The sequence below is a fragment of the Saccostrea echinata genome, unplaced genomic scaffold (genome assembly GCF_033153115.1).
Source record: "Saccostrea echinata isolate AGI-Se365-2 ecotype Australia unplaced genomic scaffold, CSIRO_AGI_Sech_v1 ptg000033l, whole genome shotgun sequence".
NCBI lineage: Eukaryota > Metazoa > Mollusca > Bivalvia > Ostreida > Ostreidae > Saccostrea > Saccostrea echinata.
Window position 1 is genome coordinate 32,110,635 of NW_026889782.1, and position 140,888 is coordinate 32,251,522.

General features: G+C 33.1%; 5 protein-coding genes and 1 long non-coding RNA gene across 9 annotated transcripts; 4 read left to right on the forward strand and 2 right to left on the reverse strand.

Moving 5' to 3' along the window:
- Window positions 1–536: 536 nt before the first annotated feature.
- Window positions 537–19,887, forward strand: LOC133199171 (E3 ubiquitin-protein ligase TRIM45-like). The gene is made up of 5 exons (XM_061335027.1): window positions 537–596; window positions 864–935; window positions 12,087–12,169; window positions 16,229–16,544; window positions 18,021–19,887. The coding sequence occupies exons 3-5, from the start codon at window positions 12,162–12,164 to the stop codon at window positions 18,702–18,704; spliced, it is 1,008 nt and encodes a 335-aa protein (XP_061191011.1). The 5' UTR covers window positions 537–596; window positions 864–935; window positions 12,087–12,161; the 3' UTR covers window positions 18,705–19,887.
- Window positions 19,888–43,325: 23,438 nt separating this feature from the next.
- LOC133198857 (E3 ubiquitin-protein ligase TRIM71-like) lies at window positions 43,326–48,583 on the forward strand. Its single transcript, XM_061334812.1, has 2 exons — window positions 43,326–43,414; window positions 47,560–48,583. The coding sequence occupies exon 2, from the start codon at window positions 47,573–47,575 to the stop codon at window positions 48,566–48,568; it is 996 nt and encodes a 331-aa protein (XP_061190796.1). The 5' UTR covers window positions 43,326–43,414; window positions 47,560–47,572; the 3' UTR covers window positions 48,569–48,583.
- A 38-nt stretch (window positions 48,584–48,621) lies between these two features.
- On the forward strand, window positions 48,622–50,217 carry LOC133198856 (uncharacterized). Its single transcript, XM_061334811.1, has one exon. The coding sequence runs from the start codon at window positions 48,758–48,760 to the stop codon at window positions 49,922–49,924; it is 1,167 nt and encodes a 388-aa protein (XP_061190795.1). The 5' UTR covers window positions 48,622–48,757; the 3' UTR covers window positions 49,925–50,217.
- Window positions 50,218–58,515: 8,298 nt separating this feature from the next.
- LOC133198859 (uncharacterized) lies at window positions 58,516–77,378 on the reverse strand. 4 transcript variants are annotated; one of them, XR_009722622.1, is made up of 6 exons: window positions 77,288–77,378; window positions 72,898–73,002; window positions 72,589–72,686; window positions 65,166–65,255; window positions 62,757–62,829; window positions 58,516–60,825 (listed from the first exon to the last, which is right to left on the reverse strand). It is a non-coding gene; the product is annotated as an uncharacterized LOC133198859 (long non-coding RNA). The 4 variants fall into 4 exon arrangements; XR_009722620.1 differs by lacking the exon at window positions 65,166–65,255; XR_009722623.1 differs by lacking the exons at window positions 58,516–60,825; window positions 65,166–65,255 and adding an exon at window positions 62,205–62,618.
- Window positions 77,379–94,198: 16,820 nt separating this feature from the next.
- Window positions 94,199–97,053, reverse strand: LOC133199167 (uncharacterized). Its single transcript, XM_061335025.1, has 2 exons — window positions 96,028–97,053; window positions 94,199–94,309 (listed from the first exon to the last, which is right to left on the reverse strand). Exon 1 carries the CDS (start codon window positions 97,038–97,040, stop codon window positions 96,039–96,041), a length of 1,002 nt encoding a protein of 333 aa, XP_061191009.1. The 5' UTR covers window positions 97,041–97,053; the 3' UTR covers window positions 94,199–94,309; window positions 96,028–96,038.
- Window positions 97,054–117,940: 20,887 nt separating this feature from the next.
- LOC133199169 (monoacylglycerol lipase ABHD2-like) lies at window positions 117,941–131,846 on the forward strand. Its single transcript, XM_061335026.1, has 8 exons — window positions 117,941–118,113; window positions 120,502–120,677; window positions 121,409–121,576; window positions 122,379–122,562; window positions 123,063–123,257; window positions 129,081–129,150; window positions 131,089–131,173; window positions 131,614–131,846. Exons 1-8 carry the CDS (start codon window positions 117,953–117,955, stop codon window positions 131,796–131,798), a joined length of 1,224 nt encoding a protein of 407 aa, XP_061191010.1. The 5' UTR covers window positions 117,941–117,952; the 3' UTR covers window positions 131,799–131,846.
- Window positions 131,847–140,888: the final 9,042 nt, after the last annotated feature.

Here is a 140,888-nt window from a genome sequence, read left to right on the forward strand (position 1 = left end):
TTTGAATGATAGAAACTTACTGGTTTATTGGGAATATTTCTATAGTATTAAATTGATAAAAAGTGATTTAAAAAAAAAATTATTTTTCAAAATATAATGTTCTTTGTCTAACATACGTCCTGTAATTATCTGAAGCCATATTTGCTTTGTTCCATCTAAAGAAAAATACATGGAAGATCTCTTGGACTGTTCTGCAATGTAAGTGAAATTGTGGCATAAAATGTTTTATTTTTATATGTATAACAATGCAGTGTATGTGATAATATGAAATATTTTAATTATTCTGATATTTTTACAGGGTTATAATTCATTCATTGTTTATGTAACAATTCCAAGTCAAACAGTTCAGTTATTATAATGTTTCTATTACAATCATTTCTCAAAGAGATAAATCATGAATATAAAGAAGTAATTCAATATTTTCAAAGTATAATATATTTCCAAATATTACATTTTTATAACCAAGGTTATTTTTTTATACTGAAATCTTTACACTTGATAAAAAGTAAAATATTATTGGTGACACGTTGATGTGAACCTCTGTCACTCATTGGCTCAATTACAACGTACACCTCCTGTTCAAATCCTTACTTAGGGTATGTGACATGATATTTTATTTTTATGTCCATATTATAATGAATGATATTTATCAGTAGTATGGTACATAATGAAAAGTAATATATATAAGTATCTCATATGTTGAATATCATGAAATTATTTGTTTCATTTACCATATTCAACAGATGTAAATGTGTAATTGGGATATAATTTTTAGAAATAAGACAGATAAAGTATTAGTATAATTTTTATTGTGAACTGTCTTATACTGCATTAACTGTCATTGTATTTATATATCTTTGTAGAACGGTACCTTTAAAGGAAGTTTCTTAATAAATGATTGAAGCCTTACTCATTCCTTGTTACAACATAAATAGGTAACTGTACTTTTTTTAAAGTTAAATTTCAAAAGTCATGTGCAAACTAAAGTTGTTTAATTTTCTGTATGAGTCAGAAATTATCTTTTATATTACATTTTAAGGGGATGAAGGACACATGGTCACATGACTTTGTTAAACTACGTCATAGTCTCCATTTATATAAGTGCAAAACGTGTAAAGCATCAGTTCTTGTATAAATTTTTGACAATTTTTTTTCTTTAATTACCATCTTATATTAAAAAAATAAAAAGTTTAACATTCTTGTAAACATTAACGAATTATGAAAAAAGATTGGTCCACTCCTCTGTTTCTTTAAACTGCGCGTCCAACAAGTCGGTGACGTCATACACGATCTGCTTAAGTACAGCAAGATCATACTCGGTGAATACAAGGGCGGTATTATTATGTAAAAACAGGTCATAATCAGTATAGAATGAAGTACTTTGAGAAACGGGGAACACAAAAATTATTTCTGCATGGCTGATGACGGAAATCTTAGGTATATCTTATTTGGCTTATTTAGCTTACGTGTGATGTCATAGTTGGTTTTTCCCGTACTTGAGAAATGTAAACATGACAAGTGTTTGTCCTGCTTATGTCGTCTTTAACGATGTCCTGTGATATTAAGGTCAGCTTCACCATTCGAAATTTTTACAGTTTATCAATAATTTGAAGGACTTGCATTTCAACGTAAATTTAAAAATATTGAATGATAGGATTTTTTGTAAATTACGTTTTTTATACGCCCGTCTTTAGAATGAATTTGGTGAAAAGTAATTAAAACTTATTTGATATTGTATGATAAATTAATTTGATATTGTATAATAAACTAATTTGATATTGTATAATATAATTAAAACTAATTATACTTGGGGGGGGGGGGGGATATTGGAATCAGCATGCCCGTTGTTCGTATGAATTGCAGCTTAAAACCAATCTAACATTAAATCTAAAAAAAAATCAAGAATTTAAAAAAAAAATGTTTTAATTATGGTAGATAGTCCCTACAAATCTAAGAGTAATGCAGGAACCTTATTAAAATTGTTGCATCAAGATTACACAAGTTTTTTGTTTCATTTTATAAATCTTTGTAACAAATTTAAAAAAAAAATCTTTGTTTTCAAATTTAATTTCAGAATGACATAAATATGCATTTTTATTGCACTACAAAGCAGATAGTATGTATAGATCCATTCATCTCTTGGTAGTAATGAGTGGACATGCATCCAGTTAAAGATTAATTAATAAGTTCAGTGTAGGGAGGCTAGCTGTCTTAATCATTTCTGTTAGAGGATCTCTGATCAAGCAGCTCTTATCTGTATCCTTTGGGAATTAGACAGCTGGAACTGCTTGTCAGTTTATACCATATGTCATTTTGATGGTCAGCCTTTATTTTTAATATTAATTTGAAATAGATTAAGTTGTTAAGACTAAATTGATATCGTGTAATATGATATTTTTATTTAATTTTTTGAAAATATCAACTAATTCAGAGCATCATGTCTCACAAATCTGAAAGCTGGGGGGGGGGGAGGGGGGGGGGTGCAGATGGGCATTTGTCAAACTCTAACACAACCAGTTGAGGATCTGTAATGTAATATTTGTTATAATTAATGCCTACACCACAGGAGATGTATAAATAAATATTATAAGGAATGGAAAAATCCTTGAAATTCTTGTATCAAGGTTGACATGATTTTCTTGCACTCTAAACTGTTTATGACAATTGAACAATATTTGACGGGCGTATCATGCTGTGGCAGGGCACTTTATTGTTGTTTAAGTTGTCTTAAAAAGTTTGTAATTTTCCCTATCCAGATGCAGTGTGATAGATGAAACTTGCCTTTTCGAATTTTAAACCCAATTCATACTCTGAAATATTTTAAAAGATACATGTTCACTTACATATTTTTTATATATAATTTAAAAATCCAATTATGGACAGAGTAATGAGCCCGGAAACATGGAGAATTAAAACTCCACTTAGATACTGTAGGGCATCATATTTGTCAATCAATATCTCTAAAATAAGGTAAGAAACCTAATGATATAAGTGCTTTAAGATATGTGGGACATACTTAATTAGAAATATACAAAATATGAAAAAAATTGAATGACAAGTATTTTTTCAGCTAAAGGTCCTTCTTCCCCTTAATTATGAATAGTATGGAAACATTGTCTAGGAGTGTGAAGATAGACTATCAACACTTCAGAAACTTGCATCATTTGAAACACATGTGGTGGATTTTCTCTATAATTAAGGTCAGGACAAAGGCTTTCTGTGATCTTGCTGCTTATACACAGGAATGTGCTAAAAAACAGTAACTGAACTGTTTCCTACAAGTTAGCAGAAATGTTTGCCGCAAGTTAGCAGCAAGGTTTCCATATTTGGAAAATGCAATGTCTGCTGCAGACCTCATTTGTATGGTAAAATGATTGCTGTAAGCTTGCTGCATACTCGCCGCAAACTTGCTGCAAACACAAAGGCTTTGAATAGGCTGTCAAGGTTTCTTTAGCTTCATTGCAGCAAGTTTACAGCAATATCTGTGCAGACTTGCAGCAAATGTTTGAAGGCAATATTTTTGGTAAGGGCAGGTAAGGGGATTTCTGAACTATGATCAACGCTAAATGAAAACACTGCTGTAAGTTTTATAAATTTAATAAAGTGATAATTAACCTTTGTAAATGATAACAAATAATAAATAATGATCAAAATTTAACAAAGAAAAAAAATTGCACAGGAATAAAAATTTTTTTATCAAAAATATAATTGAATCTGGTTAGTGAATAACAATAATCTCAATAAATAAATAAGATCTTTATGAAAATTTAATACAAAATGGGAGGAATGTGGAAAACCTATGAAAAATAATCTCTGTCCTTACAGGACCTCCATAGAAAAGAAAATGCTCAAAAGCTTTACTCTATAAAAATGTAAGTGATTTGGTATTTATAAGGAAAGTGAGCTACATCACCCTATATAGACTCTATCTATCAACACTCTAGAGTTGATCTAAAAATAATAATGCTAAGTCTGAGCTCTAAAAGTTACTGTCCCAGAAATAAACAACTCCAAAAATATAAATAAAGAAAAGTGGTTCTAGAAAATAAACCTGTTTTCAATATATTCCTATACCAGGCTGGACTTGGAAAGGGGAAATTTAAATTAACTAAATAAAACCTACATCCTAGCTTAACAAAAACCTAACAAGAAAAACGTGCAACTAAAGCTAACTAAGACCCCAAGTGCTGTTAAATCATAAGAGATTATTAGCACGATAAAAAGGTACTAAACAAATGAGTGCTTTTAAGGAAGCTCTAAACACTGCACACTAAAGAGTTCTACTTGTAGGGTAGTTTTATACAGTTAGAGTGATCTGCCCCTAGAAGTAAGATAGAAAAAATGGATATTTATAGTTAATTACACAATTTGTAATAGATTAAAATATTCGTAGCATTATATTAGACCAAGAATAAGTAATTGAATTCATTATTTCCATTAATTTCCCCCCAATGTTGGTAAACAACATTGATTTCTGTTCACCCATAGTCCATTGTCTCTGAACATTTTTCTTGCAGAAATAAGGCAGGTACCCTATGTTGAAAATGAATTAAATGGTCTCAATATGCACACCTTTGTATGAAATATTTTTCTCTAAGACCAAAAAGCACTTTTTGTTAGTGTTTAGAGCTTCCTTAAACCAGGGGTTTTTATTAACAATGTAAAGAGGAAATAACCATTAGGTCTGTTCCCCAACCTAAGTGAAGTAAACTACACGAACACGGCTTTAAATACCCTAGCTAGACCCCAAAATAAAGCCATTAAACACAAAGATCCTATAGCTAACTTAACCAATCAGAACAGAGCTATCAAAGACTGCCAACATGGATGACACTTCCTGCTTTTAAGTAAAATAAGTAAAACATGTAGAATGTCAACACATGACCTAACTTATAAAAGATAGATAATTAGAAAGGCGTTCCACGTAAGTAACAACTGAAAACGTAAGGTAAATGGAATTATCATACTGAAATACCAACAAATACGTCTAATATATAATCTACATAACGAAGGCTATGAAATAAAAATTTAAACCACTAAAAGTGCATGAATATTTTCACATCCTCTAAAAAAAAAAATAGTCTATAAATTGTATGTATGCTTAAAAATATTAATTGCTGGGGAAAAAAAACGAAAAAGAGCGATGAAATATTGATACGATAGATTTCTTATGGTAGCTTAGCTGTGTTAAAAATGTGAGATTGGGTACGTTCAGCACATGTTAATTCGAACATAAAATTATTCTGATTTAATAATATTATAATCATGATAATATTTCTTTTAAGACATCGTCAAAATATATTTTAAATACCATTGCTTCTTTTTCAGATGCAAATCATTATTCAAAATATATTTTTTTAAAAAAAGATAGTCATTCAAAGACAGTTTTAGAACCAATGCCCTTAAAAGAAAACATAGTTTTCAAGTCAATTTTCAACAGAGAAAATTTATGTGAAAGTCGATGATTACTGCTGAATGTCAGTTTTAATTCCTGTACATGTTCAAAAGAAGTCAACTCCATGAAGCAGAGCTTTGAAATTTTCCGTTTTTGACATCCTCTGCAATACCATTCGATAGTTCATGGACAGACTTTAGCGACGTCTTTCGTAAAAAATTACAAATCTTGATTGTTTTTCTCGTCTCTCAACAAATAACATTAACCCATTCTATGATAAACAACTTGTGACAAGTGCATTTGAGGTGTCAACTGTCAACTGAATCATTCAGTTTACATTATCTAACTATTTATGAAATCTTCGATTTGATTGATGCTTCTTAATGAGAGAAGCAAGCCATAAAATATCGAATGAAATTGGCCAGAGGTCTCACGACAGTGTGTTGACTCAGAACCACTGGCATTATGAGGCTGAACGAGTAATAATATACTTCCAAAGGAAGAATTCACAACCATTACAAGAAACTCATGATTTTGTCTGATGAAATTTCATCGTAAGCTTACTCTCATCTACAGCACTAAAGGATTAAAAGTTCTGGTTAGCGAGGCTGGTTTAATAATGTTAAAACACCCCACAGTGTATTTTTCATGTATTATCTATTTGATAAACGGATTTCCTCCTGTATTTTTAAAATGTGAAGAAAATCCCATCATGCAGTAATGTTCGTATTGCCGAAAATTAGAGGAACAATCTCCTTTTAGCGTAACAGTTACTGTATAAAGGAAGTGTGTTTAACCTGTTTAAGGAAGCTCTATACACTGATCGAAAATGTTTTTGGCCGTTGAGAAACTTTAAACATAGGAGGGTTTTCCATAAAGTTTTTGGACAATGACGTTCTTGTCAAAATAAATGGTCTTATATATACTTGTTGTATACCAAAATATTTGTTATGAAAATTCAATTCGGAATATTTTGTTTTTGATTGTATGAACTTAAATTTTTTTTGTAAAAATTGTGATCTTTAAGTAATGGATGTATGACGAATACTGTTCTATATGTAAAATTATCAGACTGTTTGAGGCCCTTAAGGAATATAGAATTGTAGGAGGCATATATATATCTTACTTGAAACATTCCTGTGACATCATGCCTTTGTTCTTGCAGTGTAATAATTTACCTGTTATCTGATAATAATAATTACCAGTCCAATAATATATTATCGGACAGCAATGATAATAAAATGGGACAGTATTTAAAAAAAACCCCAAAATGTAGAGAGATATCAAGGTTTAATATATCATTAGGTCACCTGAGTTACTCAGGTGACCTATATTGCTATCCGTTCTCGTCAGTCGTGCGTCGTGTGTTAACATTTGAACATTTTTAGCTTCTTCTCTGAAACCGCTTAACCAATTTCAACCAAATTTGGCATATAGCATTTATGGGTGAAGGGGAACAAAAATTGTGAATTTCATGATCCCTGCCCCCTTGGGGCCTGAGGGGTGGGGCTAAAACCACCAAAATTAGTGCAATCTTTAAAAATCTTCTTCTTTACTCATTGACAGCAAGCAGTCAAACTGTTGGCATGATTGTAACAAGCATTGAGCCATCTACCAAAATTGTGAAATTCATGGCCCCAGGGTCAGGGGTTCTAGTGCTAGGGCGGGGCTATATAGATCATATAGTGAAAGTGCATTATTTCTTTGAAAATCTTCTTCTCTGCTCCTGGGTATTAAATAAACTAACTAAGTAGATAGTTATGAAGAGCAAGGGTGCCTCTTCCAAAATTGTGAAATTCATGGCCCCTGGTTCAGGGGTTCTGGTGTTAGGGCTGGGCTCAATCTAATTAAAATTAGATGTTCCGAATCCGCTGTACCGCTTCTCAAACATCTAACAACATCCCATTAGGGGTCACGTCAGAGCGACCTTTTGATTACCCAATGGAATTGCCGTCTCTGAAATCTTGGCTTATAGTTCGGATGTTTTTTTTTTTTTACTGCCGAACCTAAACGCCCGAGGGGTTTTGTAGTAAAAAAAAATATGCATGGTAAAGACCATGCTATATATGAATGTGACGTGCAGGATACGTATAGATGTAGTTTGTGCATTTTCGTTTGCATTATTCAGGTAAGAATGCCAGATTGGCGGACAATACGTTCAATTTATACCAAAATTACTTTAATTCAATGTAAAATAGTGTACTGAGCATCAATAATGTAAAGATGTAGCCGTGGAACTAACTTTAGAATCTTATACAGAAGGTTGAATCTGATTGGCCAAAATTTTTATGTTTATTCTTAATTGAAAGGTCGCTCTGATGTGACCCCTAATGGGATGTTGTTAGATGTTTGAGAAGCGGTAGCAGATTCGGAACATCTAATTTTAATTAGATTGGGCTGGGCTCTATTGATTATATCGTGAAAATGCATTAATTCTATGAAAATCCTCTTTGCTTCTGGGTATTAAATAAAGTAACTAAGTACATAGTTATGAAGAGCAAGAGTGTTTCTTCCAAAATTGTGAATTTCATGGCCCCTGGGTCAGGGGTTCTGGTGTTAGGGTGGGGCTCTATTGATTATATAGTAGAATTGTGTTAATTCTTTGAAAACGTTTTTCTCTGCTCCTGGGTATTAAATAAACTATATAAGAACATAGTTATGGTTAGCATGGCTGCCTTTTCAGAAAATGTGAATTTCATGGCCCCAGGGTCAGGGGTTCTGGTGTTAGGGCTGGGCTCTATTGATTATGTAGTAAAATTGCATTAATTCTTTGAAAATCTTCTTCTCTGCTCCTGGTTATTAAATAAACTAAGTACATAGTTATGATGAGCATGGCTGCCTCCGCAGAAATTATGAATTTCATCGCCCCTGGGTCAGGGGTTCTATTGATTATATAGGAAAAAGGCATGAATTCTTTCAAAATATTCTTCTCTGCTCCTGGGTATTTTTCAAGCAAAGGAAGTGCATGGTTATGATAAGGAAGTATGTCTCTTCCAGAATTGTAAAATTCATGGCCCCAGGGTCAGGGGTTTTGGTGAGGGCGGAAGGGGGGGGGGGGGAGATCTATTGATTATATAGTGAAAATGCATAATTTCTTTTAAAATATTTTTTCTACTACTGGTTATAAAGTAAAGAAACAAGTGTATAGTTATAATGAGAAAGGGTGCTTCGTGGCCAATGGGTCAGATGTTCTGTTGTAAGGATGGAGCTTTATTTATTTAATAATATGGTGAAAATGCATTTCTTTGAAAATCTTCTATGCTTCTGGGGATGTTCAAGGCAAACAGAGTAAAAGTTTTAATATTCAAGGGTATTTTTACCAGAATTTTGAACACCTGGACCATTTAGTCAAGTGTTCTGGTCCAGGGCTCTATTAACTTGTATTCTGCTGAGCAAAGTTAATCCCCTTTGCCATTCACCTTTGATAATTAATCAAATGTAAATAATGTATTTGAAAGCTTAATAGAATAAGAGAATTATGCAAGAAAATTTATTGTATAATACAAAAGTACTTTCATAGTTTTAATGACTTGGAAATAATAAATGAATAAAAATGAGACAAAAATAACTTATCTTTTTAAATGTTCTTCAAAGGCCAAGAGAGGCCATTATGAGAAGCCCAGCTAGCACAAAAACATTTTTAAAATGTTTTAAAAACATTTTCAAAATGTTACAAAAACATTTTCAAAAATGTTTTAATCACGTGATTTTGTATGGTTTTTTAAACGTTTTTAAAACATTTTAGCACAATGTTTCAGCAAATGTTATTAGAACATTTTATTAAAATGTTACGAAAACATTTTTAAAAAATGTTCTAATCACGTGATTTTGTATGGTTTTTTAAACGTTTTTAAAACATTTTAGCAAAATGTTTCAGCAAATGTTATCAGAACATTTTCCTTAAATGTTACTAAAACATTTTCGAAAATGTTTTATTCACATGATTTTGTATGGTTTTTAAAACGTTTTTAAAACATTTTACCCAAATGTTGCAATGACATTTCTTTCCTGAAATGTCACTTTACGTTTTCATTAAATGATATCAACATCAATTTGTATGACTTTAAAATGGCTTTTCATACATTTCATCTTAATTATAACTCTCACAGAATTAATCACAACTGAATGAATTCACTTTTTACAAATTTTAATACAAATCCTTATTTAATATGAAAAACATATTATAGTTCCATTTCCGGTACAAGTTCTGAGTTATTCTGTTTTAACCCAACAGGTATTTTTAAAGAATAAAAATCCATTCTCTGAATTTAAAAAACAACAGAATCACATAAATCCTTCACACAAAAAAGAATAAACAGGCCTAGATCACTGTTATCATTTACGATCCCGCAAAAAACATGTATCTACATGTACATGTGTAAGTTCCACAGTGCGGCGGATCTATTATATAAATGGAATCGCACACATTGATCAAGTTCACAAGAAGTCTGTCCTGAATTGAATCAAGAAGCTCTTCTTCTGTAAAGCAGAACCTGTAAACATAGAGACAAAAGTGTTTAAGCCATCCGTCTAGCTACATCAGATCTTTAAATGATGAAAATATACAAGAACATTTTTTAAATCTTAAAATCACAAAAAATTTTCCCATTTACATTTGTAAAAAGAATTAGAGTTGCTGCATGTTCATAACTAAAACACAATAATATTATTAAAGAGCAATTATATTTACGTACCAAAGAATTGCTTTTATCAGCTAGTGGCGGTTCTTCCAAATGTGGCAATTTGAATGAAATTCAAGTCTGTTGATGGAACTGTCATCTAACTGCAATATGATTTCATGTTTCAGTATTAAGATATAAAGAGTTGTGATCAACATAAGACAAGGAGGTATATTTGTTGTTGCCTAAAGTAATCAGTTCAAATGCATAATAGCTTTGTTTTGCTACACATATGCATACAAAAATACAATGATGTACTGGTAACAGAAAAGTCACTTATAAAAATTATCTTTTGAAATCTCTGATGAAATTATACTCACAAGGCAGGTGTTAATAATCCAGCTCTAATTCCTCTGGCTTATATGATGCAAAAATCTTGTTTGAAAATCAGCAACAAGTAAATGCGCACATCCTGTTTACCAGAATTCAAATTTTGGCCTAGATAAGCTGCAATCCACTGAACACTCTAACACGCTACCCAGCAGGAGAATTGCATAACAAGGTTATCATGACACTGAAACTGACCAGTGAGGCCACTCCTAATCTGCTGCCTTGGCGTGTAGGAAATATGATGCAAACAGACGAGATCGTCAAATATCAGGCTGTGTTAATCATTGTAACAGTTTGCTTATTATTTTGTTTTCTTTTTTAAACTAAAGTATCTTTAGTTTATTCAGTGAACTTTATATTGATTACATGTCTGTCAACTCAATAAGAATTTTTTAAAAAAGGAAAGAAAAATACAGGGATAATGTTTTTGGAACATTTTTAAAAACAATTCTTCATTTAATCTCAATCCTCTCTGGATATTCTATATATATTTTTTTTTCAGAAACTTTCTCGGGAAAAATTGAATATTTTTAAAACATTTTAAAAATTACATTACAAAATATTGCATCAATGCTAAATAAAATGTTTTAGTCTTTGAAAGGATAAACGTTATAGTCAATGTTCTAAAAACATTTTTACAACATACTTTGAAAATAAACAAATGCATTGATAACAATATTTTGAAAATGTTTCTATAGAATGTTGCATAAATTATAAATAAAATGTTTCAGTTGTAGGAGGAGAAAACGTTTTGTTCAATGTTTTAAAAACATTTTCACGACCAACACTGAAACATTTAAATATTAAACTATAAGCAATATTAAGAATGTTTTAAAAACATTTTGACAACGTTCCTTCGAAATGTTTAAGAAACGTAACATTACTATGTTTCATATATATAGAAGAGGAATGTTTTATTTCATGTTTTAAAAACATTTTTATAACGTAATATGAAACTGTTTAATATATGCAAACAAGACATACCTTTGGAATCATTTTTAAAACGTTTCAAAAACATTTTTTAAAATGTTCCTTAAAGATTTTACTTTAACCTTTTTGAAAACATTGTAAAAATACTTTTAAAATGTTACAATGGGAAAGAAAAATGTTTTTAAAACATTTTAAAAATGTTTACTCTGAAATGTTTTGAAAAAACTTTTTTATAGCTGCAATAAAATGTTTTGAAAATGTTTTGTGCTACCTGGGAGTAATAATATGGGTTTAAATAATAGACATTTTGTGAATAGTCTGCATGGGAATAGTGATAAATGGAGGGGGGGGGGGGGAGATAGATACTAGACCAATTATTTTGTTGATGCTAATCATACTATTTTTTTTGCTTTTGGCCAACAAAGCTTCATTTATCAGTTTATGGATCCTTTAAATTGTTGTATTGTACTCCGTTGACCGTTAAGGCCGTTGGGCCTCTTGTTGTTTAAATGCTGTCCGATTTTTGTTATCACTGCTGTCAGACTAGGTCGCAGATAGTGTGCACGGCCCAGGGTTAAAATGCCATAAACTTTGAGATAAAGTTTTCGGATTAAAATTATTATTTGCTTAATAAAAATTAAGTGTAACACAAATAAACGGCTATCGTGATAATTAACAGTGAAATAACGTAATTAAGTACAAAAAAGATCTATGATATGGACAGTAAAAATCATTTAATGTTTATATTGTAGGAAGTTCAACTGGAAGTTCGTTTATATTCCGGTCTGATGATTACATGTACCAAGACAGAAAGGCCAATATAAATCATGTTTGGGTAATTAACTCTTCATTAAATATAAAATTCTCTACAAAAGTAAAGTTTGAGAATAGAAAATCTGTTATATTTATCCCCTTTTTAGGTCACCTGAGTCACTCAGGTGACCTATTGCTATCTGTTTTCGTCTGTCGTCGTGCGTCGTTCGTCGTGCGTTAACTTAAACATTTTTAGCTTCTTCTCTAAAACCACTGAACCAATTTCAACCAAAAAATTTGGTATATAGCATTTATGGATGAGGGGTGGGGCTTTGAAAATCTTCTTCTCTGCTCCTGGGTATTAAATAAACTAACTAAGTAGATAGTTATGAAGAGCAAGGGTGCGTCTTCCAAAGTTGTGAATTTCATGGCCCCAGGGTCAGGGGTTCTGATGTTAGGGTGGGGCTCTATTGATTATATCGTGAAAATGCATTATTTCTTTGAAAATCTTCTTCTCTGCTCCTGGGTATTAAATAAACTAACTTAGTGTATAGTTATGGAGAGTAAGAGTGCCTCTTCCAAAATTGTGAATTTCATGGCCCCAGGGTCATGGGTTCTGGTGCTAGGGTGGGGCTATATAGATCATAGAGTGAAGGTGCATTATTTCTTTGAAAATCTTCTTCTCTGCTCCTGGGTATTAAATAAACTAAGTACATAGTTATGATGAGCAAGAGTGCCTCTTCAGAAATTGTGAATTTCATGGCCCCTTGATCAGGGGTTCTGGTGTTAGGGCGGGGCTCTATTGATTATATAGTGAAATTGCATCAATTCTTTGAAAATCTTCTTCTCTGCTCCTGGGTATTATTTAAACAAAAGGAAGTGCATGGTTATGATAAGCAAGAATACCTCTTCCAAAATTGTTAAATTCATGTCCCCAGGGTCAGGGGTTCTGGTGAAAGAGGTGGGGTGGGGCTATATTGATTATATAGTGAAAATTCATTATTTCTTTCATTTTTTTCTACTACTGGTTATAAAGCAAAGAAACAAGTGTATAATTATGATGAGCAAGGATGCTTTTGCAAAATTTTAAAACTTGTGGTCCCCGGGGTTCTGTTGTGTATGTAAGGGGGGGGGGGCTCTTCTGATAATATAGTTAAAATGGGTGAATTCTTTGAAAATCTTCAACTACATGTAATTGCATAGTTATGGTGATGAGGGTACCTCTTCCAAATTTGTAAATTTCATGACCCTGGGCCATGGGTTCTGGTGTTAGGGTAGGGCTGTGTTAAATAGTGAAAATGCATTATTTCTTTGAAGACCTTCTCTGCTCCTGGGCATATTGGAGGCAAACAGAGTAAAATGTTTTAATAAGCAAGGGTATTTTTACTAGAATTTTGAACATCTGGACCATTTATTCAAGTGTTCTGGTCCTGGCCAGGGTTCTATTAATTTGTATTCTACGGAGTGAAGTTATTCCCCTTTGCCATTCTCCTTTGATAATTAATCACTGTAGATAATGTATTTGAAAGGTAAATAGAATAAGAGAATTATGCAAGAACATTTATTATATAATACAAAAAGTACTTTCTTAGTCTAAATAATCAGGTAGACTTGGAAATAATACATGAATAAAAATGAAACAAAAATAACTTCTTTTTTTTTTTTAAATGTTCTTCAAAGGCCAATTGAGGTCAATGTTAGAGGTATTTTGACATTTTGTTAAAAGTCTGCATGGTAATAGTGAGAAATGGGGGACAGATAGATAGATACTAGAACAATTATTTTTTTTATCTTAATCGTACTATTTTTCTTGCTTTTTTTGCAACAAAGCTTCATTTATCAGTTTATGGACCCTCTAAATTGATGTATTCAGGTGACCGTTAAGGCCCATGGGCGCCTCTTGATATTGGTAGCACTCACTTTACATCAGCTTGAAAAATGATCTTCTGCTTCATACTCTTTTGTTATCTCTGATTATTTGTCAATATCAAATATATTTTTTTAAAAATATGTTAAAAAAAAAAATTATTTTTCCCCGTCAATTTCATTCCATTGTTTTACTTTTAAATTGGACATTCCACTTTTTCCGTTTGAATTCCCTACTTCAGCCTTGACATTTACAACTTAAAAGTTGGAAATACGAACATTAAAGTTGGAAATATCAACTTTATTTTGGCTTTTATAACTTAAGTTTTGGCTTTTCCAACTTTAATCTTGGCTTTTTAAACTTGGAATTGTGATGACTTTTTAGCAGACGTCTTGCTACTTTACAATTATTGGGAAAGAAATGATTTACAAAAGGAAGATTTTAAAAATTCGAAAAAGATTTGTCAATCCTGCAAAATTACAAATATGGTTGAATTGATAGAAATGCAATTCTGACATAACAACAAGGAACACATTAAACGAAAATGATAACAAATATTCTTCAGCGTTTGAGGTTGTTCTCATAGTCTGCACAAGTGTGTTGATGAAAGCAAAGGAAGTCTTTGGTGAATAAAACGTAAAAGAATGTAAAAAAGAGTAAAAGTTGGGTAGAAAAATTATGCTGGAGCTAATGCTTTTGAACGGGAAAACCCCAAAGCAATTTTTAGGAGGAAAATAGTACAAATAGCTATACAATTTCATACTGTACACATCTGACGATAGGATCTTTACAATCAACAGAATTAGCTTAATTTCCATTAAGGTAAGTATATGCAACAGGTTTTATTGAATAGATAAACTATAGTTGAGTAGACTGTTTCCACCCTAGAACCCCCCCCCCCCCCCCCCGAAATAAAACAGCATAACATTCAATTTAAAAAAAATTCCTGCAACCTCAAACATGATTGACACAATGAATCAGGGAAACCGGTAATGAACTTTTGTACTGAACGAACATTTAGAATTATAAGATTTGATTTAGAGCAGTAAAAAGTAAAACAGAAAAAATTAAAATTAAACTTCTGTGTTCAACTTTAATGTTGGAAGAGCTGAGAGACAGTTGAAGATTATATGGTGGAATTCTTTAAAAACTCATAAGAAGAATAGCAGGGCTGAGATTAGTCATGGACTGATATAGAATCATTTCTGTATATGGAATGTATTTTTTCAAGGATGAAGCACAACAGAATATCAGACTTAAATGGGAAATTATATATATATATATATATATATATATATATATATATATATATATATATATATATATATATATATATATATATATATATATATATATATATGTATATATATACACACACACACACATATATATATATATATATATATATATATATATATATATATATATATATATATATATATATATATATATATATATATATATATATATATATATATATATATTTAATAACCATTGCAAAAATATTGCTATTATATTTTATAATCATTGCAGAATTTGTAACTACAAAAATGTAGGGAAAGTAATAAAATTACCAATTATGAATACTAGATTTGTGTTTATTTAGTTATATCGCATGTATCAGCTGTATGTTAGGTGACTTGTATAAAAAATAGATTTGTAAGGATGAGTGTTGAAAATAACGCGAGTGCAAGGGCACCCAGATGCATTTTGCTATAAAAATTGATACAGATTAAAAGAGGTTTACGTCATTTACCTGGAAAGTGCTGGGAACTAGTTTGTTCTGTTTGGGAAAGACTTGTAAAGACTCGCAATTTTATTGAGAATGCGTGAAATAGCCCCCCCCCCCTCCCCTCCAATTAAAAAAAACTACTTGATTCTATTCTACATCGTATTGAATTTAAAAAAACTTTTCCCAGCACTTTTTAGAATATCCGTGATGTAAGCAATTGATATTTCACATATCAGCTTAAACAGTATTGTTTATGTCTTGCACTTTTAAGGTTTATTAAGAATATCATCAGATAAGCGATTTCTGCTGACGCTGTGCAGCTTTATAAGCGTTTGATTAATTGATTAAATACATAATTTTCTTTAAGAAATGTTTTGTTGTCAGTTTTATTGATTTGACTGACAATGGTTTTGTGAAATTATCAATCTAACTACTCCTCATGATCACTTGTGCTTCGTCTTACTGGCGAATATTTCTCAGTGTTTTGTAAGTACTAGATGTTGGAATGTAATTTACTAATAGCTTTACAATTCATATTGCAGTTACCAACATAAGAGAACTAAACAAGTAAGTGCCTTTGCACAACATTATATTGAGTGTGCAAACTGTGAGGAACAACCTGCTCAGTATCTTTGCAAGACATGCCCTGGAAATCTCTGTGTAGATTGTAAAAGGGATCATATGAGAAGAAAGATTAGTAAAAACCATACCGTCGTGCCACTGACTGCCGATGAAACAAGAAAATTAATATTTCCTAACTGTGTTGAACACAAAGAGAGGAAGCTTGAATGTTACTGCACTGTTTGCAAAGCGCCAGTATGCATGGAATGTATGATGGGAGCACATAATGGTCACAAGGTACAGAATAGTTATTTCCTAAGAGATGAAGTAAAACGTACATGCGTTTGTTTCTCTAATATAGTTTGAAAAAAACATCTAAAACGAAAATTACTACCTTTGATCTAATTTGGATTAAAAAAGGTTAATTCTATCAATGAAAATTAAATAACTCATCAAACAATAATAGATTTTGTATGTTTTATCTATAAAATGCATTTACATATTCGCACTTGATGTTGTTTGGTGATTATTAAATTTCATTTTAATTCAATTATACATTATTTATTCATCAAATGCATACTATATTTAACATACACGATGGGTGATCAAAAAGTTCGCGAACTATCTTTATTTATACAAAATCACACTTCATATCAGAATGAAATTTGGCACACATATAGTGATACACATGTTCTATAAATAGCAGATGTTATATAATGTTTTTCTCCGTGTTTGTGAGGTCACATTGTGAAAATGACGTCAATATGTAGGTAACTTGTGACAAAAAATATTCGACCAACGAACGCCTGTAAAGTTTAACGTATATCTCAAAAATTCATCTGCAGTAGAATATGATAATTTGTACAAGGTTAATGAAGACAAAAGGCTAACCAGAAGTTCAATCATTAATTGGATTGATTGTTTTAGTGAGGGCAGGGAGATGGTTAAGAATGATATTTGTTCTGTTGCCCAACAAAGGCAAGCCGGTAAAAGATGTGTCCTTAGTTGAACAATTTCTTTTGAAAGATCGCCAAGTTATAACTAGAAAAATAGTTGAATGTCTGAATAATAATACAATTATTAAATCCCTGAAATATCGTTTACTTTGGACTTTAAGCATATGAGATATGAAAAAAAGAAGGCGCCCTTACTTTTTCCACATTTGATAAAGGACGCTCCCGAGACAGACGAGTCGGGTTGTGATGGTCACCATGCTAATTCTGGGAAGGGATATCCTTATCCACCCATCCTTTTGCCGAGATTTGGCCATTTCTAACAGATTGTCTGTTTTTGTTATAAAGAATAACTTGCATGGTTAGAAATATAAGACTTTGAAAAATCTCTTAGCTTCTGTTAACAAACCGCTACGGAGCATGTCACGTGACTGCCTGGATCACGTAATTCGCGCATGGGCAGAACAATGACAGAGGTGCATTTAGATCGGAGAGGACTACTTTAAAAAATAATGAACACTGAAACCTCATTTTATTTCTTTTAAGGAAGTTACTCAATTAGTTCGCGAACTTTTTGATCACCCCTCTTGTGTAATAATAAATAACGATAAATTAAATGAATTTGATTAAAAAAAAATTCTAAGAATGGAAGTCCTGAACGATAAATTGTTGCATTACATGCACTGTTTGAAAATAATCTATGCATTGAGATCTATGGAAAAAATAAATGTGTTGATCAGATTGTTCTTGATTAAATATATCCTTATTTGCCTCTCACTTGACATACGTGTACTAAATATAAATGATCTTCTGTAATAAGGTAGATAATCTCGAGATGGTCTTTGAAAAGATTCGACACTACAGAGAGAAAGCAAAAGAAGAAGTTGAATCACTTCTGCCATGTTATCAACGTATGTTACTCGAAGAAGAAAAAAAGAAAACGGAATTAAACAACAACACGGATATCATTCAGAAACAAATAGAGAAACATGCCGACAGAATTGTACAGACAGTTATGAAAATCAAAACTAAAGCCATAAAAAACTTAGAGTGTGACAAACAGGACGCTTTAAAAAGAATGAAAACGACACAAAAAATCTTATATGACAGAACTGAGTGTTTGAAACAAATTTATGCTGATATCAAATCCAGATTAACCACTAAAATTGGAGTGGAACATTTTCAGGAAGAAAAACTATCTTCAATTCGGGAAATGCACACTTTTCCAGACAGGTACACTGTCAGTGTTAAGAATTTAACGCCAGGAAACATAGACATTATATCCAGAATTTTTGGAGATATCGAACATTTTGTGGAGGTTAATGCTAAAGGAAATTATAAGCAAAAGATAAGAATTACGGAAGAGGAAGCTAAGAAGTGTGCGTTGTTCGGAATTCATAAAAAGTGCGAAAAAAGCTTGGAATGTGAAGACTCAAACAAACATGGAAAATACACAAGGGAAAAAGGGTCATTTGGATATAGATCTAGAACGATGTCCTTTTAAATTCAGCAGAGCTGCAACCATAGATCCATTGTGCTACTCTCTACGAGCAATTTGTCGAGCAATTCGTAGACATTATTAGAAATGCGCTCTACCCTGCTGGTTTCTATGACTTTAGAACGTCCCGTTAGTGAGAGAGTCTTGGATTTAAGAAGTGCTGCCTGGTAAAGAAACAAAACTACGGAAATTCCATTCGTAAGGGGTTGGTGTAAATATTGTTTCCAATGATATTTTGGGAGTGAAAAATGTTGATGCAGAAAGTAGACCTTTAGTATAACATTACTTTATTACGGCAATGCAAATTTTATTCAAGCATTGTTTTTGAATTCAACTCATTTCTAGTGATCAAAATATTAAACTCTAAAAACACTAGGGATGTGATCAGGTCCCATGGAGAAGTAAGCATCCCCTATTGACTGGTCACACCCTCCGTGTGTCTTTGTCATATTCAGACAAATGAAAAAATCTATAGACAATTTAAAAAAAATGGCCTAAGAATTTGCGTAAAAAAGTCAGTCAGAAGATACTTTTGCTGAGGAGGTCATTGTAACGACCATAGAATTTGCGAAATTTTGACTTTAAAAGAAACTGTTGATGTTTGTTGCAGCTTATAAGGAAAATAAGTTGCCAAAGTCACTATGTACGTTAAAAGATTTATTGAATTCAAAAGCTGTAACACATAAAGTTTAATTTGGACAGAAGATTGGTTTGTCAATATGATGTACACTAGGCAAAATTGCTTATCCAAAAATGATCAATTATCAACCAGAGGCAGGCTACTGACAGATAACTTGATGTTACAGAGATTTCAAAAACCTTCTTTTAAAGTCAGCATTTCGTAAATTTTATGGCCGTTATTATGACTTCGTTAGCAAATGTAACCTGTCATTGGGTCGTACATGTATTCTGGCTTGTTTCACAACAATTGTTACGCCTTTGTTTTTTTTTTTAATGAATTTGACTGTGGTATGTTCTGTCTTCATCACGGCGGGTGTGATCGGTCAATAGGGATGCTTTCTTATCCAAGGCACCAGATCTCACTTCTGGAATTTCCAAGGATCCGTGTTTTGTGCCCTTTTTACATGTTTGTATTGTTTGTAGATTTTTTGAGATTGATCCCTGTTCCTTATCTTTACCTTTATCATTGTTATTCTCGTTTGGTAATTAAACATTTGTCTAATCGGCATTAGTTATATACCATATGTCATTTTTACAATACAGTGGAATTATCAAATGTATTAGTGTCGTGACTAAGTACTTAAAATAAAAAAAACTGTTTTCTTAAAAATCAAATTACTTCCTTGCCCTGCGCTCTATATCGCTGGTGATTGTTTTTTGGTTGGTGATTGTGGTAAGTGAGTTGCAACAGAAGCAGTTCAATTTTCAATTCTTTATTCACTCAAAACCAGATCACTGGTACAAGAGGTACATATACACATATATATAAACAAAAATTACAGTCAAGGGTAAAAAAATAGACAAGTATATAAAGAAAAAAGAAAAGAAAGTAAACATATAATCGGTTATATATATGGAGGATTCAAGAAGGACAGACAGTTTTGAAGATTTTCTTAATAAATTTTGACAATGATTTTTGTATTTCTACATTATTTGTGTTACGATTTTTTCAATATCTATTTTGGCGAAATATTTTTCTGTCATTCGAAAATAACTTGCATTCCATAACGTAATGAAATTCATCACCAATAGTTTTACAATCACAAATGGTACATTTTCTTAAATTTCTATCAATATTATTCCATCTGCCTGTTTCAATTGGCAAATGATGATTACACGTTCGTAGTTTTGTAAGTGTAACTCAAATCTTTTGGTAAATTCAGCAAATAATTTTCGAAACCAAAGTTTGTTTTAAAAATTCTATAATTAATACACTTGGTGAACTATCAACAGTGCTTCTCCATTCTTGTTCAAATTGATTTTTTAGGGTATCTTTAATAATTGACTTAAGCCAGTTAAAACAATGAAATGTTTGACTTGTCCATATATAAGACAATCCACAAGAATTAAACACATCTTGTACACATTTTATCCATGGATGTACAAACGACACATAAATCACATTTGTAAGCTTACTTTCATGGGTTGTTAAAATTTTTGCCCAGTGCATAACCATTTTTAATTTTATAAATAATGACAGTGGATATCTACCTGTTTCTCCATACACCATACAATTTGGGGTTCTAGATTTAGAGTTAAGAATAAATTTCAGAAATTTTAGGTGTACTTTTTCTATTATGTTTAAATTTTCATATCCCCAGACTGCACAAGAATAAAGTAAAATTGGGTTGATGACTTTATCAAACAAGTCTAGCTGACAATTAATTGGTAAATTAGAATAGCGAATTTTACGTAAGACTCCATACATTGCTTTTGAAGCTTATTCTGCTAATTTTTTTTTTTTTGGCATTATTAAACTTTTTACTTCTTGACAGGAATAAACCCAAGTAACAGAATTCTCTCACATTTTCAATAGCCACACCATTATATAAAAATTTACGTTGTGCCATCGGACCTTCAGAAAATATAAGGACTTTTGTTTTGGCTCTGTTAACACGGAGTTTCCACAAATCACAGTATTCAGCAAACACATCAAGAGACTTTTGTAAATCAGAAGCAGATTCGGACATTAACACCGTATCATCAGCATAAAAAAGTATACATAGTTTCAACATAACAAACATGTCATGTTGCATTTGTTGACTAGGACACGTGAAACCATTTATTTGATTTCTGGTTAAATAATCCTCTAGGTCATTAATGAACAATGAAAATGAAAAAGGTGATAAATTTTCCCCTTGTCCTACACCGACATTACACATAAAAAAAAATCTGATAAGTGTTGACCTATTTGTACTTTTGATTAAATACCCTTATACATGAAATATATGGAGATAACGAACAGTATTCAAGCTCAAAAGTCCATTATACAATACAAAATAGGAGCAGAGCAAACACGGACCTCCAAACATCAGAGGTGGGATCAGGTGCCATGGAGGAGTGAGCATCCCCTGCCGACCGGTCACACCCGCCGTGTGCTCCTTGTCATGATCGGGAAATAACGGAAAAACCCGTCGACAAGTCGGTGTGTAAATAATGACCTAACAATTAGTATGAAAAACGTAAGTCAGCATTTGACTCAATGATAAATTGTATTTGCTGACAAGGTCATTGTATCGACCATAGAACTTACGAAATGATGACTTTAGACGAGACAGCTGATATTCTTGTTTCATCAACTTATTTGTCAATAATTTACCTCGTTTTAGAAATTGTACATACGTAGAGCATGCTCTTGCGTATCGAATCAACTGAGAGATATATACCCCGTATGCAGGTGATGAAGGTATATTGCTGCATAAGTAAGGGAAGTTGACGATTGAAAAGTTAAAGTCATCACGTTTATCATAAAGCTTGGTTGTTAGATTACCATTAACGTCTTTTTCAAGTAAAATATCCAAATATGAAACAGATGTGTCAGACTCTGTGGTATCTTTTATCTCAAGTTCACCAGGATATATCGTATCGACATAAGAATGAAAATAGCCATTGTTAATTGACAATACGTCGTCGATATATCTAAATGTCGAGTTGAAGGCCACAGCAAGTGATTTCTTCTTTTCACGTACAAGATTTTGGACAAATTCTGCTTCATATGAATACAAAAAAAGGTCTGCTAATAACGGGGCGCAATTGGTACCCATAGAAATTCCAATAGATTGTTGGAAGACCTGGTCTCCAAAAACCACATAGATATTGTCAATCAGAAACTCAAGCATCTTTTTAATGTCAACTTCAGAATACTTGTGTGTACAATCAGAATGTTTTTTTAAGAAAATAATTTTGCAAATGACCAATGACAAGGTAAGTATATTTACGAGTTCCATTTTTATTGAAAAAGCAGCTGTCAATGATATCAAAAAGCCTGGACTTTAATTTATCGTGGGGAATGGTTTTGTATAAAGTTGAAAAGTCGTAAGTTTTTAAGCTGTTGATTTTGGTAAAATCTTGTGATTTCAAATTTTCCAAAAGTTCCTTGGAATTTTTAAGTATCCACATCTGAATTACACCACTTCTCGAATATATTGTTGCACAGTACTCTTGAAGTTTCTCCTTCACCACTGTTAATATCTTAGTGAGGAGTAAAGATAGAGGCTTGGTTGAACATTTACTGGAACCCGCTATGTATATCTTTGTTTGTAAGGATTTTTATGAAGTTTCGGAATCCAATATAAATATGGTAATTCGAATTCATTTTGGTTGTTTGGAATTTTAAAAATATTCAAAACTGACATATGACATGTGTCACGGTAGGCGTTGCACGATAAGGACGATAAAAAATCCTCTCTGCTCAATGGCCTTGAGTGCGGAGTATAGGTCCAAATTTGAAACCTTTCACTGACATGCAGTGACATCTCTATATGAGTGAAAAATTCTTGATGGGACGCTAAACAACATACAATCAATCAATCTTAAGAAGCACTGGCCCTGAAAAGTTGAAATTGATTAAGCTTTGTGGGTTAGAGTAGTTTCTATTTTTATGCCATGAATATGGCCGGGGCATATAGAGTTTGTCATGTCAATTTTCCGTCCTTCCGTCCTCCCGTCTGTCTTTCAGTCACACTTTGCGTTTAGCTCAGTTTCAAAGAAACTATTCACGATATTTTTATCATTCTTCATATACTGGCACATGTCGTCCAGCTTTATGACATCATTGAGAGCTGCTTTTTCAATGAAAATGGAGCCCGTAAATTTTCTAAACTTGTCATTGGTTATTTGCAAAAATTTTTTCGTTAAAAACATTCTGATTGTACACACAAGTACTCTGAAATTGATATTAGAAAGATGCTCTGCTCCTATTTTGTATTGTTTAATGGACTTTTGAGCTTGAGAACTGTTCGTTATTTCCATATATTTCATCTTGTCATTGCAAAACATATTCCATTATCACCTAAATATGAAGTTTTTGTCTCTCAGTTGATTCTATACACAAGATCATGGTTTTAGAAAGAAAGGTTCCTACAATGATACAAGATAAAAACAAATAAGTTGATGAAACCAAAATATCAATAGTCAACATTTCGCAAATTATATGGGTGATACAATGATCTTGTCAGCAAATCAATTTATCATTGGGTAGAATGTTAACCGCTTTTTTCTATGAATGATACAATGATCTTGTCAGAAGAAACAATCTATCATTGGGTAGAATGTTCACTGAAGCCTTTTTTAAACTAATTGATAGGCCATTATTTTCACTGAATTGTCTACGGAATTTTTCGTTTGCACGATCACAACAAAGAGCACACGGCAGGTGTGACCGGTCGACAGGGGATGCTTACTCCTCTACGGTATCTGATTCCACCGCTGATGTTTTAGAGGTCTGTGTTTTTCTGCTCCAAATTTGTATTGTTTCAATAGATTTTGAACTTGATTTCTCTTCATCATCTTCATATATCATTTGAATTATTTATTTATTTCTGTGTGTGTAGAAAAAAATTAAAGCTTTCATCAAAGTGTTAAATTTAAATGATTTTTTGACAAAATGTGTAAATGTTAATATTTGGGAAATTATGTTGTTTTTTAGCTAAGCAGGTAAATGAATGATTAACCGATGTATATACAGATTGTCTGGCTACATAAGCTAAAACGCGATAATCTTCCATCACCGTTCGATGGCTCCAGTACCTTTTTCAAGTCGGGATCTATTTAATTAGGATTGTTTCAGGTTCAAATTAGAAATATGCAATTTGACTTACATTGCGAAATTTCCTTTTTATGTATTTATTTAAAAAATATGATTGCCCGACTTTTTCTTCTAAATATAAAAAGGATAAAAGGAAATATTTTTGAAGATCTTTTCCGTAGATTTAAGAAATATTAAAACAAATATTTTTTATCTCACATTCATACGTCATTTGTTATGAAAAGAAAATAATTAAATAAAATTCTGTCAAAATTAGGAAACTATAATTTTCCAGCAAACTAGAAATAAACATTTTTATTTAAAATATTTTAATGGCAAAAAAGCAAATAAAGAGGAAAAATATCTTTCTTTTTAATATGCAAGTATAATATTAGTGGGAATTCATGTCGGCTACATATATATATATATATATATATATATATATATATATATATATATATATATATATATATATATATATATATATATATATATATATATATATATATATAAAGATATATAGGAAATTTTAAAAAAAATTAAATATGGTTATAGAATACATAAAAACATCAGTTATACCAATTCTAGTAGAAAACTGATCTATATTTTTTATGATTAGAAAAATTAAAGTTACTCATGCATCTGACAAAATATTTATAGTTATTCATGCATCTGACAAAAAATTTCAGCTTTTTACAGTTGGATGGTATTTCTCTTCTTTTATTATTTCTATTAACATGAGGTTCTTCTGTAATATGTTGAGTAATTACCATTAAGATAGTTCATCATATACACATATAAAGGAAAATAAAAAAAATATATATATATGGTTATGGAATAGATAAAAACATCAGTTATACGTCTTCCAGTTGAAAACTGATCCAAAGATATATTTTTTATGATTTAAAAAATTATAGGTATTCATGCATTATGGAAAAAAATTCAACCTTTCACACTTATGTGGTATTTCTCTTCTTCTATTAACATACGATTCTTCTTTAGTATGTTGAGTAATCAGCTTGTGATACAATTAAAAGATAGCACAGATCACTTCAAATTTTATTTCATGCTAATTAGCATTTTCAGATTAAAAAATGTTAAAAGAAAAGTGATTTCTTTAGAAAAGTCAATTTTTGTACATTTATGGGAAGTGCATATCAAATATTTACAACCCCATTTAAGTCTTCTAACTATCTTGCATCATATTCGAAAAGAATAACATAACAATTATTGCTCGAATAAATCACTTCCATGGCTCAGTTTGTACGAAGGTGTTAGAGGGCCAGATAAAAAAAAAAATATTCGATCTGATGAATTAAATATCAATCGGACAAATAGCATTTTTTTTTTTACTTAAAATTACTTGTTCATTATTAGGACACATTAAATATTTGGTTGGTGGAATTATTATCAATGAAATATATGGAGATAACGAACAGTATTCAAGCTCAAAAGTCCATTATACAATACAAAATAGGAGCAGAGCAAACACGGACCTCCAAACATCAGAGGTGGGATCAGGTGCCATGGAGGAGTGAGCATCCCCTGCCGACCGGTCACACCCGCCGTGTGCTCCTTGTCATGATCGGGAAATAACGGAAAAATCCGTCGACAGGTCAGTGTGTAAATAATGGCCTAACAATTAGTATGAAAAACGTAAGTCAGCATTTGACTCAATGATAAATTGTATTTGCTGACAAGGTCATTGTATCGACCATAGAACTTACGAAATGATGACTTTAGACGAGACAGCTGATATTCTTGTTTCATCAACTTATTTGTCAATAATTTACCTCGTTTTAGAAATTGTACATACGTAGAGCATGCTCTTGCGTATCGAATCAACTGAGAGATATATACCCTGTATGCAGGTGATGAAGGTATATTGCTGCAAAAGTAAGGGAAGTTGACGATTGAAAAGTTAAAGTCATCACGTTTATCATAAAGCTTGGTTGTTAGATTACCATTAACGTCTTTTTCAAGTAAAATATCCAAATATGAAACAGATGTGTCAGACTCTGTGGTATCTTTTATCTCAAGTTCACCAGGATATATCGTATCGACATAAGAATGAAAATAGCCATTGTTAATTGACAATACGTCGTCGATATATCTAAATGTCGAGTTGAAGGCCACAGCAAGTGATTTCTTCTTTTCACGTACAAGATTTTGGACAAATTCTGCTTCATATGAATACAAAAAAAAGGTCTGCTAATAACGGGGCGCAATTGGTACCCATAGGAATTCCAATAGATTGTTGGAAGACCTGGTCTCCAAAAACCACATAGATATTGTCAATCAGAAACTCAAGCATCTTTTTAATGTCAACTTCAGAATACTTGTGTGTACAATCAGAATGTTTTTTTAAGAAAATAATTTTGCAAATGACCAATGACAAGGTAAGTATATTTACGAGTTCCATTTTTATTGAAAAAGCAGCTGTCAATGATATCAAAAAGCCTGGACTTTAATTTATCGTGGGGAATGGTTGTGTATAAAGTTGAAAAGTCACAAGTTTTTAAGCTGTTGATTTTGGTAAAATCTTGTGATTTCAAATTTTCCAAAAGTTCCTTGGAATTTTTAAGTATCCACATCTGATTTACACCACTTCTCGAATATATTGTTGCACAGTACTCTTGAAGTTTCTCCTTCACCACTGTTAATATCTTAGTGAGGAGTAAAGATAGAGGCTTGGTTGAACATTTACTGGAACCCGCTATGTATCTTTGTTTGAAAGGATTTTTATGAAGTTTCGGAATCCAATATAAATATGGTAATTCGAATTCATTTTGGTTGCTTGGAATATTAAAAATATTCAAAACTGACATAGGATTTTGAAGAATTTCTTCCTTAGAAAGGGAACTATGAGTATAAGTTGGATTACCACTTGTAGATTTAAATCCAAGTTCCTCTCAAATACATTTAATATAATGAGCCTTACAAACAAAGACAATGTTGTTACCTGCTTTGTCAGCAGGAACCAGTACGTACTGATCATGTAATCTATCTAATTCTATTTTCACTTCTGGATTATTGAATACAGAAGGATAGATGGTTTTCATATTGCCTCTCAATCTTTTAATGCGTGATTTTAACATACATCTGATACATTTAATCCATTCTGACAAAGTGTCAAGGTCTTCTTTTTCATGTCTGGCCCATCGCCTGGCGTACTCCTCTACAGAATCCATAATATTTATGAAATTCTTACGCCAGTTGAAGGATCTGGGTTCCCTAAATTTAGGACCTTTTAAAATTAGTGATCTAAGATCCTCATTATTAACTATATTTACGTCACCAGTAATAACGTGCCCAGCAGGACTATAGTTATAGGGTGAAGAAGAACATAAACACGATGGAGGATTAATTGTTTGTAATTGTTAATTTAATTTTGGGAATGATTTTGACATTCGTTTGGAAGATATATACATTTGTTCGGACAGAGAAAATATTTCTTCGGAAGAATGATTTTATTTATAAGGACGAATACATGTATGATATTAGATGGGCCTATTAGATATTTGTTTAAGCCAATAAGATATTCGTTTCGACAAATAAGGCATTTTTTCCAGACGAATTAGCAATGTAGACTTTTGTTTAGACAACTAAGTTCTTCATTCTGAAGAATTAGATATTTACGTCCCATTCGAGAATTTTTCACTCATATAAAGACGTCACCATATACCGGTGAAGGGCTTCAAATTTTGACTCAGGAGTATTGAGCAGTGAGGAATCTTTATCGTGCCAAGGCCTGCCCTGACACGGGGCCTGGGTTTTTAAGGTCTCATCCGAAGGACCCGCAACTTTCATTTCAAAGTGCCGAGCGCATGGCGAAGGAACAGTTGCTACCCATTGGTTATGTTACACATTGAATATGTTATATATAATTGTATATAACGTCTTTCCGGAAGTCCTAGTGGGCCTTAAACTTTATCTGTAGCTATGAATTTTGTTTTCTTAAACCAAAATTATATTTGATATGGGCACCACATCAAAAATATTAAAATATTTCAATTTCTTAAAAAAGAAAACAAGTGCCAAAATTCATTTTTATAAAAAAAGAACAAGGATTGACAATAACGTTAATCATATACGGTACCAATTTTGATGCACCAGATGCGCATTTCGACAGATTATGTCTCTTCAGTGATGCTCAAGCCGAAAGGTTGGGAATCCAAAATATTAAAAAAAGAATTGGAAGAGCCCCCAGAGTATATATTTTCTGATCATTCTTGAATATTTTATCATTCATAATAATATCAACCCTTTTTATTGTCCATCAAATCGATATATAAGCAACTATAAAATACAGAATGTATAGCAACTTTCCAATCACCTCTCCGTAATATACTAAGACCCTGATGTCTATAATTGTCAGTTTAAGGATCAATAAACAGATTCTTATAGATTTTACTCACAATATGAACAGTTTTTGGGTTGTTTGTTTAATTGTTGTCTATTTTGCTATGTCTCAAAGAAACGTTATTTCAAGAATATATACAGCAAAGCTGGAATTGAATAACAAAAAGTCGGATAACGAACTTTTAGGAGAATATAGAGCTCAGTTGTGCTGTGAATGTTTTATGATGTGTCAAAAGAACTGTGGTTTCGTTGGATACAATGGAAAACTGATGAGATGTCGTACACACAAGACAAGTTTTTTGTCTGAAATGGCTGATGAGTCCGGTTGGAAATACTGTTCATATAATTGTATGTATTACTAGTGAGACTTTTTATCCTTTTCACAGAAATAGGTGGAAACTCAGTGTCGATTAGGACAGAACTAGCAATAGGTCGATTGATTGATTGATTGATTGTATGTTGTTGAAAGTCCCTTTTAAGGATTTTTCACTCGTATAGGGACGTCACAATATACCGGCGAAGGGCTTCAACTTTAGATCTTTAGTCGGCACTCAGGGCCATTGAGCAGTGATAATTCTTTATCGTGCCAACGTCTACCGTGACACAGGACACGGGACCTAGGTTTTTGAGGTTTCACCCGAAAGACTCATGACTTTTAATGCTTGGCGAAAGAACAGTCACTACCTATATTTTCATCTTAGGTTTGACGCGGCACGGTGAACAAGAATCGAAACCGGTCCTCCCGATGCAAAAGGCCGAAGCATTTCATTAATATGTACTATTTAATGATTTTTCTGTCATAAAAATTAACTAAACAGAGACAGCTCCCTTAAAGTTATCTTTCACAGGACTTCAAGAATTTTAATCAATCATTTTAAGGCGGCTTAAAGAAACTTTAAAAAGTTGTTTTACCTAATGCCCCTTGCACCTCATTGTCAAAACTTCAAGCAGTTTTAAGGTACCTTAGAACCACCTTAAATCAATTTTCAAACAGTCGTATAGCTATCGTCAAATAACATTTACATGTACATTAATTTAAATTTGAAATATTTATTTGGTGTTGATTATAAAAAAAAATCCGGATTTACGCATCAGGACATCGAATACACGTCAATGCAAAACCTTGGTTGGGTATTTAGGGGGAAAATATGTATATGTATTACTTCAGTGCTATAAATATGTAACACTAATTTCGGTATTCTTTATAAACAAAAACGAAATTGATAAAACAGCAAACATCTCGGTAAATAGCGAATTTTGTGACTTCAGAAATGATTATACAAAGTAGGAACACTGTGGTAATTTAGTTGCTATGAAAAGTGCAAATAATTGTGCGTTTCAATTATTTTACCCAACTGTAAATATTCATCACCATATAAGGCCAGTTTTATCAAAACACAATGAGCTCCAGCTAATGTTTACAATTTGAGGCCTACATACGTTTACAGGATTACAAACACGTCGACCTTCGAATGGATTCTTTACAGTTATTGAGCAAATGTTGAACACTTTTCTTGCTGCTTTTGAAAAATGATAGCGCAGATGATGAAACGGACTATGGCGCGCGATAATTGTTTTAGCAATATCCATATTGCAATATCAAAATGTCAGAACTTATGCAATAAACTGATGTCCAAATGAAATTTTCAAGGTTCTACGTACATTTACAAATTAAAAGCAATGGATTCCCCATTAAAGAAAAAAATAAAATAAAGTAAAATAAAACTTAAGTTTAATGATGGGTTCCTTTAAATGCGACATAATTTTGTTTTGTCATCCTTTAAAGTACCTGTAAGCCACCTGTGAAGCCAGAAAGTGTTTTATATATTCTGTTTTATTCTACGCTATAAATTAAACTTAGATTTTTAACTTGGTTATGCCTTTGCAATATTGGAATTTATAAATGAACTCAATACTGCAGATATATTTGCTAAAATAACGTGACTGCCACATCACGTGAGAAGTCTAGATAAGAAATCTAATCGTCCTCAACATGTACTTTTTAACCACATTACATTTGTCCGATAATAGTAAAGTCCAAAAAAGAATCGCCCATCCTTGTAAAGAATGTATTTTCTATCTGAAAAATTCGCCGATATTTCCATTTGGCACCTTAACTGTACTGCGTGTATAATTTTCAAAGGTTACCAGAAGATAAACAAAATAAATATAATGTGTCTTAAACTTAAGTATAAAAAATTGAATGGGCGATTTTTTTAATTGGAACTTTTTCATTGAGTTCCCTGCCAACTAAGAGAAATGTATCGGAATTTGAAAGAAAATAACAGAAAAAGTAAATTATGAATAAAAACATCTTTCTTTTAATGATGAAAATACCATATAATTGAGAATTCATGTAAACCTCTAACAGTAAAACTGCCACCTAGTGTATAGTCAATGATCCCCTCCCAACGGGCTGAAAATTTATTTCAAAGGCCGAGATAAAGCTGAAAAACCCTGTAATAGCAGACAACGACGACTTAACAAATAACGTTTCACTCACAGGCCCATAGGAAGCAATTTCACTTTGAGAGGGCACAACCATACATTTTTTAGTTGGGGGGAAGGGGCACTATCGACTACCAAAATTCCTTGACAAGCAAAAAAAAAAAAGGTCATCAAACGTTATCATTGAGGGGGCACAAGCATATAGTAGCTATGTTTTCTATAGTATTCTATATATCGACAGAATTATTGGGGGGCACGCTCCCCCCCCCCCTCTGTTCCTACGGCCATGACTCCGTGAACTTTCGATTGTAAACTGACACTTATGTTTGCAAACTAAAGGTATAATAAGCTAAACTGCCCAACACTGAAGAAATATAGATAATAAATATAACAAAAACTAAAAATCGAACCTTACTGTATGCCTTTATTACAGATGAATCTTACTGAAGAACTAAAAAAATATAAAAACAATCATTCGATTTATTCTTTCCATTTCTTTCCATTTAGTGACTCAAGTTTTGGCGAAATATTTGATGTTATTTTCCCATACAAAAAAAGGCGTGGGCAAATTCAGTTCATATATCTATATAGTGATAGCTACTTTTATTGGTTGCTCCCCAGGTTGTCAAAAACAGCAGTTAGGTAACCGGGACTTCCAAAAAAGGTTACTCAATTGGCCATTAAAGTGATGAACACCTACCGATGCATTTTTTTTTCAAAGTTATCATCACAAATAATCATATATACATGTATATATGGAAAATTAAATTAGATATGGTTAAAGAAAGAAGAATACCTACCAATGCACTTTTTTCAAAGGCCATCTATTTTTTTTTTTTAATTTTAGGTTCGTCGGATGGGAGGTTTAATGGTACAAGTATTACAACCCTGGCACATAAAAGGTAGTTTGTCTGGTTTTTTAAACAGAAGGGTCAAATGGGACCACCAGAAAATCTCCAATATTTGAAAGCAGGCCACGGAAAATTAAATTTTGCCGCCGAAATATGACTGAAATATTATCTGCATTAATCAAAAACAATCAATCAATCTAAGGTCATCATTTTGTTAATCACATTTATAGGGAAATTACAAATTTTAAATATGGCTATGTAATAGATTAAAACATCATTTATGCATTTTCTCGTACATTGTAGAAAACTCATCTACAAATATACTGTTTATGAGTGGAAAAAAACTATTGGTATTCGTGTAACTGACAAACATTTTGTCTTCTTTTTATATACATGTAGGTTGAACTTCCCCTCTACCACTTACATGGTATTCTTCTGTAATATGTTGAGTAATTAGCTTGTGATACAATTAAAAGATAGAACAGATCACTTCCAATTTAATTTCATGGTAAAAAGCACTTTTAGATAACAATAGAAATTAGAAGGAAAGTGATTTCTTTAGAAAAGTCAATTTTTCTGTACATTTATGGGAAGCGCATATCAAATATTTACAATCCAATTTGAAAGTCTTTTAACTATATTGGAACCGTTTATGGTAGCTCAGTCGGAAGAGCGCTCGATTCGTGATCGGGAGGTCGAATCTCGGCCGCGACTGACCTAAGTCAATAAAAAATGGGTAGCAACTGTTCCTTCGCCATGCGCTCGGCACTTTGAAGTGAAAATTGCGGGTCCTTCGGATGAGACCATAAAAACCGAGGCCCTGTGTCACGGCAGGCGTTGGCACAAAAAAGATCCCTCACTGCTCAATGGCCCTTGGTGCCGAGTAAAGGTCAAAATGTGAAGCCCTTCTCCGGTATTTTGTGACGTCTTTATTTGAGTGAAAAAATCTCGAATGGGACGTAAAACAACATGCAATCAATCAATCTAACTATCTTTGATCATATTTAGAAGCATGAATTAACAATCAATTCCATGGCTCAATTTGTACGAAGCATTTGATGACCAGATTAAAAAAAATCATTCTGCATTAATTAGATATTTTTGGAACGAACTAGTTTTTCGTAATAACAATTTTGATATTATTTTGTTTGGACGAATTTGGTATTTCTTCAGGAAAATAATGATTAAATAATTGTTTGTATGCATTAGCTACTTTTGAGGATGATGTTATTGATGTTCTTTTTGGACGAAATAGACATTTGTTTGGACAACGTAAACATTTCTTCGGTCGTTTTTTTTAATCATTATTATTTTTATTTTTTAGTTTTTTGCGCCGACGATTACATGAAATATATGGAGATAAGAACAGTATTCTAACTCAAAAGCAATCTTCTACGTTTCCATTAAATATGTTTCATATAATTGTCTATCAATTCTCACTTAAATTCTTTGTGGACCTACAATATATTATCAATAGTATTGGGTTTGTTTTTAATCACATATATATTTTTTATGAGTCGCACATCAAAATAACAAATGTTATCTTTTGTAACAAAGCAAGTGCATTTTTTTTTCTCCCCAACAAATCCAGGATTGAAAGAGAAAAAGCCCAGAAGTATATATTTTCTGATCATGCTGCGAATATTTCATCCTTATAATGAGATCCAATCAATCTCTTTTTCGTCCATAAAATCGATATAAAAGCAACTGTAAATTACATAATACATTACAACTAACCAATCACCTCTCCCTAATATACTCAGACCCTGATGTCTATAAATGGCAGCTAAAGGATTAACTTAAGATTCTTATAGGAACACAGTAGCTAGCTTTACTGACAAAATGAACAGTTTTCGGGTTGTCTGTTCAATTGTTGTCTCTTTTACATTGTCTCAAGCTAAAGTTATTTCGAGAATATATAACGCAAAACTTGACTCGAATAATCGAAAGTCGGAAAACGAACTTTTAGGAGAATACAAAGTTCGTTTGTTAGGTGAATGTTCTATGATGTGTCAAAAGAGTTGTGGTTTCTTTGGATACAATCATAAACTGATGAGCTGCCGTATCCACAAGACAATATTTTCGTCTGAAATGTCTGATGAGGCCGGTTGGAAATACTTTTCATATAATTGTATGTATTGGTAGTGATACTTCTTATGCTTATCACAGAAATAATTGGAAAGACAATGTTGATTATGACAGATTTGGCAAAAGGTCGAAAAGTTCCATTAATATTTTTACTAATATTTTTACTTAATGATTTCGTCGCCCGCGTGGCTCAGTGGTTAGAGCGTCTGCTCTAGAGTCGCGAAGTAAGGAGTTAATTCTCATGTCCCGGGTTCGAATCCCACTGTGGGACGTGGAGACCGGTCCTTCGAATGACACCGTATAAACGGAGGTCCCGTGTCGCAGTAGGTGCTGGTACGAAAAAGATCCCTCACTGCTCAATGGCCGTATGTGCCGAGTATAGGACAAAATTTGCAGCTCTCCACCGGCAAGTGGTGGCGTCTCCATATGAGTGAAAAATTCTCGAGAGGGACGTTAAGCAACCTACAAACAAACAACCAAACAAACTTAATGATTTCTCTGCCATAGAAAATAAGCTTAGACAACACCGTTAAAGTTATCTTTCACGTGACTTTGTTTGACCTGACGCCCTTTGAACCCCAATATCAAAACTTCAATAAGCCGACTTTAAGCTACCCTTAAGGTACTTTTAATCAACCTTTAAATTGTTGTATAACTATCTTGTGGCTCTTTTCAAATAACATTTAAATGTACAATAATTTAAAATTTAAATATTTTTTTGTGTTTCAAATATAAAGAAAATTCCGGATTTACACATTTGATCATTGAATACGCGTCAATGCAAAACCTTCGCTGGGTATTGAGTGAGAAAAAATTATGTTATTACTTCAATGATTTTATATAGTAAAACTAACTTAACTTTTCCTTATAAACAAAAGCGAAATCGATGAAACATCAAACATTTCGGCAAATAACGACAATCGCGACTTCAAAATGGATGATTATGGTCAACTTATAAATAAATTGTATGACAAACAAGATGACTCCAGTTTTTCTATCGTCAACTTTCCTTTTTTATGTAGTTACATTCCGGTATCACCTGCATATGGTGTAAACGTCTCCCAACTTATTCGATAATCAAGAGCATGCTCTGAGTACGATAAATTTTTTAAAGCGAGGCAAGCTACTGACAGATAAGTTGATGTTACAGTGATTTCATCATTCTCGTTTAAAGTCAGCATTTCGTAAACTCTGGTCGTTATAGTGATCCTGATAGCAAACATAACCTATCATTGGGTCGTATTTTTGCTGACATGTTTCATGCTATTGTTAGGCCTTTATTTTTATATTAAATTTGAATTAGGAGTGTTACGTCTACCTAATCGATACATGCAGCGAACGGCGGGTCTGGCTCCTCCTGGACGCCTGATCCCTCCTCTTGCATTTTCACACAAATAATATTTAAAGATTGCCAAATAAAACACTCCATTAGTTTCAATAAACAATCTCTACATTCCTTATTTTCTTTTCAGCTCTTCCTATAGATTGTAAGGAACTTCGTGAAAATGGTCACACTAATTCCGGCGTGTATGAAATTTACCCATTCGGGACCAGCTCCCGTCATGTCAGAGTTTACTGTTACATGGAGATAATGGACGGAGGGTGGACGGTATACGATTTCTATGTATTATACTTTCATGTAAATATGTTGAATCTGATTCGTCGAGAAACATTTGTAAAAAAAAAAAAAAAAAAATTATTACCCGCTGAATGATGAAGCCACGCCCTCCAGCGTAGCAACAGTCAACATTGCTTGACGACGGGTGACATTCCAAAAAATAGTGACTGCGCAGAATTTATGCGCACAAGGTTCACTGTTATATGTATTTGTATAAAACATTCAGTATAATATAATAAATATTGCATGTAGTTGAGTGTAACATCGAAAACAATTGTCAATCTCGGCTGCGCCTCAGTTGACAACGGGTTTTTTGGGGGTGAAAATTTTGAAAGTTACACTCAACTACATGCAATATTTATATAATATCAAGCTGATGTATGACAGGTACATACATGGAATTGTTGTCAGCACAGAATAAACTTGCTGCGATTACCTTCTGATAAAATGGAATATATCAGGAATTTAATTCAATATTAATTTTTAAGAAAGATTCTTTTGGATATTACTTCAAGCAGACTTTTATGCTTCCAATTATACCTCAGAAATGATAATTTTACTGTAGAGAAGTACATGACATGTACGTAGTCATGAAAATTTCTACCGAAAGTATATGATAAAAGTTTAGCCAATGAAGATTTACAACTATCCTCTCACATTAATTCTTTATTTTATTGTTACGTACAGTACAAATAATCGGCATGGTTATTAAATATTTTCAAAGGCCATTCAAAAACGAGTTGACGGATCTGTAAGCTTTAACAGGAACTGGACAGAATACAAGAATGGTTTTGGTGAACCGGAACAGAACGTCTGGATTGGTAAGTGTAAATCTGATTAAAATCCCAAATCCAAATGATGTTTGTAGTAACATAAGTTTGGAAGCAATCCAAGATCCAAGATCTGATATTTTAAAACTGTATTATTTGTTTAGCGATATTTATCGCAATTGAATTATTATCTGTATGTTGAAATTGTTATCATTTTTTTTTAATTCAAGAATAAATTTAAATGGAAGAAATAAATGAAAATAGTGATAAAAGAAAACAATCTCTCTACGTGACATGTCCATACTCGATTAGTTTGACATATTTGGTATGGTTTTTAGATAAAATAGCTCCAGAATGCTATTTTATTGCAATAACATATCAACTGATTTCAAGGATATCTTTCCAACAGGAAATGACGTAATCCATCAGTTAACAAAGGGAAAGAATTCATATCTCTATGTTTCCATCACACTTTTGAATGATACCAGAATGTATCAGTTGTACGATGGATTCTCTGTGTCCGATGAAACAAAAAAATACAAACTTTTCCTAACGAGGAGCATCAAGGGAACCTTAGGTATTTGACCAATAAAAGCTCATTGAGTTAAATGTGTTCATTTAATTGGGTTCATAAGTGTTTGAACTGTGATGATGTATACGTTGCATTGTTTTACTTTCATTTTATCTCTAATTAAGGTGACAGTATGTGTATTGTAATGATGTATACATTTTTTTTTTACTTTCATTTTGTCTCTATCTAAGGTGACAGTATGGTGGACACATATTCTTCTGGTATTTTGTCTGGGATGTACTTCAGTACTTCAGACAAGGGTAATGACAATAGTGGTTCGAGCGATAACTGTGCTCTAGTTTTTGGAGGAGGGTGGTGGTTTAACCGCTGTCACCAAGCTTTCCTTAATGGTGCCTGGTCTTCACCAGACCGGCAAGATATTTGGGGTCCGATAATTACGGATGGAACAGAAGTGAGAGGGACGATGATGCTGATCAAGCGTCGTTAAGTACATTGTATCTAGACTTCATCAAGCGTACTAGTATCAGATGCAAGGGGACGTTTACTCGTCATAGCCACATGATCCTTATTCAAATATTTCTGAAGTTTCTGTGTTTTGCTCTTCAAAGGACTTGTATTGTAAAAAGGATTTGTGATATCGATCAAAGTTTGTTATATTTTTTGCTGATTACAATAGATATTTAATTTTCTTTTTAAATTTTTCTAATTTTATTATAAGAATTTTGAACAGAAATACATGTAAATTCATATATATATATATATATAGCACTAAAAACGACCAACGACACGAACAATAATAATTGTCAAATTTTCGGGACGACCTGTCCCTTCCCCAGGACAAAGAAAAAAGTTAAGAAGTCATAAAAACAAAGGAAATAGAGAAGCAAAAACAACTAGCACCACTATTGGACACCCCACGGAGAAAATTTCTGAATACATCGATTTACATCTCCGTCCACACGTAGAGAAGTTGCCATCCTATCTCAAGGACACCACGGACTACATTAACAAGACGCCCTCTACTGGCCTTCCAGATCATACCCTTCTCGTGACTATGGACGTCACATCTTTGTACACCAATTTTCCGCACGATGAGGGTATCGAAGCCTGTAGAGAAGTCTGGGATAGAAGATCCATACAAATTCCTTCTACCGAGTCCCTTGCCAAGCTCCTTGAACATGTTCTTAAGTATAACAACTTCATGTTTAATGGAGAACATTACCTGCAGGTTAATGGCACTGCTATGGGAACGAAGATGGCACCATCTTATGCCAATATTTTCATGGGCAGACTGGAACGCAACTTGCTACTTCAAGCACCATTTAGGCCCCTTAGCTGGTTGCGTTTCATTGATGATATAGAGATGAAGTGGGTGGAATGTCGCAAGAGCCTCGAGGCATTCATTTCGTTTGCCAACACCTTTCATCAGTCTATCAAATTTACAGTAGACGTATCTAATTCGAAAAACATATTCCTAGATACTACGTCTACCGTAACTGATGGTGAAATCGAGTTCAGTCTCCACACGAAACCCACAGATTCCCATCTATATCTTATGCCAACTAGCTGTCATCTCCCACACACATTTAAGGGTGTGCCTAAGGGTCTAGCCACCAGAATTCGGCGCATCTGTTCATCCCCTGCATTATATCAAGAACAAAGCCGTCTCCTTAAGTCCCACTTATGCAAGAGAGGCTACAATGCCCGCACCGTACAAACTGCTATTGATGAGATGGCGGAACATGACAGGCAAAACCTATTACGCTACAAGGAAAAAGACAACAGCGGCAGGGTCCCTCTGGTAACCACATACCATCCCGTCCTTAAGAACCTCAGCGGTATCCTTCAAAAGAATCTGCCAATTCTCCACTCAAATAAACGAATGGCAAAGGTCTTTAAGGAGCCCCCATTGGCTGCATACAGACGCCCGAGGAACCTAAAGGACATGGTAGTAAGAACCAGATTGGACAATCCATTACCTAACGGGGGCTTTAAAACTTGCTCTGACAGAAGATGTCTTCTCTGTAAGTACAGCTCTGACACAGACAATTTTAACAGCCTCGTTACAGGCCGCAGCTACAAAATACTAGGGAATTTGTCCTGTCAAACAGACAACTGCATTTATCTCATCAGTTGCAAAGTTTGCTCCAAACAGTATGTTGGTGAAACAGGAGATCTCCGCAGGAGAGTCAATAATCACCGTTCTACCATTAGGACCAAAAAACTCAATGAACCCGGTGGGGAACATTTCAACCTTGAAGGTCACAAATGGGAGGACATGACAGTAGTGGTTATTGACCATAATCCAAGATGGACAGACGCGCAGAGAAAAGGCAAAGAAAAGTTCTGGATGCACAGGCTAAAGTCATTCCGCCCTAATGTTATTAACAAACTTAATGACTTCACCAGGATGAATGTGAACTAGACCCAATCCCGGATTGTAACTAACAAGTTCATTCTCTCTATATAGTGTAAACTTTACCGTTAATTCGTATTAGCAATCCTGGAACAACCTACCCAAATATTTACAGCTTACATATTTTGTTTATTTCTTTTTTCCGATTTCCAAATTTATAATATATCCAAATTCATATTTCAAAATTGTCCTTCCATATTATCTTTCTTCAATTTCTTTTTATCATGTAGAGTTACGCTATTTTGAGAGAATAAGACAATGTACGATTTACTGTTGGTCGTAATTAACTAGCGATAATTAATTCGTTCAATTATGTAAATCACACTTCACCAGAGTACACCCGATAGACCAGACGCAATTCATAGCGCTCCGGATTTCTTTGTTCACAACTGTTTATGAACTCCAAATTAAACATGTAACATTGTTAATATTTAGTGTTTGGTAGTTTAGTAGTAGTGCTAGTTGTTTTTGCTTCTCTATTTCCTTTGTTTTTATGACTTCTTAACTTTTTTCTTTGTCCTGAGGAAGGGACAGGTCGTCCCGAAAATTTGACAATTATTATTGTTCGTGTCGTTGGTCATTTTTAGTGCTTTATATAAATTTCCATCCGTGACCTTGTATCTACTTAGTAGATCCGACACTTAGGATATACAGTGTTGTTGGTTTTTAGTGCTTTATATATATATATATATATATATATATATATATATATATATATATATATATATATATATATATATATATATATATATATATATATATATATATTAAAAAGTAAGTATAAAAAGGTAAGTAAAATTTAAAAAAAATATTCCTCATATGGCATTCCATAGCACTGTGTCATTGATTAGCTTTAGATCCGCCACTTATGTGTATAGAAATAGAGAAACGCAGTGACTGGCACCCTAATTTGAAGTTTTGTACTCCAAACACATTGACTGATATTTGTATTAAGTGTTTAATATAAACACTGAACATGAAAAAGACCATTTGTATTTATTTTTAAAAGTTCTTAAATCAATAAGAAACATTTTTTTCTTCTGTCGTTTTATTATTTATTGTGTCACCTAGCGGCGGAAGGTGTTTACAGTACGGTGGACACCATTTTGTGAAAAAGGTAAAAAGTTTTGTAATTATATTACCACTAAATTGTCTCTATTACTCCAAATTGAAATCAAGCAGTTGTTGTGATAAATCTGTAGGGCAATTTTGGTTGTAATATATGAACAACATCTTAGTAAAAAAAAAAAAAACTACTTCTGAAAGTAACTGGTCTTACTTTGTGTCAGAAAAGGAATTTCGCATCGAAAGAAGTCATACACACATTAACAAGAGATTTATTTCATTAAAGAGGAATAATTGTTCTATCATCGCCACTATTATATATATATATATATATATATATATATATATATATATATATATATATATATATATATATAAATGTCTCTGAATTAATTCCTGAGAACACCAAAGCTATGCCCAATCATATCTATATGGAAGCATTCTGAGATAGTGTAGATTCAAGTTTTTTTGTTTTTTTTCAAATCAAGACCCTAGGCGGGAGGGCTGGGCAACAATCGGTAATCAAAGTTTTTCAAAGGAATGCAATGGAAATTTTTTTAATAATCACTGGGCCAGAAAAGATTAAACTGGTGTAGATTCAAGTTTTGTCAAATCATGTACCAAAAGGGGCAGGTTGGGTTAATTTGGACGATCAAATTTTACATGGGTGTATATAGGGAAAAACTTTAAACATATTTTCTCCAGAACAGCAAACCCATGATCATTTGTATTTATATGGAAGCACCATGATCAAGTGCAAATTCAAGTTTGTTCTAATCCTGATCAAATGGATGTTGGTAGTGACCTCAATGGACAATCAAAGTGTTACATAGGAATGCATAGGGAAAAGGAACTATCCGTATAGCGGTTTTCTTTAGCGAGTGCAAAATGGCGTTTTGCTTGATCAACGGTATGCCAATGATTTTGGCGAAATTTTTTTAGGCGGACACAAAGTTTAATGAAGTTGTAAAAGAATAAAAGTTCATGTTTTTTGTTTGTTTGTATGTTGTTTAACGTCCCTCTCGAGAATTTTTCACTCATATGGAGACGCCACCACTTGCCGGCAGAGAGCTGCAAATTTTGTCCTTAATCGGCACTTACGGCCATTGACTAGTGAGGGATCTTTTTCGTGCCAGCACCTACTGCAACACGGGACCTCGGTTTATACGGTCTTATCCGAAGGACCGGTCTACTTTTGATTGCAGGATCCAACCTCCTTAAGCCATATCTGGTGTACTTTTTTTTTTTTTATAAATTTAGATTATTAAAAAAGTTAAAAAATTCTTTTTAATGGATTTGCTTTATTAATTTATAAGAAGATGGGACTTTTCTGTTAATCACAATTAAAATCAATTGCGTACCAAAGATATCAAAAATTTAAACCATAAAGCGATTTATTAATTGACTCCACTTTTGAATTACAGACAAATTATATAAAGTCAATTTTACTAAAGAAAAGTGTAGAAATTCAAGTTCAAAATCGGTGAAAGTTTTAATTTGAACATAAATAACATATATCATATATATCTACACTGGTAATTTTTTAGGTTATTTTGGAGGGGTTTGCCATGTATTGACCCGCATATAACTCGGTGCAACTTTTTGCCAGAATCCGCTGACAATTTCAAATCTATGCTATGATGTTTTAACCTGATTCAAGTAATAATTTTAGAAATGACGCCGATATTTAATTCAAAATCATTACAAAATTAAGTAATGCACACGTAAGATAAATAGAATTATTAAAATATGTACTTGTACTTATACCTAATGCATAATCTTAAAATACATAAATTCTGTAATATATCCCGACTTTATTCAACGATAATCGTCGGCAAAGTTTATTTTTTAAAATATTATATGTTGCTGTTCAAAAATACCAATCTTTTTATGGCTCGCCTATAAGTCGGACATATAGAGATTTGGACCAAAATTTAACTCCCATAAAACCTAATTATATGCAAGTTTATACGGTATATGTTTTTATACTCTGCGTCTGAAAATTTAGGCAACTAAGCACGGGCGCTTGTTTCATACAGTACGCTAGTTTACTAGGCTGCTGTAAACTAGCGTACTGTATGAAACAATTGCCTGTGCAAGTAAGCTAGGCCTAAATGTTGGGCAGTTATTTGTTCTCAAGATAAATCTCATCATTAAAAATTAATACTAAATGACAAGAAATAAATCTTTTTTTTTTTTCTTTTTTTTTCTTTTTTTTTTTTTTGATCGATATATGAAAACTTAGAAAGAAAACTTCATCAATGCGCGTACATCGATCTGTACATTTTCAGCAAAGTTGTTGTGCTGAATTCCTACGCACTGTCTTTGATGTGTAAATTAAATATTAAAGTGAAAGAAAGTTTCCTTTTATTATTTTTAAATCATGATTAAATGATAAGGAATGAAAGTAATATTTTCTTTTCTTTGACCGACGTATCAAACAAAAAATTGGACGGAAAACTTTTTCATCAATGCGCTACGCATATTAAATCAAGGTAACATTAAATTGCAATGGATATGGTAAGAAGACAGTACTGATTTTTACGTTTATTTCTAATGTGTATATTATGTGGAAAATACGGTGATTGAATATCAACTAACTAAATTAAAAAAAAACAACAAAAAACTAAATATATACTTATAACTATGATTTAAAAACAATGGAACTTGGGGGAATTTAACCGGAGACCCAAAACATGAAAACAGTTCAGCATATACCAGGCTAAGCACACTATTGAATTTATACGAATGTTACAGTCCTCGAGTTCATATTTCCTACTTTCGTTTTGATATTTATTGCACGTTTTAGCGACAGAAAAATTTCTAAAACCAACGTTCCTGTGGACAGCTTGAGCAAAGGTAAGACCTTAAAATGTCTTACTAATGTAAATAACTGCATGATAGATCTGTACACCTTCCAAAACTGCACAGAATATGTGATCTCGTTTTCTGTGTTTTTCTGTTTTTAACAGGTCTGGTACAATCACTAGATTTAGCTACGTAGCTTGAATTACCTACATAGCTTTATTTACCTACCTGAAGTAGCTTTATTTAGCTACTAAATCAAACTTATTTCTTAAATAAGAATTTTTCCCAGAAAGTGCAGAAAATTGCACTTTGATGCAGTGATAATTTTCAACTTTGAACTCATCTGAAAACAATTCATGAAAAAATCACTCTTGGAGATGTGTCTTTTTTTGCGCAATTGCAATCAAAGTTGTAAAAGTGTTGGGGCTATATACAACAGTTAATTTGTGACCTAACGGTTACTTCTTGAGTGTAATAACAAAGAAAACCAGTTTTGGTTAACATGAGCACAATGTGAAGTAATCATACTTATCCACGCCTCATCAAGCACAAGGTGTGTACAGTTACTCAAACAATGGGAATACATATTTTCCTTAAAAGTGATCAAACGCAGCAATGTTAAAATTATCTCTGCTTTAGATTGCTTTTTAAATGATACCTAGAATACATATTAGTAGACATTTTCTTGCGACTTTTTGTCTTTTTTTTAAAAAAAAAAAAGCAAAATTGTGAAAAGTTGCCTTGAAATAGCTAAATAAAGCTACCTGAGGTAGGTAAATAAAGCTATGATAGGTAATTTTAGGTACGTAGCTAAATGTACTGATTGTACTGGACCTGTTTAAAAGTAAATCAATGTCGTCAATTTCTCGAATAGGGCAATCCAAATGTTTAAAATTCTCGAAGATGGATTCTTCTTTCAATGTTGATTTGCATGCATGAATACAATAGAATATTATTGTGTATGATTTAATTAATATCAAACGTTTATAAAGATTTTATACCATACTTTTATGTAATATTTACTACCAGATCTATGTTGTAAGCTTTCGACATCAAATTGCAAGTCAAGCAAGTCGTGTATTCAAAACTAAAGATATAGGGGAAAGGGGGGAGGGACGGACTAAGTCTCTTTGTAAGAAAAAATATCAATTTATTAAACATGATGGTATATAAGGTCTATGGCATGTCAAACGTTGCAATATTCGATCTTTTCCATTTGTATTGTATAACTTTCCATTTGTATTGTATAATTTTTATATGTATAATTGTATAATTTTTCATTAGTATTGTATAATTTTTCATTTGTATAATTCTCCACTTGTATTGTGTAATTTTTATTTGTATTCTATAATTTTCCATATGGATTCTCTAATTTTTCATTTGGATTGTATAATGTTTATTTGTATTCTACATTCTTCATTTGTATTGTAAAAAAATCATTTGTATTGTATAATTTTTCATTTGTATTGTAGAATTTTTTAATTTGAATTCTATATTTTCCATTTGCATTGTATAATTTCTTTTTTGTATTGTAAAATTTCTTATTTGTATGCGATAATTTTTCATTTGTATTGTATCCGCGGATTATTTATTTGTTTCGTTACGATTTCATTGGTCAAGTTTTAGCCTGTATCGAATATAGAATATAAAATAAAAATTATAGAATACAAATAGAAAATTATAGAATACAGCTAAAAATAATACAATACAAATAGAAAATTATAGAATACAAATAGAAAATTATAGAATACAAATAAAAATTATACAATACAAATGGAAAATTATACAATACAAATGGAAAATTATACAATACAAATGGAAAAGATCAAATATTGCAACGTTTGACATGCCATAAAAGGCCATCTTTAAAAAAAAAGTTTGTTTACCCTCTCCTGACCGACTGACAGAAAATGCCCCACCCCAAAACCTTTTTTTTTTATTTATGTTTTCTCATCTCATTAACATCTATTTTAACATCATATTCACAAGTGTTTTTGAATTAAAAAAAATTCCCCTACCTAATGACCAATTATTTTCATCCTCAGTCGGGAGAGGGCAACCAAACATATATTTTAAAATATGACCTTGGGTTGGATTCTTTTTACTCCGTAGAGATATACTTTGAAAGTTGCTGAATTTTTAGATGAATTAAATATTTTGATCAACCCTAAAAGAACAATAACAACATATAAATACATAGACAGCATAAAGACAAGCACATTCACTTTACAATACAAAATGGTCACAATTTAAACACTTAAAACATTCATTTAGCCCATCACAAAACACATAAAACATGCATTTAGCCATTACAAAACACAATAAAAGGACAAAAACTCTTTGAATCTCATAGATTGAATTTAGGTAAAAATTATATTTCTCTATGCTGAAATATTATGTAACATTGTTTTCAGAATATGTGTTTTACATGTGAATGGAACTGAGTGATGTATCTCTGTAGGACTGTATAATTGAATTTTAATATTTACATTACATTATGACCTAATAAATTAATAAATTATAAACTCATAAGAATTCAGAATTAAATCTTTTAATTCCAAAAATCTACTTGATTTAAATTAAATCATATCTTGCTACTACTTTACTATACATTCAACTTTATAACTTGAATGACTTTAAAACTTTCACTCTACCACTTTACCTGTTTAGCAAGTTTAAAGTTAAAATACTTTATTTAAAATTATTTTATTTATTATCTTTAATTTGAGTTAACTGTGACCAAGAGAAATTGCATAAGTCGGTTTCCGTTTTACAAATTTATCAAAACTCCGAAAACTTATAACATAATCAGCAAGGTCAGGAGTCGTGGTTCAAGCGTCTTGGGTGTTGCTCTCCAACTGCCAAATATTCTCACATGACCATGAATAAAAATGTTACAAAGAAATAGTTTCAAAATAGAATTAATGGAGGAGAGGAAATACAAATAGATATCAATTAACGGCTTAATTAAATAAACAAAATGTCACTTTAACTGTTCAGCTAAAAGTCGCTCAACGGACATGACAGGGGAGAAGGTGTTGTGTCCTTGGGGTACATTTCACACGGTGATATTATGATCATAAAACGTGTTTATTAAAAGGTTTATTTAGAGTTTATGGGTGTTTAATCATGTTGATATACTCCACAATAAATCCAATTGCAACAATAAGACCACCAGATTAATGATCATAAACAATAATTAAATAATGTAATTTAATCCTTAAATCTACTATATCCCAAATTATAGTTTGAGATAAACCACTATTTAAATAGAGATGTTTAGGATTTTAAACATATAAATAAATAACAATTTATGAATAGTAATGTGCAGCGCTTGTGCAAATGTATGGAATAAATGAATGAACAGATGAAATTCCTGAAATAAATTACTTAGTATTGATTAAAATGAAATAATACTAAGTACAGTTACCACATTTGTAAAGGAGAAAGACAAAATATGGGGGAGTCAAAACAAAAACAAAAAAACAAATATCGACTTGCACAAACCTAAAAAAGCTATATATTGTCAGAGGGTCAGAGGAGGGGGGACTTATTAACACAATTTTCCTCAGATACTTACTCTTTATACCATTTTGTGAGAGTTAGTGTATCCCCCTCTAGATCCGCACATGGGCAGGTCTTTTCTCTTTGGATTGATTGATTGTAGGTTGTTTAACGTCTCATTCGAGAATTTTTCACTCATATAGAGACGTCACCATATACCGGTGAAGGGCTTCAAATTTTGACCTTTACTCGGCACTCAGGGCCATTGAGCAGTGAGGGATCTTTATCGTGCCAACGACTGCCGTGACACGGGGCCTCGGTTTTTAAGGTCTCATCCGAAGGACCCGCAAATTTCACTTCAAAGTGCCGAGCGCATGGCAAAGGAACAGTTGTTACCTTCGAACTCACGACCTCCCGATCACGGAGCGAGCGCTCTACCGACTGAGCTACCGTGAACGGTTTTTCTTTGGCAGATTGCTAATAAATATCAATATGACTTATTGCTTGCATACACATACAATATGATATAATAATTTAACTATCCTATATAACGTATTTGAAATAATTCTAAAAGTGTTGCTTTTATATTTGATATATTGACTACTTGCGTTAATCACACATGCATGAAATTTCTTAACAATATTACAGTGTCAATCAGCACATTCATATACGGTATTACTGACTTTTTTCAGATCAAACGATAAAATGGCAACACCTATATCTTCTGCTCAACATTATGTTGAATGCGAAAATTGTGAGGAAAATCCTGCGCAGTTCCTTTGCAAAACATGTCCTGGTCATCTTTGTGAAACCTGTAAAACAGAGCACGAGACGAGAAAAATAACCAAAAATCACGAAATTATACATCTGCACAGAAATAGAGAGGGATCACTAGGCCTACTGTACTGTGGGAAACATACAGTAAACAAATTAGAGTGGTACTGTTCACCCTGCAAGGAGCCGGTTTGCACAAAATGTCTTATGGAATCCCATAATGGACATAAGTTGGAAGATATAGCTGCAACCTACCAAGATATCATAAGTAAGCTTAAAGAGGAAAAGGAGGAAATAGAGGGGGTGCTTTTACCAAAATATAGAGAAATGTTATCTAAGGAGAAAAGTAAGAAATCAGAGATATCAAAGAGAACTGATGAAGTTAAGCAACAAATAGAAGATCACACAAAATCAATAATGGATCAAGTCACAATGTTGAAAGACAATGCTATACAGAATTTACAAGAAGAAGGAAAGAAGGCCTTGGAATTGGTTGAAGACACAGAAAAAGAAATTGAAAGGAGAATTGAAACACTCAATAGACTCAATGAAGACATCACCAATAACATGGGAGCAAATCCTGGAATTGTATTTTTCACGAATATAGACGCTAATACCTTACAAGATATGCAAGGATTTCCATCTACAGTTAATTACAAACTAACTGACTTTAAACCTGGTGATCTTTTCATATCAGAACATCACTTTGGAACATGTCCAAAATTTTCAAAGTCAAAAGAAACTAACTTGCCAACTGAAGAATTGTCAAAGAAAAACAAAATCGTAAAAGGTATGATGAAAGAAATAGAGGACCTGCAACTGAAACTGGAAACAGAAAAAAATGGGATTGCTCGCATACTTATCCAACTGCAGATTGATAAGTCAAAAAAAGCACTTTCAGAGTTTAAACGAGACAATTTTGAATAAGTTGGTTATAGGAGGGGTCACGTGACTGGTCAAGGAAATGGCCGTGTAAATATCTGCTCCGTGAATTTGGTCAAAAAAGAGTGATTTAAGACTGTGATTTGCAAAAAATTCTTTTCCAGGTTGTTTTTGGAGGTAAAGACTGTAAGAAGATATCTTTTGTATGAGAAAATTCACCAAATCTGGACCAAAATGGCATCGAGTTTGAAAACAAAGGCCTCTCTAAAGGGGAGTACAGGTGACCTAGAAAAGACTGAAAAGTGTTCAGGCGAACAAGGTAACGTTAACAAAGGGGTATCTATAGAGGCTTTAAAGAATTTGCAAGAAAGTGTAGAAGGGATCTCATCTAATCTAAAATATGTAGCTGAACAGTCTGAAAGTAATTGTGATGAAATGTATTTCATTCGATCTGAAAATGCTCAGTTACGTAGAGAAGTGGATTTGCTACTTGCCATGCTTATAAAAATGGACAGAAAAATCAATCACATGGAGTCAGAAATTACTGATTTATGCTCCAGATCAATGCGGGATAACATCCTTATACACAATTTTGCATACATCCAGGGTGAAAACCTAAATAAACGTGTTCCTGAAGTTCTATTGGAAACTCTTGGTGTGGAGGTCGACTTTGTACGTATACACAGAAACAGTGTTAGGGGGGTCGTCAACTCGAGACCTGTTTCCATAACAGGAAAACTGAGGGATCGTACTAAAAAAGATGAATTGCTCCGGGCCCAGAAGGCTAAAAAAAGTGAAAATGTAAACCTTCCATTTTTTATAACAGCCCAAGAACCGGCTTCTGTATTAGAAGAACGTAAACGTTTGTATGCAATCTCAGACTCAATGCGAAAGCAAAACATTAAAACAAAGATTGAGAAGGGGGGTGTTGTAATGCCCGACGGTAAAAGGTATCAGGATCCAATTCCTAAACTTGAAGCTGCTGATGCCCTTCAGCTCCCCGTGGATGAGATACAAAGTCTTGATGACTTTAAAGTAGAGTGCACGGAACCAACCAAGATTAGAGGTTCAGAAATATTCGCCACAGGACAGAGAGTATGCTCCGTGACAGAAGTCGAGAAACTCTATAAAAAAGTTTGTATTGACGCATATTCTGCAGCAGCTGATCACCGCATCCTGGTTTATAGGTTTATGGAAACCAGTGGAAAACTATGTGAGGGATACTTGGATGATGGTGAGCACGGTGTAGGACGCCGCCTACTTCAATATATGCAGACAAACGAAATACTCAATGCCGGTGCTGTGATAACGCGTTGGAGCGGTCCAATTCGCCTTGGACAAGAGCGTTTCAAGATTATGGAGGATCATCTGTGTGACTTGGCAAATCTGCTACAAGGGTAATGTTAAAGCAGCTTTAATAGTTAAGACAAAAGTGTTGTATTAACCAAGGGGGAAAAAAAGAACACTGATGTAAACTTTATTTAACCTTTGAGCTATCCGGAAATTTTAAATTTACAGTAAAAATTGTCTTGCTTTCCGGAAAGTTGGAATGTATTATATTACGGTTCTTCGATTTATTTCGCATATGTTAATATCCGGTGACATAACTTTTGTTTATATCATGTAAAAATGTACGTTTATTTTGCTTTGTCTAAAAAATTTCTCACTCTTCTTTGACCAAATCTAACAATAATCATGCCTCATAATAACAACTTCTTTTTCCGTCTTCTTTTATTTCTTTCTAATTCTACCTTTACCTGCTTTCTACTCGACGATCTATACGCGGATGGTGAGGGGTGCAATTGTAAACACAGGGGGAAAATTGGCTGTTTGAATCAAATTTTAAACTTGAAAAGAATGAAATATGTCAGAAATTAAAATAATATCTGCTAACTGCCAGGGGTTGAACGATATGAAAAAAAGAAAAGATGTCTTTCAGTACTTCCGACAACAGAAGTGTAATATTCTATGCCTAAGTGATACACATTTTACCGAAGAAATGGAACAAAACATAAGAGATGAATGGGGATAAGAAGCTCGCTTCAGCGCATACACTTCAAAATCTAGAGGAATAACTATTTTATTTAATAATAATTTTGATTTTGTAGTCCATGACCAAATTTTAGATAATTCTGGCAATTTTCTTGCATTAAACTTAACTGTTGAAAATAGGAAAATTAGTTTGATATGTATATATGGGCCAAATGAAGACTCTCCAGCATTTTACGAGAATTTATCAGAGTTAATAACCAAACTTGGCAATGAAGCAATTATTGTGGGTGATTTTAATCTGGTATAAGACCCAAACAAAGATTATTTTAATTATTTACATGTTAATAACCCAAAAGCCAGAGAGAAATTACTTAAACAAATAGATTACCATAATTTAGTAGATATTTATAGAGAGTTCCACCCAGAAGCAAAAAGATTTACTTGGAGGAAACCAAACCCTCTGAAACAAGCACGCTTAGTCTTTGCTCTTGTTTCCAACTCGTTCTTGACTGATATACAAAACTGTGATATTCTTGGAAGTTATAGATCAGATCATTCACCAATTTTACTGCCCTTAAGTTCAATGATTTCCTACATGGGAAAGGTTTATGGAAATTTAATAATTCTCTCTTAAAAGACCCAAAATATATTGAAATCACAAATAATGTTATTAATCAGGTTAAAAAACAATATGCACTGCCAGTTTATAATGAAGCCTGCATTAAGGAAATATCCAATTCTGAAATACAATTTACTATAAATGACCAATTATTTTTAGAAACACTTCTAATGGAGATAAGAGCTAAGTCAATTTTATATGCAAGCTATATTAAAAAGGAAAGGGTAAAGAAGGAGAAAGATCTAATGAAATTTATGGAGATAACGAACAGTATTCAAGCTCAAAAGTCCATTATACAATACAAAATAGGAGCAGAGCAACTTAACTTTAGTGATGAAATTACTGAAGTGGAAAAAAATTATGATAATAATGTTACTATTATTGCTGAGAAGAAAAAAGCATTAGAATCAATAAGGCAAAACAATCTTATGGGTAATATGATAAGGTCAAGGGCAAAATGGGATAGTGAAGGAGAAAAACCAACAAGTTATTTTTTTAAATCTTGAAAATAGACATTTTACTAACAAAATAATACCAAAAATTATTAAAAGTGAAAATAATGAAGAAAGGGAGATAACAAAACAATCTGAAATTCAAAAAGAAGTTGAAAAATTTTACAAAACCTTATATTTACCTCAAGTATTGGAGGATGTTATTAAATTGAATCTTAAAGAATCTCTTGAAGAATATAATGTTCCTAAATTAGATGACACTGAACGTTTTCACTTGGAAGGTGTCATTTCATATAATGAAGCTCTATTTGTATTAAAGACAATGTCTAATAACAAAAGTCTAGGTAGTGATGGTTTTACAGCAGAATTTTTTAAAGTATTCTGGAGAAATCTAGGTCATTTTGTAGTACGCTCCTTGAATTATGGCTATGAAATAGGTGAATTCTCTTCCACACAAAAACAAGGAATAATTACCTGCATACAAAAAGAAGGAAAAAGTAAATTTCATCTAAGCAACTGGAGGCCAATATCACTGCTTAACATTATTTATAAAATTGGATCAGGATGCATAGTCCACAGATTAAAAAAAGTTTACCTAAAATAGTAAGGTCAGATCAAACAGGTTTTATATCCGGGAGATACATTGGAGAGAATACACGTCTTGTATATGATTTGATGCACTATACAGAATTGCATGATATTCCTGGGATTTTAGTCATGATAGATTATGAGAAAGCCTTTGACTCCGTGTCATGGACTTTTATTCAAGAAACATTGGAATTTTTTAATTTTGGACCAAGTTTTTGTAACTGGATAAAAAATTTTCAAAATAATATAGTTTCATGTGTGTCTCAGGCAGGAATTTTATCCAACTTCTTCAAGTTAGGACGGGACTGTCGACAGGGTGACCCAATTTCTCCTTATATATTTCTCTTATGACCTAGATACTGTCTATTAAAATCAGAAATAATGAGAATATTAAAGGAATTAAGATAAATGACGCAGAGTACTTAATGTCACAATATGCAGATGACACAATGATAATTCTTGATGGCTCTGAAAAATCATTGAAGGTTACAATGCTAGAATTAGAAGAATTTTATAAAATGTCAGGTCTCAAAATCAATCAATCAAAAACCCAAGTTGACTGGATTGGAAGTAAGAAATATTCTGAGGATAGACTCTGTCCAGAATTGAAATTTCAATGGACAACAAACTTTAAACTTTTAGGCATTTATTATGATGTTGACTTAGCAAAAATCACAAAACTGAACTATGACAAAAAACTGGTTAAAATTAAGACCATCATTGAGCAGTGGAAAAAAAGAAACTTAACTCCTATTGGAAGAATCACATTGATTAAATCACTACTTATATCACAGCTTAATCATTTATTTATTACTTTACCAAACCCACCTTTAGGTGTTGTAAAAGACCTAAACAAATTGATTTTTAATTTTTTATGGAAATCAAATGTAGACAAAATAAAAAGAAAAGTTGTGACTCAGAAGTATGCACAGGGAGGATTAAAAATGGTTGACATTGTGTCTTACATAACAGCTTTAAAATCTACATGGATAAGAAGAATAATTTATAACAATAAAGTGGAAAATTTTATTGGAAAATAGTGTTGACATGGATAAACTTTTAAATACCAATAAGAATATATGGCACATTTACAAGAGAATGTGCAAAATAATTTTTGGAGAGATGTTCTGAAAGCTTTTCAGGAAATTCAAGAGAAAATAGAGATAAGAAATTGGCAAGAATATGCCTGCCAACCCTTATGGTATAACAACAATTTCAAAATTGAAAATCAAACAATATTCTACAAGTCCTGGTATGTAAAGGGAATAAAATATGTATATGATCTTTTAGATGAGAATAGTAACTTCTTATCATTAGACAACATTCAACAAAATTATGATATCAAAATTAATCATTTAACTTATACAGGCATACGACAAGCAATACTTGCAAATTTAAAGAAGTATAACTTTTGTAGAAATGGATTTATTCATAAACCAGAAATTCCATGCAATATCAAAGTCTTTGTATTAACCAAAAAGGATCAAAGCCTATGTATGATATACTAAATAAATCAGTAATAAAACCTGTGGGTATGGGAAAATGGACAATTTTTTTCAACTTGACAGATACAAACTGGAAAGAAATTTATTATCTGCCTTTTATAACAACCCAAAACAGTAAATTACGATGGCTTCAATACAGAATCAATCATAATATATTGACAACCAATAGTTTTATGTTTAAAACAGGTAAAATAGACTCTAACCCATGTACATTTTGTGAAGCAGAGGAAGAAACAATATATCATTTAATTTGGCAATGTCCAGTTGTACAACAATTTCTAGATGGTTTTGTTAGACACTGTCACCAAAAAGACATTTTATTAAATCTAGATGGTAAAACTTTTATATTTGGAGATACAAGTAATACAATATCATCAAAATCTTTAAATATACTGCTTTTGTCAATGAAACAATATATCTACAGAGTTCGTTGTCAAAACCTCAGTCTCTCTGTCCATGGTTTTCTGAATGAATTCAAAATTATTGATAAGTCATTGAAATATACAGCCAGTGAATGCAATAAAATAAATGAGTTTAACACCTCCTGGCAAAAATGGCACTCCATACTTTTAGACTAACATGAATAAACCCTGTCTTTAAACTAGTTTTGCTACCTCCTCTATTTATCTGTCATCCACATTCTCTTTTAACTCATCTTCTCTCTCTCCTCTCTCTCCCCCTCTCTCCCTTTTCCTCTCTCTCTCTCTCTCTCTCCAGCTCTCTTTCTCTGTCTCTCTCTCAAAAAAAATGAATACTACAATGAAAAGATTGTGTCAATTTCATATATTTTATGTTTGTATTATAGCATTGTGGAATTCAAATAAAAAAAAAGTTGGTTATATATACATATATATGACTGCCGTCATGAGAAAAGGGCCCTTAAGGTCAAAATTTCACAAATTGACTTTTTGATGAATTTTGATAGCCTGACTCTTTCTGAATGCAAATATACGTCAATTTTTAAAATATCTCACTTTTTCAGTATTTTATGAGCATTTTAGTTAGGCCGCTCCAAAACAACGTTGACGTTACATACTGAAAACGTAACGACGTCGAGTGCGTCAAATCAAGTTTCCATACATTCTTTAAAAAACTAAAATTTTAAAATAACCTTTAGTTAATCGTTTTGACATATATAAACTTGAGATTTTTTTCTTCCAAGCAACTAGTGTGTGATTATCATGAGAAAAGTCGCATACTATTTTCATTCTATATTAGAGCAGATTTACCGGTAGTAATTTCGTAAAGGGAGGGGTGGGGTCTAGACAGAATCTATGAACGGTTTTTATATAGTCTAAATTTAATTCTTGTTGAATTCCTTACAAGGTATTCTTTTTATAATTAATACTCTAGCTCAATTTATAAAAGATATAAAACACTTGTAATATTAAAAGATCCATATAGATGTCCCAGAAGGGTACCTCGTACAAATAAAGCGGGGCATCCCCTCGCAAAAGAGCACATCGATCCCGATATAAAAAAAATATTTTCGGATATTTGCACGCATTCACTCACCCACATACACGTACATTACTTTACCCCCTAAAACTTTGTTACGAAAGGATAATAACACCTCATGTATTTTCTGTATCACCGAAAAATTCTTATGGGAAATAAATTCAGATATGCCTTGATGTGTATTTTTTTTCTTTTTAAGTTTCATTTTAAAAAAATCATAAATAATGAAAAATAATCTGTTCACTACTTTTTCATTTAACTTTTTAAAAATACTTTAATGAAAATGTTTGAATAATTTAGTTTCAATTGTTTATACAATTCAATTTCTTCGCCTGTCTTAGTTATGGAGTAGAAACATAACAAAGAGGCACATAATAATCTCAACGGATTTTTTTTTTAATGAACGTTTATTCCGTACATGAAAATTTGAATTTTTTGTCAACTTCTCACTTTTTTAAGTAAATCACACTTAATTAAAAGCGGTTATAAATGTTCCTGTACTTTTTATTATTATTATTATTATTTTGAGGCACCTGTGCCCTCGACGCTATTGCTGTATCACTTGAACACAACAATTATCCTTCATCATTTCTTAAAAGGGTCGCTAATCTTAAAAAAAAAAATAATTATGGTTTATGTATATATTGTATAGTTTGATCAAAGAGATGGTTGTACTGCTCTTGGCTCTTATATATATATATATATATATATATATATATATATATATATATATATATATATATATATATATATATATATATATACATATATATATATATAACTCTGATTTAAGGACTAGGGAGACCAGACCATTATATATGGCTTAAGGAGACAATATACAGATTTTTTAAATTTGTTTTTTTCTAAAAAGAAATACCAGATCAAAGATCTATAGAACACCATTTAGTCGACTCTTGCTTTATTTTTTCATAAAAAATGCCTCCTAAAAATATATGAAAAAAATGGTCTCCTTAATATTTTATGTTTCTCTCATATGACTTGAGGAGACCAGTGTATATTTTTTATAAATATAACTTGTGGTTTAAGTAGACCATTTTTCTTTCATAGTAATTTCACTTATTATGCATTAATTAACATATTGTTTCCAACCAGAATAGTTGCGGATGGTCATTAGTCAAGGTCAGCAGAAAGATATTTGTGCTAATGTGACTCAACATGATCAGTACAAAACTTTGAATTAAACTAAAGTCATTGCACAAGTGACTTAAATAGAGAGTAGTTGCCCCAGTGGCGCAGTGGTTAGAGTGTCTGCTCTTGAGTAGCGAAGTAAGGAGTTGATCCTTACGTCGCAGGTTCAAATCCCACTGTGGGATGGGGAGACCGGTCCTTCAGATGAGACCGTATAAATCGAGGTCCTGTGTCGCAGTAGGTGCTGGCACGAAAAAAATCCCTCGATGTTCAATGGCCGTAAGTGCCGAGTATAGGACAAAATTTGCAGATCTCCACCGGCATGTGGTGGTGTCTCCATATGAGAGAAAAAATCTTGAGAGGAATGTTAAACAACATACAATCAATCAATATATAGAGAGTATAAGCCCAGAGTAGCTTGTTCTGATATCCACATTTAACTCTCAATGCTGTCGCCCACGTGGTGCAGTGGAAAGAGCCTATGCTCTAGAGTCGTTGAGTTAGTTGATCCTTTTGTCACAAGTTTGAATCCCACTATGGGACGTAGAGACCGGTCCTTCATACAAACAGAGGTTCAGTGTCGCAGTAGATGCTGGCATGAAAAAGATCCCTCACTGCCCATTGGCCCTGAGTGCCGAGCATAGGTCATTTGCAGCTCTCCATCAGCAAGTGTTGGCATCTCCATATGAGTGAAAAATTCTCCAGAGGGACGTTAAACAACAAACAAACTCTCAATGCCCAAAATAGTTTAACCTAAAAGTGAATGCAGACATAGATTATTCTTTAGACCAAGTATAGTATACGAGGGGTTATCAAAAAGTTCGTGGACTGATGCGATAAAATTAATACTATGTAGTCTGTGTTTACAAAATTTATAAGAAACATAAAACAACAAAAGTTTAAGAAATGTTGAAAATTTTAGCTTGATACATTGATAATTTTCCGAATTATTCTAAAATAAAAAAGACATTATATGGTCACCCGGCGCAGTCGCCGTTTAGTTTCATGACGTCCGACAACGTCATAGTTTCTCAATGTCCGCTCTCTCTCTATCTCGTACACTTATTTTGATGAGATTACCTGGAGTTAAGTAAGGACTTAAACCCGTCTTGTTTTTATGACTTTACAATGTCATGAACAGCTGCTTTCAATGCATACGATATTGTAAATGGATCTGTACATAGGGAAATATCCTCACCTGATTATGCCAGAATACTTCGCTCGTTGGAGTTTAATTTCTACCAAACATGATCAACGTCACTTTTCGACGTGACTGACTTTTGACACCCTGACTACAAATCGACATTAATTGAACATCTTTCATCTCTCTGAGTCTTTTTGGGCATGTAAAAACAAGTACTCTGGATGCATTTTCTTTTTCTGTAGCCCGATTAAACATTCACTAGGTCTATACCAGTTTTTCCAGGTGCGAAACTTTATAGAATGCAGGAAAAAGAAACCCCTCCCCCCTTTTGACGTCATTTTCAAGCTCTTAATTTTTTGAACACTTCATATAAAATTTACGATAAAATTTCATACAACTTAAAGAATTGGGTAAAAATTGCAAATTTTACGGAACAATTGGTTTGTACAACATACCTGAAATAACGGGATATTTTTTATGACAAATGTTCATATCAAAACAGTTTTTCTCTGTTACACTCAGGTAGGAAAAAACGTCATATTTGAGGTTGCGCCGCCTGGACATACCATTGCTTACAAAAACATTAACAATTCATTAAAAAATAAAAAGTATGATTTATGGTTAATTCTATAGATAGAAAAGATGATGCTAACTAAATGTGTTAAAATTCATTGATGTACCTAAAGCGGTTTTAACTTTATGGCGCTAGTCCACGAACTTTTTGATACCCCTCGTACTCCATATTGTTTTGTTGAGGACACAAAGTTCACAGTGGACATCAAGTAGTTTTTCCTGCTAATTATACCCAGCTTCTTTCAAACCATATAGTCACTGAGTACATTCGCTTTCCAACTAATTGATGAAGTTCTGACCTTATGCCTATATTTGTTTAAATTCTTTCTGATTTAAGAATACATTTGACCAGTTGAAACCAAGAGTACATGTACTACATAAAATTTCAAGGTTGTGATTAAGATTCAGTAAAAGTTATGCCCCATCCAGTATAGCAATATGTGGATGCCATGTTCAATGTACATATTTGCTATCATTAAACTTGCAGAGACCATGAATCAAAATAATTCAAATGCTTAAAAATCATTTTATTTTTACTGCTAGTCAAAATACAGTCACTCAAGCATATCCTTTGTTAATTTGAAAAAAAAAATGATAGTTTAACATTTATTATTAATACCATACCAAAGCACAAGATAGTGCACTTCTTACATAATCCCATGATTCATGCTGTGATTTGACATATTTAGATGTTTCTCATTTACAGTTCAATATACATGATATACCAGTACAATGTGACACTAACCTAGTATCAGTTAAATGGATCATTATTATTCTGTTTTTAAGAAGTTTGCAGGGTAAAAAGTGAAATAAAATAAATATGTTGATACATTTATTGATTGCATGTGCTAAAAACTTTTATAAAATATCAAACATTGTATCATAACAGCTTTTACAAATTAATTCAATACATTCAAAGGTACAAAAATCAAATTATTTTCATCCACAGTTTTATCATATTCAGTTGAACAACAGCTACATCTATTTTATAAAATGTATGGTAGTTGGCACTGATGGTATATATATCCTGAGCAAAGAAAAAACATACCTAATCAAAGAATACAAAGCTCACTTCTATAAATGTTATCTACTAGTAAGGCAAAGTCTCACTCAACAAACACTCTGGTAATGTATATCACCTGGATCCAAAATCTATGCACGTTGGTCTGGGTTAATAACCCTGAAAATGTATGTTACATCCAGCATCAGAAGCAGGATACATCATCTATGTTTACTGATCACCAAAGAGTATATTGTTACTTTAAATGAACCTTCTCTAAAAAACTGGTCATTAATCCAGAAAATCTAAGTCAAATCAAGGATTGGTACCCTGAAACATTTACATGTACATACATCATCTTTGCAGGTTTGTTCAACATAGAGTTTATAATTACATGAGAATAGGACTGCTCAAAACACTTAATCTTGTGGAGTCCCCCATGTGGCGCAAAGGATAGAGTTTGTAATCTAGAGTCGCGAGTAAGGATTTAATCCTTAAGTCTCAGATTCAAATCCACTGGGGATGTGGGGACCAGTCCTTCAGATTAGACCATATAAACCGAGGTCCCGCCAAGCAGTTGATGTGGGCACAAAAAAGATCCCTTACTGCTCAAGGCCCTGAGTGCAAAGTATAGGTCAAATTTTGCAGCTCTCCACCAGCAAGTAGTGGCATCTCCATATGGATGAAAAATTCTTGAGAGGGATGTTAAACAACAAACGAACAAAAACAAAAAAAACACATGAGGAAAATGTAGATCAGGTCAAGCATCTGAAGTAAATCTGTTAATGTGCTTTAATCCATGCAAGTTTGTCCAGGTAGAGCTTAGGAATGAACCTTGCTCCTTAAATTTTAACTGGGATGACAATGCTAGGTATATAGTAAGAACTATCTAGACTGTCCAGAAAAGCTAAAAAATATTTAGCAATTTCTTACTTGCATGATTTAAAAAAATCTGCAATCTAACATTATTTCAAAAAAAAATTTCAACACATTTTCTAATTTTCAACAAATTCAATGCACTATGAGACGATTTAACATTTCTTAACCACATACACTGTACTTAAAGTGCAATATACATGCATTATACTGTATGTTAAATCTTTACAGTTTTCTTCAAGTACTCTAATAGTATATGAAATATGAAGATTACCAACAGTGATCAAGCTTTAAAGTCCATTGAAACAATACATAATTAGAGCAGAGCAAACACTGACCTCTAAAAACACCAGGTGCAATGGAGGAGAAAGCATTTCCTGCCATGTGCTCCTTGACATGATTGGGCAAATGGAAAAATCCGCAAACAGTTCAGTGTAAACAATTTTGATGAAAAACATTAGTCAACATTCAACTTAATGATCGATTGAATTTGCTATAACAATTAATTTACACGTAAGTGTACACACATGTATGCATACTAGATGAATTATTTCACAATATCCAAAATTGGACAATAATAGTTTCTAATCTAGCTAGACAACAGGAAATTTTCATTATTACTTAAATTACATGAAACTATTGAAGTCTGTGAGCTACAAATTATATCTAAAAATCATACACATTTTAACAAGTGTTTACAGTTTAGTGTATTTATTATATACAAATGATGACTTGGTAATTATGACATACGAGTAAAGTCCACAGATTGACTTCCAGATTTCAGCTCAAAGGCTTGAAGATTTTTAGTGGCTCTTTCATCATTTTTTTTTCACTGAATATTTTCATTTTTATTTTCAAGACACTGTTTTTGTTGAGGTCTTTTAGCAGTTTGATGCAATCCAAGAACTCCAAGGGCAATTTAAGAACTCATGAATTTCTTTCTTACCTGGAAAAAATAAAAATTTAAAAGTTTAAAATATATTCAACTTACATGAAGAAAACTAGTGATAATGTAATAGACCTTTCAGATGTTCCAAAGCAGCTACATGTATCTAATTAAAAAATATAAAGTTTGAAGTATTTAGAGTCACCTGTGTTCTGAACAAGGGATATGTGTATTTGACAGACAGATGAATGAATAGACTGATCACTATAGAGCACCTTAGTCTTTTTTCAATAATCTTTATATTAGTGAAAATCAAATAGGAACTAGAGTGTTTCAAGGAATGTATATGTCACCTGCTAGGTATCGTCATTAAAGAGGTAAATAAATCTAAGAGTGGTCAGCTATTAATTTAATATTAGCATGGAGGTTCATGCATTTGCCTGCAAGGGAAAAAAAGGATCCAAAAGTAAAAGACTGGGATAGAATCTGGCAATCAAAGAAAATATGGTTCCCCAGTCCTCAAATGAATAATTTAATTGAAATTATGAGGAATAACTATTTATCATTTTATTAATACACATGTAGGTGCTTCCAACAATCCTCGGAGGAAAGGAATTTCAGACTGTCTTTACTTTAATTGTCACTTTGTCAGTCAACACGATTCATTGTGGAATACTGATCCCAATGTATTTTCATAGTATTTAAATATAAGTTTGTGTGGTAACTGAATTTCATACAGTTTCAAAGTATAGTATCATGAGCTCAAAAACATATATAAATGCTAATTATCAAAACCCTGCCTCTCAAAATTTTGGAGATATAAGGTGTGACAGACGGACAGACAGACACCAGGTAAAGTGATCTCTAAGTGTCGTTCTGCTCTGCAGTTGACACAAAAATGAAAGTTAGTCAATTTTTGACCATGTATATCACTTCAGTGATGAAAGGAATGCTGAAGTGGTAAGTCTATCCTAATTATTTGAAAATACGGCAACCCCATTGGTCAGAATATAATACATATGCTATCCAGCCTTAATTTCATTGGCATAAAGCAGCACAAAACACGATTTGATTGGATGGTGCAACTTGTTTTTCTAGGGGGCACTGTTGCAACCCTGGAAAAGAAAACAGGACTGGGGCTTGCCCCTAGGGGGCACTTACTGACCGGAAGTAAACAAACAAGAGAAATAGCAATACACTAGAAATATGTCCATAGGACATGTATGCCCGCCGAGTGTATAGTAATGCAACATGAAATTTTGTGTTAGTATATGAAGTTTGATGAGAATATCTTGAAAAGTTTCTTTAAAATTGAAATTGAACTCTAAAAAAAATGGATGTAGATGATAAATTCTCACCAAATTATGTATAGATGCATAGCCTTAGATATCAATATTTTAAATGGTTTTAAAACCATGCAAAATGCAAATTGAAGGAAAGTGAGGTCAAGGTCACAGGAAAGGTCAAAAGTTTTTGAAATAGTTGAATAGGTCTTACTAATTATATATGTATCAGCATATTAAGTTTGATAAAAAATATCTTGAATGATTTCTTTAAAACTGAGCTAGTCACAAGCTTGGCGCCATGGTTAGAGCGTCTGCTCTAGAGTCGCGAAGTAAGGAGTTGATCCTTATGTCGCAGGTTTGAATCTCACTGTGGGACATGGAGACCAGTCCTTCGGATGAGACCTTATAAACCAAGGTCCCGTGTCACAGTAGGTGCTGGCATGAAAAAGACCCCTCACTGCTCAATGGCCATGAGTGCAGAATATAGGACAGAATTTGCAGCTTTCCACTGGCAAGTGGTGGTGTCTCCATATGAGTGTAAAATTCTCGAGAGGGACTGCAGATTACCTGTAATGATTGACCAAAATCCCTACTAGGCTTTAAACTCTTCATTCTTGACCTGTATTTCGTCAAATAAGATTTTTCCAGTTAATTAAGGTAAAATTACTAATTGTTAAAACTGTAAATAATTTTTTTTTTTTTTACCTGAGCCAGACTTTTACTTTTCTTAAAAGTGTCTGTATTTGACTGTTGGTTCCACCTATCTCAAGAAAATGATCTGTAAAAGTAAATGTTAGAAATCATAATCTGTTCTCTATCTACTATAATCATGAGAAAAGGTGTTGAAAATTAACAGATGGAGATAAAATCAGCAGTCATATTAAAGGCTTTTTTCAATAATCAATTTATTAGTGAAAATCATAAAAGTATTAGGCAAAAAGGAAAAATAAATGTTGTCATTAATTAACCTTGCATATCTCTACAATTTTCTGATAAGAAAATTATACCCAATAGATGCAATATAATCACCCTTTGCCTGCCCCTAAATTAAATTATGAAATTTTGATAGATTTTGATCTAGTAAGCAATTATTTAAAAAAAGGTTCTTTTAGAGGTGCCTAGGGTCGAAATTCATAGAAAAAAAACTACAAAAAACGTGAAAACCTATTTCTATCATACTGGTTTATATTTATTACAAATGTCCTCATAGTCAGCATAGCCCAGAACGATAGACCGCAGACTCTCACCATGAACATTTTTAGTGTCCTGGTTCAAAACCATTTGTTGGCACTTTTATATTTTTTCAAACTTTTTACCTGTATAAACACTAAAGAACGAGTGCACTTATGGGCCCCGGTAAAATGTGAAAAAATGAAGGATTAAATTAAGCATAATTTTCCATCTCAGATCATTAATTGATATCTAAACCATAAGATTCAACAAATTTTATCGCTGAAATTCATGAATATACAAAGAGCAAAGCCATATAATGTGGTAGGGGTCAGCCGACATTCGTGATTTTCTATAGTAAATCGAGGACGGTCATTCATTTCAAAGCTTTTGTTTATTGTCAGCCTAACATTGTACAAACTTGAGCGATTGACAAAAAATGCATTATACATTTATAAAACTTGTGTGAAAGTAGGAAATTTGTACATGATTAGGCTTGTACTTAAAATATTAAAAATGTATGAAAAGTTCAATGTTTTTCCTATAACAAGCAAGAGCTATTTACCTGTATGACCTATGTTGAACCCACCCGTGGAATAAATTATTTAAAATACTGGTAGTCACGTGAGTTCTAACCAGGTAAACATTCCTCAAAGATTCTCACTGTAAAACATAACCACGTTTTGTATCATTATATCGAAGTCAAGCCGCATAGAGAAGTTTCTATGTATTTGGTTTTAGGAACACGGGATGGTTAGGAGAGTTTAGTGTCGTTAAAATGTCATCATAAATAAAAGTGTCAAACATTTTTAACATTCATGCAAGACAATGGTACTGGTATTGAAAGCCACCTATATACACTTCTTTTCATTTTAAAATTTAAAGGAACTAATGTTAATACTTACTGTATTATTTCAAATGCAAGCATGCAAATTTCTTAGTTTGATCACTAATGAATACAGGTATCTATATAACTTCATTCGATTTTTTTCTCGGGTAAAATTGCACAAAAACACGCCTGTCAATGATCCACCATCAGATTGTTCAAGTGTCTGATTTAAATGTCTCCTCCCCTTGATTTAAATAAATGAAACTCAAAATAGGTTCGGTACGACTTTTCCGGATTTGGGGTATCTATAGGTATTTAAAAAACTTCATTTGTTTCAAATCCATGCTGATTTAGGTGATGTTTTAATGTGATTTTAATTACAAATGTCCACTTGTGTTTAACTATTACCAAAAGAGAACAATTTGGTAATACATTCTAAAGTAATATGGCACTGAAAAAGGGCCCATTAAGCATTGCTTAAGTGCACTTGTCCTTTGATTTTTTAATACAAGCTTTTGCATTTTACTTAATATATTTACTTCCTTAAATGCATGTTTGGTGTTGATATAAAAGACATCTATGGAAATGCAGATCATAAATTCTCTTTAACTAAACGCAATCAACCGGAACTAAACCTCATTGTAAGCACACTTTGTTCGAGGACATGAATCATTCACTTTGTGTTACTCGATACTGCAGGTGTCATGAAAAAAAAATCATGCCGAGCAATAATTGCTGTGTTTGCCTTTCAAGAATATAATGACGTGTAATAGTACTGTTGTGCCAGTGGGAGAGATACTGTTCTATGCAGAGTAGATGCAGTTCATTCCTTGGGAAAAATGTGTGCATTGGCGATATGTTATGCTAAAAATGCATGAGGGTTTTCAGATAAGAAAAGAATGTGGTAAGGTCAGTTAAGGTTTTATGTCCCATTGCCATTACTCAGTCAGACATCAAGAATGACCCTCAAACAAGGGATGTATCATTCTGTAAATACTGAGGTAGGATCACATGAACACACAGTTGAGTAGAATGAAATATATCGAGATAACAATCAGTATTCAAGCTCAAAAGCCCATCAAAAAATACAAAATAGGAGCAGAGCAAATACGGACCTCCAAAACATCAGAGGTGGGATCAGGTGCCATGGAGGAGTGAGCATCCCCTGCAGACCAGTCACACCCGCTGTGTGCTCCTTGTCACGACTGGGAAACAATAGAAAAATCCATACACAATTCAGTGTGTAAATAATGGCCTAACAGTAAGTATGAAAAACGTCAGTCAGCATTTTACTTAATGATAAATTGTATTTGCTGACAAGGTCATTGTATCGACCATAGAACTTACAAAATGATGACTTTAAACAAGACTGCTGATATTCTTGTTTCAGCAATTTGTTTGTCAATAACTTACCTCCTTTTAAAAATTGTTCATACATAGAGGATGCTCTTGCGTATCGAATCAACTGAGAGATATAAACCCCATATGCAGGTGATGAAGGTATATTGCTGAGTAAGTAAGGGAAGTTGACGATTGAAAAGTTAAAGTCATCGCGTTTATCATAAAGCTTGGTTGTTAGATTACCATTAATGTAGAACTAAAGCAATACATGAGAAACAAGAAACTACACACATGTGACCTAAAGTCAGTGAGCGGAACATATATCGGTAAGCTTTTTCTAAAGACTGAAACCAATATTTGTCCTATAGGTCATCTCATATTTTTCACTAGAAGTGTTCCTTTGGTATACTATATTTTACTTAATTTCTATAGACTTACTATATCCTGAAAAAAAAAGGAAAACAGGAACTACCTGTTTAAATGACCCCGACCACCGAGGTTAATCTAAAGCTTGTCCCTGCCTACCTGAAAAACAGACTGCCTCGGGCAGTCAGTAATTTCCAACTCTGGTTATGAGATGCTAAATGTTTAATATTTACAATTAAATGCTTATATTTACATTTTTAAATTCATGATAGATTGAGAAAGTCGATAAAATCACTTCTATATTATGTCTGTATACTGTATAGGGGGAAAATAACTCGCGGTGTTAATATTCGCTATATTTACGGTGTGAATAAATCCGTGAATTCAAGAAACAGTGAATAAGTTTTCAATAACCTACATGTTATATTTGGAAATTTGAGCATAGACTACGATAGGTAAATATACGTGCAGTGCATTTCAGTTATTACGAGTAGTACTTGTCATTCAATTATTTTAATTATCACGCTTGACATTAATTTAGATCACCCAGCAGATAATAACCTGTACTTGTAAAAAAAAAAAAAAACTGTTTTAATAGCCAACGCTACATGTTTCATCAATCAAAACACTAGGGTCATGGGTTTTGAATACCCGTACGTAACTATATGTTACGACGTGTATTTGTTACCTGCATTATCATGTTTTTATCAACATTTTGGTTTTAAAAAATCATTCAAATAACTATCGAACTTGCTGATTTATATATAAATCTACCATTGTTCGTGAAGTGAATACATAACGCTGATTAATGCCTTCTAGCTATGCTATGGATTAAACGGATATAGACATTGAAGGGAGGTACATGTAACCTTAGTTATATACCGATTCCGCGAATTCAACAAACCGCGATCGTTTCAGAGGAGAGAAAAACATGAAAATTACAACCCCTGAAATTAATCCCCTATACAGTACTTCAACCGAGAAATTAGTTGAAACTGGTTCCAGAAAAGAAGCTGAAAATGTTCAATAGTTTACAGACAATACTTGACACATGATGACTGAACAAGAACAGATAGCAATAAGGAATTTAAATTACTCAGATGAATTATAACCTGTTCAATCTTAGATCCATCTTTTTTCGAATACGAGGGTTGATCCAAAAGTTCATGGAATTTAATTATTTTTTAAAATTTTATTGTGATTTGATGAAAGCAAACAATAGGCATATTTATAATATAGAGTCATTATGCAACAATACTGGAAAATTTCACCATGTTCCAATTACCAATAAGGTCACATGAGCTTTCTGAACACTGATAGTTGTAAAATGCGGGGGAGACTTTGGCGTAACGTCAAGTTAAGTATGTCATGTCATGTTATAGGAGCATCTCACCCTCATGTTCAATTCAACTAAGTAATTCTACAGAATATTCTGCCTTTTTCTCCTTTTTCTCTCTCAAGAAAAGCCTGGGTATCCACCAATCGACTTATCTTTATATTACACTCATATTTCAAAAATACTCCCCATCTTTCCATATGATGTTCCAATTTCAGTAGCAAAGTCAAGCACAGTACGTCAGCGGTCAACATCCATCAGCCCTTAATTTGTCTACTAGAAAAACAGACCCTCCAAAAGCAGCCACACCTTTAATCAACCTCCATGGAAGTTCTATTGTTCTTAAATTTCTCACGCCACTGGAAAATCACTTGCTAAATGCATTTTTCTCCAGCCTGTATCAGTAGTATACCCCTTTAAGTCAGAGTGTTCCTAAGATTTTAACAAAACTTATAACTTGACTGAAATGCGACGTTCTCTAACAATTAAAAGATGAACAAGAAATCATCAACTAATAATCTAAATATCAAGTTAAATCAGTAAAACTCTCACAGACAGGTATATAAGTGGTCAAGCAATCGTAATAATGACAAAATTCTCATTTTATTTGCCACTTAGCGCAGGTTTTTTCTTATATCACGTATTAAGAATTAAAATGATAATGAACGAGTAAATGTCTCCCCTGCATTTTAAAACATCCTTTGCTATGGCAACTGCCATAGAGTTACTATCATTAATATTTAAAATAATTTTTTATTAAAAAAATTCAACAAGTGTCTATATTCTTATTTGTAATTTTCAACCACTTTCACTAATAAATAAATAAAATAAGAAGAAATTCCATGAACTTTCGGATCAATCCTCGTACATGTCAGTCATTAAATTTATATAATACACAGTATGCATAAGGGAGACCAAATGTATTATTACTGCATTAAGGAGACCAACTACTATCCATATGTAAATCAGTATTCAACCACTTTCACTAATAAAAAAATAAAATATGAAGAAATTCCATGAGCATTTGGATCAACCCTCATACATGTCAGTCATTAAATTTACATAATATACAGTATGCATAAGGGAGACCAAATGTATTATTACTGCATTAAGGAGACCAACTACTCTCCACATGTAAATCAGTATTCAACCGCTTTCACTAATAAATAAAAAAAAATATGAAGAAATTAGTGATGAGACATCAGTTAATTTTCATAATCGATCATTGGTTGGAATCGGTTACTGCTTCTGATGCGATTTCACCGATTATAATCGGATTTCTTCATAGTTTTGTATACAAAAAGCAGACTATTACAATAATTTCATTTATTTCTTTAACATGAATATATAAAATACATAATATATTATTTTCTTTGTTGTTTTGCTTCTTTTACACTTTCTAGACCTAAAAATATTTACAGTGGACACCCAACATGGCTGCCTAGCGGCAGAAAACAAACTTCAAAAAGTTGTGGGGGGAATTGATCACTCTATATTTAAGGTAATAAAATGTTGACTAAGTTGCATATTTTATATCTCAAATAAAAGATACAATTAATATTTTTTGAATAAAAAGAATCAGCTGATTGATCACACCAAAGAGCAAACACAGATTTGGCAGAAAAAAATTCACCCGGGGGTAAATTGAATGGGTCGGTCGGGTTATTACAGGAAACAAAAATAATTTTTTTTAGGCCCTATATATGCATCTTCGATTCTTAATCACCTCTGCTTCATGCTAGTTGGCTAGTATCAGATGCAGATTCCATTTTCTTTCATTAAGAAGAAATAAATTTTAAACCAGAAATAGATAATTCCGGAATGTATTGTATTAGAAGTATGTTTCCCATGATCGATTATGAAAAACTATAATCGATCATCGGAATCGGTAGCATTTTTTTGTCGACAATCGATGTTTTCTGATTATTGGTACAACACTAGAAGAAATTCCATGAACTTTTGGATCAACCCTCGTACATGTCAGTCATTAAATTTATATGATATACAGTATGCATAAGGGACACCAAATGTATTATTACTGCATTAAGGAGACCAACTACTATCCACATGTAAATCAGTATTCAACCTCTTTCACTAATAAATAAATAAAATATGAAGAAATTCCATGAACTTTTGGATCAACCCTCGTACATGTCAGTCATAAAATTTATATAATATACAGTATGCAAAAGGGAGACCAAATGTATTATTACTGCATTAAGGAGACCAACTACTCTCCACATGTAAATCAGTATTCAAAACTTGAGATTTTAATACCCTATTAATTTACATGTTTAGTTACATGAACTAAATCTATTTACCTTTGTCATAACGCAAGAATTGTTTTACATTCAGCCAACTTTAACATTACACATGCATACAGTGTATGCCATGCATTAGGAAGACCAGATGCATTATTTCAACATTAAAGAAACCAACTACAATGGAACAATTAGACAGTATTCCAAAATGTTCATTCCAATACCATAGTAATTTCCCTTAATTTGTTTGTATTTAGATGACTTAAATCAATTTATCTCAGCCAGAATTGGAACAAAAAAACTAATCATAAAAGTGGCCAAACACATGAACAGACAGATGGACATGATGATTCCTATGCTTATATACACCCAAAGTTGCCAAAGTAGAGCAGATGCAGTGGTTAGAGCGTCTACTCTAGAGTCGCAGAGAAAGAAGCTGATCCTTACATCGCGAGTTTGAATCCCACTGTGAGACATGGAGACCTGTTCTTCAGATGAGACAGAGGTATTAACCGAGGTCCCATGTCGCAGTAGGTGCTGGTACAGTCCCTGAAACGTTCTACTTTCCCATTTTTCCGTTCGCTCACCGTTCGTTCACCGTTCGTTCAGCGTGCGTTCACCGTTCGTTCAGCGTGCGTTCACCGTTCGCTCTCCGTTCACAGTTTTGCGTTCACCGTTCACCGTGCGCTCGCGTTCACCGTTCACAAAGCGTTCAGCGTTCGCTCTTCGTTCCGTTTAATTTGCGTTCACCTTGCGTTCAGCGTTCACCTATCGTTCAGTTTTCATTGTCATTCGGAACTCCGAAGTGAAAGGACTTATCTTTTTGTAGTTTAGGAGTTACAGGTTTTTTTTAAATTTATTAACTAACATATCGTGTTTGAAGAATCATTATTTCATGAGGAAAAATATCTACAATATATATTTTTATTATTCTAACTTAGCTGTTAGGTTATTTATTAAATTACTCTGGAAAATAAATATTGTTACAAGAACATTCTGTACCTATGTAGAACGATGCTGAAATATTAAATTTAACTAAGGGCAATGTGCAAATACTTCAAACACTGCAACATTTTTGTTGTTTTGTTAAAGACGACAAATCGTTAATGGAGATATAATTATTCAAGTCAAATAATTACGCAGCAAAATTACGAAAATATTTATTTCTACTACGTTTTTTTTTTCAATTACAACAGAAAATATAATAGAACTAGTTCTGAGAGTTATACATAGTACTGCGGATATCCTGTTAATTTATTATCTTTAGAACGAATTAAAATGATAGTGTGGTTAAAGGAAATATTTATTTAAAACGTAATGCACTACAGAATTTCTCTACTGTAATATGTAAAGTCTATAGTTATAGAGAAAAAAATCCTTCTTCATCGTAACTTTATATGTTTGCCATTCGATATGATTAATACCCCCCCCCCCTTTTCCCCCTAAATCGGTGACTTAGTCAGTACCGTATTTCCAGAATATTTTAATTAACATTTAAAAAGAAAAAGCTACAGTCTTTTTTAGAACAAATATTTCAGTCTCAAAACAAACATGCATTTAAAAGAGTCACAAAACAATAGTAGATCAAAATGTACACGTGTCGGCGGTGGTATTTGAAATTGGCAGAGAGTATGTTTCACATTCAAGTGTTAATGCCCAATGTATTTTACTAATTTATTATTCAAATGTTGGAATCAAATCTAGAAATGATAAAAATATATGTTATAACTTGTTGGAAATACTCGCACTTCGTCTTCGATGTGACGAAACTTTCACACCTGCACAGTGTCGAATGATTTTGATTGACAGGACAAGCACGTGGACTTCGTGTGAACTTGAAGCAGGAAAATAAAAACGAGTATGACTGTCAAACAAATGGATATGATTTGTTGATAAAAAAAAAAGTTACTTTCACTGTCTGATATATTTAGAAAAAAAATTCAAAGTTTTTGTTTGATATAGGTACAAAACATTTGGTGAAGCCTGAAAGGAGGGGGGGGGGGGCTAAAACTGAATAGTACTCTCTCTCTCTCTCTCTCTCTCTCTCTCTCTCTCTCTTATTTGTCTGTTTAATAAAAACTATAACACCATATTACTTAAATATCATGTTCTGAAAATTGAATTTATAACATTATATGAATATGTATCTTTGTATCATCTTGTCCGAGTACATGTATAATCATGGCCATCTAGAGATACATGTAGACGTCTGCTCAATAAATCATAATGAAAAATAGAAATGACACATAATATATTATTGCATTAAAAATCTAAAATACGAGCGTATAAATGTAATTAATTTTTTTTTCATTACTTTACACGAAATCGTCTTGACACGGAGATATATATATGAATATAAGTTACAACCGCTTTAATTCATTCTATAAATCATAAGTTTTCTCTGATTTGTTATCAAATAAGAATAAACATTTTAATTTTCCAACTAAAAACAATATCTTTTATACTTCAGCGTTCGGCAACAATTGCAATGTTTTAATGCGATAAAAATCGTGTGATTAAAAACTTGATGTGCATGTATCGTCTTTCTTAGGACAATTTTGGAGAATTTATTTTATTGACTTATTTATTCATTCATTAATTTGTTTAATTATTTATTATTATTATTTATTTATTTTTTTTTTTTTGGCACCTGACATTATAATACAATAAAATAGTTTCGATGCAAGGAAAAGATCAGAGGCATTCCGAATATATCGTTCATCTTGCGTTCACCGTTCGTTCACCGTTCACTTTGCGTTCGCGTTTGCGCTCCGTTCGCGTTCTGCGTTCGCTCACCGTTCAGCGTTCACACATCGTTCACCAAGTTGCGTTCAGCGTTCACACATCGTTCACTCACCGTTCGCTCTGCGTTCGTTCAGCGTTCGTTCACCGTTCGTTCAGCGTTCGCTCACCGTTCAAGTGGGAAAGTAGAACGTTTCAGGGACTGTACGATAAAGATCCCTCACTGCTCAATGGCCGTAAGTGCTGAGTATAGGACAAAATTTTGCAGCTCTCCACCGACAAGTGATGGCGTCTCCATATGAGTGAAAAATTCTCAAGAGGGACGTTAAACAACAAACGCTATACACCCAAAACTTTGTTTGCAGAAGATTTTGTGATACATGCTTTACAAGTATACATATTGTTCATAAGGGAATAAAAATGCTATAATATATCATTAAGGAAAGCAACTGAAATTAAATGTGCACTTCTAATTGAACTAAACAACATTACCCTTTGTCAGAATGTAGATTTATAAACAGGAAGGCTGTTTTTCTTCATTTTTTCCATGTCAGATTCAGACTGTTCTTGAAAAAATTCTGGCATACACCCTGTAAAAGTGAACAGTGCAGATAATAAAGAGCTTCTAAATAAACTGCATTATATTTAAATGATCCACTTAAAAGGGATAACAAATGCATTTAACTCCATCAAGGAGACCAACTGATATCCATATATATAAATCAGTACATGTATTTTAATTGTGATATTTTAATATCCTAGTAATTTACATGTTTAGTTTCATGAAATAACTCTATTTACCTTTGTCCAATGACCAATGAGCACAAGCACTGATTTTTCCTCTTTTTTCTTAACGGAATCACCAGGGCCAGTCTGCGGTCCATATGATTCTGGCATATGTACACTCTGTAAAATGCATATTTGTACCATGTACAGGCATATGAACAATATTTCTATACTACATACATGCATCATTAAACTTAATAATCTTTTTTTTCCAAAATTCATTATTCATATTGTTTTGCTGTTAGCAAAATTCAACAAAAACTATACCGTATATATACTTGCCTATAAGTTGGTCCACCTATAAGTCAGTTGTATTTTTTGAGGTTATTTTGGAGGGATTTGCTATTGACCCGCTTATAAATCGGTACAACTTTTTGCCAGAATCAATTGACAATTTCAAATCAATGCTCTGATGTTTTAACCTGGTTTCAAAATACTAATCTTTTTATGACTCACCTATAAGCTGGACATAGAGTATATACAGTACCTGCATTATACATGCATTAGGAAGACCAAATGCATTATTGCAATATTAAAGAGACCATTGTGGTAAATGAAATCAATGTATGAATTGTATTCAAAACTGCGGGTGTACTAATTTGTCTGAAGTATATCATGATATAATGTGATACACAAAGACTTTAACAGGATATGTACATATACCCACATGCCTAAATGTAACAACAGGAATTATCGTTCTACAATAATTTATTGAAATTGCCAATATGAATAAACAAAAGCAAACTTTGTTTCAATTGTATGAACTTTAAGTTTTCTTTTTACACCACGGTCAGATAATCTAACTATCCCCCCTGGTTGGCTACCGGGTCCTTCGTTAGACTGCCTTATCGGACATGATATTTACTGAAGATTTGATTTTTGGTACTGACTTTTATACTCAAAATAATGTCTTTAATTGTTTAATTTCTTGAGTTCAATATCACTTTGATGTGTTCAGTGTTTACTTTGATATGTAATGATGTGTATAAGCGTGTATTTTCGATAATTTAAACTTCTAGTACAGTAATCGTCCCCAAGCCGCTGTTTCATTATCGTGTCATAGTATCTCTGAGAGTGCATTTTATTAACACCTCCAAATCACCTGGCCTGCATAATTAAATTTAACTACCAAAAACAACAGCTTGGGACTAATAAGGTGTGATTATCAGCAATGGTCCCATGAAGCCTGTGCTAGACCTAATGGAAACGTTCAACAGACCGTAAAATTAGCATAATGGGATTATTGTGTACTAAGGTGTGAATTCAGCGGAGCAAGAATTTGTTGGACTTCGAGATAACGCATGTGTTTATAGCACTTGGGACCGTAAATCTACTTCGAGATAAGCGAGGTATTTGAGATTTCCGTGTTCGAGATACCGGGGTTTTTTAAAATCATAAATATAATAAAAATGGCCGGGACCGTTGATTCACTTCGAGATATCCGTGGTATTCGACATACCGGTGTTCGAGATACCGAAGTTTACCTGTATATCGATACATATCTAGATTAATGAATATATCGTATCAAAAACAAGAGGCCCATGGGCCACAACGCTCACCTGAGCACATTGGCTAGGAAAAAGCACAAATCACTTCAGTATTGAAAAGTTTAAAGGGGAGGGGGCTTGGATTTTGAACTACCTGAGGAAGCTTCCATATCAATATAACAAATGGCTTTACTGTTCTTGAGCAGAAGATTTTTAAAGATTTTTTTCCTATATATTCCCTTGTTAGAAATTTGATCCCCCATTGTGGACCCTCCCTAACCCCCACCCCCCCCCCCCCCATCATTTGAACAAACTTGAATCTACACTACCTGAGGATGCTTCCATATCAATATGACTAAACATGGCTTTTCTGTTGATGAAAAGATTTTTTCCTATATATTCCTATGTAAAAATTTGATCCCACGTTGTGGCCCCACCCTACCCCTGGGGTTTATGATTTGAACAAACTTGAATCTACACTACCTGAAGATGCTTCCATATCAATATGACAAAACATGGCTTTGCTATTCCTGAGAAAAAGATTTTTCAAGTTTTTTCCCCTATATATTCCTATGGAAAACCATGATCCCCCATTGTGGCCACACCCTACCCCCAGGGGTCATGATTTGAACACAAACTTGAATCTACACTACCTGAGGAAGCTTCCATATCAATATGACAAAACATGGCTTTGCTGTTCCTGAGAAGAAGATTTTTCAAGTTTTTTCCCCTATATATTCTTATGTAAAACTATGATCCCCCATTGTGGCCCCACCCTACCCCCAGGGGTCATGATTTGAAAAAACTTGAATCTACACTACCTGAGGAAGCTTCCATATCAGTATGACAAAACATGACTTTGCTGTTCTTGAGAAGAAGATTTTTAAAGTTTTTTCCTATGTATTCCTATGTAAAACTTTGATCCTCAATTGTGGCACCACCCTTACCCTGGGGGTCATGATTTGAACAAAGTTAAATCTACACTATCTGAGAATGCTTCCATATCAATATGACTTAACAAGGCTTTGCTGTTCTTGAGAAGAAGATTTTTCAATTTTTTTTTCTGTATATTCCTATGTAAAACTTTGATCGCCCCTTGTGGCCCCACCCTACCCCGAGGGGTCATGATTTGATACAAACTTGAATCTTCACTACCTGAGGATGAATCCACATCAATATGACTAATTGTGACTTTGTTGTTCTTGAGAAGATTTTTCAAGATTTTTTTCTACATATTTCTATGTAAAATTTTGATCCCCCATTGTGGCCCCACCCTACCCCTGGGGGTCATGATTTGTACAAAATTTAATCTACACTACCTGAGAATGATTCCATATCAATATGACTAATTGTGGCTTTGTTGTTCTTGAGAGAAAGGTTTTTAAAGATTTTTTTCTATAAATTCCTATGTAAAATTTTGATCCCCCATTGTGCCCCCCCCCCCGGGGGGGGTCATGATTTTGTACAAACTTGAATCTACACTACCTGAGGATGCTTCCATATAAATTATGACTAATTGTGGCTTTGTTGTTTTTAAGAAAAACAATTTCAAGATTTGTCCTACATATTTCTATGTAAAACTTTGATCCCCCATTGTGGCCCCACCCTACCCCTGGGGGTCATGATTTGAACAAACTTGAATCCGCACTACCTGAGGATAATTCCATATCAATATGCCTAATTGTGGCTTTGTTGTTCTTGAGAAAAAGATTTTTAAAGATTTTTCTATATATTCCTATGTAAAACTATGATCCCGCCTTGTGGCCCCATCCTACCCCTGGGGGTCATGATTTGAACAAACTTGAATCTACACTACCTGAGGATGATTCCATATCAATATGACTAATCGTGGCTTTGTTGTTCTTGAGGAGAAGATTTTTAAAGATTTATTCCTATATATTCCTATGTAAAACTTTGATCCCCCATTGTGGCTCCTCCCTACCCCAGGGGGTCATGATTTGAACAAACTTGAATCTTCACTATGTAATGAAGGTTTCACCTAAGTTTCAACTTTTACAGCCCAGTGGTTCTTGAGAAGAAGATTTTTAAAAGATACTACTAAATTTTCACTAATTCTTAATTATCTCCCCTTGAAAGAGGGTGTGGCCCTTCATTTGAACAAACTTGAATCCCCTTTACCCAAGGATGCTTTGTGGCAAGATTGGTTGAAATTGGCACAGTGGTTCTTGAGAAGAAGATGAAAATGTGAAAAGTTTACAACAACAACAACAAAGACGACAACGACGACAGACAACGGACAAATTTTGATCAGAAAAGCTCACTTGAGCCTTTGGCTCAGGTGAGCTAAAAATAACTTAATTCCAATACATTTTGGGCAGGCAGTTTTTTTATGTAATTCTGTGAAAAACTTGGGAATTTCAATCACCAAAGATTATATTTACTGGTAATTGTTTTGAATTAAAACTGATCAAAAATGATATAATCATTAAGGAGGTAGCACATCTTAAATGATTATTACAAAATCATAAAAATACATAGACAACTTTACTTAACATGTTGATTTTACAGTCAAGAAAAGTTTGAATTTGAAGTGTAATTTTTAAAGACGGTGAGACAAAAAATTAAAAATGAGTAAAAAAACAATTATTATTTTTATAAAATTCATGCATAATGATTTATAAGACCTTTTTGACAGAATTGTTAAAGAATTCAATATATTGCTTATCGCATTAAAAAATGTCTTTTTTTTTTTTTTTGCTCAATACACAGCCCTAGCAAAAATGATATACAACAAGGACTTCGATTGGATTATTAACATTCATTCGATTGATCATAATTATTAACTGTTATTGCACTTTCATTTTCAAAATGTTGTTAGGTACATTGTTTGTTCACTCTTTTGCATTGATATTATAATTTATAAAAGAGTATTTTAGCAGAAAAAATTATCAATTTACCTTTCTTGGAATAAACACATGTTGACCCTTGAGCTGAGATTTTCTCTCTTTCCATAGATTTGTTACACTGGGGTCCACATGATTCTAGCGAGACCCTGTAAAAAAAGACTTAACTATGGAAAAGCATGAAGAATATATGCCTATTATACATATCTTAAATTCTAATGAAAACAATGTTTTTTAATTAAGATCCATATATTTCTAATGATTGACATAATACAAATTCAAAATAAAATATGCATGTCTATATTATACACTGTACCTTAAGCAGACCAATTGCATTATTACATCCTTCAGGAGACCAACTTAAATCAATGTTTGAGAACTACTTGTGAGAACAATAAATTTGTCTACTTTACAGTACTAAATGTACATGGAATCTATAGGATGATGTTACTTTAATTGAACTGCCTTAGTTCAACACAGTAATCTAACAAAGAAATTGAGCCAAAACAACATTTTAAGACTTTTTGAACAGTGCATGTTCCTATCATTTCAAAACCATTACCAGTAAAAATGCTAATATAGGAAAATGATGACAATTAATTAATATTGTACTTTCAGGTATATTAGATGAATTAATCTGATTCGTCAAGAAACATTTGTTAAAAAGCACTATTATCCGCTGAATAATGAAGCCACGCCCAGTGTCACAACAGTCAACATTGCTTAACGACGGGTGATATTCCAAAAAATAGTGACTGCGCAGATTTATGTGCTCAAGGTTCACTATTATTTGTATTTGTATAAAACATTCAGTATAATATAATAAATATTGCATGTACTCGAGTGTAATATTGAAATTTTTCACCCCTCGAAAACCAAATACGTCAAAAAGGGGATGGGTTTCTTTTCCAACTTCTACATAGTTTTGCCCCTGCAAAAACTGGTATAGACCTTGGAAATGTTTAAACGGGCTAAGAGAAATCAAATGCATCAAGAGTACTTAATTGTTTTTACCCAAGTTACATGCCAAAAAAGATTCAGAGAGACGTCACATAAAGTTAACGTTGATTTGAACTGAAGTTAGGGTGTCAAAAATCATTCACATCCAAAAGTGACATTGATCATGTGTGGTAGATAATAAACTCCTACGAGCTAAATATGCTGCCATAATCAAGTGAGGATCTTTCCCTAATCCTATATATAAATCCATTTACAATATTATATGCACTTAAGCAGCTGTTTATGACATTGTAAAATTATATAAACAAGACCGGTTTATATAATTTATATCAATTTATATAATTAATAATATAATTTATATAATTTTATCAAGATAAGTGTATGGGGTAGAGGGAGCAGACATTGAGAATCAATGTTGTCGGACCTCATGAAACTAAACTAACAGTCTTCCAAATAACCCGGGAGTCCAATGCCAGGGACCTGTTAAATTTGCAGCCGGGCATGTAAAAATTGCCAAATTACATGTCCGAAGAGGGCATATGTGAATCTTCTTTCATCGTACAATCTTTACTTGCCATTTATTCTGTCCTACCCCCATTATTCGCTTAAACGTTGCTATATGTAATGTCGATGGATTGCCTGTCTACATTCTCGATACGACCTGTCAAATGATTGTCAATCTAATCATTGAAGTGTTTAGTTTAACCTATTTGTTTTCTCGAAGTTGCTTGCTAAATTACGAGATGTTCATCAATGCCACATACTGTGGCACTACAGTCATGATCCCATTTCTGAAATTCAGTTCAGCTAAACCGGCCAACAAATGACCAGCATGCAACTCAAAAGTTATTTATGAACAAAAACACTTTAGAAAATGGCAATCACAGGCCATGGTTGGTTTACGACGCTGAAAAAATTAATATAAAACCTTTATACCTAATGGCTTTTTTTTGTTGCACAATACTGGTAAATGTAAGAATTTTGAGTAGGACATGTACAAATTTGAATGGGCTGGGTAAAAATGATAGGTCTACATGCCCGAAGGGCATGTGCTGAAAAAGAATTGTTGTGAAGACTGAACTAAAGCGACAGCGCTGGGTGATCATATAAAGTCCCCTTTATTACATAATAATTTGGCAAATTATCAACACATCAAGCTAAAATTTCCAACATATCTTAACGGTGAGAATTTTTATTTTTTAAGTTGAAACCTCGTGACATGTGAAAAAAATGAAATTTGTATCCCATCTAAAGTCTTAAAATGTATCAAGGTAATTTTCGATACAAATTTGCGGTTGGGGTTATAAATGAAGGATAAAACCAGAGACCTCGGAATGGAATACTCGAAAGTCTCTGGTTTTATTCTACCCCCAACTGGAAGTTGTATCCCATCTAAAGTCTTAAAATGTATCGAGGTAATTTTCGTGGAATAAATGAGTGCTTTACAATAAAGAGACTCGACCAGATACGTCTGAAACGATTTATTTGACAAGAAAAAAGTCTCTTGAAGCGAACGATGTCATTTTAAAGTAGATTAATGATTGATAATGATAGATACATGAACAAAATATGAGCTTGAAGCGGGGGTGCCTGAAATTGAGTTAGATACCTTGTGGTAAAAATAAGTAGGGGTGCACCGTATATGAAACAAGTGCCTGTGATTGATAGTCTGAAATTTCTCTTCACCTAAATATTAAAAGCTTGCAGTGATCGCTATAAATCTATACAAGTCAACAGTCAAGTTACATACGGTAAACTAACATAAAAACAAGATTACAACAGTCATGATTACAGAAGGTATATTTTGAAGACTCTAGGTCAGTAGGTGAATGTAAACAGGTAAACACACGTGGGACAGTCACCGCAAATATGAACCACAAAACGACTTATAACATTAAAATGTAAATATTCATCTGCACACAGATTTTTGCATAATAATAATAATTTTTAAAAAGTGTAAATTAAAATATAAAATAAACAAACCTCAAACCTTGTAACAAGCCTTGTTTCCCTACAATCTTATTCTGGTTCTCTGTCACTGAAAATGCAGGGAACCAGGCTGCGTTATTAACTCGTACACAGATTTGTTGATACGAATAAACCTATAAACATATATACGAAATAAAATATTATCATAAAAAATGAAGAATTTCAAATTGCTTGAAAAATTATCTTTATGTAGTTTATAATAAATGGTTGTAATTGTTTATTAATTTCTATCTATCCATTAAAATTTGATACGTATATCAGCTTAAAATGTACAATGTATCCGTCTGAACAATTATTGTTATTACACTCCCTGTCACATCTTCACAGTTAAGCCTGTAAACATGGTAAGTAGGAATCAATTTCAGTTGAAGGGGACCAAAACCAAACATTTTTCAGTTTCATTTGGTGGGGAGGGGGGGGGGGGTATAAACCTCAAATGATCATTTTATCTCTGTCACTGAACTGCTGAAAATAATGAAGGGAACTAGGCTGCGACAATGATTTGTTGACTGAATTAAAATACGAAATAAATTATCATACATACGAAATAAAATAATTTCATGAAAAAATGAAGAATTTCCAATTGCTTGAAAAAAAGAAGCTTTTCATGTATGTGATTTACAATAAATGGTTGTACTTTTATATTTTCTATATATCCATTAAAATTTCACAGTATCAGTATTTCACTATTTGTAAACATTAAAAATAATATTAAATAAATGTTACACTCACTGTGGCTTTGACTGAGTTACTGTCACATCTTCACAATTAAACGAGAATATTCCCTTCCGTAAATATTGCTATATATATCTGAACTGTTACCAATTAATCTTTCTTTGGTGAAAGAAAACCTCAGGGATGGAGAATAGGCCCGTACGTAATTTAGTTGGAGGGGGGGGGGGGTGAGCACAACCAAACAACATTTTTCAGTTTCAGGTTGGGGGAGGCTACAAACCAAAAATTTTTTAATAAGCAAAAGAAAAATACATTATCAGAGGTTATTATTGAGGGGGCCCAAAAGCAAAAGAAAAATAGATCATCAGAGGTTATTACTGAGGGGGCCCAAGATTAAAGGAGCAATGTTTTCTATAGTATATCTAAATTTCAGCAAAATTACAGGGGGCCTGCCCCCCCCCCCCCCCCCGGTTCCTTCAGCCATGTATTGTATCAAATCTGCTTCACCCTGATTCAGATTTTTTTTACAGCATATATTATATTCTATTAGCAGAGGACCATATTACATTAATAAACAATTATTAAATTACAGCTATTTTTTTCTTACAGGGTCTGTTTCATTTATACTATATCATGATGATCATGTCCTGCATGATGTTTACAGAAAGTTTAATTTAAATTTTTAAGCTCGAAATAGCTGCGTCAACTTGCGAGACTATTTTTTCAACGTTTGGCCTAATCTTTAAATATTTAATTTGTTTGTGGACTTGCATAAAAGAATTAAAAAATATAGGGGCCTATCATTTAACTTTATTTCGAATTTCCTTCAGGATTTTATATACCGAACTATAGTCTAACGATTATTTAAAATCATACTTTTTCTCTTGAAAGCTAAATTACTAGGAAAAAAAAAACAAACGAATGTTTGTCTTGTGTATTCTTAGTTACAACTTATTACTGTATCATTTCAGTTACTTACCCAAATTTCTCAACATCCATGGTGTTCAGAGGTCATTTTCTGAAAACTGAAGGGGCATTCCGATGGCATTCGGAACAAATGACGGAAAGCACTTGCTAAGAATTCAAAACATGGTTCATAAATTTACAATATTTTTCCTTTTTAGGTTTTTAACATAAAACATGGAAAACTAAGTTAAAGAAACACTCATTTGAACAAATCAAAAGCGGAAAAAATATATATGCTAGATTTTTTGTTTAATTGCGTGTTTTTCATGGTCTCCAAAATGCAGAAAAATTATCCTTTGAAATTATACGTAGGTTATAAATTCTTTTCTTTTTTAGGGAAGATGATAGAAATTAGACAACTTTTGAATGTTAAATAACAGAGTTAAAGATTAATAATATTTAATGGCATACTGTTTATTTATCTATAAAAAGACATTTGCAATACTGATGAGGTCAAAATAATAGGGAGACCGAAAAAGGTCGCCTTAATCCAGTGGTCTCCCTAAGCGAGAAAATATATCCTCCTTGGTCTACTAAAGCCATATGTCATATATATATATATATATATATATATATATATATATATATATACGCAGGTATGTTAAGGCAGTACCCAGATCATATTTCGGCGAATTTAGACTTTTTTCGTAAAATGGAAGATTAATAAATCATAAAAGCCATGGATTAAACATTTACTATTATTATCTATTGTATAGACGTCATTGAGTCTTAGGCTAAAAGAAGCACTCCGCTACGACGTCATCACGTGACGTCTATAAATAGAAAAATTGCCTTAATGAAAAAGTGAAAAGTTCAACACTACCCCGGGAATAATTCATTTCTTTTTGTGAAAATAATTATGTAAAAACATCACTGGGTCATGAAAAGTGCTGCTAGAATCCTACTCTCCCGACACAGAAAACATTATTCCAAAGTTTCACATGAAACCTTACCAAAAATATTACATTTTGTACAAACGATCAAGGAATTGTCATCAATTCATGTTAATCACAAGATTCTAGCAGCACTTTCCAAATACTATAGAATACAAGCTTTCGATACAAACAAAAATTTTGTCTCAAAGTATGCGGCGTAGTGTTGAACTTTTGCAACTTTGTTGTTATAGAACGACAGAGGAAAGGCTGATCGGGATTTCAAAGCACTGCCTGTGTTCATTATAAGACAAAATGATAGGAATATATCAGCGTACCTGATTCTTAATCCTTAATTCCTTATGAATCACAGATAACATTCATGATATATGCTTTAAAACTCCCATTTTATATATTTGTTTACATGAATTCTCGTCACGTTTAATTTTCACTCGGCAAATATTTGATCAATAGTTATGACGTCATGGGTTTGGTATTGAACCCCCGTGATAAATACTTAGGTATTTATACCAACCAAAAACGACAAGATTTGGTTTATATTATGTTTTTGAATGATTCCATTCATTTCTTGGACCTGAAATTAAACTTTAAATATAAATATTAAGAAATCATTATTTCTAAACTTCACGTCATACAGCTTACTATGACGTCATATTGTAGAGGCAAGTAGGATATCTCTGGGTGTAGCCTTAACATAACCGCGTATTGAGAAAATTGTTCCTTACGGAAAAAGAGGACCTGGAAACAGCTGAATAATATTACCTTTCAAATAAATAGAAACTTGGAATTACAAATTTTACCCTTATGAATAGCAGCAAGCTAAAAAAAAAACTTAGAAAATCCCAAGAAATGTTGAGTGCAGGCATGACGTCTTTCATGCTGGTGACAGTAAGTCGTGATGGTTCATTGAAAGGCGTTTCCTGAGTACTATCTTTGTCATTCTGATCATTTTGATGAAATTTCTCTTAAGATTATTTAAAAACATTCGATAGAAAATAAAATGGTGATCGTCATTTATTGAAGTCACATTTGCTTATTACGACGTCATACCTTCTGGTGCCATAAGACGCAAATCGAAAACGTGATCATTTTCCTGTATAGTACATAAATTTGTATCTTTAAATACCCGTCGCCCCCATGGCACAGTGGTTAGAGCGTTTGCTCTAGAGTTGCGGTGTTAGGAGTAAATCCTTACGTCGTAGGTTCAAATCAACTGCGGGACATGGACACCGGTCCTTCGGATGAGACCGTATAAACTGAGGTCCCGTGTCGACGTAGGTGCTGGCACGAAAAAGATCCCTCACTGTTCAATGGCCCTGAGTGCCGAGTATAGGTCAAATTTGCAGCCCTCCACGGACAAGTAGTAGCGTCTCCATATGAGTGAAAAGAGAGACGTTAAATAACAAACTTTAAATACCCTTGAAAATAAAGTTAGTCAATCATATTAATTTGGCTTTAAATTTTACCTTTTGGTAAGGTGATACACATATTCGTAACGTTGGAATGCTTTGCACGAAAATAGTGTATCATATCAGGGAAATTAAATACTATTAACGAAAAACTTTATAATTGAGGGTAATTTTTTATCTAGGTTTATCTGCACACTACCGAATTTGTATTCATTGCTGATAAAATCCATATCTATGTCCGTCGGACAATTTCCATCAAAGATTCCTAGAAAGTTTTTTGCGACATATTGACTACAGTCCCTTTAATCAGAATCATAATTCAAGGTATATGAATAGTCAGGGTCAAAGTCCAATGTATATGAATAAAGTGGCCTATATCAGCAGTTTCTATAGGTTTTCATTAACTTTGACTTTTAACCTTGACAAAATTTCCCATGTCTAGGCTCATGAACATTGACAATCTAGAGAAACTTCTGATACTGGTCACTTTACAGAGGTCATAAAAATAAACACAACGATTTAAGTGACGGTCGTTTATTCCATGTAAAGACAAGTATGATATAGTTTACATAAACGGAGTCACATGACTCATAAAACTACTATGTACACCAATGGCTTAACACTGATACTTTTGAAATGGGTTTCGTTTATAGAATAATGACTACAAACACCATGTTGTTGTTGTGGATAAATATATTATCAGTATTATCACAGCTCTGAAATATATATATAAACAATCATAAATATTTTGTAACAATTCACTTGCCAGATAGCACGGTCAAATGAAGAGTTATTTCCCTTTAATTGTGCTCATAGATAAAACATTAAGAGTTATCTTTCTTAATCAATAATATGTACAAAGTATAAATACTCTGGAATATATAGATAAAACAATGAGATCAAATGATACTGAACTCTTCCAGAATAATATAATTATATAGACAATATTCAAAATATATACATCATACCTATAGGTGATATAGAGCCATAACTCCAATATATACAAAGCTGAACACAGCTGTACTCTATTCAGTGATCTGTGTATGAATAATATACATATAACTTTACTATATTACACACTTATTCTCACAGATATAAAATATACTTATTACTCTAAATATTTACAAAGTCATAAAATAATCACACAAACTGAACTTTCATACTTTATATTAGAATATTATTATTTGGTAATTTTAGCAGATAAACAATTGTATAGAGAAGATGAAATTAGTAAAAGTAAACTTACATTCTGTCCTGTCTTGGTCATTGTCATAAATAAGTCATCTAATATCAAAAAGCCAGTATGTCTGGTCAGACCAAGATCTCAAACAAAAGTAATTAACTAAGTAAAAACCAAAAGAGAGGAAACTAACCAACCAATGAAATCCAAGTTGGCCTGGACACTACACAAGATATATATAGAAAAGGGACAGGGGTTTAAATGACCACTGTGATGTCATACATCTATAAATAACTCAATAAACACAGATTGATGTAAATAATTCCATGTGGATTTATTCAGTAAATGAAATGCTGTAAAGAAATAAATATGACAATTTAACTGAATTAATTTAATCCTGAAATATAATAATTAATATAGGAAATAAATCACTCTATCACATACTTCCCCTCTTTGTGAAATGACGTCCTCGTCATTTACTATTTCATAAAGAAATAATGACTGTAAAATAAAATAAAACCATGTAAAACATAGAATATCACTGAAAATTTATTTACACTTACCGAACTGACTGACTGACTGGTTTAATGTACTTATCTTAACTTATTCTTACCTGTAATAATATCTATCGGAGCCTTTTCTACTAGTTCTTTACTGTTGTTGGAATGAAATACATTGCTGGAAGCTAAAGTCTGCAAATAATCAGCCCTTGTCTTCCAGTCTGGTTGTTGTTTTGCTAGCTGTTGGTTTACTATATAGTCTCCACTAGTGATCCATGACGTTGTTTTCTTTACTCTTTTAGATCTTCTTGGTACAGTCTTTGGTATCTGTTGTTCATCAGCTGAGTCTTCATCAGAATTGGTATTATCCAAATCGTCATTATCAGCTTCTGCTTGTTGTGTATCTGTAGACTGTTCTGTTTCCTTCATATCAGTGTCTTCTGTAATGGTAGCTACTGAAGTACCTGTGTCATCAACATGTTCAGCAGGTAAAGGTATTCCGGAACTACCCTCATCTTCAGCGCTCTCTTCTTCATTGGCCAATGTATTCTCCTGCGGGTTACTTTCTATCCCAGAAGCAGGTGTACTAATCTTGCTGTGAGCAATAGGTGCTGCTTCATGTATTAACATTTCCTCATTACTGCTCTCTGAGTCACTATCCTCATGTTGTGAGGTACTCTTCTGTTTGGATCTTCTCGTGACTCGAGGCTTTGTTAATTTCCTAGGTGCTGGCTTCGGCTTTTCTGTTGATAATTCAAAATCTAAGTGTCCAATTGGTAGTAAAAGGTTCCGATGTAAAGTTCTTATACAGGTGTTGTTGCTTTCTTTCCTTACAATATACACTGGAACGTCCTTGTTTGGTAGACTCTGCACTATATATGGCTCTTCCTCCCATTTATCAGATAATTTATGAGTGCCTTCGAATGCAACAATTTTGACCAATACTCTGTCTCCTGGCTGAATGACAGCATCTCTTGCCTTGATGTCATAATTCTTCTACTGTCTTCCCTAGGCATTTTGGATAGATTTCTGTGCCAAATGGTAAGTATGTTCCAATTTAGATTTCAAAGATTTTATGTAGGAATTCAGGTTTTCGTGCTGATTTGGTCCATCTGTTTTGAAAATGAGATCTATTGGAAGTCTGGGTTCTCGTCCAAACATAAGAAAGAAAGGTGATTGGCCTGTTGTTTCCTGTTTCATCGAATTATAGGCATGAACTAAAGTTGAAATATGAGACTTCCAATCCTATTTTTGGTAATTTTCAAGTGTTCCTAACATCTTAAGAAGAGTCCTGTTGAAACGTTCTGTTAAGCCGTTGCCCATTGGGTGGTATGGTGTTGCTCTCGACTTGCTTTCTCCAAGAATGTTGCAGAGCTCCTGTATGATTTTGGATTCAAAATTGGCACCTTGATCACTATGTAGCCGCAAAGGTATCCCGTAATGGACGATGAAATGATGGAATAATGCCTCAGCTGTGGTTTTGGCAGTCTGGTTCCTTGTAGCTACAGCCTGCGCAAATCTAGTAAAGTGATCGGTGATGACCAGGATGTTCTCATATCCTCATTTTGATTTTTCTAATTTAAGATAGTCTACACACACCAGTTCTAGAGGTTGCAATGTTCTGATATTAATGAGTGGGGCTCTGGTTGGTGTCGTTTTTCTTAGAAGGCATCTCCTGCAGTTTGAAATGAAATGTTCCGTGTCTGCTGTCATTCCTTGCCAATAAAATCTATCTCTAGTTAAACTGATGGTTTTCTCGCGGCCAGGATGTCCCATGACAGTATGAAGATGGTACAATACTGTTCCAATACATGATCTAGGTAAAAGTATCTGTGATTTCTTGTTCTCATTCACTGTTGTTTCTCTAATGAGGACCCATCTCTTAATCTAAGTTTGTCAAAATTCTTCTGAAGTAAAGCATGGTACTGGATGTTGTTGTATGGTAAATGGCGTTTTGCTGGCTTGAACCGACTGGGTCGTTGTACTGATGACGACGAATATCAACCTCTGTCTGATCACTCAAGTCTGGTAGGTTGTCAACTGAAGATGGAGATATGGACAAGCATTGTACATAGGGATCATTGGATACAGTTGAGTTGCATATGGTCTTAATGGAATCGGATGTTATGATTTCTTGGTTTGGTATCCTGCTTAATCCATCTGCATCTGCGTTGTGTGATCCGGGTCGATATAATATTTCAAAGTTGAAGTTGGCGAGATCAGCAATCCCTCTCTGGCTTGTCGCATCAAGTTTTGCAGATGTTAAGACATAGGTGAGTGGGTTGTTGTCTGTATAAACCTTGAATGTTCCTCCATATAAGTAATCTCTAAATTTCTCGCATACAGCCCACTTTAAAGCCAGAAATTCCAATTTGTGGACAGGATAGTTCTTTTCTGATTTGGACAAACTCCTGCTGGCATAGGCTATTACCCGTTTGAATCTGTCTTGCGGCTGATATAATACAGCGCCAATGCTTGATGATGAGGCATCTGTATGTAGCTCAAAGGGTAAAGAGTAATTTGGAAATCCTAGAATTGGATAGGTTGTAAGTTTCTCCTTTAGTGTCTTGAAGGCTTGTTCTTGTTCACTTCCCCATCTCCACTTGTCTGATTCTTTTGGTGTTCTTATACCTTTTCTAGATTTCTTCTTGGTATTTGGTAGAAGGTCATTCAATGGGCGTGCTATTGTTGAAAATCCCTCAATGAATCTCCGGTAACAACCAACGAAACCCAGGAATTGGCGAACTTCATCTGAATTTCTTGGTTGCGGCCAGTTCTGTATCTTGGTGATCTTTTCCGGGTCTGGTTCTATCCCCTCCTCACTAACAATGTTTCCTACATATTTTACTTTCCTTTTGAAAAATTCGCATTTCTTTGGTGACAGTTTCAGATTTACTTCCCTTAGTTGCTGAAATATCTTTTCTAACCGCTCTAAATGCTCTTCATATGTCTTGGAGAATACTATCAAGTCATCCAAATAAATGAAGCATATATCAAGGTGGAGCCCTTCAAAACATTCCTCCATAAGCCTTTGGTATGTAGCAGGTGCGTTGACTAGACCGAATGGCATCCGATGATATTCGTAAAATCCGAAAGGTCCAACAGTAAACACAGTTCTTTCCTTGTGATTTTCGTGTAACTCAACTTGATGGTACCCACTTTTCATATCCAGTATGGTAAAGAATCTATTTCCTGCTAACGCATCCAAAATTTCTTCGATTCGTGGTAATGCATATGAATCTTTCTTTGTCCTAAGGTTAAGCTGTCGGTAATCTACACACATGCGCAGTTCGTTGTTTTTCTTCCGACAAAGGACAACATTACTCGACCAGGGTGACTTAGACTTCCTTATAATTCCTCCCTCTAAAAGCTTCCTTAAATGATCTTTGACTTCCTCAAACATGGCAGGTGGTATATGCCTTGGTCTTTGTTTAAATGGAGTATCGTCATGTAGCTCAATTCTGTGTTTTACGATGTTAGTGTGTCCTATGTCTGTGTCTGATTTGGAGAAGACATCTTCATACTTTCTTAATAAATGTTCTGCTCCTTGTATTTCTGAAGGTGTAAGTCCATCTTCTTCAATCTTTACTAAATTCAGGACATCTTTGGTTTGCTGGAGGTTAGAACAAGAATGTCTGTCTGATTTGGTTCAACTTTCACAGGTTGTAGCTCGCAAAGTATAGATTTAGGTGGAACTTGTACTGTCCTTGTAGTGATGTTATCAACGTCCACTCTTATCACATGACTGACTGGATAGGTATAGTCTGTAAGTGATGGTACAATATCCAGGTCTGATGGAATTACAGAGTGAGATGTGGCTTGTAGAACAGCTGTTGTAGACTGATATGGTATAGCTCTGTCGACTTATCCAGATATAGAAACTGTTGAATTAGGTGGTATAATAATACAGTGATTTTCAGCTGATTTTACAATTCCAAGTCTGTTGTTGTTGCGAGCAAGTTCTTTTCTCGTATTGTCATTCCTCGAAAAGCTAGATACCATGGTGTGAATAATGCAGCATCCTGTAGATGTCTGTCTCCATATTTGTCTTTGACATCACCTAGCATATGTTGTAGTATATTTGTTCCTATAAGTAGTGGTACTGTACTGTTGTAATTGCTTGTTGATACAACGAGTAATGGAAACTGTGGTTCCTCTGATGATTGTGGTAATCCATTACTGATGATGGAAGCAATGATGTATCCATGATATGGTAATTGTTGACCATTAGCACATTCCACTTTTAAAAGTTCTTTTATTGGGTGAAGTTCTAAGTGACTAAGATGTTTCATATAAAAATCATAGCTAACTGTTGACACAGTAGATCCAGTGTCTATCAATGCTCTGACTAAGTTTCCTTCTAAACTTGCTTCAACTTCTGAAGTACTCCCTACTAATTCACTGGTTCTACTCCTATTAGGGCTTCTCCTGTACTGACCTATCGTCTGCCCCGCAACGAAGGTCTCCTGGTGTTTAAATGTCTTCTGCTGTGGTCCAGACGCACATGACATCTACGTGCTATATGTCCAGGTTGTCTGCACCTATAACATATAGGTTCTCCATCCTCTGTTTCTTGTAAAGCAGAATCCTGATTCTCACTATATCCATACTCATAATCATAGCCGTATCCCTGATTATACCTTGGACCATTGTAATTCCTGTATTGAGGACGTCCACTGTACGAATTTCCAGATCCATGGTTTTCTCTTCTGGACTGTGGCTGAACTCTGTCATATGGTTCACCAAAATCTTTGTAATTCCTGTTTGTGCGCTGTTGTCCTGATCTCTTATTTCCTTCTTCCATAGCATTGACTTTGGTAGTAAGCTGTTGAATCATTCCTTTAAGTTCCTTAATCTCATCTCCTTTCTCAGCTTCACTTGATGCTACAGCCATATTTGATTGTGCCTTCTTCGTTTCATGTTCCTTTTCTACAAGTCTGATTTCCTTCCTAAGTTCATCAAAATTGGTCAGTGCATCAAATTTGTATCCAGTAATATCCTTAATCCATTGATGTAATCCATTCCAGAATTTTGATCTTAATTTCTCATTTGCATCGTCCTTGGTTGCAACTCCTTTGATAACAATTTTCCTGTAAATCTCCTCCAACAGACAACTCCAACTCATGCTATCCTCTCCTTTTTCTTGTCGAGCACTGTAAAATTGTTCCATGATGGTTTCTCCTCGTTCTATAGTGCCGAGTACACTCTCCCTCTTGTCCAGTATCTGGGTGACAGTGGCTCCAGGACCAAGTCTCATGGCAACCTTTCCTGCATCTCCTCGCAATGATCTCCTAATTGACTGAGCAATTGTTTCCTCTTTGTACTTTTCCTTGATCAAACAATCAACTTCATATCGCCAAAGATCATATGTAGTGTCATTCTTGCCGCCATCTCCAGAAAAGCAAGAGATCTTTGGGATGTGGGAACTGATGGTGCTTCCTGATGCTGATGAATTTCCAGTATCCGTGTGTGGTTCTGTCTTTACATTGACAAATTCCTCCTCGTTCATTTGTGTAACATATTGAGTCATCCATTGTTTGAAATCCTGTGCTGAATCTGCCTTTGGTTTTACATTTAATTCTTTAAACACTGATGCTATTTGATTGAGTTCCTCCTGTGAAATTTCTACTGACATGATGATTTGTTTGTTGTTTGATTTTGAATAAAACTTCTCTAATTAACTAAATACTAGCTAGGTACCTAGTAACTAAATTTACCTTAATTAGCTTAATAAATCTAAAACTACATCCTCTGAAGTTGAAGAATCAGGGTTCTCCATGGGCCGTTTAACGTGGCGGCCCCGCCACAGTTAAATTCCTTTGCGCCACAGTTAAAAAATCAGCCACAGTAAGATCGTCGTCGTCGGTAAGATAACTATATACATTTATAAACCAAATAATCCTTCAAATTATGTACCGTTTTTCAGTTTCTAATGCTTAACCGTTAATTTACTCTAATTAGGGCCCATTGTTTGGCTTGCACAAGCAATTATCTTCTAGACCTCGCTGGACACTTGAATGAAAAGAAAATTATTTGACAGTTCTTGAAAGACGCAAGGGTAAGAGTATATGCCAAATTAGAACTGTCTAAAACTTCCTTCCTAATCAATGACTATATTATTTTCTTATTTGCATCCTTAATTAAAGAAGTTTTGGACTGGGGAGATGATGGGAATGGAGGGGGGATATTAATCATTATAGAGAATCCATGTATATTAAACGATGTGGCAAGTTTAAACAGGTTGGAGAGAATACTCGAAATCGGGTATTATCCGTGAAATCGCGTATAGTCCCTGAAATCGGGGTATCGTTGTATCCGCGAAATCGGGTATAGGCGGTGTAATTACTTTATAAAACTTAAATAATGGGATGGAGCATTTTACCGAGTCAATTTTCACCTAGAGATGAATGTTATCTTAAGGTATCACTAGCCAAGTAACGATCTAGAAGTCTTATTTAATGCGCATATGACAACAAATACCCTTGGAACTTCGTGCATTTCATGATCTGCACCCAAACAGGCGTTCGTTCTGCTTTATATTTTTCATAATGTTAAAAGTATTTGCAACTTCTTCAAAGTCATACCCAACACAACAAAACTGTAAAATATCCAAAGTCGGGAATTTATAATATTTCCACATCAATACGACAAACATGAACATTTTGTAAATAACTCAAATTATACGGAAACACATTTCACACACTAAATAATGTCAAGTGAGAACAGATGACTGTCTAACGTATCCAATTATGCGTCATTAATTGCTTTCACATTCATCTTGTGCATAAAATCAATATAAAATGTATAAACTATTTTATGGTAAAGATGTTTCAAATTAAAATTATTAAGTTAAACGAGACTTACCTGGAAGGTGAAGTTTGACTGTAATTTTTCCACCATTGAGAAACGTAGGGATCAAATGAGATGAAGTTCAAGGTCACGTAATCATAATTCAGAGGAGTAGTAATAAATATTGGGGCATCAAGTTAACACAACAATAGGGTGGGACTTGGAAGAGAAAAAATTTTTAGGGCTGGGCATTTGATCCCTACGTCTCTCAATGGTGGAAAAATTACAGTCAAACTTCACCTTCCAGGTAAGTCTCGTTTAACTTAATAATTCTTCCCCATTGAGAGCCTCAGTCTCAAATGAGACTTCAGAGTTGATGACCCAATAATAAAAAACATTACAAAAACCATTATTAACATTCTAAATAAGTCTCAACCAAATTTATGAATTACCTTTTATTTTCACCAAGTCAGAACGATGAACATATTTACATACTAGTATATAATATGCTACAGGTTATCCTTATGAAAATTGTCCAACAAAGCATTGCTGAATTCACTAGACAGTTTAACTGGTTTATTATAAAATTTTCTAAAGGTACTGTCACTTATCCAACCTGCTGTTCTAAGAATTGTAGCAACAGACACCTTCGCTTTTGATGCAGCACTAGTTGCTGCTGATCGTGTACTATGCGGTGAAAAACAGTTCATGTCTATTCCAGCATTTGTCATAACCGACTTGATCCAGCGACCAACAGTATCCACAGAAATCGAATTGTGAGGCTTTTGGGTACTTATAAACAGTTTACATTCTGAACCTCTCAATTTTTCAGTTCTATGAATATATTCCCTATATACATGCACTATACATAAATCTGTATCATTTGGATAAGCAGCAATAGAAATTTCATCTAAATGATGCCCTGGTCTTGATTGCTTCAGCAAATCACCATATCTAATGATTAACATATTATCTCTTACAGAAATATTTCTAACATCTAAAAGATGTAAACCTTGTTTTCGCTGTTCAGATAATAAAGCTAATAACATTGCCAATTTCTTTGACAACTGAAACAAAGACAAATCCTGTACAGGAGACAGTGTCTTAAGATATCCTAAAACTTTATTTACATCCCATGTAAAATGATATTTGGGTAAAGTTGGTCTTGACAAAAATACATCCTTCATAAAACGTTTAACTAAAATATGATCACCTAATTTCATACTAGAATGCCCCAAAAGAGACAAAAATGAACTTAACGAGCTTCTTGCCGTATTTAAAGCACTATAACCAAGATTTTTCTTATACAAATCTGTAAGAAATTCTAAAACTAAATTAACATCTGCTTTAAATGGATCACTCTGTTTTTCACAACAAAACTGCAACCATTTTTGTTGATAACCCCTATACTGTCTCTTTGTGGATTCCCGCCAAGATCCACAGATAATATTGACAGTGTCTTCTGGTAAATTTCTACTATACAAGCATTGCCGGACAAACTGAACGCACCCATCTTCATCTTTGTCAAAGGATGTCGTCGTTTTGGATCCTTTGGCAATTTCAAGAGGATTTCTGTTTTCGGAAGAAGATAACACGGACCTGCAACTTGATGCATCAACTGCGGAAACCATGTCTGTGTCTTCCACACTGGAGCTATCAACAGAGCAAACTTCACTTCTTCCTCCTTGATTTTCTTCAAGACACTGCTTATGACACTAAAAGGAGGAAATAGATAACAGTCAATATTTCTCCAAGAGTGTGCAAAAGCATCAACTCCCACAGCATTTGGGTCTGATGTATATGAATAATATTTCTCTAACTGATGATTGTCCTTAGATGCAAATAAATCTATATCACATTTTCCACACAGATTTGTCAGTTTAATAAAAACCACTTCATCTAACTTCCATTCCATGTCTACATTTTTGCGAGATAACGAATCAGCTATAATGTTTGTTGCACCCTGGACATGTTCTGCACTAAGCCAGATGTTTCTATTTATACACCAAATCCATAATTCACGAGCTAGTTCATTCAATGTTGAGATCTTGCCCCCTTGCTTGTTTACATATGAAACAGCTACTGAATTGTCCATACAAAGCCTAACATGGGAGTCTCTAATATTCTCTCCCAACCCTTTTAGAGTATAAAAACCAGCCAAAAGCTCTAAATAGTTAATGTGTGACTCACAAAAATTCTTGTCCCATAATCCACTAATTGCTTCACCTGAATCTTCATTAACTCCACCCCATCCAAACTTGGAACTATCACTTTTGAAAAGAAATTTTGGAGAGTTTCTAGTTAATGATTTAAAAGATTTACACACATTCAGGGACCACCAGTTTAGTAATGTCCCACTCTGATGAGAAATAGTCATATGGGCTTCAAAATTACCTCGATTAAGTTTTAAAGCCAAATCTTTTTTTCAATTTCTAGGGTCTTGTAATAAAGTCTAGCATATTCTACCCCTGGTTCAGAGGCTACAAACATGCCTACAAGCTGTGCCACCTGTTTTATTGTCACTTCATTCTGATTCAAAACCATATCACAAAAATCTTTAATAGATTACGCTTTGTCTGGTGTAAGTCTAACAGTCATTGTAACCGAATCTAATAAAAATCCCAAAAAGACAACATTCTGGCTTGCATAAAACTGAAATTTGTCTGGATGAATGGTAAATCCAAGACTATCCAAGGACTTAACAGTGTCTCTTAAATTAACTTCACACTCATCTTTTGTATTGCCCAATAACAAAACATCATCTATATAAATAACATTCAAATGACCAAATTTCCTAAGTTCAGAAAAAACAGGCTTCATGATTTTAGTAAAAATTCGTGGAGCACTAGCTAGTCCCATAGGTAAACAGGTGAACTGATATGTTTTACTTTCCCACTTGAACCTAAGATATTGTCTACTACATTCATGAATTTTCACGGAATAATAAGCATCTTTGATATCCAGTGAACTAAACCAACAATTTGGTTTAATTAAAGATAATGCGGACCTTAAAGTCTCCATCTTGAAATGATGATTGTCAACAAACTCATTTAAATTCTTTAAATTCAGAATTATTCTAAAAGACCCATCTTTCTTGGGACGCAGAAAAATATTTGAATAAAAAGAATTCTCATATGAATTCTCATTCACATGAATTCTTTCCACAATTTTCTTCTTCAAAAATTTTTCTATTTCTCTATGAGCAGCTTCATATTCAATTTCAGAAAATTTTAGTGAATTTGGCACAATAAATTGAAAAGGTTCATATTTGAATTCTATCTTGTAACCTTTAACAACATCAAGAATCCAACTATCATGAGTCAATCTACACCAATTATGTAAAAAAAATTTTGATTTTGCCTGCAGTAAAATTTTCAGGCGTGTTCTTCAATACAAACTGATCTACAATTGTACAAATATTAGACATACTAACATCATGTGTAACTACTGATTTGACTCCCCCTTCTTCTTTTTCTTGTTGAAACTGAACTGTTTGGCCAAAAAATTGCTCTTTCCGGCCCCATGCCTTGGCTTCTTCCCGTAGCTATTGGAGAATTTGGGGATCCTGTATTTCCCACCATAATCTTTGTTCGATATCTTTTGCGCAAGTTTCTTTGCCTCTAGGACATTCTTCACTTGACTGCCCAAGTCGTCTCCAAATAAATTTTCTGACGAGCTCTCTGCGGAACATAAACTAACAAACTGTTTGTTTTTCTCAGGCTGGATAATTTGTTCCCGCCTCTTGTAAGACAAGTTATGGAAAACACATTTCTGAAACTTCAAGATGTCACCACACAGCTGTTTTGCCTTCTTAACATCAACCAACCCTTTTTTCGAGTTGCAATTAATGAGCATATCAAACAGTCTCAATGTCGGAATCATGGCTTTTCCTACAAGATTCTGGGTAGTCTGTAATTTAATGTCACTTGCTCTGTTTTTGGATGACATGTTTTCCCATATGACTTTGTTGACTTTTGGTGCAGAAACATTGTTAATGTTTTTTGGCCTATCATACTTGCTGGAGATTTCTTTAATTTTCTCCGAGTTAGTTTTGGTCATGAACATTTTCTCCATTATCTTTGCCAGTTCAGAACTTAACGGCTCGCTTGTCTTATCTTCATCACCGAAAAATTCTGACAGTTCATTAAGAGCAGAGACTTCATCATTATCTGATGAACCATGAATACTATCGCCTCCCTCAATAAGGGAATTGAGTGCGTCATCGGCATCCGACTTAGCTGAATTCTCTTCATCAGATTCATCATCGCTAAGTTCGTGAGAAGGCCGGTTACAAACTTTAGACAGTTTTGTTTTCTTGCGAGGGGGTGGCGAACTACTCTTGTTCAGTCCGCGTTTCCTCGAATAGTCCGGACTTGTATCCACTGAGGACCGATCAGACTTCAAAGCAATAAGTTCTTTTTGAACTGATGACATAGTCTTTGACATATCTGCAAAGTTACGCATAAACATGTCGAACATACCATTCACAGAAATATTACTCTGCATGGCAACTGGTGTCGAAGAATTCGACTTCGATTGCATCGTGTGATCATTACGAGCAGCATCCTCGTCAACTTGATCTACGAAGTCCACCGGCTCATTAGCCATGACGAAAAAGAAAGAATACAGACAGTAAAAATCTGATTCGTTTAAATGCTAACTCCACACCACATGGCATGTAAAAGCAAATGGCGCAAGGGGCTAACAGTCCCTGCATCAGTGACATCACTGAAAACAAGTACTGCACATCGTGATCAACACGTGTTGAACAAAATGTGCAACGCTAAAATATTCCCACATGGGAAAAAGCGCAAAAGAACATGTGTTCTGAATAGCAATATTGCTAAAATCCACCGGTTACAAATCCAGTGAAAAATTTAATTGATAAAATCCGAAAAGAAGGACCTAACATAACTCGCGTCTGAACTATGAAAAGACACCAACTTCTATGATTACGTGACCTTGAACTTCATCTCATTTGAGACTGAGGCTCTCAATGGGGAAAAATCCAATATAACACGTACTCTTTTTTTTGGGCGGGGGGGGGGGGGGGGGGGGTCACGAATCTATTTTCATGAGTTGATTTTTTTATCATTTACATATATACATATTTGCAGAATAGCATTCCTTCCATATATATCTTGTACATATGCTTTACAAAAAGAGAATGACAAATAAAGGTAATTAAAAAAAAAATATTAAAATTTCCTTAGGATTCAACATGCCTCCAACGTTTTAGCAACGACAGTGATGTTCTTAGCAACACAGCTTGTGAGAGAAAATAACTATTGATCGTTTAATTTTGCTGAGTCAACAATATTTTACCATTTTTCGGCGATTTCGGTGGGGTTGTTATTACTGATTACTAGGGGAAAATTCATTTTTCAATTATTTCTTGTCCGATCGCAACTACTCGGCCCATCTCAGAGAAGCAAAAAACGACAATGTGTTATGTATGTGTCCAAGGGACACCCCCTTTCAAAGTAATTTAAAAAAATATATAAAATTTGATTGCAGAGTTTGGTGTTAAACGTCATTGAATGTTATATATCCATTGCATGATAAAGGGGGAAGATCTGTTCAACTAATAAAGATCATATTCCCTATACTGCCCTTTTGAGTGAATAGAATTCTTCATATCTCCAATACATTCATGCAGTAATTGCTTATATACCAAAACAATACGAGGTTAAAATAGCAACCTGTTATTTTCTACCACGTACGACAAGTATTGAAAATAGCCAAATATAATGATGAAAAGAATAGAAAAGACTGAGTTATGAAGTTTCATTTCCATGTCGCGTGACGTACTCTCTAGAACCAAACAACGCGTTTTGTAAAATATTATAATAAGGTATAATAAAGCGATATGCCATAAACTATACTACAAAAGGGAAAATCTAATCGTCTATCCAATATTATAATAAAAAAAGGCAGTGGTTCCAATTTGTATGAAATTTTAATATCCGATGACATTCGAGGTTCCATTTCAGTTTGTTCATAATTATTTACAAAATAAGATATGTGAAAACTTTAATATAAAATTCATATCTGAATATCAGCTCTATATTGGGAATGTAAAATTAGCACATGAATCCGAATTGGATTTTTTATTTACATGAACCCCCCCCCCCCATGCAAGCCAAAAAAAAAATCATTTTAACATGACTTCTTGCTCTCAATTTCCACACAAACACATACAGGTAAAGTAACGTCGCTTGCATCGATCAAAATGCAAGCAAAACATTGAATGTGTCTTTGAATGAAATTTTCCATGCTAAATTGACATTAATTTGTTTTCTTAAAAATTAGCGCCTCCTCTTTTCCCCCGAGAATTCCAGGACTGCGCTGCATACATACATCATAGGAAGAACTGATGATTTTACTATATAATCTTTACTTTACCTGTATATCAATACATATTACAGCGTTAGTCGTTAAATTTCTTCAAAGTTTTACATTTTGTGAATAATGCGCGAATTAGGAAATTAAGCTTGAGGAAAAATTTATTGGGAAATAAACACAAACGACATGTAGTTATTTGTTTTTAGAAATTAAACACTGTATATACTTTTAAAAATCTATTTAAGTACATGTACGTATTAAAATTTGTTTCATATCATTTTTCGACCTGCTTTCCCATATGTTCTTTTTTTGTTTTTGTTTTTGTTTTTAACATTTATTTTATTTTCCCCTTACGATAACGTCGGCTTTCTATATCGATGAGAAATACTTACCAACTGAGGAATAATGTTAATTTAAGGGACGCCATACTTTTCTAAGTAAAAATAAAATAACGCTGCGTTAGTCGTTAAATTTCTACAAAGTTTTACATTTTGTAAATAATACATGAAATATGAAATTAAGCTTGCGGAATAATATATTGGGAAATAAACACAAACGACATGTAATTATTTATTTTTAGAAATTTTATTGAAAAATAATGACGCTACCGTGTCTTCTGTGTTCTGTCTTCTGTTCTTCTGTGCTACCCCAGCAGTGTTTGTCGTGTGATTTTAAACTTGTCAGACAACCATATAAATTGGATTCAATAAAAATAAATCCCCAAGATACTGATGTACATGTAACACAAACTGACATTATGCGCCGTTGTTTAAATTTTTTGCTGTTACAGAAAGTTGCACGGGATTCCCGATTTCGCGGATTCAACGATACTCTGATATCGGGGACTATACGCGATTTCACGGATAATACCCGATTTCGAGTATTCTGTCCAACCTGTTAAAGATTGTAGAACTGTTTTTTTTTCTCTTTTTACTACATGTAACATGGCGGCCGCCAGAAACTTATCTAGCGGCCGCCAAATAATTTTCTGGCGGCCGCCAGATAAAAAGATATGGCGGCCGCCAGAAATTATGTGGCGGCCGCCAGAAAAGTTATCTAGCGGCCGCCAAATATTTATCTGGCGGCCGCCAGATAACTTTCTGGCGGACGCCAGATAACTTTCTGGCGGCCGCCAGATAAAATATTTTTCTACCAGGCACCTACCGGCTTCCGTAGTTAAGAGACTTTGATTGGGAAAGTATTATTTCACAACTTGTTGATATCGAAACCGCAACAACAAACTTTACGCAACAATTTATGGTTATTATACGCAAATGTATACCTGAAAAAACTGTTACGATAAGACCCAATGACAAACCATGGATGGATTCTTTGTTAAGAAGAAATATGCGACTACGCAATAGGTTAAGAAAAAAAGCCCAAAAGACCTAAAAAGAATCAGATAAAGAGAAATTCCGGAAAATTAGAAACAAAGTAAATAATATGAAGAAATATGCAATAGCAAATTATTATGACAACATTGATTCACATCTAAATGACGCAAATAAAAATAATAATAAATTATACTGGAAATTATTAAAAGATGTCTTTCACGCTAAAACTACATGCGAAATACCCCCTATTCAACAAATGAATGGTAACGGTGATCCTGTATATGCATTTTCCGATAGAGAAAAAATTGAATTGCTTAATAATTTTTTTACATCGATCTCTGATATAAAAGATGAAGAATATGAGTTATCAGCTTTTGAATCCAAAGATGTAAAAAGATTTAGTGACTTGCACATACAAGAAAGTGAGATTATTGATATTATCTCTATCCTTCCCCTGAATAAAGCTGTAGGCCCTGATTGTATTAGTCACAAAATGTTAAAATCTTGTAAAGAAACAATAGCTAAGCCACTTTGTTTATTATTTAATAAGTCCCTAAGTCTCAAAATTTATCCTGAAAGTTGGAAACTAGCACACGTGCTACCTTTATTTAAAAAAGACGACCCATCAGTGACTTCAAATTATAGACCTGTATCTCTTTTGAGTTGTGTGAGTAAAATATTTGAAAGAGTTATTTTTAAACATGTATATATTTTTTTTCATACAAATAATTTGTTCTACAAATATCAGGCAGGTTTTCTGCCTGGTCATTCAACTGTGTACCAACTTTTAGAGACTTATCATACTATTGTAAAAAGCATTGATGAAGGGAAACATTGTTGTATGGTTTTTTGCGATTTATCTAAAGCTTTTGATAGAGTTTGGCATAGGGGATTGATTTATAAATTGAAAATGTATGGTATCTCAGGACATATGTTAGAATGGTTGGAAAGTTACCTTATCAATAGAAAACAAAAAGTCATGCATAAAAAATTATTTTCTTCCGTGAAAAACGTGCATGCTGGGGTGCCCCAGGGCTTTGTCCAAGGTCCTCTTTTATTTCCAACATACGTGAATGATGTTGCCGAAAATATGATATCTCTTTGCAGACTATTTGCAGACGATAACTCTTTACAAGAAAGCTCAAGTGACGTGCGCCTTATTGAACATAACCTAAACCATGATTTAAAAATTCTGGATGAGTGGTCCAATAAATGGCTATTAAAATTTAATCCAAGTAAAACAAAAGCAGTGTTTTTCAGCTTAAAAAATACAAATCAATTACCTGCATTATTTTTTGGGAACTGTCAGCTAGAATATGTAACACAACATAAACATCTTGGTGTTATTTTCTCATCTAGGCTGGACTGATTACATTTATAGTATTGTCAGTAAAGGCTACAAAAAACTTGGACTTCTCAAGAAACTTAAATTTTCAGTGTCTAGAGATACTTTATCCAAAAATTATGTTTCCTTTATTCGACCACAACTTGAGTATGCATCTGAAGTTTGGTCAGGCTGTTCGTTTGCAGATATTGAAAAACTTGAAAAGGTTCAGTTGAGCGCTGCAAGAATTGTGACAGGTCTGTCTATATTACCGTCAAGAAACTCGTTGTATGTTGAAACAGGATGGGAACCTCTTATAAAAAGAAGGGACAAAGCTAAACTTTTAACAATGTTTAAAATCCACAATAATCTAGTTCCTGGTTATTTAAAAAATATAGTACCAGTCGTTAGAAACAGTGTTTCAAATTATAATACTCTTAATTCGAGTAATTATTTTTTACCAAATTGCAGGCTTGAATTACTAAATAAGTCATTTGTCCCCGACACTATTCGCAAATGGAATTCATTGAGTAACGAAACAAGGGAAATAACTTCAATAGGAATTTTTAAAAGAAAATTGAATAATAATATTGACAAGCCTCCCAAGTATCTATCATACGGCAAAAGGTATTTGAACATATTACATACAAGATTAAGGCACAATTGTATTTTAAATCATGACTTGTATAGATGTAACATTATAACGAATCCAAATTGTTCTTGTAGATATAAGGAGGATAGTCATCATTATTTCTTTGTGTGTATAAAATATCTTGAAGCTAGACGTTTAATGTTGAATGCATTACTTGTAAATAATAATGTAAAAATATTAAATGTGCATAAACTGCTATGGGGAGATGAATCATTATCTTTGCAGGAAAATGAAAAAATATTTGGTATTGTTCAAAAATTTATTCAGGATGCTGGTCGTTTCAATTAACACTTACATGTACTTGTATTTACTACCTTTTAAAACTATTCTAATATGGTTATTTATGTCATTATAATCATCATTATATCAATTGATATTCCTTAGCAATAATAACTATTGTATTTGTTCTTCTACGTTCATGTATATTATTGAAGAATTGTAAATCTTTGTAAATGTTGTATGGCTATTAAGATTTTATGTATGGGAGAGGACTATCTAAGTTTTTAGAACTTGTGTTCAATCCCTTTGACATATTGTCAATAAAATATGTTCAAAACAAACAAAACATTTTTACATATTATGATTTACGCTAACTTTGACAATTATTGGGGGGGGGCGCCGAGTGCGTCCCCCCATAAATCCGCCACTGATTTTTACATAAAATACTCAACTTATAATAGCAGATCAACCAAAAAAAGCAATAACACCAAAATTCACTCTTTAATCAATGATATTTTATGGAAGAAGGACTGAACCAGGTTCGTGGCACCAACGTGTACCCCTAACTTAGTATGGAATTTTCATTGAAACGCCGGCTAAGCGCCCCTCCTCATTCCTCTTACACACACACGCACACAGACACATTTTGCTGCCAAATTTATTTTATCCTTACTTTTTATTTTACTGTCAAAGAGAGAATGCACCCACACCATTCTAATGAAATACATTTTTTATGTTGAGACAGTTTTCCATTTTTATATTTTTTGCATGTCAGAGTTTTTCACGCAGTTTTGTTTTCAAAAAGTTTTATTTTGTTTGCTTGTTAATTATTTTTTGGCTGCCCCACTTTCAAAAACTAAACTTCTTGTTCGTCATATAAAATTCACGGTACATATTATATAGTAATACATGTACAAGTTAGTGTAGAATAAGATTTGAAATGCAATGTAAACCCCTCTCCCCCCCCCCCCCCAAAAAAAATCATTTATGCATATATTAATGCATATATGATTTCCTCAATGTTCTCTAGCTCGAAATCTTAATTTCCATTCTTATTAATTTACCTGTGATTCAAACTTCTATCCAGGTTGTGTTGAAACGATTTTTTTAAATTTGCTTTTTAACATCTTTGCGTTTATTGAAAACGTTCTTAAGCTTCACGTTATTTTGCAAAAACATATTTTCATCTTAGTCGTAAATTCCTTTGATATGCATATCAGCATTTCTATTTTCTTTAATTTGCATGCCCGTGTAAAAAAAATGCTTGCACTTTTTTTTCAATGTTAAGTCTAAATGTTATTCAATTGCCGCAATATTTAATTTATTCTTGATGAAAAATTGATAGATCGCAATTCACTTAAAAACAGAAATGAAAAGAGATTTGGACTTACATAACCGTCGACACCCCCCCCCCCCCCGGTCCATAAATTAAACTATAAACTCCTTTGATTATTAATCCAAATAAGAAAATAATATAGTCAGTGATTATAGGAAGGAAGTTTTAGACGTTTTCAATTTGGCATATACTCCAACCCTTGCGTCTTTCAAGAACTGTCAAATAATTTTCTGGTCGCCTGTTTTGGGTTTCGGGAACTTCCGTGATTAGAGAAACGAGCGAAATTTGAAAGAAAATAATTATTTATAAAAATATAAAATGAACGAAAAGTTGTTACCAGAGGATTTTTATGATTATATAAGAATTATTTGGAGAGAAGATGGTTCTCAATTCAGCTGGTAAGCAATGCATATAACTTTTAAAAGGAAAAAATCGTGTCGGAGGCACGGAAAGGGGCGAATGCAGTTGCAAGCCTTGTTTCTTTTTAGTATACAGTAGGAATATAACATTCTTAAAACGTGCATAATATCAAATTTCTGCGGCAGTCTAGTGTATATCAAGCAGAAAGATTTACAAAAAACTAAAAATAACCACTGTGCGCTTGAAAAAAATGTTACGATATAGTTCGAATTTCCTCGACAATACATTATATAGAAATTATACATTATCCTTGACCCAAGCGCCTATGGTTGAACAGTCATTCGTTCTCAAGATAAATCTCATCATTGAAAGATAAATATTAATTAAATGATATTGTAATAAATCATAATTTTTTTTTGGTCGATGTATCATACAAAGCTTGGACGTAAAACGTCATCAATCCGATGCGCTTAGATCTGCACATTCAGCCATTTTAAATTTCAGCAACGTTGTTGTGACGTATTCCTACGCATTGTCTTTGATGCTTAAATTAATTATTAAAATGAAAAAAAGTTTCATTTTATTATTTTTAAGTCATAATTAAAAAAAATGAATGTAATATCTTTTTTTCTCTGACCGACGTATCATACAAAAATTTGGACGGAAAACTTTTTCATCAATGCGCATATTGATGACGTTTTCCGTCCAAATTTTTGTTTGATACGTCGGTCAAAGAAAAAAATATTACATTCATTTCTTAAATCAAATTACTTGATTTATTTTTAACATGTTTTCTAGGTGGCAATTGCCTTTAATTTGATTACTTAATAATTTTGCATTAATTTTGAATCGGGATCGGTTTTATTTCAATCGGGTTTGGTTTTTATCTTAAAAATTAGAAATATTTTCTAAAATCGGCTCTTCATTGTATATTATTATAAAATATGTCTGTATTTTATTTATTGTCTGTTTCTTTTCTGTAAGTCACATGTTTTTAAATTATTTTATCCATAGATTTAAATATAGACGTCCATGAAGATCTTTTTAATCACATGTAAAACATCTATGTGATTTCTTGATACGAACCTATTTGATAAGACATTTATTTCATGCACCAAAAAACAGAGAGATGAAAATATGCTTGAAAATTCACACATAGCTCCGTCTACCCCTATGAGTGAAGTAAATCCGTCTGATTTTCCTCCGCTCCCCACCATGACGAATGCACCAATTACCCATCAAGTAGTCATAGGTGAGGACGATATTAGACGAACAGCTGTAAAACTCTCCACCCAAGAAGAAATAGCTTATCTTGTTAATGAGGAAGTCGCCAAAGCAGTTCAGCCTCTACATGACAGAATCACCAGACTAGAAGCAGTAAACAATGATCCTCATCTGCAGCTGGACGAGTTAGAGCAGAACGGTCGAAGACCACTCGTTCGAATTTCTGGAATCCCGGAAGCTCCCCAGGAAAATACAACAGAACTTATCTTGGATATCACCTCCAAGGCTGGAATTCCCCTCCAGCGTGATGATATTGTAAATTTTCATCGAGTGGGGGCTCCCAATAACAACCAAAAGACAAAAGCAGGATGAACAGGACCGAGGCAGATCATCGCAAGGTTACGTTCAGTAGATCTCAAAGTTAGGCTAGTTAAGAGCTACGAAAGACTAAATCAAAATCCAGAAACAAAACATGTTTCCATAAATGAGGACCTGACCAAACGAAGAGACAAATTATTGTATATGTGTCGCCAGCTTTGTCGCAAACATTTAATACAACAAGCATGGTCATATAACGGTAAGATCCGCATACGGGACAACAAACAAAAAACTCATACCATCCTACAAGAGGGTGACCTATGTCCGTTTGGTCACACTCCTCAGCCAGCAGAGTAAATATGTGTTCCTAAGATTACCAAATTAAATTCAAACTGCCTACTGATTTAATCAGGACATTTATTTGTATAAATATATATAATTTAAATGTCTATTTTTGACGATTCTCAACACCACTAACAAATCCTAGTTATGTTGCTACATGTAGCTACTTTCTGTATATACATTGCATTATGTGCTTTGCTCATAAAATATCAAAATTACAGTTTTTACTGTAATCTTTCCCCAGCCCTAGACACAACTCTCAACACTTTTAATGTGTTTATATCAATAACCATAATTTTTTTTTTTACTTTACTTATTTACTCCAATGTATTGTGTTTTGTTTATAACAAAGCTCCCATGTATATAATGTTTTGGTTAAACCTACCGGTATATTTGTTATGTTCCTGTTATATATTTTCCCATATTTTTTTAAGTATTATTTATAATTTCATGATTCATAATCAAAATCTCTAAGTCATGCAACTAAAATTGTGCACCCAATAATTTTTGTAGCAGTCAAAACTCTAGCAGCAATCGATTGCAGCCACTTACTAACAAATTTTATGTACCGGGTATCACAAAGTTGACAATGGGTAATTCAATCGAGCAATACCGCGCTGCAATCGGTCTATTTATCAGGTAGAGGTACATATAAAACATATTCATGTTTGGTGTTTCCTTATGTATATATATTGCATTTACTCAAATTACTCACTCACTGCGTAGCATTTATTATACAGAAATCTGTGTACATTAACTTTTATTTACAGTTTTTCACTTTTGTCTTATTGGCATGCGGGGATATTGAGGTCAATCCGGGCCCAACTATGGAAAGTGTCCTTGACATCTTACATCTTAATATCCGTAGTATTAGACGCAAACTAGGTTATTTAAACTCGTTTGTTCATGACTTTGATATATTATGTTTTACTGAAACTCATCTGGACCATACAGTTAGCAATGATGACTTATATTTGAGCGGTTTTAACACTATATTGCGAAAATATACGTGCTCTAAGACGCGAGGAATTCGAACCCGCTGGCGTTGAATGTATTTGGATTGAAATAGATAACCATACCTGTAAATACTTTTTATGTTGCATATATCGTCCTCCAAACTCCGATAGTAACTTCTGGACAAAACTCTCATGGTGCATTGACAAAGTAGGCGAAATCTCTGATAAAATAATACTGGTAGGTGACGTGAATATAGACCTTCCTAATGCTCCACAAACACATACCATTCGTGAAATTATTTCAACACAAAATCTTGTTAACAATATCCATGAACCGACTAGAACTTCAAACACGTCGAGCACGCTTCTTGCTAAAAGCGACTCTTTTTTAGTGTAATTAAACCACTCACCATGTTGTTTAATAGGTCTTTGTCAGTAAAAGTTTTTCCATCTTTTTGGAAATTAGCTCATGTTATTCCTCTTTTTAAAAAGGATGATCCCTCTGTGGTTTCCAATTATAAACCTGTGTCGTTATTATCTTGTGTCAGTAAAATTATGGAGAGAATAATATTCAAACACGTGTATAATTATTTTCATAGTAATGATTTATTTTATCGATATCAAGCAGGATTCCTACCTGGTCATTCAACTGTATACCAATTACTTGAAACTTCTCATAGTATTATTCAAAACATTGATGAAGGTAAATCATGTTGTATGGTTTTTTGTGATCTTTCAAAGGCTTTTGACAGAGTATGGCACAAAGGTTTACTTTTTAAATTACAAACTTATGGTATATCTGGTGATCTTCTCCAGTGGTTTTCTAGTTATCTATGTCAAAGGTCACAAAAAGTAATGTATAAGGATCTGTTATCATCAAAACTAAATATTTTTGCAGCTGTACCCCAGGGGTCTGTATTAGGGCCACTATTATTTCTCATTTATGTAAATAATGTTGATGAAAATATGCTTTCAATGTGTAGATTGTTTGCTGATGACAATTCACTTCAACAATCATCAAACAGTGTATTAGATATTGAATACAAATTAAACCATGATTTACATATTTTGGAACTATGGTCAAATAAGTGGCTACTTAGATTTAATCCATCCAAAACAAAGGTTGTATTTTTCAGTAAGAAAGACATTTCTATTATGCCAAAGCTATTTTTAAAGGTGATAGACTGGAGTGTGTTCCAGTTCATCGTCATCTGGGTTTATTACTCTCACAAAACCTTAGTTGGTCTGAATATGTTGATGGTGTCGTAAGCAGTGCCTATAAAAAAACTTGGTCTTTTAAAAAAGCTTAAGTTCAAAATCGGTAGGAAAAACCTATCAAAATTGTATATTACGTTTATTAGACCTATGCTTGAATATGCTTCCATTGTTTGGGATGGCTGCTCTAAACAAGATTCTGAAAAGCTTGAAAAAGTACAACTAACTGCCGCTAGAATTGTAACAGAACTTCCAATTTTTGTTTCTAGAGAAGCACTATATTCTGAAACTGGATGGGAAACATTAAAAGCCAGGCGATATATTGCAAAAATGACAACTATGTTCAAAATTCACACACGGAAAGAGTACCTGAATATTTGCACAATATTGTCCCCAATAAACGCGAACATGTATCAACATACAATACTCGTAATAAAGAAGATTATGTTGTTCCGAGATGCAGATTAGAATTATTTAGGAATTCCTTCGTACCCGATGCTATAAAACAATGGAATTTACTAAAAATAGAGGTTAGGGAAGCCATCTCAATTAATTCATTCCGAAAAAACTTGGTAGGAAAACTGAAAAATCCACCATCATACTTTTCTTATTAAAAGCGATATATCAATATCATTCATACTAAGCTAAGACATTATTGTATACTAAAATATGATTTATATAAACGAAATATTATTAATAGTCCTTCGTGTTCATGCGGAAAGCGCGAAGATATGTACCATTTCTTTTTTGCATGCAAAAATTATTCCAATGCTAGGAACACTCTTTTCAATCGCTTGTTCATGCTTGAATTGGTCACTATTGATTTAAACCTATTACTATGTGGTGATGAAAATTTGTCTTTACAGAAAAATAACAGTATTTTTGCTGCTGTTCATAAATTTATTAATGAAACGTAGATTTTCTTACTTGATATGTTAAATTTTATTTGTATCATTTGTATTATTTTCCTTTAATTTGCATGACATACTGTATTATATAAGGAGAGGAACTAGTAAGTTATTTTAGAACTTGTTTCCAATCCTTTTGATTTAATCAACAAAATATGTTCAAAACAAGCACCAATTAAAAGCAAATTTTAAGGTTAATAAAATATAGAAAATCTCAAGCAAAAAAAAAGCCCTTGCAGTGGCGAAATAAAACATGCACGTACTTTAATCCAGCAAGTATATTTTGTATAGCCTCGGCTTTAATCCAGATTTTTTCATCCATTCATCATATTAAAGAGTATTTTCCTGCCCTAAGAAATTTAATTTGGAGTAAATAAGAAAAATACGTACACTTACATACACATAATCATGATAATAGAACCCAGTAATGATCGCACAAAAAAAAAACAAAAACAAAAACAAACAAACAAACAAACAAACAAAAAAAAAAAAAACGCGGGGGTCTGGGCGGCATCAGTTTTGTAACTGGTTTGATAATAATGAGATATTTAGAAATTTACCAACATAATGACTTACTTTAATTCCATATTAAGTATATGTGGAACAATTGTCAAATTTTAAAAACGAAAATAAAAAAAATGTTTCACTGAATCATCTTCCGTTTTAAATAGTGTCAGCTTGAAGTGGGACGTCCAGCAGTAGTATTAGCAAAATTTTCTCATTAAGAAGTAAATTTTATAGATTTCTATAACTTTTCTTCTATTTCATTTTTCACATTTTTTTTTAATTTAGTCTAAACAGAAATTGACCCACCGACACTTATACATGTAGTAATCAACCATTGTAATTTAGTGAAGCGGGATGTGACGAGTACTTCCGTCCTCTCAACTGTTAAAACTTATTCGGTCCGAAAGTCGAGCAATCGTACTGCTGACTGCATATTTCATATTACTGCATATAAGTTAATATATTCAAGTATTATCAACAATCCAAGAAATGAACATCTCGACTTTGCTGAATTTAATGTTGCGTGAATCTGGAATATTCATCATTACTGAATAATAAGAAATAATTCTTAATCTTTTCACATCCCAATTTTATCAGAAATGTTCATTATAAATTACACTAGAAAAATCATTTTAAGCAATTATAAAATACCAGTATATGCATGTGCTAGTAAATCATTTAAAAAAATAAAACAATTTAATCCTATTGTGATTACTGTAAAGAAGTTTTGTACATGTAAAAAATTACTTATCAATACGGAATTGTTTTAAAACATGTACTGAGGCGCCGCTCGTGAATAAAATACATTCTGGATCACAATATTATTAAACATCGCTCGAGATAATGCACTATGAAGAGTAATAAAACAGAAGAGAGAAATTCGCAATATTGATAGGTATTTGACGTCACTGATACATCAATGGAAACGTGGATTCAACCTGAATACTAAAGCAAATTTTAAACTAAATGTTATGTTTGGAGGCGAAAATTAATTATGTTTTTGAAAATAAACCAATAATTTTTTGTCGAATAATATTCTTTATTGTATCAGTTCTAAATATTTCACAGGGGTTCTGACAGTAAGATGTTTAGGCGATTTCCTTATTTTAAGGGAGATAACTCTTGCATCACAAAATTTCATAAAAACGACCGTCAATTTTGCAAGAAAACTACTATTGAAAATATTTTTCCCACTGATTTTATTTTTTAAATTGAAAGATGAAACATTTCTTAATTTAGTTCGGAGAGAATTATAGATCTGTTGAAAATGTATTAGAATTTACAATTCTTTGTTTCCGACCTACATTCAATAGTTTATATAGGGGAATTCAAGAACACAAAACAAAAGAATATTTTAGTAAATGCGCTATCTTTAGTTACATTATTCCATATGGACTAAATTAATATCGTTTTCAATAAAATATCAAATATTCGACACATTCGATGTGCCGCCTATTAATACAATACTGCCTGTTTTTCTGGTGGACTGCCTCTTAATTAAAATAGATTTAATGGGTTTTTTGTACTACCTTAAATACATATGTAACACATATTAAATATCATTTTTCGAAAAGATATATTTCTGTTAGGCACGAAGTTAAATTAATGAAAGATCTGCAAAAACCTATGACATCACACAAGGGTGGAATAAACAGATCACCAGCACTTACGAGCATTTTTTTTAAAGTCTATACCTTTAGATCCAGACTTTATTGAATGCATAGTATCACGTAGAGAAAGTCCTTAAAGTGTTGGTTTCTAGTTTTTATTCTTCTGCCACTGATTTTTAATTTTTTTTTAAGTATACACTTACAAATTTACCGTTGTAACGTCATATTTATAATTTAAAAGATCGATTTAAACAAAGGATGACTGCACTTAAGGACACTTAAAAATTGCGATAAAATTAATTTAAAAAATGGGCATTTTTCTTTTAATTGTAGGAATGGCCAATGTCTTAACTGCAACTTTATGTAATTACATTAATTAAAAGTTCGTATTTACCAAGTTCGAAGTCGTTTTCATAGGAAGGGATCATTACATTTTCTCGAATCTCCATAGGATAATGAGGACGCCCACTTTTTTACAGACTTAATACATAGTCAGCGCATGTTTGTCTATTGTTCTCCATTTAATGGTAGTTGTATATTTATATAAATAAGTTTATATTGAAAGGAGATCAATAGACAAACATGCGCTCATGGTTAAAAAGAGAAAAAACTGTTTCTTCTTGTGTTCGCGTTCTCTATTGTAAACGGGATATTTTGACCACGTTGTTACCTGTTGAATATTATAATTCACCACGTGATTTCTAACCCCAGGTAACTTTGTGAATACTAAAATTCCGTCACGAGACGTGTAAGGTAGCGCGCATTCTGGTGGGCGATATTGATTGTCCATATCTGTTTCAATCCATTCCCATCGATCGAGGGGCTCTTTTTTTCTCTTAGATATCTTTAAGAGGGATCGCATACTTATCTCAAAAGCGTTTTGTTTTCATTATAATTATATATATTTGAGTGTATTCGGGTGGTTTTTCTTGATTGGTTGGGGTTAGGTAGTTTTGTATAGGCTATACGTATATCTCAGTTTGGTAAGTATTAGTCTGAAGATATCATAATAATACATATTTTAAATTAACTGGAAATTATGACGAAGTCATATGATTGTATAGTCTGCAACAAGAGAGCTGCTGCTCCACATCGCCGACTTTTCAAGGGGGTGAAATATGCTACATACAGGAAAGACTTGTCAATGTTGTTGGGTAGGAAAGTCACGGAAAATGATTGCATTTGTGGGAAGTGTCATAAGCGTTATTCTAGGGGGAATTTACTGAACAAGAATGTTGAAACTGAAACACATGTCCACGTGTCGACTTTTTATTCAGGCACAAAATCACGTAAATATTGTGCGATATGTGGTATGAAAAGAAAAATCTTAAAAAGAATTCCACAGGCAGCACGTACATACGTTTTTCTGACACACAATGTAATGTTTTATGACAATGCACGTGCATGTCCTTGCCATTTTGTAGATAGATCTAGGTTTAAAAATTCAGAACTTCTAAAATACTCTTTTAGGTTTAAACGAGGCACACATATAATAACTTCAAATGAACTAGTAGAGCAGCTGACAATATGTAGAGAGTTGCTCTTAAAAAAGGAGAATTCTCGAATTGAGTTTGACAATTCAGATTCTTTAAGCGAAGAAGATTACATGTCTCTTACAGGTCTGAATCCTACCCAATTTAATTCACTAGTCTCACAGGTGTATGGTTTACGACATAGGATAGTTTCAGGTAGAACTGCTTTAGCTATTTTGCTTACAAAACTCAGAACCGGGCTATCTAGCAGCATTTTGCGAACGTTATTCAATATAAAAAGTGAACGGTACTTAAGTAGAATAATCAAAAGAGCAAGAGAGGCTTTGGTGACTTATTTTGTCCCGAAATATCTGGGCTTTGAGAATATTTGTAGAGAAGATATCATTAAAAACCACACAACAGTTTTTGCAAGAGAGCTTCTAGCATCTGGCAGTCATGACACAGCTATTCTGTTGATAGATGGCACATATATCTACATTCAGAAAAGTTCCAAATATACCTTTCAGAGGAGATCATATAGTGTTTACAAAGGCCGTCCACTGGTCAAACCCCTTATGATCGTCGCTTCAGATGGATATATTGTTGATATTCTTGGACCGTATCTGGCAGATGGCAAAAATAATGACGCTGCAATCTTAAACAAACATCTTCTTGGGGAGGGCAATGGACTCTTTAATTGGGCAAAAAAAGATGATATTTTAGTTTTAGATAGGGGGTTTAGGGATTCTCTTGATTTGATAAAATCAGTCGGACTGCAGTCAGAATGTCCATATTTCTTGGGAAAGGGGGAAAAACAGCATACGGTCCAAGAAGCCAACTTGTCACGTCTTGTAACTAAAATAAGGTGGGCAGTTGAGTCTGCAAACGGCAGATTAAAAAGGTGGCAGTTTTTGGCAAACATAGTCACCAATACACAAATACCTTTTATTGGTGACTATGTTCGGATAGTAGCATCATTGATCAATGCTTTTAGACCTCCTTTGGCAAGCGATTCATCTACTGACGAAACAATAGCTAAACGTATGCTTGAACGATCTAAAATTACGGTTAATCCTTTAAAAGAACGTTTTATTAAAGAGACAGGTAGAAGAGTCGCTGTCAAAATGACAAGAATTGATGCTGATGATGCTCTGACTGATTTCCCGCGTCTTTCAGATGAGTATTTGCGTACATTAACTTTTGGTATATACCAGCTTAAGCAGGCGTCTTCTTATTCATTAGAACATATCGACGAAGACGGTAGTTACGACATTTTTGTGGGCAAAAATATGCCAGATATTATCCAAGCTAAAATTCAGTCACGTCACGTGTCATCAAAGTCATATTATTTATGGATTCAGTTTGATGTTTTGGACAAGGAAGACCCTGTTAAAGTTTGGTATTGCCAATGCAGATCAGGAGCACGTTTAGTTGGTACATGTGCTCATGTTGCCTCTGTTCTTTGGTACATCGGCGTACAAAGACATAACAATTGTGCAGATAATTGTACTCAGATTATGTCAGATAATGTTCTAGACTGTGCGGACATAGTCGATACATCGGAATAAAAATTCTTTTTTCCACTTTAACAACTTCATGTTTAGAATATTATCAGTTAATGATTATCCCCCTGTTTGTTTCTAAGTATATTTTTGTGCGTATTTCACGTTATATAGTCCTTTACCTATTTCAGAAAGAGCAAAGTATTTTTCACACACATGAAAACAACATAAAGAAAACGTTTCTCACAAATAATGAACGTTTCCGCATGTGAACAGTTTATACGAAAGGTACATGTGGAATTTTTTTTACGATATTGTGATTAACTTTCACTTTCTATAATCAGTCTGTTTTTTAGTGTTATTTTGTATGCTGTATATGTATTCTACGAGATTAAAGAGATCAATATCATATCATGCTTTTGAACCATTCTTTAACATACGTACGTCCAAAGACAGGATCCAGTAAATTAAGAATAAACCATACTACCCTAACCACGCTAATTTATAGGGAAAATTGAAAAAAAAAAAATAACCCCATCGCTTAAAAAAAAAAAAAAAAAAAAAAAAAAAAAAAAAAAAAAAAAAAAAAAACTAAGATAACACTAAGATAACAAAAAACTAAGATAACACGCTCAATAAATTGACAAAGAAACCAAAGAAATTGTGATGGTTTTCAATTTTTTTAAAAGTAAAATTAAAAAAACTGAATATTACGGAAAATAAATTTGTAAATGTCCCATGCTTTACAGGATTCGATCCCGGGTCTCCGTATTATTGGTTCAGTGCGTTATCGACTGAGCTAATCGGTACTTATTTCCGAACACGTTAATTGTCGACATCAGCAACTGGTTTACGATTTTACCGGCCGATATTATAATTATGCTATATATTCTGCTTGAAACCTTTAAAAATAATGGTGACATGGCAAGAGAGAAAGAGACGATGTATGTGTTCAATACAACAGAATAAAAATACAGTAACTCTATTCTAATTTTAGACCACTCATTACAATATTAGCTCCACCTTTCATGCATATTTATAAAGCTTATCTTCAATCAAGGGCAGATAAGTCTAAATTCCAGATATTTGCAGAGCAGTTAGGGTGAAAAAACATCAAAGTATTTTATTGCAACGCAGTTCAAAACAATTATGACATTATATTTCAGTTGGAAATTGATCAAACTCTATAACAAATGACTCGAAGTAAAAATTAAGCAAGGAATAAACGTAAAAATAGTGACCGAAAAAGACCCAAAAACCGCCGTTAAGTGCAGTCATCCTTTCGTCTAAATTTTCAGTTGTATAAGGTTTTGAATTAATAGCATGGAATATTGACAAAAGGGTTATATATATATATATGGATATGTTATGATTATGTATTATGGGGGTTTATAAATGACAAATTATTAATTATCAATCTATTTCTATACATTTGTTCTATTAATTTTCGGTCTTGTTTGACATCTGTAGTTGAAGGTTAATTGTTTCTATTTGATGTTTAGAAAGGGCATTTTTGCACATGGTAGCAATATCTAATCCTTGACATCTCTTTTCTATCTCACGATATCAATGTCATTTACTCATACGTGTTATCAACTTTATGGTTAGATCTTAGGATTGTGTTCTTTGAATTTGTTATGCCTAGCTCTACCTACTTTCAGTGTTGTAAATTAATGTCATACGGATTTCCCCAGTTCATGCAACTTTTTATCCTTAATTTAATTGGCTGGACAGTAAGAAAGTGGGCGGAGTTGTCAAAGATTAGATGTGAGTGAGTTTGTATGTGAGTCAATCTATGAAAATTCTTTGTAAAATTCAGTTTGTTCCATCTGCGAAAATTCTTCGTTAAATTCAGTTTGTTCTGAGTTGCATTTTGTGAAGTTAATATTTTTGGACTTATAATAAATTCTGAACTTTAAAACCGTTTTATCATTTGGCAACAATATTACAGCCTTAACAGTGCGTTAAAAAAAATATACCCCCCCCCCTTTTCCCCGATACCCCCTGCCTTAATTTACTATACCATGCACGGTTTTGTTTTGTTTTTTTTTTTTGTTTTTTTTTTTTGGGGGGGGGGGGGTTCCGGACCCCCTTGAATTTGCAGAGTTATTAAAAGTATTTACTGGAGCAAATAAAAAATGACTTTGGAAACCCCCCCCCCCCGAAAACGTGGACCCCACCATCACCACCAAGAAATACTGAGGTGTTTTTCACATTTGGGAAATGAATTTTAGGTGTTATATATATATATATATATATATATATATATATATATATATATATATATATATATATATATATATATATATATATATATATATATATATATATATATATATATTTATTTAAGGTTCATAGCATAAAGGAGTACTTACTATTTGAACTAATGTATCAGAAAGGATGACTGCACTTAACGCCTGTTTTGGGGTCTTTTTCGGTTGCTTGTGCTGCTTTTATGTCTAAACCTTATCTCACTTTTGTATGTTTATGAAAGAATACTGTCAATTTGGAACCACATTTTAATCTTAAAATGATTTTAGACTGTGATACAATAAAATGATTCAATGTTTTTGTCCTTGCTGCTTTCCAAATATAGTGAATTTACACTTACCTGCCCTTGATTGAACATTAGGTATGCATGAGAGGTGGAGCTAACATTGTAAGAATGGCTCTAAAATTAGACTACATAAACAGCTGATAAATAACAATGACATGTTTGAAAAAGCGAATGTGATCACTTTTTCCAATCTCCTCTCCATTCTGTATGGCACAAATACACTTCTGACAAAGGTTTCAAAACGAAATTAACAACATGAGCACGTCAATGTAATTAAAGCAGATTTTATATTGATCAATGCCAGATGACTTAACGTGTTCGAACACAATGTCCTAGTTAGCACAAAACATGCTTCCTTATAAGTCACGTGACGGAATTTAGTATTCACAAAGTTACCCGAGGTAAGAAATCACGTGGTGAATTATGATATTCAACATGTCACAATCCTTGGTTACAACACAGAGAGCGAATGTAAGAAGAAGCAGTTTTTTCTCTTTTTAACCATGAGCGCATATGTTTGTCTATTAATCTCCTTTTGACACATTATTATTTATGCAAATATACAACTACTGTTAAACGTAGAACAATAGACAAACATGCGCTGACTATGTATAAAGTCAGTAAAAAAGTGGGCGTCCTCATTATCGAACGGAGATTCAAGAAATTGTGATGACCCCTGCCTTTGAAAACAGATTCGAACTTCGTAAATAAACACTTTTATTAAGCGTAATTACATAAAGTTGTAGATTGGATGTTGATCATTCTTGCAATGAAAAGAAAAATGCTTGTTTTGAAAGTTTATTTTTGTCGCAAATTCCGCATGTCCTTAAGCTGTTAAGTGCAGTCATGCTGTTTACGATCCGCGAAATAAACTTATTTTTTGGACTTTGTACTTTTCATGAGTCATTCCCCTTTACACGCACTCTTCAATACTAAATAACAGCTGACCGCGGCGTGCAGCGTTTCACCCGACGACGGCTCCATGGATTGAATCTAGGTGAACGACTGTGTTTGTTTGACGAAAATATCGAATAGTTCGGACTTACAGGTAAAAGTTGATACCTACCTATATCGCTGGTTTTACCTCCGGGAGATCAATTGATATTCAGCTCTGTGGTTAGAATTTACTCGAATGTTTTCTTCATTTGTAGCCCCTGCGCTCGGCAGATAAGAAGTTATGTCTGCGGTATTAGTTTCCTTGGGTTTGTTTGGAGTACTCTGTGCCATTTTTCGCCTCCTTCATTTATCCATCTACGCAGGAGAACCGAAACTTGTCTATAAGGAGGGGTCACAGTTTATTAAATCCATTCTGGACCTTTGCCTGATCTTTAAAGAAGTGTAAGTCAAATAATTTAAAATTTTACTGTTTTAAAACTGATTACATTTTATTCTTCTAGAATTTATTTTCTAAAGTATCTAGTTTTGGTATGCCAAACTTGAATATGATGCTTTTGTATGACGCAAGAACCTGAAATTTGAACAATTAATATTGCAAATATAGCCCTAGATAAAAAAAAAAAGGAAAAAATCATACTCTATCTGTCTATACATCAAAATATTTTTACAGGATTTTAGTTTAGCTTTATTGAAGTTTATTCTGATTTGACTAAAATCATCTCAAGTTTTAACAAATCAGATGAAATCATAAATCTACAGATAGCAATATAGTGCAGTCAGACAATATATTGATTTTGCCTGAGGTGCTTGCATGAGCATTAAATATTGATGAAACCTAAAGAGTGCGATAAACTGTTAGGTGTCAGTCAAATCTGACACAGTTATAGGTACATATTACTGTTTCTAACAGCCAGTCAGAGGAATAACTTGGATTTGTATCATTGTTGCGGTGTTTTTCCTTTGATGTCCACTGTTTTAATTTTTGATACACCATGACTAACTGTGCTCTAACAACCATGCTCTATCAAGATAGAACACGCCAGGGTAATGATGCAACAATTCAAATGACCCTTGACCTTACATTGATAAAGAAAAAGAATATAAACAAAGAAGCTGACTTTATAAACAAAATACAAACACATATAAACATAGTGAAGGTATGTCTTTCCTTAGGTCTACATAAAAAATTCTAAATTTTGCACGTCAATTTTTAAATCCAAAATGGAATTCACACAAGCACATTTTTATAAATGAATGTTTTCGACTTTCATAAACTTGAAGCGTAACAAACCACACACAATGTAGTACAGGGAGCGAGGTGGATATTCCTTGTTTTCTAATTCCAACAGAAATCGTTGCATCCAGTTATTTAGAGAATCGCTGTTCATCTCGGTCAAAAGTGGACATTTTCCCGTGCCGCACGCCACTCCTTGATTAGCTTGAACGTTACTAGTGTTAGGATATTTTTTTTGAGAGTCTATCAAAAGCTGAATTTCATGATCGGACACTTGTACAAACCTTTCATTTTTCGTCTTCGTGTCGACCTCGGGACTAGTAAAAATAATGCCATCATGTCTAAAATATCTCCTATATGGAAATCCACAATAGGTTCAATTTTTAGTTCCGGTAGATCAAACATCATACTTCCCAAAGAATCTTCAACCTGCATCTGGTTTCCGAACTGATCTAAGGAATTTTCCTTCATAATTTCGATTTCTGTGTCTATAAGAATTGCGAAAGCATAAAATCACAACCGCCATCCATGGCGTTCAGAATATGAATGGACGAGGTAGAAAGTTCAAGAAATACAGCGTGCTATACTTTTCGAATCACATGCTCTTTTTTCATTGGTTATATAAAATGGATGTGATGAAATTTTGATAGTTCATGGCTAATTCAGTGAATGAGAATGTATAGTTGAAGTACGTGCTATTTATGTGAAATTGATAGATCATGGGCAACTCAATTCCTGAGAACAATGATACAAAACATATAGAGTACCTTTTAACTCGTGCATCTTCAGATATCAGACTCGGGGGACAAGCCCCCTCGTCTGATATCTAAAGATACACTCGTTAAAAGGTACTCTATATATTACAAATCCAATTATTTTTTGTAGAATATATCTGTTTTCATTTTATACCATGGTATAATGTGTACTTACATATTAGATGAACATTTTATAAACATTAACCTGTTAACCAACTGCACTGACATTTTGGTGTTATGTTTTAAAAGAGAGTACTTTATAAATTTATGAATATCTAGCAATATTATCTTACAAATATCTGTTGTCTTTTGTAACATATCTCTGTCATCATTTACCTTAGATATTTATCAACCTTCACTATAAATACCTGCTATTTTTTGATACAGATATCTGCCAATTTTATCACAGATATCTTTTTCTCTTGTTACATTTATCTGCGGCCATCATTTACTGTAGATATCTACCATCTATCATTGTCAATATCTGCCATCATTTACTGTAGATATCTACCATAGATCTATCATTATACAATATATCTGCCTGTCTGCCATCATTTACTGTAGATATCTACCATCTATCATTGTCAATATCTGCCATCATTTACTGTAGATATCTACCATCTATCATTGTCAATATCTGCCATCATTTACTGTAGATATCTACCATCTATCATTGTCAATATCTGCCATCATTTACTGTAGATATCTACCATCTATCATTGTCAATATCTGCCATCATTTACTGTAGATATCTACCATCTATCATTATCAATATCTGCCATCATTTACTGTAGATATCTACCATCTATCATTGTCAATATCTGCCATCTTCTATCACAGATATCTACCTCCTCTGATATGGGGTAAGAGTGGACATCTACAGACCTTTATCTACGCCAAACTGGGAAGAGTTCAGTCCCCCTATCCTAAGGGTGAGCGATGCAGTGTTCTGATGCCAGATGGCGCCACTATGACATACGATGTGTTTGAACCGCACAAGGCTCATTCAAGCAATGGTATTGACATCTCAAATGATCTTGACAGATTTACCATGTTTACATACTGTAACCTTGGTAACTTATGTCAATGTTAATTTCTGGATTTGAATAAGATTTCTAACTTTTTAGATGTAAATGATTGTTGTGTAAAAGTACAGATAGAGTGCATAAAAACATGTTATTTAGCCAGTCAAGTGTGAACATAAATACAGTCGTTCTGCCTCACTGATTCTGGTAAAGTTCTGTATATTGAGGTACATTTTTATAATAGCAAGGAAGATTAATTCATTGAATTCATTATGAATGGTTGATCATGAAAAATATCCTAAACAAGACACTAAAAAATATATGTTATTTAAAAAGTTTGATGAATTGATAAATATAAATATAAGTACAGAGTTGAGTAATTGAAGATGACTTCTAACAGTGAGACAGCAATATGGTTCTATTTTAAAATTCAGTATCCATCTGTTTATGCAGATAAAATTTTGTTTAATGATAATTAATGAATTGGTTTTCCAATTAATGTTTATATTTGCTGAGCAAAAATTTTACAGAAATTGTCTTTGACGATATTTAAATTCAATAAAAGATATTATCCCATTAAGAGTTACCTCTCTTATCAGAGGATCCTTGAACCTTAAGCAACATAATAAGATTGTGTCTGTGTGTGTTGAATGCCTCTATACATGTAACAGTTGATCTATAAATGATATTTTAATAAAGGTTTGATACGACATGTCTTTTAGGTGACTACACTATGGTACTATGTCCAGGAATCGCTAACAGCAGTGAGACCTCCTACATTTGTACGTTTGTCCATTACGCTCAGGAGAGGGGATATAGGGTGGCAGTCCTAAACCACCTAGGCGCACTTTCCAGTACACCTCTAACTAGCTCAAGGATGTTTACATATGGTAAAGTATCTGCTCATCACTTAGAACACTTCTATCAAGTTCAAGCATGTGAACATAGTTGTGGTAAAATACCTAGATCAAGGATGTTCTAAAATGGTAAAATACCCAGATCAAGGATGTTCTAAAATGGTAAAATACCCAGATCAAGGATGTTCTAAAATGGTAAAATACCCAGATCAAGGATGTTCTAATATGGTAAAATACCCAGATCAAGGATGTTCTAAAATGGTAAAATACCCAGATCAAGGATGTTCTAAAATGGTAAAATACCCAGATCAAGGATGTTCTAATATGGTAAAATACCCAGATCAAGGATGTTCTAATATGGTAAAATACCCAGATCAAGGATGTTCTAAAATGGTAAAATACCCAGATCAAGGATGTTCTAAAATGGTAAAATACCCAGATCAAGGATGTTCTAATATGGTAAAATAACAGTGTCAAGGATGTTTACATATTGTAAAATAATGTGCACAAGGACTTTATATATGGTCATGATGGTAAAATTACAAATCCAAGGATGTTATCATTCGATAAAATAACAAACCAATAGATGTTTACATATGGTAAATGCTGTAAAGAAATAAATTTGATCTTCTGATTTAAATGAATTAATCAAATTCTGCCTTATGATAAATTATATCAAAAATAAATGAATTCAATCAACCTATCACATTTGTCCATAATACAGATTCCTAAATATCAGTTTGGTTGATATTTATTTCAATACATTCTTTATCCTGATTGGCTGTTATTTGTTCCTAAACAGAGATATTTATTTTTGATTGGTTGATATTTATAGGTGGTACAGAGGAGTATGGTGCGATGGTAGAAGAGGTGATGAGGACCTACCCTGACACCAAGTTGTTGGGAGTTGGTTTCAGTATGGGGGGAAATGTGGTAGTGAAATATGTAGGAGAAGACAACTCCAGACAGGAAGACTTTCTGTGTGTTATGTCCCTTTGTCAAGGTTATGATGCTGAGCAGTAAGTGGCAGATAATTTACTCTGAATTATCTTTCTTCTCTGGGCAGTAAGTGGCAGATAATTTACTCTGAATTATCTTTTCTCTCTGAGCTGGCATTGCTGTAAACGTTGAAGTCTTTGTAGAAAGTCCAGGTAGCTTTTTGAGAGGGATTATGATTTTTGTGAAATAAGACAAAGAGCTTGTTTATCTGTAATACCATATATATAAAATAATGTTTTAAAAATAACTTGGCTTGGGATTAATTTTTGTGAACATTTCCAATACTGTATCATAAGTTTAACCAAATAAATATGTATATTTGACTGCAGCTGAGAAAGTGATGCCATTTTGTTTTGTCTTGTTTTTAACCTTTTATAAGGTTTGCTTTGCTTCAGAATGAGTTAAAATTAACGTGGGATTAGGGAAGATAATGTTTACCTACTTAAAAAAAAAAGGAAAGAAAATGAACATACTACATGTTAAAGATCTGTTGGTACAGCTTTTGTCTTCTCTTTGACAGAGCGATAGAATTGGCCAAGGATTGGGTTCATTTAAGAAGAATGTATGGATACGTGATGACATCAAACCAGAAGAAGATGTTACGGCGACATTACGACATGTTACTGGGTAAAGATGTCCAGGAGAAATATGACATAGATCCAGAGCAAGTGTTAGCTTCTACCTCACTATATGAACTGGACGAGGCGTATAGTCGGTACGTATATGTACGAACTGGACAAGGCGTATATCGGTACATATATATACTAATGTTTGTCACTGTACGAACTGGACAAGGCGTGTAGTTGGTATGTATATATACGAACTGGATGAGGCGTATAGTCGGTATATATAAGTACGAAGTGGACAAGGCGTATGTCGGTACATATATACTAATGTTTGTCACTGTACGAACTGGACGGGGCGTGTAGTCAGTATGTATATATACGAACTAGATGAGGCGTATAGTCGGTATGTATATGTACCAACTCGACGAGTCATGTAGTCGGTACGTATATGTACGAACTCGACGAGGCATATTTGTCAGTATGTATGTGTACGAACTCGACAAGGCATATAGTTGGTACATATACGTACGAACTTGACGAGGGATATAGCCGGTATGTATATATTAATGTTTGTCACTGTACAAACTTGACAAGGCATATAGTCGGTACATATATACTAATGTTTGTCACAGTACAAACTCGATGAGGCTTAAAGTAGGTACATATATATATGCTAATGTTTGTCAGTATATATATGCTGATGTTTGTCAGTATGTATATATGCTGATGTTTGTCAGTATGTATATGCCGATGTTTGTCAGTATGTATATGCTGATGTTTGTCAGTATGTATATGCCGATGTTTGTCAGTATGTTTATATGCTGATCTTTATCAGTATGTATATATGCTGATGTTTGTCAGTATGTATATATGCTGATGTTTGTCAGTATGTATATATGCTGATGTTTGTCAGTATGTATATGCTGATGTTTGTCAGTATGTATATGCTGATGTTTGTCAGTATGTATATATGCTGATGTTTGTCAGTATGTATATGCTGATGTTTGTCAGTATGTATATGCTGATGTCTGTCAGTATGTATATATAGAGGATATTCAATGTTTTGTAGATGAATATGGAATTTATTTCACGAGTGGGACAGGATTTTTTGATATTTTCACGAGTGCGAAGCACGAGTGAAAATATCAAAAAATCCTGTCTCACGAGTGAAATAAATTCCATATTCATCTACAAAACATTGAATTTTCTGTTTATTACATTTTCTTTGATTTTCCCTTTGCCTCTGTCTTTTCTTAACACAGTGTCATAGGCTTGACGTCATAGTTGAGCGGTTGAGACGTCATAGCTTAGAAGTTGTGTGTCAGATTGAAAACATTACATAGCATGGATTTTAGCAATATATTTAGGAAGAAATTTGCAGTTTTAGCTCTATCAAGATGCTTAGTTACTATATCTATCTTATGACAGGCCAGAAATTATTTTTTACTTACTTTGATATCCTTTCACACTGTGAGAGAATATCATTTTTGGTATTCTTTCACACTGTGAGAGAATGTCACTTTTATTCAATAAATAAATCACAGTATTTCACTGTTGAAAATGTAATAAATGCTGATGTTTGTCAGTATGTATAAGCTGATGTTTGTCAGTATGTATATATGCTGATGTTTGTCAGTATGTATATGCTGATGTTTGTCAGTATGTATATATGCTGATGTTTGTCAGTATGTATATATGCTGATGTTTGTCAGTATGTTTATATGCTGATGTTTGTCATAAAGGGTATAGTAGGTACATATGTACTTATCTTTGTCATTGTTAAAACTTGATGAGGCATTGTTACAACACACTTTGAAAAATTACGCACTTTGAAAAAAAATTTCAAATTGCGTTAATTTTGGGACCAGGTCAACGCACTTTGAAAAAAAAATTTTTTTTTCAAAGTGTGTTAATATTGACCATATAAACGCACTTTGAAAAAAAATGTGCACGGCTTGGTCAATATTCTTGCAAATTTTAGGTGTGATAAATAATTACATGTATTTGAACCTAGTTGGATAACTTTTTGGTGATGACTTCAGGATCTGAGATTTAGACGTTTTAAAGATTTTTAGGAGTTGTCTTGTTTCCAAAGGTTCTTGTAACTGTTATAAAAAGGAAATGGGTCTTTTAGAAAAAAGGAGGAATGATTGTTTAATAGCACAGTTTCGTTTCTTTTTTTTCTTTTCTTTTTTAAATTTTATCCAGTCTCTAATAAGTTCGGTAGATGTAGGTGTCGATAAGTGACTTACACATCGCATTTTTCTTAGGGAAAAGGGAGCAATTATGATTTTTCCATACCATGAAAATTCTCTCCCTCATCTATCTTTCTTTCATATTCATCTATCTATCTATTGTGAATATATATGAAACAATGGTTGACTCATTTATTTGATAGTAGGAAAATAAACCTTAGCCATATTACTCACTCGTCTGAAATTTTTACCTCGTTCACTCATAAATTTTTCTCAAAAAAGTTATGCAGTCAGATTACTTCTAAATCTGTGATTTGATATCATTAAAACGCTAGACATGTCAAATAGCATGTTTTAATTACCATGTAAATGCCCCTTTTTCTAAGGAATCATTGTGGATACATTCTGAATAAAGGTTATGCGACTCATCTCAATTTTTTCATCTATTTACGTTAACTCAAATTTACTGAGAGAAATAATATCAATGTCATACCAGTTATGCATATACATATATTTATGAAGGAAAGATAGAGAGTTGGGGTGAGGGACTTTCTACCTGTCTTCTCCTCGTTCTCGATGAGGGTAGATCAATTCATCAGTTTTTCGGACGAAATATAACAAAATAATTTAATTTTGTTTGTATTCTAGCCTCTGATTGGTTAATATCCAAAAAGGAACACAAATTATTTCTGTATAACCTGGTTTGGTATGGGGACACCCCCCCCTGACAACCAGCTGAATCGTCTGTATCCATGCAATCATCTCATTTCTAGTCCTCGGGATTCATGGAAAATTCCAGATTTAATAAATGTACCTTTTACTTCGAACAGTAACTCGGATCTTACCACATGTAATCAAACAACATGGCTGCTAGGACTATGTATCAGTTTTTACCTCCCCTCGCTTCCCATCACTTCCGTTACTACGGTTGTATTATTGAGCGGCAAATTTGAACTAATAAAAAGCAACGAAATTTTACAACCACAGTTGTTTAATGATTTTAAAATTAAATTATAAGGAATGACTCTAATTCTTGGCCAAATTATTCGAGTATAACCTGGTTTGGGTCAGTTTACGCTGTTTTATAATCCGCTTCGCGGATTATAAAGCATAAACTGACCCAAACCAGGTTATACTCGAATAATTTGGCCAAGAATTAGAGTCATTCCTAAATTAATGCTATCTATTACTAAAATCGAAGTCCAGAATTTTTGTTTTATACGTATTTTTTCAAAGTGCGTTAAGTGTCTCCATGGTAAAAAAAATCTTGATGTACACTCTTAATGCACTTTGAAAAATTTTTTCAAAGTGCGTTGATTTGTCCCAAATTTTACGCACTTTGAAAAAAATTTTCAAAGTGCGTTGATTTTGTCCCAATTTTAACGCACTTTGAAAAATATTTTTCAAAGTGCATAATTTTTTCAAAGTGCGTTGCCACAAGGCCTACACAATATAGTTATGCCTGATACATGTAGATCTGGTACCTTTGTCTTAGAACATTTTATAGGTACATATTTCTGTACTTGTATGACATTGTTTGTGGTCCACAGTCACAGAAAACATGTCTGTTCACAGCTGTTGGAGCTTGAAAAACATTCCTTATATTTACATTTTACATGTTTAAACGCAGCAAAAATACACTCAATGTTTGAATTTCTCGCTGCCCTATATCGTCGTATTTTTAATGACGTCTCTGCATCCTCATTGTGACGTCACGTCAGTGCAATTTCTCCGTTTATATATCTACGCGTGAGTATACACGAAAATCGCATTCAAATCAATATCTTAGTTAATATACAGGGGTGTGCAATTACCATCGCCCGACGCCCAGAGCTACCAATTTTAGAGATCGGGCTATCATAAATCTATACTGCGTTTGCCCGTCGGGCTAGTAAATCTAAAACGAAAGTATACGTATATTTGACTGAATTGATGTACAAATTAACCTTGTTGTAAAATCATAATCTTTAATTCGTTTTAACCTATATGTTTTGTGTGTTGCTATCGCCAGACGTTTCAGTGACATAATAATTATAGTCGATAAAAATAGGGAGAAATACCTGACAATAACAAAGCGCAAGCCATTATTTGTTTTATTTATTTCAACTTAAATGGGTTTTTTTAACCTTATTGTTATACGAGGGGTTATCAAAAAGTTCGTGGACTGACGCGATAAAATTAATAATATGTAGTCTTTGCTTACAAAATTTATGCGGAACATAAAACAACAAAAGTTTAAGAAATATTGAAAATTTTAGCTTGATAAGTTGATAATTTGCCAAATTATTCTAAAATTAAAAAGACTTTATGTGATCACCCGGCGCTGTCGCCGTTTAGTGTCATGACGTCCGCTTAACGTCATTGTTTCTTAATGTCCGCTCTCTCTACCTCATACACTTATCTTGATGAGATTACCTGGAGTTAAGTTAGGACTTAAACCCGTCTTATTTATATGAATTTACAATGTCATGAGCAGCTGTTTTCAATGCATATAATATTGTAAATGGATCTTTATATGGGGAAAGATCCTCACTTGATTATGCCAGAATACTTAGCTTGTTGGAGTTCAATTTCTACCACACATGATCAACGTCACTTTTCGACGTGACTGACTTTTGACACCCTGACTACAAATCGACACTAGCTGTGCATATTTCATCTCTCTGAATCTTTTTAGGCATTAAAAAACAAGTACTCTGGATGCATTTTATTTTTCTGTAGCCAGTTTAAACATTCCTTAGGTCAATACCAGTTTTTCCAGGACCGAAACTCTATAGAGTGTTTGAAAAAGAAACCCCTCCCCCCTTTTGACGTTATTTTCACGCCCACAATTGTTTGGACACTCCATATAAAATTTACGATAAAATTTCATAGAAATTACAGAATGGGGTAAAAATTCCAAATTTTACTGAACAAATGTGTCATACCACATGCCTGAATTAACGAGATTTCCTGATGACAAATACTCATATCTAAAGAGTTTTTCTCAGTTACACTCAGGTAGGAAAAAACGTCATATTAGAGGTTGCGCCGCCTGGACATACCTTTGCTTACAAAAACACTAACATTTTATTAAAAAAATAAAAATTATGATTTATGGTTTATTCTATAGATAGAAAGGATGATGCTAACTAAATGTGTAAAAATTCATTGATGTACCTAAAGCGGTTTTAATTTTATCACGCTAGTCCACGAACTTTTTGATAACCCCTCGTAGTTATACATGTATTGTTTTCGGTAGTTAATGGGCTAGTGACTGGCAACCTCGGGCTAGTAACTTTGTTACTGCCACTAGCCCGACGGGCTAGTAACTAATTTTTGTAATTGCACACCCCTGGTATAGTAGAAAAACACAGCAAATGTAAATGTATATGTTTATCACATGTTTATCCCTTTATCCCATGGATATCACTCAATGGCTTTTTTTTTCATGTAACTTTGGTGACGTCACAATGGCTTTTGTTTGAAAGTGATATAGTAAAATAATGTGGATTCATAAATAAAAAGTCTAAAACATTGATAGTGATGTATAAAGCATGTGATGAAAAAGAATCTCTTATGATTAGTGGTTGGATATGATTTATATCCAACTCGTGTACATGCAACTTGTTGGACAAAAATCATATCCAACCACAAATCATGGAAGATCCTATATTTATCTGTATAATAAAAGATAAAGTTTATAGATTATTTGTATGGTGTTTGTATCTTAACAAGATGTATTATTAAATGACACAATTTAGTATTTTCTTTTTTTTTTTTTTTTTTGATTGACAGGAGGAGGGCGGGGTTTAAGAGTGTAGAGGAATATCACCGGACACACAGCTGTAGAGGATACATGGATCAGGTTTGTATTAATTAGGATAAATCCAGAGAACAAGGTCACATTTCCACACAAAGCTATGGTACATGTAACTCCAGAGAACAAGGTCACATTTACATGTAAAGCTATGATAACTCCAGAGAACAAGGTCACATTTATACACAAAGCTATGGTAACTCAAGAGAACAAGGTCACATTTATACATAAGGCTATGATAACTCCAGAGAACAAGGTCTCAAAGCTATGATTTCTCAAGAGAACAAGGTCACATTTACACTTAAAGCTTTGGTAACTCCAGAGAACAAGGTCTTATTTATACACAAACTGTGGTAATTCTGGAGAACAATGTCACATTTACACACAATACTCCAGAGAACAAGGTCACATTAACACTTAAAGCTATGATAACTGCAGAGAACAAGGTCACATTTACACATAAAGCTATGGTAGCTCCTAAGAATACTGACACAAGAACGTGTGAAGCTATAATAACTTTATAGAAAGCATCACAGTTACACACAAACCTAAGGTAATTCCATACTGTCAACTTGTACATATTGCTACCAGTATTTCTTTCTTTCTTTGTTTTTTTTTAGCTTGTTTCTTGAATCTCCCTTTTGAGTATTTTTCAATCAATTAAGATTTTACCACTTGCCAGTGGAGGGCTGCAATTTTTAGACCTATACTGGCACTCAGGACCATTGCTCTGTGAGGAATCTTTTTTTCATACCAGCAACTACTGCAACACAGACCATCAGTTTGTATGGTGTCATCTAAATGGCCATACTCCATGTCCCTCAGTGGGACTCAATTTAATATGTTTTAAACACAGCACCATGCTTGCGACACAGATATTTTGCAGATCTGTTGACTCTTACGATTTAGCCATATTTTGTACAGATTTTGAGTCCAAATTAAGTCTCATGTTTTGCTATAATGAAAATATGGAAATGGGAAATCCTTCATTTGGATTTTAGCAAGTAGTTTTCTTTATGGTCTGTCTCAGTTTGATGCTTTTTAATTGCTAAAAAAGGAGAGAGATACACTTAAGTGATGTCAGGTTGCCAAAGCGGAGTGGTTTAAAAAATGACAGAAATGGTAATCAGAAATGTAGTTGTTCTCTAGTAATATTTTTAAATTAAAGGAAAGTGAAATCTTCCATGCAAATGCTAAAACTCTCTACTTGTAGATATCACTACTAATATTTCTTTTGTCTATTTTTAGATATCACTACCAATGTGTCTACTCTCTATTTGTTGATATCACTACCAATGTTTCTACTCTCTATTCGTAGATATCACTACCAATGTTTCTACTCTCTATTTGTAAATATCACTACCGATGTTTCTACTCTCTATTTTTAAATATCACTACCAATGTTTCTACTCTCTATTTGTTGATATCACTACCAATGTGTTTACTCTCTGTTTGTTGATATCACTACCAATGTGTCCACTCTCTATTTGTAGATATCACTACCAATGTTTTTACTCTCTATTTGTAGATGTCACTACCAATGTTTCTACTCTCTATTTGTTGATATCACTACCAATGTTTCTACTCTCTATTTGTAGATATCACTACCAATGTGTCTACTCTCTATTTTGTAGATATCACTACCAATGTGTCTACTCTCTATTTGTAGATATCACTACCAATGTGTCTACTCTCTGTTTGTTGATATCACTACCAATGTGTCTACTCTCTATTTGTAGATATCACTACCAATGTGTCCACTCTCTATTTGTAGATATAACACTACCAATGTGTCTACTCTCTATTTGTACATATCACTACAAATGTTTCTACTCTCTATTTGTTGATATCACTACCAATGTGTCTACTCTCTATTTGTAGATATCACTACCAATGTGTCTACTCTCTATTTGTAGATATCACTACCAATGTTTCTTTTGTCTATTTGTAGATATCACTTCCAATGTTTCTTTTGTCTATTTGTAGATAACACTACCAATGTTTCTTCTGAATGCAGAAGATGACCCACTTGTTCCCCCACCTCTGGTAGACATAGGAAAGGAATACGCAAGTAAGGACTCAAAGAATCAGATCCAGTTCACATACTTATTAATTAAATTTCAAGAACTGAAAGAAATCATAAGATATTTCTCACATTTTTAACTCTAGAGGAGAAAGAATCCATAAAATTTTACATATATACATTTGTAAAAAAAGAATTCAATAAAGTATCAAAATGATACACATTTTATGGCTAAAGGAACTTTTTTTGTTACATGTTACACATTTCTTGAAATTTAGAATATTAGATTTTAAAGAATTGTCTTTCTTGGGAAGAGTTTGTGTTATATGATAAAGAGACCATAACATCATACCTCTTACGTACCACATTTTAAAAGTTTGCTTCAAGAAAGTCTGAATTCAATTGTCTCACACTTTAAAAAATTTTGGTAACCAATAAATTCAGATCTATGTTTGGAATAGTATACTTTATTTAATATTTTTCTCTAGAATCTCATCCCTACAGTTTACTTGTGGAAACAAGGCACGGTGGCCATCTTGGATTTTTTGAGAGCGGTATTTTGACCCCAGACCCCATAACCTGGTTAGATCGGTCAGCCTTACAATATGCTGAGGCTATAGTAACTCTGTATTCTACAAATAAGCTACCACACATCAAATCCAAGTTAGCATAATCACAACTAATACATGTATGTTAGATATTTTGTAATTGTAGCTGTCTGATACTAAGCATTATTTGTTTGATTTATTTTTGAGTTAGATGAAAAAAGTTAGTTAGGAAAGTATTTAAAAATGACTTATGAGTCAAATTTCATTTAATAGTAAAGGTATGAGCTTTCATGTCATGAATACTTTTTAATCTCACCTTGTGTCTTTAGTTCTTATAAGTTTGTTTTATAGTTAATGTTAGCAGAGCTGTTTACTATTATGGAAATTCTGTATTTATCACGAATTTTTGTTTTTTAAACACAAAATGGATTTGCCTCTGGATATGACATATCTGTTATATGCTCAAAATTTAAAATTTAAAAATTTTATGTTGTATAATTAATACTTTAGCAATGATTGGGATATAATTAAAATCCTTAATTACACATATATAGATAATTATTCAAATTGCCATTTATTCACTGCAACTGCTGAAAAAAACAGATATTATCTAACAAACATTCTCATCTAAAACTTGTTACATGTACAATAGAAAATTAAAACGATCTATTGCCAATGACAAATTATACATGTAGCTGAAAATTATCGAGAGAAACCAGTTAAATTATTGAAAACTGCAGAATAGGGTAAACAGGTTTGTAGTAGATATTTATCATCAAGTGATTCAGTGTTTAAGAATTGACCTTGTTGATTATTTCTAGTGTTTATCATTACAGTTCCAGTAATTAAGCACATGTTTATGAATTCATTTGAAATCCTTTGAATATACAATACAGTTCATGTTTAATATTTTAAGTGCCATAAACACACTTTATATATTTTTCATGTTGATTATTTAATATTTTAATAATTGGTTGTCTTACCCATGTTTAACACTCTTAATCTTGTTGATTTTTATTTTGTTTTTTTTATGAATTAGTTCTATGCCCTTTTTGCTAAGGAGTACTCAGCCCTTAAGCACAGGAGATACCTGTCCTTTATTTATGGAGTGATTTTCTCCTTAATTTTTCTCCATAATAATTCTTGATGTTGTATTTGTATTGTGATAAACAAGCAATCACACCCATTTCCCCTTTACATATTCTTATTGTATACAGGGTTATTTTCATCCTGTGTTATTTTTGCCCTTTTACACCTGCAAACAATTTTGCCCCATTTTAAATTCGCCATTTACACTTCGGTATAAGAAATTGTACTTTGTTCTTTGAATTTGCCCTATTTTGAATTCGCCCAAATAAGAATAGGGCAAAAGGGTTGAAAATAAAATGGGGTGAAAATTTCTCTGTATACAGTATTTAAGCCCTTCTGTGTTGTGATGGCTTTTTGAATTTTTCTCTACTTTGCTGACTATATACACCAGGTGCTTGACTGAGACCCCTGATTAATTGCCCATCTGGTTATTTTTATCTTCATGATATAACAGTTATTCAACAGTTATTATCCCTGGCATAGCCTAAAGCTCCAGTGATGATAATGTAGCAGTGTTACACTGGGGTAAAACGTTGCAATAAAAACTGTTACTGCCTCCTTACATATTTACAAACATGTATACCTACATTTTTGTTACGGGTAAAAGAAATTCCTCATGTAAACAGTTCAACTGTGAAAAAATTAAGTTGTTGACAAATTTTTGTAATGGTTGACAGGTTGAGGATTGTTTGTATTATACAGAGACTATTTTTAACATTAGTAAAAATAACAGGAACCTGGAGAAAGTACATTGGCGTTGCCAAATCATGTAATTGGATGGAAACTTAATGTCAAATTGCTACTTATTTTAAATTTTAAATTTTTCTTGAATGGGGAAAAATGAATGAAATATGGGTCATTTTAAAAAGTGACCCTCGGATAAGATAGATTATTTCCTATGGAGCTTGCAACACGAGCTTTGGTTGCTTACAAAGTCAGGTATAAAGTTCTGTACACCCGACTTGAGCCAGGGGTAAAAAAAAACATGATGTCACAATGCATAGTTTCTCTATGATTAAAAGCGAATAACATGATGCCATGATGCATTGTAGGACATATAGTAAAACTTATCAATAGTGAAACACAGTTGATTGGACTCATTTACAAAGAATTTATTTGGGTACATAGGAAGTAAATTCGTTATCCAGGTCCAATCAAGGGTGTACGGGGATTTACCCCGGGTTTTATTCCATACACCCTGAGGCCTCAGGGTGTACGGAATAAAACCCGGGGTAAATCCCCGTACAGCCTTGATTGGACCTGGATAACTAATACAACTCTGCTAAGAGATATTACTCAGAAATTGTTTAGTTATTGTTTCCTTAATACAAGTTCCTCATCTTCTACAATAATGTGTCCAAAAGTTTGCCCCAAATTGTAGACAAAATGTCTTATACTTCCAACTTCTGTTAAAAAAAAAACTGCCATTATTTTTAAAAAAAATTCATTTTATTGTGAGAAAAGTATCATTCCACCTGAAATGTTGAGGGTCCTTGCTCATTAGATATGATAGTTCATGCAACTTAAATGTTTTTGTTTTTTTTCACAGATAAATCTTGCTCTTCTTCCATCTAGTCAGTTTTGAGAGGAATAAACCACATAATGATACAGTGTATTGTGGATAGAATGCTTATAATTACATAAATCAAACGTATGTCTTAGCGATTTCTAATATGAAATATCACTAAAAGTGCTAGATTTCTTATTAAATTATTGAAGAAGTACATGTTAAGAAGTCCTATCAAAGAGTAAATGCACCTAAATATAGAAATCACTGCAATTTTTTTTAATAACTATAATTATTAGTCTGGTGTCAGTAAAATCTAATTCAGTAGTAAATCCTAACAGGAAGTAGACCATATTTAAAACAGTAAATTTCTGGGTCATGTTTACAAACATAATTTGTCAGGGATCTGTTTTATGAGCAATGGAAGTTCATTAGGTTATAATGTGAGTCACCTTATCAGCTGTAAACATTTCTACCAGTGTTCTGGCTTAAGAAAAGAAGGAGGAAACAATGAAGTCTCTGTACAAATCAGATAATTCACAAACAACTATAAGTAAAAAGAACTTAATGTTTAATTAGATAAAAACAGACATTTACTTCTTTCACAGTTTCTTTAACAGAAATATATAGGAAACCACTACTCTATGTTTTATGACATGACAGAAACTCTCCTGCATTTATGATTTTATTATATAATGATTCCTGAGAGATTTCTAGATAAATATTGAAAACCAACCAATTTCTTATTGATTATCTCAAAGGCAATTTATCAGAAAATACAAAGATTGTGTAGTTTGTACAAAAGCACAGTTTTTGCAGAAACATTGTAGCCTTAAAATCTTTCTTGTCAAGTGAGGTCAGGCTCTCCTTATGACAGCCTGTTATAAAAAGTCCTTGTTCAGCATCTGTTTATCCCAGATTGTGTTGATTGATGAATTATGCAAAACCATTTTGCTTGTCTCTTAGAATCTCAGTACCTTTAATACCCCTGTTCTATTCTACATTTATTTTCAATTAGTGCTGCTAAGCATTATCTAGCATAAGATACAAAGGTAACAGATTTTTAAGTACATATTTTACTGGAATATGCTACCTAGTGTTTCAAGTCTGGTAACCATAGTTTCTATTCTGTTTTAAACGGAAGTTATTAGGTTTCTTTTTTTTCTTTGGATGTCATAAGAAAGTATTGACTTGTTAGAATTTTTTTTATTCAGTGAATTTTTTTTAAAGATGTGGTTTTTTTTTTTTTTTTTTTTTTTTTGACACACTACCCATCATCTGCCATGTGTATATTTCTTGCCGTGAATTGTTTATATGCTTGCGTGTTTATGAAAATTTATAGCCAAGCATGGATTCTGACGAATAAAAAAATTTTTCAAATGATAAAGGGTATGTAGTTAATTTCATAAAAGTGAGAATGCTTGTACATGTATGTCAAGAAAGATATATGATATTTATTATATTTAACCCTTGTTATGTTGTTAATTATACATTTATTTATAGCCCCCCTGTAGTATTGTTGTATTCTGGTTTGATTCTGTGTACATTGATTATGTTCTGTAGATTGTTAGCTCTATAATCAGAGAAAAGATGAGCTAATGCTATGGTAAAGTTTTCATATGTCTGTCTGTTTGTCTGTGAACAATTTTTAAATATGCTACTTTGCTCCAATTGTGATTGAATTCAATGAAACTTGGAACACAAATACGCTACACAAAGACAGTAATTTTGTTTATTGGTTTTTGATAATGAGTAGTGTTGAAGTGGTCACTGAATATTGGAATTTTTGTGAAATTCTTTCAAAACACTGTACTCCTCTCACAGTTTTTTTTGTCCGATTTTGATTAAACTTGGTATACAAGTAGACTGCATCAAGATGCATAATTGTATTAAATTCTGTATTTTAATGAATAATTACCATTGTAACTAGGAAGAAAATAGTTTATGATATTTTTCTCAAAAATTTTCAATTTTGATCTGATTCTCAAAAAAGCGTTGAGTACAAGTAGACTGTAGCAAGAAATATAATTTTGTCTTAATGTCTTTCAGTCTAAGATTTTTATGTCCCCGCCATAAAACCCGCGAGGATCAACTCCTTACTCCGCGACTCTAGAACAGACGCTCTAACCACTGCGCCACGCGGGCGACCCCTGAACATAGAAAAAATAAGAAATTTTTAGTTTCTGGACTCTAACTTTTGTAGGAATCTATGTTAAAGTTTAAGATTGAAGTTGCATATGCAGGTATTTTACTAGAAAATACTAGAAAATACAGGTCAAGTTCGAATTTGGTCCTGGTCCGATGATTTTTGACAGTCCCCCCCCCCTCCCCCCCCCCCCCCCCCCCCCTTGAACTTGGAAAATATTTAAAAATTCACAATTTCTAATCATTATCTCGGTTACAAATATGCAATTTATAATTTGCAATTTGAAATTTTGGCTGGTTTTGGGGGCATTAGTGGCGTTCCGACACATCTAGTTGATGGATGGTTTTGCAACAGTGAAATAAAGAAATAAGGTGCGAAAAAATATCAGATTATAATTCTCTCACAATTTTGCTTTGAGTTACATAAAAGTTCAAGTTTACAAAGTGCATGTATAGAATCATCAGTATGCATTCAAACCTAATTATCTCTAACTCCATGGGACAGAGAAAATACTTTGAGATATCAAACGATTTAAGATATTGAGGTTAAAAAACTTAAGAAACAAGCACTTGGAACTTCAAAATCACTTCAAAATAGCAGTGTTCAAGATACGAAGTTCAACTGAACATAATTCTGTAAAATAATGTAAAACTAAATAAAGTGTTTTAAGTTTTCTCTTCCACTGATATAGAGCTACAATCACATCAGAGACTTCTAGGTTTTTTTATATGCAATTTTATACATAACTATGCACAGTAGAAACTGTTGAATGTTAGATCAACTTTGTATGTTTAAATCTGTTAATATTTCACATATGTATTTTTTATATGTGTTGTTTCAACATCTCTGTCTACTAAGGGTCAGATTTTTCTATTCTGACCAGAGAATGATGTGAGGAAAATAAAAATTTGGCTCATGGTCTCGTAGAATAGTGTTAACACTGTAATACAAAGCTCATAGAGAAATGAATTTTAATAAACATGATTTTTAAGAATTACAGTAGGTTATTCATCACTGTCGTGAACACAAAACAAGGTTAGGCATCGAATACAGTAAGACAACCTTGCCTCCAAATTAGAAGAAATATCTGTGACTTTTTTTTATTTCAAAAAGGACTTTACATGATGTAATATGACAGTGTCAATGTCATTTGTACCAGATCAATGACTAATGAATGAAAATTATGAAGATAACGAATAATGATTGATCTTGTAAATCTTTTAAACAATACAAATCGTGAAGAAGACAAAAGACACTGACACGTGGAAACATCAGAAGTGGGATCAGGTATCAAGGAGGAGAAAGTTTCTCTAGGAAACACTCATAAGTAGACAGAAGATTTTACTAGGGTTTATTTAGAGACAGGGCCATGTATGCATAAAAGCAAGTTGATTTCTGAGAGTATTTTTTGCTGTAAATTAAGTATGGAGATTTTCATTGAAAGGCCCCCTTTTAGCTCACCTGAGCTGTAAGCTAAAGTGAGATTTTCTGCCCACCTATTGTCCTGCATCCGCTGTTAGTAAATATTACACATTTACAACTTCTCAAGAACAACTGGGCAAATTTCAACAAAACCTGGTACAAAGTATCCATGGTTGAATATAATTCTAAATTGTTGATATGAAGGATCAAGTTCCATTGTCCACTTCAAATGTCAATAATCAAGAAAAAGTAAAACTAGGGATGGGTAATTAAAAATCTTTTTTTTTTTTCTTAAAAGCCACTAGGCCAAAATAGATAAAACTTGAGATAATTGAATTGTCGACGGATTCTTCCGTTATTTCCCAATCATGACAAGGAGCACATGGCGGGTGTGACCGGTCGGCAGGGGATGCTCACTCCTCCATGGCACCTGAACCCACCTCTGATGTTTGGAAGTCTGTGTTTGCTCTGCTCCTATTTTGTATTGATTAATGGACTTTTGAGCTTGAATACTGTTTGTTATCTCCATATATTTCATAATGTAGATTCAAAATTCTTCAAATCATAGACACTGAGGATAAGAAGGAAAGAAATTTAATTTAAACAATATTTTATTCACAGATGTAAGAGTGAATAGGATTGGGCAGCAGGCTCAGCCTATTTTAGCCCTCTCCCTACATCAAGGTCAAGGCAAATACATAGTAAATTAATTATTAAAGCAAAAGTAAGAATGTACAAAAGAAGAAAGCAAAAACAAAAATGAACAAAGTTACAGAAGGCAAAAGAAGCAAAATTACAAAAGGAAAGAAAAAAGAAAAATAATAAAAAATAAGCAAGAGTACAAAGTAGTACCGGTTTGGAAATATTGAGAGTATTACAATATACCACATATGTATATGACAGTGATTATATAAATCGCTTTGTTGCTGCTATAAATATATGTACAGCTTCAAATATTTGTATATTAATATCAAGTCCATGATTAGAACTACCATTTATCAATAAATCACATTCAGATATATGGTCACAATTTATAATATTATGTATTGATTGAAAAAGTACACTTCTTGGAATTGTATATCTTGGACATACAAAAAAGTAATGATAGGCATCTTCAATACTGCCAGCACAATGTTCACACATTGGAGTTTCTGCTAAACATTGATTATATAAATCTGCCATCAAATTACTAGCATTATTCCTTATCTGACAATGTATTATATTATATTTTCTTACTCCAAAATGAAAAAGTTCATTACTTTTTCTACAAAAATAGGATTTTAAGAGACTCTTAAATGAACATATTCCAGGAGCATTTTTAATATAATCTGGCAAGATATTCCATTGTTTGACTGTAGAGGGAAGAAAACTTTCCATATAAGATGTTGTTCTAATATTAGGAATTTTGAATTGCACAACATTGGTTCTGAGATTATAAGAATGAATTGATGGGCGATAGGGTTCAATCAAGTCATACAAATATTGAGGGGAATAATTAACTGTTAATAATTTTATAAAACAATATAAGCTTATGAATTTTTCTCCTTGTTTTTAGAAGATCCCATCCTAGTTCATCATACAATTTTGAACGAGAAGAGTTACATCTTAATCCAGTGATAATTCTGCCTGCTTCAACTTGTATGTCTTCTAAAAGTTTAGAATCTTTTTCAGAACAATTGTCCCAAACAACATCAGAATACTCCATTACAGGTCGAATAAATGCAAAATATATTTTAACAAGTGTTTTACGTGTAACCTTATACTTAAGCATTCTAAGAATGTTTAATCTTTTTGTAGCTTTTTCATGAATTATTTGTATGTGTGATGTCCACGTGGCATCTCTTTGAAAATGTAAGCCTAGATGAGTATGAGAATTTTTCTGAATAATATCTGGGCCATGTTCGCCAAATTTAACAGGAGAATATACAAGATTTTTTCTATTAAAATTTAAATTCACAGTTTTGTTAGGATTAAAATCAACTATCCATTTCTTTGACCATTTATCAATGTGTTCTAGATCATCAGTAAGAGATTGTGCTACATTTCCATTGTCTACAATAGCATATAAAGAAGTGTCATCAGCAAAAAGTCTTATATTATTAACTAGATCATCACAAATATCATTAATGTACAAAAGAAATAGAAATGGTCCCAGAACAGAACCCTGAGGAACACCAGCATTTACCGTTTCAGGGTTTGATGTAAAACCATCTATTACAACTTTCTGTTGTCTATCAGACAAATAATCTCAATCCAACCTAATACATTGCCATTAATACCATAATTTTTTAGCTTAGTTAACAGGCCTTTATGCCATACTTTATCGAAAACTTTTGAAATATCACAAAAGATAAATCTTACATCTTTTCCTTTATCAAGATTTGAAATAATAGTATTATATATCTCTACCAGTTGATTAACAGTTGAATCTCCAGGTTGGAAACCAGACTGATATTTGTATATTATATTATTATCATTCATAAAATTATGTAAATGTTTAAAAAGTATTTTTTCCATTATTTTACACAGAACACTTGTAAGAGATATTGGTCTATAATTAGATACTTCTTGAGATCTCCCTTTATTTTTAAAGACGGGTGTAATCTGTGATAATTTCCAGATGTCTGGTAGCTTTTTTTCCCTTAATGACATATTGAAGAGATTTGTAAGAGGCTTTTTAATTGAAATGGAAATTTCTTTTAACACTCTTGGAGATATGCCATCAGGACCAGGGGGTTTACTGTTATCAATGATACATAATTGATCATAAACTTCAGCTTCTGTGATAATTATTTCAGGAAAAATGTTATTATTCTGTTGTGGTGGACCGGGTCCATGAAGAGGAATATCTGGTTCGTTATTAATGGAGGAAACCTGGGCAAAATATTTATTTAAAACTATAGCTTTTTCTACTGGATGGAAAATAAGTTTTCCATTTGATTTTAATGGTGGTAATGGTTCATAATTTTTATTAAGTTTTGATATTGATTTGACAATCCTCCACCATTTCCCGGGAGGAATCGATTTATCACAATTGGGGATCAAAGTGTT

What these genes read in the sequence shown, in the direction of transcription:
- LOC133199171 (XM_061335027.1), top strand. An exon ending in GAGCACATAATGGTCACAAG is followed by an intron (nt 16,545 to 18,020) that starts GTACAGAATAGT and finishes TTCTGTAATAAG; the next exon opens with GTAGATAATCTCGAGATGGT.
- LOC133198857 (XM_061334812.1), top strand. Translation starts at nt 47,573, where the DNA reads ATGGCAACACCTATATCTTCTGCTCAACATTATGTTGAATGCGAAAAT.
- LOC133198856 (XM_061334811.1), top strand. Translation starts at nt 48,758, where the DNA reads ATGGCATCGAGTTTGAAAACAAAGGCCTCTCTAAAGGGGAGTACAGGT.
- LOC133199167 (XM_061335025.1), bottom strand. Translation starts at nt 97,040, where the DNA reads ATGTCAAAGACTATGTCATCAGTTCAAAAAGAACTTATTGCTTTGAAG.
- LOC133199169 (XM_061335026.1), top strand. Translation starts at nt 117,953, where the DNA reads ATGTCTGCGGTATTAGTTTCCTTGGGTTTGTTTGGAGTACTCTGTGCC. An exon ending in CTCAAGGATGTTTACATATG is followed by an intron (nt 121,577 to 122,378) that starts GTAAAGTATCTG and finishes TGATATTTATAG; the next exon opens with GTGGTACAGAGGAGTATGGT. An exon ending in CATAGGAAAGGAATACGCAA is followed by an intron (nt 131,174 to 131,613) that starts GTAAGGACTCAA and finishes ATTTTTCTCTAG; the next exon opens with AATCTCATCCCTACAGTTTA.